General features: G+C 43.9%; 2 protein-coding genes across 2 annotated transcripts; both read right to left on the bottom strand.

Annotated features, from left to right (window-relative positions):
• Positions 1 to 12479: 12479 nt before the first annotated feature.
• Positions 12480 to 66548, bottom strand: LOC309452204 (uncharacterized protein). Its single transcript, XM_082076877.1, is given in 30 exon segments — positions 12480 to 12766; positions 14258 to 14303; positions 15172 to 15418; positions 16157 to 16392; positions 17083 to 17364; positions 18254 to 18331; positions 19340 to 19433; positions 19632 to 19738; positions 22613 to 22646; positions 23614 to 23763; positions 25089 to 25327; positions 26162 to 26980; positions 26984 to 27151; positions 28877 to 28962; positions 32383 to 32449; positions 32552 to 32580; positions 37772 to 37838; positions 37941 to 37969; positions 43161 to 43227; positions 43330 to 43358; positions 48044 to 48104; positions 49354 to 49426; positions 49506 to 49539; positions 52342 to 52395; positions 55740 to 55885; positions 56665 to 56802; positions 57317 to 57423; positions 57555 to 57728; positions 57996 to 58110; positions 66315 to 66548. Coding segments are annotated over 30 exon segments (4128 nt in total). The 5' UTR covers positions 66518 to 66548; the 3' UTR covers positions 12480 to 12617.
• A 7839-nt stretch (positions 66549 to 74387) lies between these two features.
• Positions 74388 to 100431, bottom strand: LOC309452205 (ankyrin repeat domain-containing protein 26-like; the record flags this gene model as incomplete). The annotated part of the gene is given in 18 exon segments (XM_082076878.1): positions 74388 to 74861; positions 75121 to 75367; positions 76106 to 76341; positions 77032 to 77313; positions 78171 to 78248; positions 79257 to 79350; positions 79548 to 79690; positions 80588 to 80594; positions 80596 to 80660; positions 82240 to 83193; positions 84922 to 85068; positions 85546 to 85729; positions 87299 to 87390; positions 87394 to 87479; positions 88098 to 88236; positions 88468 to 88501; positions 89474 to 89623; positions 100379 to 100431. Coding segments are annotated over 18 exon segments (3066 nt in total). The 3' UTR covers positions 74388 to 74786.
• Between the last annotated feature and the right edge of the window lie 43748 nt (positions 100432 to 144179).

Raw genomic sequence — 144179 nt, forward strand, 5'->3', positions numbered from 1 at the left:
CATTGAAACTTTTCAAATCCCTCTCAAAATTGTTGAAATTCTGTTGAAGCTTTTAAAATTCTCTCTAGAATTTTCAAAATCCATGTCCACATGTTTACAATTTCACGTCAAAAAATTGCTAAAATTCCAGTTGAAATTTTTTCAAAGTCCCTTAAAAATTTTCCAATTTTTGTCCCAATTCTTCCCATTCCCATTGAAACTTTTCAAATCCCTCTCAAAATTGTTGAAATTCTCTTGAAGCTTTTAAAATTCTCTCTAGAATTTTCAAAATCCATGTCCACGTTTACAATTTCACGTCAAAAAATTGCTAAAATTCCAGTTGAAATTTTTTCAAAGTCCCTGAAAAATTTTCCAATTTTTGTCCCAATTCTTCCCATTCCCATTGAAACTTTTCAAATCCCTCTCCAAATTGTTGAAATTCTCTTGAAGCTTTTAAAATTCTCTCTAGAATTTTCAAAATCCATGTCCACATGTTTACAATTTCACGTCAAAAAATTGTTAAAATTCCAGTTGCAATTTTTTCAAAGTCCCTTAAAAATTTTCCAATTTTTGTCCCAATTCTTCCCATTCCCATTGAAACTTTCAAATCCTCTCAAAATTGTTGAAATTCTCTTGAAGCTTTTAAAATTCTCTCTAGAATTTTCAAAATCCATGTCCACATGTTTACAATTTCACGTCAAAAAATTGCTAAAATTCCAGTTGAAATTTTTTCAAAGTCCCTTAAAAATTTTTCCAATTTTTGTCCCAATTCTTCCCATTCCCATTGAAACTTTTCAAATCCCTCTCAAAATTGTTGAAATTCTGTTGAAGCTTTTAAAATTCTCTCTAGAATTTTCAAAATCCATGTCCACGTTTACAATTTCACGTCAAAAAATTGCTAAAATTCCAGTTGAAATTTCTTCAAAGTCCCTTAAAAATTTTCCAATTTTTGTCCCAATTCTTCCCATTCCCATTGAAACTTTTCAAATCCCTCTCAAAATTGTTGAAATTCTCTTGAAGCTTTTAAAATTCTCTCTAGAATTTTCAAAATCCATGTCCACATGTTTACAATTTCACGTCAAAAAATTGCTAAAATTCCAGTTGAAATTTTTTCAAAGTCCCTTAAAAATTTTCCAATTTTTGTCCCAAATTCTTCCCATTCCCATTGAAACTTTTCAAATCCCTCTCAAAATTGTTGAAATTCTGTTGAAGCTTTTAAAATTCTCTCTAGAAGTTTCAAAATCCTTGTCCACATGTTTACAATTTCACGTCAAAAAATTGCTAAAATTCCAGTTGAAATTTTTTCAAAGTCCCTTAAAAATTTTCCAATTTTTGTCCCAATTCTTCCCATTCCCATTGAAACTTTTCAAATCCCTCTCAAAATTGTTGAAATTCTCTTGAAGCTTTTAAAATTCCCTTTAGAATTTTCAAAATCCATGTCCACATGTTTACAATTTCACGTCAAAAAATGGCTAAAATTCCAGTTGAAATTTTTTCAAAGTCCCTTAAAAATTTTCCAATTTTTGTCCCAATTCTTCCCATTCCCATTGAAACTTTTCAAATCCCTCTCAAAATTGTTGAAATTCTCTTGAAGCTTTTAAAATTCTCTCTAGAATTTTCAAAATCCACTTCAACATGTTTACAATTTCACGTCAAAATTGCTAAAATTCCAGTTGAAATTTTTCAAAGTCCCTTAAAAATTTTCCAATTTTTGTCCCAATTCTTCCCATTTCCATTGAAATTTTTCAAATCCCTCTCAAAATTGTTGAAATTCTCTTGAAGCTTTTAAAATTCTCTCTAGAATTTTCAAAATCCACTTCAACATGTTTACAATTTCACGTCAAAATTGCTAAAATTCCAGTTGAAATTTTTTCAAAGTCCCTTAAAAATTTTCCCATTTTTGTCCCAATTCTTCCCATTTCCATTGAAACCTTTCAAATCCCTCTCCAAATTGTTGAAATTCTGTTGAAGCTTTTAAAATTCTCTCTAGAATTTTCAAAATCCATGTCCACATGTTTACAATTTCTCGTCAAAAAATTGCTAAAATTCCAGTTGAAATTTTTTCAAAGTCCCTTAAAAATTTTCCAATTTTTGTCCCAATTCTTCCCATTCCCATTGAAACTTTTCAAATCCCTCTCAAAATTGTTGAAATTCTGTTGAAGCTTTTAAAATTCTCTCTAGAATTTTCAAAATCCATGTCCACATGTTTACAATTTCACGTCAAAAAATTGCTAAAATTCCAGTTGAAATTTTTTCAAAGTCCCTTAAAAATTTTCCAATTTTTGTCCCAATTCTTCCCATTTCCAATGAAACTTTTCAAATCCCTCTCAAAATTGTTGAAATTCTCTTGAAGCTTTAAAAATTCTCTCTAGAATTTTCAAAATCCATGTCCACATGTTTACAATTTCACGTCAAAAAATTGCTAAAATTCCAGTTGAAATTTTTTCAAAGTCCCTTCAAAATTTTCCAATTTTTGTCCCAATTCTTCCCATTCCCATTGAAACTTTTCAAATCCCTCTCAAAATTGTTGAAATTCTGTTGAAGCTTTTAAAATTCTCTCTAGAAGTTTCAAAATCCATGTCCACATGTTTACAATTTCACGTCAAAAAATTGCTAAAATTCCAGTTGAAATTTTTTCAAAGTCCCTTAAAAATTTTCCAATTTTTGTCCCAATTCTTCCCATTCCCATTGAAACTTTTCAAATCCCTCTCAAAATTGTTGAAATTCTCTTGAAGCTTTTAAAATTCTCTCTAGAATTTTCAAAATCCACTTCAACATGTTTACAATTTCACGTCAAAAAATTGCTAAAATTCCAGTTGAAATTTTTTCAAAGTCCCTTAAAAATTTTCCAATTTTTGTCCCAATTCTTCCCATTCCCATTGAAACTTTTCAAATCCCTCTCAAAATTGTTGAAATTCTCTTGAAGCTTTTAAAATTCCCTTTAGAATTTTCAAAATCCATGTCCACATGTTTACAATTTCACGTCAAAAAATGGCTAAAATTCCAGTTGAAATTTTTTCAAAGTCCCTTAAAAATTTTCCAATTTTTGTCCCAATTCTTCCCATTCCCATTGAAACTTTTCAAATCCCTCTCAAAATTGTTGAAATTCTCTTGAAGCTTTTAAAATTCTCTCTAGAATTTTCAAAATCCACTTCAACATGTTTACAATTTCACGTCAAAATTGCTAAAATTCCAGTTGAAATTTTTTCAAAGTCCCTTAAAAATTTTCCCATTTTTGTCCCAATTCTTCCCATTTCCATTGAAACCTTTCAAATCCCTCTCCAAATTGTTGAAATTCTGTTGAAGCTTTTAAAATTCTCTCTAGAATTTTCAAAATCCATGTCCACATGTTTACAATTTCTCGTCAAAAAATTGCTAAAATTCCAGTTGAAATTTTTTCAAAGTCCCTTAAAAATTTTCCAATTTTTGTCCCAATTCTTCCCATTCCCATTGAAACTTTTCAAATCCCTCTCAAAATTGTTGAAATTCTCTTGAAGCTTTTAAAATTCTCTCTAGAATTTTCAAAATCCATGTCCACGTTTACAATTTCACGTCAAAAAATTGCTAAAATTCCAGTTGAAATTTTTTCAAAGTCCCTTAAAAATTTTCCAATTTTTGTCCCAATTCTTCCCATTCCCATTGAAACTTTTCAAATCCCTCTCCAAATTGTTGAAATTCTGTTGAAGCTTTTAAAATTCTCTCTAGAAGTTTCAAAATCCATGTCCACATGTTTACAATTTCACGTCAAAAAATTGCTAAAATTCCAGTTGAAATTTTTTCAAAGTCCCTTAAAAATTTTCCAATTTTTGTCCCAATTCTTCCCATTCCCATTGAAACTTTTCAAATCCCTCTCAAAATTGTTGAAATTCTCTTGAAGCTTTTAAAATTCTCTCTAGAATTTTCAAAATCCACTTCAACATGTTTACAATTTCACGTCAAAAAATTGCTAAAATTCCAGTTGAAATTTTTTCAAAGTCCCTTAAAAATTTTCCAGTTTTTGTCCCAATTCTTCCCATTCCCATTGAAACTTTTCAAATCCCTCTCAAAATTGTTGAAATTCTCTTGAAGCTTTTAAAATTCCCTTTAGAATTTTCAAAATCCATGTCCACATGTTTACAATTTCACGTCAAAAAATGGCTAAAATTCCAGTTGAAATTTTTTCAAAGTCCCTTAAAAATTTTCCAATTTTTGTCCCAATTCTTCCCATTCCCATTGAAACTTTTCAAATCCCTCTCAAAATTGTTGAAATTCTGTTGAAGCTTTTAAAATTCTCTCTAGAATTTTCAAAATCCATGTCCACATGTTTACAATTTCACGTCAAAAAATTGCTAAAATTCCAGTTGAAATTTTTTCAAAGTCCCTTAAAAATTTTCCAATTTTTGTCCCAATTCTTCCCATTCCCATTGAAACTTTTCAAATCCCTCTCAAAATTGTTGAAATTCTCTTGAAGCTTTTAAAATTCTCTCTAGAATTTTCAAAATCCATGTCCACGTTTACAATTTCACGTCAAAAAATTGCTAAAATTCCAGTTGAAATTTTTTCAAAGTCCCTGAAAAATTTTCCAATTTTTGTCCCAATTCTTCCCATTCCCATTGAAACTTTTCAAATCCCTCTCCAAATTGTTGAAATTCTCTTGAAGCTTTTAAAATTCTCTCTAGAATTTTCAAAATCCATGTCCACATGTTTACAATTTCACGTCAAAAAATTGTTAAAATTACAGTTGCAATTTTTTCAAAGTCCCTTAAAAATTTTCCAATTTTTGTCCCAATTCTTCCCATTCCCATTGAAACTTTTCAAATCCCTCTCAAAATTGTTGAAATTCTCTTGAAGCTTTTAAAATTCTCTCTAGAATTTTCAAAATCCATGTCCACATGTTTACAATTTCACGTCAAAAAATTGCTAAAATTCCAGTTGAAATTTTTTCAAAGTCCCTTAAAAATTTTTCCAATTTTTGTCCCAATTCTTCCCATTCCCATTGAAACTTTTCAAATCCCTCTCAAAATTGTTGAAATTCTGTTGAAGCTTTTAAAATTCTCTCTAGAATTTTCAAAATCCATGTCCACGTTTACAATTTCACGTCAAAAAATTGCTAAAATTCCAGTTGAAATTTCTTCAAAGTCCCTTAAAAATTTTCCAATTTTTGTCCCAATTCTTCCCATTCCCATTGAAACTTTTCAAATCCCTCTCAAAATTGTTGAAATTCTCTTGAAGCTTTTAAAATTCTCTCTAGAATTTTCAAAATCCACTTCAACATGTTTACAATTTCACGTCAAAATTGCTAAAATTCCAGTTGAAATTTTTTCAAAGTCCCTTAAAAATTTTCCAATTTTTGTCCCAATTCTTCCCATTTCCATTGAAATTTTTCAAATCCCTCTCAAAATTGTTGAAATTCTCTTGAAGCTTTTAAAATTCTCTCTAGAATTTTCAAAATCCACTTCAACATGTTTACAATTTCACGTCAAAATTGCTAAAATTCCAGTTGAAATTTTTTCAAAGTCCCTTAAAAATTTTCCCATTTTTGTCCCAATTCTTCCCATTTCCATTGAAACCTTTCAAATCCCTCTCCAAATTGTTGAAATTCTGTTGAAGCTTTTAAAATTCTCTCTAGAATTTTCAAAATCCATGTCCACATGTTTACAATTTCTCGTCAAAAAATTGCTAAAATTCCAGTTGAAATTTTTTCAAAGTCCCTTAAAAATTTTCCAATTTTTGTCCCAATTCTTCCCATTCCCATTGAAACTTTTCAAATCCCTCTCAAAATTGTTGAAATTCTGTTGAAGCTTTTAAAATTCTCTCTAGAATTTTCAAAATCCATGTCCACATGTTTACAATTTCACGTCAAAAAATTGCTAAAATTCCAGTTGAAATTTTTTCAAAGTCCCTTAAAAATTTTCCAATTTTTGTCCCAATTCTTCCCATTTCCAATGAAACTTTTCAAATCCCTCTCAAAATTGTTGAAATTCTCTTGAAGCTTTAAAAATTCTCTCTAGAATTTTCAAAATCCATGTCCACATGTTTACAATTTCACGTCAAAAAATGGCTAAAATTCCAGTTGAAATTTTTTCAAAGTCCCTTAAAAATTTTCCCATTTTTGTCCCAATTCTTCCCATTCCCATTGAAACTTTTCAAATCCCTCTCAAAATTGTTGAAATTCTGTTGAAGCTTTTAAAATTCTCTAGAATTTTCAAAATCCATGTCCACATGTTTACAATTTCACGTCAAAAAATTGCTAAAATTCCAGTTGAAATTTTTTCAAAGTCCCTTAAAAATTTTCCAATTTTTGTCCCAATTCTTCCCATTCCCATTGAAACTTTTCAAATCCCTCTCCAAATTGTTGAAATTCTGTTGAAGCTTTTAAAATTCTCTCTAGAATTTTCAAAATCCATGTCCACATGTTTACAATTTCACGTCAAAAAATTGCTAAAATTCCAGTTGAAATTTTTTCAAAGTCCCTGAAAAATTTTCCAATTTTTGTCCCAATTCTTCCCATTCCCATTGAAACTTTTCAAATCCCTCTCCAAATTGTTGAAATTCTGTTGAAGCTTTTAAAATTCTCTCTAGAATTTTCAAAATCCATGTCCACATGTTTACAATTTCACGTCAAAAAATTGCTAAAATTCCAGTTGAAATTTTTTCAAAGTCCCTTAAAAATTTTCCAATTTGAAAAGTTTCAATGGGAATGGGAAGAATTGGGACAAAAAAGGGAAATTTTTTAAGGGACTTTGAAAAAATTTCAACTGGAATTTTAGCCATTTTTTGACGTGAAATTGTAAACATGTGGACATGGATTTTGAAAATTCTAGAGAGAAGTGTCAAACTTTCAATAGGATTTCAACAGTTTTGAGAGGGATTTGAAAAGTTTCAATGGGAATGGGAAGAATTGGGACGAATATTGGAAAATTTTTAAGGGACTTTGAAAAAATTTCAACTGGAATTTTAGCAATTTTGACATGAAATTGTAAACATGTTGACGTGGATTTTTTGTGTTTCAGAACGGTAAAAACAGTAAATACAAAGGCACATTGTTGATGGAGTTTATCTGAAGAATTGTATGGAAAAGGGAGCTGGATTGGGCCTGTGTGGTTCAGGGTTCCTTGGTAAGTGATTTCTGCTGTGGCTGCCTAGCTGCTGTGAAAGGCCTGCTGGCTTTGTACTGGGAAATACAGAAATATTCCAGCATGATTGATGCTTTTTTGTGAAAAGCCATTAAAGAGGAGCATTTGGGTTGTATAAGAACTGTCTGTTCATTCCTGCAACAGGAATGTGGTTGTATGCACAGCGTTTTGATAATACAACTGAGAGAAAAAGTGACTGGCATTAGAATTCATGTAGAGGCCACCAGTGTTTATAAATGTGAAGGGGAGGTTTCTTTTTGTTTACAAAGATGCCTAGAGCTCCATTCTACATGCAGACTCCGCAGTAGATGTCTGGGAATGGCCCTACGAGGTGGGAGCAGAATTTGCGCTCCCTTAAGTGGCAAGGGAAGATCAAAAGTGAAAATTGTGCTTGTCATTTGTGATCCACCGCTGTGCCCATAAGGCCTAACTGGTATGTGGTCCAAATTATCCTGAGTAAAGCATGGACTGCGCTCTTGCCTGTGTAACAGTAACTGTGCTAATTGTGCTTGTAGCAGTGATCAATAGTAATTAATTATTAATAGGTAGTCGAAAGGTCAGCTATAACAGCACCCTCAGCTAAAGCAGTGCTTAAGGGTAGGGAACGGTGGTGCTATCAATGAAAAGCAATTTGCATATTCACAGTTGGCAGTGTGTCAAGAAATACAGTTATCAACTTGATTTGCGGGTGCAAACAGTGAACACCATCTGCTGCTGTCAATCCATAACATATACATAACATATACACCTTCTGACCCAGGTTCAGAAGTAGGAATTCGGCCAGTAATAGAGAAATTCCTGCAAATAGGGTTATTAAAGGAATGTGAGTCCAGTTCTAACACCCCTGTGTTGCCTGTCCGCAAGCCAGATGGGTCATATTGGGTGGTTCAGGACTCATGAGCTATAAACAAAGTAGCTGAGGACCTCTACCCAGTGGTAGCAGACCCATACACCCTTCTGAGAGTATTAACACCTAATTTGACTTGGTTTATCGTTTTAGATTTAAAAGATGCTTTCTTTTGCCTCCCTCTCCATGAAGCTAGCCAGACAACATTTGCATTTGAATGAGAGAACCCTAAAAATAACTTTAAAACCCAGCTCACATAGACGGTGTTGCCACAAAGATTCACAAATAGCCCGACAATATTTGGAAATCAGCTTGCTAAAGATTTTAAATGCTGGGAAGCCTCGTCTGATGAGGGACAGATGCTACAATATGTGGATGACATTTTAATCGCTACTAGAACCAAGGAGACGTGCGTGACCTGGATCCTATTGACCAGGAACACCTGCAATGGAATAAGGAAGCCACATGAGCCTTTAAAGAACTTAAAAAGGCTTTGATGTCAGCCCCTGCTCTAGGACTCCAAGACATGAGTAAACCATTTTTCCTATACTTTCACAAGAAAGAGGGAATAGCCATGGGTATATTGGCACGGGATCTTGGCCCATATTGACGAGCAGTGGCCTATTTCTCCGAACAGTTAGACGCAACTGCAAAGGGGTGGCCTGGATGCCTGCGGGCAGTTGCTGCAGGGGTACTGAATATACAGGAGGCCTGGAGATTTACCATGGGTCAGAAAATGACTGTGCTAGTATCCCACACAGTGTCTAACAAAATGGTGTAGAAATTATCGTCACTAACATTGTCAACCCAGCTTCTTTCCTCAGTGGTAACTTTGGAGAAACAGTTCATCATGACTGCCTGGAGACCATGGAAGCAACATAATCCAATCGACCAGACCTAAAAGACATTCCTATTGAAAACGCTGAAAACTGGTTTATGGACGGAAGCAGCTAACTGTGAGGGTTGTGCATGTGCACAGAGCAATTTGGAAAGAAAAGGGACTTTTGAACTCTCAAGGCAAACATATCAAACGTGCGGAGGAGATATTGAAACTACCGGAAGCAGTTCAACTTCCTATGAAAATGGCAATCATGCATAATAAGGCACAGCAGAAAGTGAGCTCGGAATCAGAAAAGGCTGGCAGACAGAGAGGCAAAACAAAGGACTAAGCAAAAAGGTAAAAACAGAAAGTGCTCTGGTCCTTGGCGGGCGGGTCTCTTTAAAAGGTAAGCCAGAGTATACTAAAGAGAATCGAAACTCATCATAGATTTAGAGGAATCATATACTAAGGAAGGGTGGGTTCACACCCCTCAGGGAAAACTTATTGTCCCCTTTCATGTAGTTTGGCCTTTAGTAAGGGAAGAACATAAGAAAGGATTTTGGGGAGTAGAACCACTATGCAAACATTTGATTAGGGAAACTGGAGCTAGAAATTTGTATATCGCTGTAAAACAGGTGACAGCAGTGTGATCTTTGCCTCCAGACTAATCCCAAAAATATGCCCAAGCTAGAAATGGGTCAGATGGGGAAGGGGAATGGGCCTGGACCACAATGGCAAATTGAGTTTACAGAACTCCCAGGAAAAGGGGGGTACCGATATTTGTTGGTATTAACTGATACTTTTTCAGGTTGGCCAGAAGCATTCCCTACCAGGACAGCAAAAGTTTAGGAGGTGACTAGAACATTGATACACGAAATACCACCAAGGTTTGGAGTTCCAGCTGTTATATCCTCTGATAGAGGGCCACATTTTATTTACGCATATGTGAAGTCTTTTGCAGAAAACTTTGGAACCATAATAGGAAGGTCCGTTTCAAGACCTCCTGATATCCTTCACTGCTACCAATATTAAAGAGCAAAATGCCTGGATTCATCATTCTAGATGGAAGAAAGCCTGTGAAACACCATGGAAGGTAACCCGGGTGCAACCTGGAAAACTATATTTTTCACGATCACCTTTTAGTTCTTCTGGGTGACCAGCCTGGGTGGTGCTTACCGCATTGGTGAGAAGAAACCCAAAAGAACAAAACAAGTAGAATTTTTGGTAGATATGGGGGCAATACTAATTAAAACCCGGAAAGAAGAAACTCCAACCCATGATGGGAGGGGCCTTTTCTTGTTTTGTTAACTACAGAAACAACTGTTCGGACTGCAGAGAAAGGATGGACACGCGTCTCTTGAGTTAAAGGATCACTGATGGAAGAAAGAACCTGGAAAGCAACTCAAGAACCGGGGGAATTGAAATTGAAATTGACACGGGATCGGTGGTGTAACTACTGTTAGTATTATTAATGTGAATGGCCAGTATAAATGAAAATGAGAATGGTTTAATAGTTAAATATGTTGAACCAAGTTGTATATGTAATTCTCTATTTATATTTGATGTTTAGGTTGTAAATGGACTGTGGTATAAGCATATCCACAAAGGGAACTTATCAACAGGATTGTGTAATAAATGTCTAAGAACAGAACATAAGGAAACCAAAGCTAGGTTGAGGATTCTAGTCGTCACTGGAAGAACAGAAAAAGAATAGCGAAGAATGGTGGGAGGTATTTACTAAAGGTGTGAATGGGAATTTAGAGAGTCCAGCAGTGATGAGAAGAATAGAGAAGAATAGAGAAGAAAGAGAAATCAAATTCCATGTTGCTCCTGTTGTTCCTGGGAAGTGAAGGCTGAGAGTTGGGAAACGATAGTCGCCATGCTAACGGCAAAAATAGGAAAGTTGGGAACACTACCCTTGCTGCCGAGAAGATGACGAACTCGGCTGCCGGCTGCAACCTGGTAGGCCAGAGAGGCAGAGGGTGTAGAAACCTGGACCTGATCCTCTTGCTAGGAGTGGTGACTTATTGTTCCCAAGTTAGCCTGGCTAATCCCTGTATCAAGTGCTACGAGCGTGTGAGAATAGGAAGACTAACCCAATATGTTCTAAATTATCACGCTCATATTAACTCTGAATGTTATGATAGAATGAAATTGGAGGAGTGTGAAATCCAAGGGCAGAAATTATGGGTAGCAACTAACCTAGGGAAGGGTGGACTCGGTGTAGGCTCTGTCTCCTGCCCTAGGGGAGAACAGCGTATCTGTTTTACACAAGCTGGTATGTGGGGCTATTCAGATGGAGGGGGAGTGCAAGATCAGTATAAGGAGGAGTTAGTTAAGAGTGCCACTCAGGAATTAAAAAAAAAAGCAAGAGAAACAGAAATTGGTACAGAAAAGCAGTGATTGGTATGAAGAAATAAGGCAAAAAGACAAGGGATTACAATTACCAACAGTAGGGAAAAACCTGTTTATAGATCTTATGGAAAAATAGCCCAGGAATTAAATGTCACCTCATGCTGGATATGTCGGGGGTCTCAAATGACTGAAAGTTAGTGTTGTGGGCAAATTCATCAAATACCTCTATTCCTCCCACTTGGTACCCAGGTCCACCTAATGGATATTGGTCTCGAAATGGTAGCCTGGTGGAAGAAAATAGGGTTCATGATAGTATGTGCATTTCTGGGTTTACTGTTTGTGCCATGTATGATCCCGTGCTTTATTCGGTTAATACATTCAGTAGTCCAAGGCATGCAAATCTCGGGCATGCCTATAGATCCTGAAATGGCAACAAAAGGAACGGGGTATAAATTAATGATTTTAAAAGATAACACCAAACTGGACCTAGCCGCTGCTAGGCAAGTGCTAGCTAACTTGGAAGCTAAAGCACGAATCAATAGGATAAAAAGAAAAAGGGGGAATTGTGAGAAATGCAGTTGTGATTTGTGCTAAGATGTTTAATGTTTACAGATATAACCAAATGAGGCACGGGCTCTGAACCTGGAAAAGGGAAAAGGTGGTTAAGTTCTATGTAAAAAGTTATGAAACTTGCTTATGAAGTTATATTGACAGAGGGAACTAACATTTTAAGGGTTAACTAAACATATAGTGGGTGCCTACTAACAAACTAACATTTTAAGGCTTAGCCACACAATAAACGCTTAGTTTAGAGCTTCATGTAAATTTATGTTAAGAAAACAGAACCCCATTGAATGCCAAGATAAGAAGTTTTACTGCACCTAGCCGTAAACTTGAGGAGACAAGATAATGAAGATTTACAGCAAAAGGGGCACCAGTCTGGTTTCAATTGACTTGGCAGCTTGGGTCCCAGCCAATTCAACATAATGAGCCAAGGGTAAAAAGTTCACTGTGACGAAGCTGAAGGAGCCTTCATCCAAAGACCCCAAAGACCCCTCCTCAAAATCACCAAGTGACACTGTGCAGGCGCAACAGAGGAGGGTCAGGGTGGAGACTATGGAAATGGTTATCTGAGACTCATTTTAATAAGAAGCGGGGAAAGGTTATGAATATGTATAGGCATTCCTGGGGTCATTATGAATATGTAATACCTTACTGTATTTAAGCACACTTCTTATTGTTTAAAGGTGTGCGTGTTGGGCGGAGCGAATCCCCCACACACCCAGCACTGTTTTGCTTATGCTCTAATGAACACATGTTTAAGGAATACAAGGAATTGGATTAAACGTTGTTTATCCATAGAAAAAGTGTAAGTTATTTATTTCACATTCAAACTGCAATAAATACATTTATATTCAAACTGCAATAAACATGTTTTCACATCTGAAACAAGGGATGGGAAACCAGAGAGAATTTCCAGAGCCTTTCCCTAGCATTTTACTCAGATCAGATAACTTTTGGTTAAAACATCACAGTCCTCCCGTATTGCCCTGCAAAGTGGATCCTGGTCAACATGGACATTTTTTGAAGATCTATCAGTGGATCCCACAGGAGAAGCTCCAGTAGATCCAGTTTCAAGTTCAGCAGTGGCTGGGGAGAAAAGAGACAAGATTGCTGGTGTTACTTTTCCAATAGACACAGCCAAATAAATCACTGTAAAAACATTAGGGGTAACTGAAGAAACTACAGTCCAGAAAGAGGTTTGAAAACTTCCAAGGGAACGTAACAATGAAAGGGCCAGGCACAAAGGAAGAAATACTTTTTGTTAGTTTTTTCCCCTCATGTGCTTATCAGTCAGCAGTATTTCTAAAGCTGGTGAAAGCAATTCCAGAGGTTCCACGCTGAACATCTTCAGGGAATGCACCTGATTACACCAGTGCTGAATTCAGCCCCCTGCAGGCCTCTTGAGCCTCAAGTGTCTGTTTTCCTTAAATGTTCAAACCAGTAATTTACTGGAACGCTACTCCTAAAAACCAGCTTCTGCATTCACTGTGACAAACTGGAAAGAATCTGGCTGTGAAAACACCAACGCTTGTCCAGTGCAGCCAGGTCAGGACAAGTCTCCCAGCCTGGCACCTTCTCTGAGGGGCATTTCTGTAACTCACCCTGGCAAAACCCTCTTTCCTCCATGAAAACACATAATCCATGAAAGCAAAGACACCTTTGCCATCTTTCTCCAGCCACATTTTTTAGACAAGGTGCCCAAACCAAGCACACTCTATGACTCCTGTCAGACGCACAACTACGTTCAAAACGCACGCGGACACGATGCAATGACTTTGTGTCCATTCAGACACATGGAAAGAGCTCTGAGGCCACAGCTGAACACTCTCTGTGTGATTCAGAGCACACAGAAACAGAAGGAAATGTTCTCAGGGCCTACTTGCTTTCAAATAGCACCAGTCACTGCAAAGTGGTGACTCTGGGGGACCACTTATCATGAAGAGGTGAAATTCCTCTTTGGACACCTGGCCTCATATTATAGAGCATGTATTTTATGCTATGCATTACAAGTATTGAAACTTGTGTGTGCCTAAACACTACGGAATTAACTTTTCCTAAAGAAAGGGTATATTTTGTCACTGATTATATTCTTCAAAAAAGACTGCAAGACATAAGCTACAAATAGAAGCAATGAATAGTAGACAGCAAACATTAAGAACTAACAGCAGGGAACGTGTATGGTGTGGTTTAGAGCTGAATGCAGTTGAGGTACAGGGAAGAAGTAGTGATGGCTGAAGTTATAAAAATCTTATCCCGGGGCTGTTTTTATGTTTGATGTTTGTGCTTGAAGATTAACGCTCGTGAAAGGTGATTTTAGCTTAAGCTGAGTGGATCTGTGTGGGGCAAATGAGTTAGTTGTCTTTGTGCCTTTTTTTCAGGCAACCGCATAACTTCCTGCACAATATTCTGGTGAGCAGGAAGGTCTCACATTCAAGTCTAAACTGGAAAGCTAGGAGAAAAAAAGTAAGAAAATCTGTGCTTAGAACAGGAACTTCACAGCTTCCAAGCCATTCTTTTCAAGAGTTAGGAACAGTCATCTTTTTCCTTAAAAACATGCCTGACATAATGACACATTACCCTGTTCAATTTCTTTAGTGATTCTTTCATCCAGTTCCTGCCATACCTAGAATTATACAGAAAATATATAGTTAATATTTTAACAGCTACATTTTTGTAACACTAGAGCTCTAGAATATTCTTAAAACCCAAACATAACATGAAAAAGCCTTAAAAGATCCTAACAAATAGAGACGTCTTGGTTTGGGGTCTGATTTTTTAATGAAGAGAAACTCTTGGTCAGCCAGGTTGTAACATTCCCATTACTGAGCAACATTAACTAGCACAAAACAATCTGTAGCTCACCTGCTGGATTATAACTGGGCATTTAAAAAATATACAGGAAGAAAGCACAGGGGAATTATTACAATGAAGGTCTGGCTAAAGTCTGTCATCAAACACATGAGCAGAGTGTCAGCTAAATGTCTCCACTGTTCTCCTTCCCCCCAGTCCCTGGAAAAGGCACCATCTCTGACTATCCCAAGCCTCCTGAGCGGGCACTTCTCACCTCACTGCACCTCTCTTCAGGCAGTAACATCCCGGGTTCCCCTGCAGCAGTCACCTTCTCAATAATTGTTCTTCATACACCGGTGTTGACTGACTACTTACCCACATGGGTTACCTGAGCACAGAGTAGGCTGGATCGTCTGAGACTCCATAAGATGATACTCGGAGCCTAGGAACTCAATTTCAGCACAGTCCTGGTACTTCAGACACAACCGCTGTTACTACCAAGAACTTTTTGAATATCAGAGCTGGCAAGAAGGGTAAACCAGACTACTCCTATGGTTTAAAGAAGTTCCATTATAACAGATGAAATCCACACACTGTCATCTTGACTACAAATGGATTCTAGCTTTAGGCTAAAAGGCAGAATAACCTTGCTTACAGATACTCTCGAGCAGCAGTTGAGAACAGTATTTCAAAATGCTTACCTTAGCCACATAGGCTTCAACCCTGTTTCTTGATGATAATGTGCTCCCAGCTAGGCTTAGGAAGCTTTCTCCTAGACTCAGCCTTCCGTTAAGTGCCAAATTGTTGCCAAGATGTTCCCATTCGGTTGAATACAGAATTGGACTTGCAGCCACACCTCCACTGACGATGCTGCTTCCGATGACTGATTTGTTTCGATGGCGTTCCTGAAGGAGATGCGCGTTGGCTTCTGCGAGTTTCTCATTAGCTCTGAAACATTCAGAAGCATACAAAGAATGACCTGTGGGAGTAACCCTTCCACAAAGTTAACCTCCAGGTCTTTGACTATTATTTGACTTCTGAAAGTAGAAGGGATTAAGACCGTCCAAAACAAGAATATAATTTGATCCGAGGTTTTTTGGAGAACCTATTTCTAAGAAGTCACATTACCTAGAAGGACCAGCAAGTTACCAACACTTTGGACTTGTCAGCATTAGGGCTTCAAAGCAACCTGTGAATGCCGTGTGTTTACAGCGCTTCTTCAGAAAAGGCATGTCATGTGCCTAAGAACTCTGGGCTCTCTCTCTGAGCTCAAACCTCAGACATGGTGCTAAAATGGAATCCAGAAAAGATTTATTTTGCTTTTGCTTCACAGAATCAAATTCTGCTGCCTGAAGAGCCTGTCATCCAAGCATCAAGTTTATCTTTTCTGACATACACAGAATAAGAGGAGGAGATTATTAGAGATTAGCAAAAAGGCTGCCTGTTAAAGCACAAAAAACTTAAAAAATCCCCTAGTAATGCCATGATCAGTGGTGTTATTGCTGGAACACTAAAGAGAAATTGAGACAGTTCTAATAAAGGGGAAGGGTCTTAAGGTACTTTCCTCACAATACACCATCTTATGTGTACATATCTAATACTAACCAGATATAGAAAAAGGATTTTAGGAGGAAAATGTATGAGGAAAAAGTATCTTACTACCACTCCAAAAAAGCGTGGACTTACCTTTCCAGTTTATTTGCCAGGCATCTTCTAATTTTTACCTCCTCCAGATACAGCTCTTTGTACCTTTTCACTTCCGCCTGCGTGAAATCTTTTTTAAATATATTGTCTTGTTGAATATTTTGTATCTTGTCCAATTCAAATTCAAGTTCTCTAATCCTGTGTTTCAGTTGTTTTTGCAGGGAAGCGTGATGACTGGCTCTGATCTGTTCTAATCTGTCCTGGGAGGCTGCCTGCGTCTGAAGGAGATAATGCACTTTGAACCACCGCAAAGAAAACAGAAGAGTCCCCACCAGTCAGTTTCTTGTACGAAATTTTGAGGGCCCACCTTTACTCAGTGAGGCAACTGTGCCTCCTCACTACCATCAGCAATCAAGGCAGAACTCTGGAACTACCACGTTACATTGCTTTTTTCATTCCAAAAGAAACCCCTTCTTAGAACCATTACTTATCAAAGCTACTAATCAAAAGAACACTGTCTCTGTAGGACAGGGCATATAGAAAAGGATTCCTCCAAGAAATTATGAGGATCCCTCACCTCCACCCCCTGTACAACTTCAGTGACTTCTTTTCTGAGCGCTTTCCCCTGGACAATGACAAAGTAGGACCTGTATGTCTGGCCATGACAACTCTAAGTGTCAATATTGAGTTCAAGGATGAACAGTAAGAACAAGGCCAGACAGTGATACCGCCCAAGAACTGCAAAACAGAAAGCCACCCTGGGCAAGCTTTGCATTCAGCGCCCTGCAGGCACGTTACTCACACGTGAAAGCACCATTGCCCAGCCGTATTTCCTGTCTTTGCTGAAGGACAGTAGAAGTACAGCACTAACACACAGAATCAGGAACCAAAAATAACATACTACAAAATTATCACCACAACAGAAGTATATAATTGAGACTACAGGCACATACAAGAAATTCACTTACCTGCAAAAATAGATTGACTTCTTGTAGTTTTTGTCTTATTTCTTGTTCGGCTCGTTCTTCCACTTCTTTTTTATATTGTTCTATAAGGTTGTGATCCACCATGCTAGTCTCCAAACGATGTTTCAGGTTAGCCACCTCTTCTATCAGCTGCCATTTGCTTGTCTCCAGTTTTTGATGGTTCTCATGCATGGTGGACAACTCTTCTCGCAAATCCTGATTCTCAGCTTCCAGCTGCTTGCATTTTTCAGACTCTGCCTCCAACTGCTGGGAAAGTTTTGCAACCTGTAGACAGCAAAAAAAGAAAAAAAAAGAAAAAAAGATAAAAAAAACCAAACCAAACCAAAACAAAACCAAAGAAAACCAACCAACCAAAATCAGAAAAACCAAACAGGTCAATACATTTGAGTGGAATAGAACTTGCTGATTCCGTTCAAGTATAAAGAATGCAAATAGACATGAAGCTTTTAGTGGCATTCTCTAAGAAAAAAAAAAAAAGTCTACTGATACACAGAAGGTCATGAAAACCTTAGCACAAAGGCTTAGATTAAAAAATCCTCAGGGTGTACAACTTTCTCAAGTGTCCTTACAGAGTAGGTGAAACACTGGGTCTCATGACAGAAGCTGACATGGTCTCATGGGCAACCTCTGACAAAACTGCCAAGAAAAGATTGGCCTCCTAAGTTCAGTCTCCTCTCAGTTTTCAACCACAGATCTCCCTGCTGCCCACAACATTCATTCTGTCCATCATCTGCCATGGTTTAACTCCAGTAGGCAGCTAAGAAGCACACAGCCACTTGCTCATTCCCCACTCGTGGCATGGGAGAAATAATTCATCAGGCAAATCATGCTGATGAACACAACTATCTTGCACACCACAACACAGATACAAAACACAGCAGCAGGGGAATGAAGAAATTCACAGCCTTTTCCCTTTTGCCTTGCCCTAAAACCAGAAGGGTATTTGTCAGCTGCACTGTGCCTACACAGCCCACCTGATATCACAGAGTGGCTGCAGCTGGAGGGGACCTCTGGAGATCATCCAGTCCAAGCCACCTGCTAAAGCAGGTACACCTAGAGTAGATCACACAGGAATGTGTCTTGCTTTCATCAATTAGCTGCACACAAAAAATTCAAAGACTAAACCAGTCATTCATCAAAGCCAGTCAGGTACCTGCTGATGGTGGTGGTCCTCTGCAGCTGCCTGTGTTGTCCGTAAGCTAGTTATTAACTCTTCCAGGCGGTTATGAATCTACGGAAGCATTGTAAAAACAAGATGACACACCATGACTTTCCAGGCTGAAGTTTACACCTCATTACCAAAAATGAATATTACATATACCTCTTCACACCTTTATTCCTATAGCATTTACAACCAGCACCAACGATCAAAACAGCCTTAGTTTGATGCCGCTGTAAAATTGTTAGCAATCATCACCTCTGCCTTTTGCTTTATGGAAAGAGAACATCATGTGGGATATGATGAATCTTCAATGAAAACAAGTATTAAGCTTTTCCCACCCACAGTACGTTTGAAAATCATGCCCTGTTAATCAAAGGGGAAGGACCAGCACTGTGACTCCCTTCCCTCCTTTGACAGTATCAGTACAAAGGTCAACTTTCACACCTAGTTATTTTCAAAATCTCTTCAGCACTAACAGCTGGAGTCATAGCAAGAAGCCGAGTTCACTGGTTACAATACAAAAATCATTTGCTTCATAAAGGTCACTGATGAAAGCACCTTATCTGAGCTAAAATTAACCACTGCATAGAGGCACTGGGAAATGCCAAGGCTCACACTGAGTTCTGCAAATGATACCACAGGCATTCCTCTTCACTGCTTCATGGAAACACATACCAAGTGGCCAAAGGAAAAGAAATCCAGCACAGCAGATGTCCTGGAGTATAATTTTTTGTCCCAGTCTGATGATGCCAGTCAGGCCCCTGGCACAAAGTGCTTGGCAGCAATATCCCCTGTGGGATTTCTGTGAGTTAACTTGATGAATACCTTTAATAATACACATTGCCACAAGTGCCTGGAGCAGCATCTGATGTCACAACAGGTCTAATGCAGACAATAGTGACACCAGCATATTTGTGCCAAATCCTTACCTCTCAGAGGTAAGAAGCCTGTATTCGGAAGAACACAGGGACTGAACTCCCCTAGGCTCTCCAGGAAAACCTCATCCTAAAAGTTCCCCACAGAAAGAGTTAACTAGGCTTGGGAGCTCACAAAAAGGGAAGTTTGTGACCAGCTTACTGATGCAGACGTTTGCTGGTCTCGCTGAAGGGCTTCGATCTTATTGCCCTGCTGCTGGAGTGTGGCTTCCAACTTGGCATTTTCCATTTCGAGGCTTAAAAAGAAATAAAGGTCTTGTTATGGAAATCCAGAGCACCACTTGTGAAAGAGCAGCGTGAAATAACATGATCGAAACCAAAAGCATCCTTGAAAATAGCGTATGAACTTGTTGTGATGCAACAAGACTGTCCTGTAGTTTTCACAAAGTCCGAGAAAGCAAGAGACATCTGGCTTCACTGAGTTATTCTCTTACCGTTGCACACGTTCTTCCAGCTGTTTTACGGTTATATTAGCCTCAGAAGATGCCAAGAGGAAGCCCTCGACTTCTTTTGCTTTATTTTCCAAGGCAATCTTCCACAACTGCAAAATCACAGCAAGAATCCACAGTAGTCAGGTGAGCTTGTATGGAGAGGAGTCAACTACTGCTGAAGAATACAAGTACTGCGTGTGTGTATGCACACCCTCTCCTCCAAGAACCATCATCATTTCAAGTACATTCAAACCTTGGCTTCTACTGGCAAATGACCACAAACTGTCTTACTGCAGCATCTTCAAACTGGCCTCTCCCATCCCTGCACTGATTTCTTACAGCACATTTCTAAGCACCAACACTGCTCTTCCAAGCCTTTCAGTGACTTGTAACACTCTTTTTATTGTACCTGCTTGTTTGCTCCTCCACTAAAAGTATGAATTGAAAAGTTCATCCGTCTCCTAAAGTGACTTCACAACTCCCGCATAATAGATTAACATGACTTCTGATTAGATCAGGCCTCTATACTTCAGTGGTCGTAAGAACACTGCCAAAGGTGGCCCCTGCCTCAGAAAGTAGCTTACAGTGCATTTGCAAGAAGGCTGCTCAAGGATGGCAAATTAGAGCAGGGCCAAAGAAGGGAGAGAATAAGAGATAAAAAAATAAAGAAAAGCAAACAAACCCCCCAAACAAAACAAAAGCAACCAACCACCAACAACAACAAAACCCCCAAACCAAACCCAAACAAATTATATGCAGAATAAGCTACAAGAGCATTCAGAATTGACAGCATCTGGTGGCAGGGGAGGTAAAAAAAAGCAGAGACAGCATAGAGAAGCCCAAATGCAGCAGTCCAGGATTCCTAGTGTTCATCAGAAACCAGACAACCTGCTTGGCCAAACCAAACACAATAACCTATGGACACATCAGTTTATTTTGCAAAGCAACTTAGGAAACAGAAACCTTTTTCCAAGTAAGGACAGAGCATTCCCATGTCAAAGACTTGGACAGTAACCTCATTAAGCCTCTGACATAGATTGCTTTCTAAGAGCATCAGCAAGTTCCTGCTGCAGCCGTCTGATCATGCCCTAGTGAAACAGGTAAATGAGCATGAAGAAGGTTACAAGAACCTGAAATATGCCTTCACTTATTTGATTATACAATTAGACCTGCCTTCAGATTGAACTCAAAGGTAGGAACTCTTGCCTGCCACCAGCAGGCATCTGCACAGATGGTGACCTCTCTTCATCCTACTCAGCTGAGCACCTCCAAACTATCAGCAGCTGTTCATGAGGACTTGTGTTTCCTAATACATACAAAAGGCTCAAGTACTAATCTTCTTGGAACAATACACCAGCACATGCTGCAATAATGTATTTTTTTTTCTAACAAAAGGCAACGAAATCTGTTGCAATACAAGAGCGATAGTTCGACTGCAGATATTACTCTGATGACCAAAGGCAGGACTTTGTATTAGATTGTCCTTTGTTCTGTTTGTCCATTACACAAATATAGTGCTAGAGTTAGGCTAGGTTACGGTTCGACTCGATGATCCTGAGGGTCTCTTCCAACTGAAATGATTCTTTGATTCTATAATTAAATGAATACATCTATCTGAAAGCTCTTTTGAGATACACTTTAAGTACATGTTCAAGCACATCCTTTTGCAGTCTTCTTACTGAGTTTATTTAAAAATAACAACTGCCTTTATACTGGCAGATTAGATTTACAAAAGTCTGGATGCACTCTCCCATTACCTACAGCTCCCCTACCTCCCTTCCTACCCCCTATATCTCCCTGCCTTTATTCTTTTCCACCACTTTTCTCAACAAAAAACATCTGCATGCAGAAATGGGAGCAACACATGGGTCCTGCATGTTTAAGGGACATAATTTTATGCTAGTGCTCTGCATAGGAGCATGTTTCATATTCATGTACTGTGTGAATTTGCAGAAAGACAGTTTAACGGATGTCCTAATGAGTCTTCTGTCCAGTTAATTAGTCTTTCACAGAGTCACAAAGAAAGAACACATTTAAATATGGCCACACATCATAAAACAGAGAATAGGAAGCTTAGGTCAGTGTCTGAAATGAACTTCTTGAGGACCAGGCAGGACCCTTAGAACCCCCAAAAACATCCATAAATTAATACTGGCCACTACTAATACTCTTCAATTTCGATAGCAACTTATGGAAAAGCAAATTTTTTTTTTTTTTGATGTAGGAGCTTAATATAAATTCATCCCCCACCACTTCACTTGTCTGCATCTTCATTTCTCACCCCTTGCATTTTGGCTTGTTCTTCCCTTTATACCACTCTTACTTGTGTCATCAGTGTGATACATAGATAAAACCCATTAAATAATTAAAATCATTCCAGAGGGCAAAAATGGACTAAAGAAAAGGTGAAAAAAGTTCTAGAGAAGAATCACCTTTCTTGATCAAAGCTTAGACCTAGATACCTGTGTTCTGTTCACTGCTCAGATCTGAGCAGTAACATCCTGTTCGCCAAAACCTTCCATAATTCCAAGAGAAACAAGGCAAACCAGAATAAAACAGCATTATTTGAGCCCATGCACATAACTTATACCTGATACATTTTAGAAACATAAAAGAATTTCAAGAACTGACAAACTTTAAATTGTTCTTTGTAAGCGTATACTTTACCTCTCTTTCTACTTTGTCAGTCTCATATTTAAAGACTTGTTCTCTTAAATCGGTACACTTGGCATTTAATTCCTTGTTTCTCTCTTCCACTAGATAAACTGGCTTTTCTGTATACAACTATATACTATTACACATCATTACAAATGCATGAATGATGCATTTCCCTCATTCACAGTCCATAGATTTGGCTCAAATATTACAAAGCTGCATACTAGCAGTAATTTGTGCATCTGGTTGATCACTACATAAACACTGTTCCCATCTAAGTGACTGAAGGCTGACACAAGCTATTTATCAAGACATTAATTTTACATTACCTTGTTCTTTTCACTCCCTAGTTTTGCTGCAGGTCTGGAAAACAGAAACATATTTCAGTACTGGAATATTTATATTGCATTATGAACAATATCTAAGGTTGCTCTGCAACTTAACGTCAGTAGTGAATTAAAGTAAAAATTAGTATGAGAATTTTGTTAGATGGAGTTGAAGACTGAAAAAAATTTGTGTAGCATTATGTCTATTGGAAAGGTATTTTTGCCAGGAGGTATTAAGCAAATAGCTGAAATTACTATTCTCTGCACTTTACCCAAGGTGACAGGAATCTTACAGCTATAGATATATATAGAGAGAGATGCAGATACAGAGTTATGTGCATTTGCTATTTAAATCTAGAGGTTCAGCTCTTTTCAGTATTGAGAATCCTTCTCTTACAGGTCAAAGCAACCTAATGTTGGATTCTCTGGTGTACTGGGTCTGGCTGGGATGGAGTTAATTTTCTTCATAGCAGCTCGCACATTGCTGCGTGTTAGATTTCTGCCCAGGGCAGTGTTGATAACACACCAATGCTTGAGCTGTTGCTGGACAGTGCTTGGACAGCATCAGCACCTACTGTTTCTCACTTTGTCTCCCGCAACAGTAACTTTGGGGCAAGCAAGAAGTCGGGAGGGGATAGAGCTGGAAAAAAAAAATAATTCAAAAGGCAGAAAGAACTAAGATGCCTGCAGTGGAAGAGTAATTTTAGTCTCTCCTCTCTCTGTTGGAAAAGATAAAATATATATATTTATGCACACACACACACTCACACTCAGGTAATTATTCAGAATTTGTGCACGTTTGACCTTATCATTAACTTGGCTGGTATGCTCAAAGCACTCCAAGCTAAAAACAAGTAGTTTTGAATACAAAGGGCATCAGGTAGTATTGTCATATGAAAGAATAAGAATCATTGTGCACTCTGGTTTACAAAACTTCCCGTTAGCTTTTAGGTCAACCTTTATCATGAAAAAGTTTTATTTACAATATTCCTTCTATTCAGTACCTTCTTCCATCTTGAGATGTTTCACTGAAAGTGCTGTCATCCAGTACTTGAAAATGATTCCCAGTAGAAGAACTCATCTGCTGATCAGCCTTCTTCTTTGAAGCCTGTCTTTTATTTTTCTTTGAAACTTTGGCATTTGGGGAAAGTTTACTACAAAAGAAAGGGAAAGAAAGAAAGGGAAAGAAAGAAAGGGAAAGAAAGAAAGGGAAAGAAAGAAAGGGATAGAAAGAAAGGGATAGAAAGAAAGGGATAGAAAGAAAGGGATAGAAAGAAAGGGATAGAAAGAAAGGGATAGAAAGAAAGGGATAGAAAGAAAGGGATAGAAAGAAAGGGATAGAAAGAAAGGGATAGAAAGAAAGGGATAGAAAGAAAGGGATAGAAAGAAAGGGATAGAAAGAAAGGGATAGAAAGAAAGGGATAGAAAGAAAGGGATAGAAAGAAAGGGATAGAAAGAAAGGGATAGAAAGAAAGGGATAGAAAGAAAGGGATAGAAAGAAAGGGATAGAAAGAAAGGGATAGAAAGAAAGGGATAGAAAGAAAGGGATAGAAAGAAAGGGATAGAAAGAAAGGGATAGAAAGAAAGGGATAGAAAGAAAGGGATAGAAAGAAAGGGATAGAAAGAAAGGGATAGAAAGAAAGGGATAGAAAGAAAGGGATAGAAAGGGAGATCATCAGCTGAGTAGCTTTACTTAAAAAAGCCCTGTGTAACAGATGTACTTAAGATGCTGCCCAGAAACAACGGAGATGAAGAATACCTATGACAAAATACAGAGTTGACTCCAAAGACCCTGGAAGACACTCAAGTATTTTAATAATGTTCCCCTAGGAATGAGCAAGAAATGTGGAATCTGAGCTAGATTCAGCTAAGCTGAAACATATTTCATATCCCCATTAGAGGAAGTACCTAGAGCAGAGATGCCTTTGAAGGACAGACAGGAAAAAAACTCCTGCTTAGGGTTGCGTAAAATTATCTGTGCCTTCGTCAAACTTTTGAGCTTGGTTTGGTAATATCTTTTCCCTTTTCCTGACAAAGAACATCTGGACTTTATGAAAACACCAACTGCATGAAGATCACTCAAAATAATCTAGAAAAGGGAGAACGCGAAGTAAACTGTAAGTTCCTATTTCCTGGTTGGCCATTTCCTACAAAAATAAGTAGGGAGTTTTTCAGTCTTCAGCTCTGGTTTTGAAGGCGCATTTTGCCTCGGTATTGACAAGGAAATCTGCAGGAATTTGTCTGTTTGTTTTTTTTTTTTTTTTTGAGCACGCAATAAATCAATACCCTTGAACCTCCATTATGAGCTTAGGGGTTTTAATTTTCTTTTGTTTTTTCTTAAATTTTTGAGAAGCAGTGGACTACTCGGCATGGCTTTCGGCATTGAGGAAACTACTTCAACTACTACAATATTTGAAAACCTAAAAGATACTTAGAGTAGTACTACAAATAAAAATTAGACATTATTTCCTTAGTTTACCCTTTCATTGGCATCTTGATGCATCTCGACCTCTCCTCAGATGAAAAATTCTTTTTGTCTTTGACTTCTGCAGTGTTTCCAGTCTCAATTTTTGAAGAGTCCTTCTTCCTTAGAGTAACCTTTTGTTTCATTGGCTGATCAGTAATGTTGCCTGGTGGTGGATTTAATTTATCAAGATCTTCCTGGTTTGCCATCACCTCAGTTTTGAAACATCTTTGTTTGCTTTTTTCCTTCTCAACCTACAAAAAGAAAGTTAAACTGCGTGTATTTCTCAGTATTTCTAGAAGAAACACCATACTCAAGACTGAATAATTCAGTGTTTACCTCCGAAATCACATAAAAGAAAAAAAAATAAAATTCATACGGAGAAGCACTTTCACAAAATTACACTACAAAGTGTGTTAAGCCATTGAAAGTACTTTGAATTCACTCATGATAAAAGAGATAACAAAAACACAGCCCTTAGAAAGAAAACAACAGTGTTTTTTAAAACACGAACAACAAAAAGTGAAAGCATTACTGATGGACAAAGAGCTAGAAGGACTGCACAATGTTAGCTGTAAAAACACAACAACAAAAATCACGTGGAAGTGTGCGGGGCTACTGTGTCCTTAATGAGGGTAAAAAGAAAACAGATCCCAAATGCACAGGCAGAAATGGTTTCACAGCAAACAGGAATTTTGGCCAAGGACAAGGAAGACACACCGTGCCGAAACCACAGCAAATCAATAGATCATTCAAGACCCTGTTCAGAAGCTATTTTCATTCTTTGATTCAGAATCAGAATTGACAGCACTGTGCGCATTTCTTTTTCTGGCAAAGAAGTGAGAATTATTGACACTGGAACTGAGTGCCACCTACTGTTGAACTGCAACAGTAACACAGACTGTTTTCCAAAAAAGGGGGAAAAGGACAACTCTCCACTTCTCTCTTTATTCATAACTCATGTATTTCCATTAAAACAAAACCCAATTTGCACAAAGCATCTTCCCTTAATGATGAATAGCTGAAGTGAACAGGACCATTGATATGGAGAAAGACTAAAGAATAAGGAGTAGCAGGTGAACTTCTACCTCTTTTTGCAGCTGTACCTTCTCTTTCTGCAAAGCCAGGAATACTATTTGCAGCACTCCTACCTTACTCTTAAATCTTTCCATATCTTGTTTTAGTTCTTCATCAAGATTCTTTTTCAGTGTGCCACACAACGGCTGAGCATTTGCAAGAAGACTTTCAATTTCTGTTTCTCCTCTTTTATTACTGTTGATAAGGCACTCCCTGGGAACATCACCATTAAATCCAGAGTCTTTTCCAAGTTTCCTTTCTCTTACAAAAAGTGCATTTTCATTACTTGTAGAAACACATTGCATTTTAGGAAGAATAGTAGAAACATCATCCAAAATACTTGTGTTTAAGTTACGTCTTGGGGAATATTCAGGTCTTCCCATTACATTCCTAATTACATTCCTACTACTTCCATTTTCATTCTCCTCCATTTCCATCGCAGGCCTTTTCTCTTCCTCTCCTTTGGCTAGAGGCACCGTTATCTTATCTGTATGGTTTGTGCTCTCGTCTTCATCTGTACTCCAGCTACCTTCCAGATTTGCATTTAAGTTATTTTGATCAGGAAGGACACCAAGACTTGGAATGACAATTTCCATTTTGGGTACTTTTCCACCTCGCTTAAGTTTAAGTTCTCCAAATTCACCTTTATTTTCTAACTTCCTATCTGATTCTGTTGCACGAGATGAAACAACACAAGAACTCTTCACTTCTGACATTTCTCCCGCAAGGGAAGTACTTTTCCGAGTTTCATTAATTTCACCAAACAGCTGCTTCAGCTCTGCTGTAATACTTTTAAAATTTGTTTTCAATTCCCTTTTCTCACTTTCAACTCACATTCTTTCGTATCTTTCTTCCCAGGGTTTTGGACTTAACTGCTTGTCAGCACTGTGCAATTCCTCATTTGCCACTAGGGCTTCCTGAGGTGGAATTTCTGCTTTGTCAGTCTGATTTTCCCATGCTGTTTTCTGTGTCAAGTTGATAGTTTCTAAAATATATTTACCCTTAAGCAAACAGGTACAGATAGAAAGATTACCAAGGAAAAGGAAGTTACAGTTAATCTAGGTAATTTCTGTTGCAAACTCAGCATTCAACAGAAATAATAGAAATAAGAAAGTTTGAAAGCAGTTTTTATAATAAAAAAATATTGAGTGACACTAAATTAAAGGTTCACTGAATCATCATTTTCTTAAAAATGCAAGGACCTACTGTAGTTTCTCTTGGACTAGATATGTTTAGATCTTGGATTAGATTCATTTAGACATTAAGGTTGCTTTTACCTTTTATCCTGCCTGCTTTCCGTATGTGGTAGCAGTTATCAAAATGCAATTCATTTTTTCACATTGTATTGCTTTATTACCATTTTTCATCACAACTGCCTACATTTTCTCACCCTCTTTCCTCCACCATTCTCCACTGTCTGACATTTTACAGTCCCCTGCCAGCTAAGCTAATACAGCCTGGATGAACATGACAAGCTTTCCACTGTCCAGCACATGGAGAACTGGCAGAGTTAGGACTAGATCTTCACCCAAGATTCAGAAATATTAAATTCCATTCCAAGCTCCAAAGAGAAGCATTAATTAGGGAAACCTGTCCATTCCTTCCCTCATCCCCCAAAAAATCAGGAACCCAAGCTTGTATGGAAACCGTACCATGCTGTCGCAGGTCCACCCCAGCCCATCTCCCTGACCCCACGCTCTGTTCCTCAATAGCTCTGACTACTCCAGTCATCTGTCACCCTCCTCCCAACATCCTCACTCCCCATGTGTCTCCTTAGCTCCTGGTGCCTTCGCAACAGGGCCTGCAGCCTTGGGGTCCCCATGGGCTAAGACCATCCAACTCCTCGCTCTCTCTTCTCATTAGCCAGGCCCTTTTCCCCCTCTACACAAATTCCTCCTTCAGAAAAGGGCAGGAGCACCTCAACCAGCCACCACCTGTCTCAGCCTCTCCATTCCCAAGCTCATTGCCCAACTACTACCAGCTTATAGTAGGCTTCAGTTCTCTGCTCTGCCTGTTAAAATTAAGCATGTCCCTCTTTCATGGTGCTTGGGTGTGGGGTGGAAATCATTTACTCCACTGTCCCTCGAGGTGGTACACAAGATTCCAGACCTCTCTATCCAGCCCTGTCCTGTACGCCCTCTCTATCCAGCCCTGTCCTGTACGCCCAACACGAACAGGATGCCTGCCTTATTCTAGAATGTCCTCTGAAAAAAAAACAAACCCACAACCTTTTCAAACACTTATTACCATGGTCAAACAAGCACGTATTTTGCAGAGGCAGAGAAAGGATCAGAAAGGTCACCATATTTCAAGTGGTTTTGCTTGATCTTTCTCTCACAAAGAGGAAGAGCAGGCATGTTTAACCAAGCAGATAACCATATAATAGACTAATCTCCCTCTTCACTTGAATGTGCATTTTGTATAGGGAAAAAATGCATGACTGCACTGTTTGTCAGCACTGCACAAAAGGAAGAATACCGGTCAAAATATAAGCAAACCAGCTGGAAACAAGTCAGTATAACAGCAAGCATCCAACATAATGACAAAGGTTTTACCCCACCCTTAGAAGATTGTATCCAAATTTACTTCAGACTGTAAGACAACTTTCATCTACAGGCCTCTCTCTTCAGCATTATTTACTGACTGGTAAGGTTTGTTTTTTTACCTTGGTCTATAACACAATCAACCAGTTCAGACTCTAATTCAAAATATTTTGTTTTACATACGGGCATCTCATCATTTTCAAAGGCATCCTTGAGGTCTTCTTTTTCAGCTGCTGATGACATACGACAGGTAGATCCCGAGTGCTCACCTACAGCGAAAAATAGAAGCACTTTTATAACAAGCATGAGTTAAGATTAGTTATTTACACCAAGAGTACATCTTGAATCATCACATTTGTGAGAAAAATCTTAATGCAAAATAACACATCCCCTCAAATCTGGGAGCTCCTAGAGATAAAACTATCGTCATACAGATTCAAGATGCATCTGTGTGAATGCCTTTATTCCAGGGCATTTTAGTTTTTAATGCATAAAGGAAATGTGCCAAAGAAATCGATATACATGGTCACAAATAACAAAATTCCTGTTTCTTAAAGGTGCGTGATATCCCTCTCTCTTTCTCTCTGACACACTGTGTGCTGTGCAGCAACTGGCTACATTCCACCAGCAATTTTAACCTCCCTGTGTGTTGTGCACAGAAAATCACACGCAACGAAATCACAGCCTGAAATCAGTAAGGCCCCAGCTTTTCTCCACGCATGAAACAAATCTGTCTCTAGATGTGGATCTGGAACGAGTATTTCAGTCAAACTGCTGCCTCATCTCTTGCAGAAGAAACAAGTGAGGCACAATCAAAGACAGGCCTGTGAAATGTCGAGAAACATTTCACTTGTACTGTTGAAAACAGGATTCACCTTTCCTCTCCCAGAATCTCTAAGGAATATTGGACAAGTCACAAACACCTCAGAAGCAGTCACTCAGTCTGAGCTCCCCATTATGGGGTGTCTGCCTTGAATCTCTGTTACATCTGAGAATTGGACTCCAAACAGTCCCAGATACAATTTAGAAGCAGCAACTCGTTGCCACTGGTTTTGTGGAAGGCACACAACACTCTGAAGTCTCAAGTACTCAGAAAGAAACAAGTCCCAGCAGCTTTAGTGTGGCACCTAAAAACAGAGATGGAGGCTTTTCACCTTGAGCACTCTGCACCTCCTTTCCCGCTCCACAATTCTATGGGTTCTATACAACAGCCTTTCTATAAACAAAGCTTCACTGCTAAAGAGGTACACAGTATTCTTCCTACAGTGAAAGTGATCAAGACAGGGAGAAAATAGGTATTGTCATAATAATACAAAAGGATCCAGTATTAATAACTCACAGGGCCAAACTCACTTCTGGCATTTTCTGTTTAAGTGATTCGTTTTGGAAGTTTCATTTCTTGAAAGGGATTACATTAGATAGAAACTTAGAGTCACAACTCATATGTCTGAATTGGGAACCTAAGCTCCTCAGTCAGTCATATAGGTTTCCAGAGGTCAATCCTAACCTCAGGTTACACAGTGTGAAATAAAAATCTTCTCCTCCCACCTCAGTCACTGGTGGATGCAATTTCCTGGATTTTTTGTAAATGTATTTTTTGGGTATTTTAACATAAGGCATTTCCCAACACACATTAGTCATTACTGAGCTGATAGCACTTATGTCAGAGTTGTTATGATGATCTATTGATGAACTATTGATGACTATAATGTATTTCAGACAATCAGGTATTAAAGATAATAACAATGATACTTGATTATCTAAGGATAATATTCCATAAGGAAAACAGACACTTTTACTCTGCAATCCCGAAAAACAAGAAAAAGTCAGATTTAGCCTTTCCTGATGCTTATAGATATCCCAGTACCAAGCTGTTTGCTGGTGCAGATGAAGGCTCCAACCAGCAGTACAAATAAAGGACAAAAGTGCAGGCAGCCAAGGACCATTTGTAGATGGCAGATAGGTACCGTAGGGAGTGTTATAAATTATCAATACCAGGACGCTTGGAATAAGTAAACACTTAGCTTCTATACAAATAACCTCTATAATCTGGAGGTCAACATCTTCATTTCCTCCAACAGTTATGCATAGTTTGTGGAGATGGGTCTTTGTCCCTCTTACTAGCATTGTAACATGGCTGGATAACTGGACCCAGCAAGTCCCTCCCTCACCGAGCACACAGCTTTTGGAGTGCTAATTGGGAGGGGTGGCCAGAAGCATTGGAACCCGATGAAATTCAAGAGGGGTATCTGCATCAACATCACAGTGATATGTAACATCCTTTCAGAAAACAAAACAAAAAGAACTCAAGAAAGCAGAACGGGGCACAGATTAGGCATAACTAGGCATCCAGTATGTTGATAATTTGCACATAAGCATCTTCAGTGGTAACAATATCTCCTAGAATGAGAAGAGTCTAGACACACCAGTGTGCTCCGAGTTTCTAGCACACCTGGAAGCCTCTCCACTCCAAGTTCAGCAGGGGGCGGTCAATCTCTCAGATAGACGGAACTCCTCCAGTTTCCACTCAAGTCACAAACTGCAACATGCATGCAGCTTCCTACCATACGACTTCCTACGTGTGACCACTTCCGGCATGGAACATGGGCACCACCATTTTGCTTAAAAGACAGATGAAGTTTTTTGTGGATACAGGAGAGCTGGGACACGTTTTCTGAGGAAGACTGCGCAACACAGACTGAATAAGCTTTTCTGGTCAACTGTATCTGCCTGAAAGCTGGAAAAGTCAGACCTGCCAGCACCCAGACTTCTCTCTGCATACAAAAGATGAAAATCCCCCACCTTTTACTCTGCCTGTTCTCTAGCTAGTATCGAGAGGTGACTTTTAGAGCTCTCTCCAATTAGCCTTTACCACTCCTCTCTCCTCTAATATTTCCCTCCTCATCAATTGTCTTCCATAATAACTTTGTGCAAATTACAGTGTTGCCAAAGACAGAGAATTCCTGGCCACACGCTGACACTGTCATTTCCTCCCACCTTGTCTCTCTTCCCCGCTTCCTTCCCCTGCCTCTGAACCTGCTGGGCAGTTTCCAGCCTCAAAGGAATGTATTTGCTACACGTTTCAAAGCAACTGCCAGACAGGTAGAGAAAAGCCAGGGAAGCAATCATTCCTGCTACGTACAGCTACAGGAGGAGCCCAAGAACGATCCTTTCTGTCTCACCTGCAGCACCTGGACAGCTTAAATTGCAGATCCCTAGCCCGGAATCAGCTACGGCACATGCTCGGGGAACCGCAAATATCAGGAAGGGTTTTTTTGAGAAACTGGAAGGAAAGCAAACTTCAGGACTCCCCTGCAAAGGGGAGATGACAGCAGGTATAGAGGAGGAAGCCCACATCATGGAAGGGTATTTGCAGTGTTGAATGGCAGACCAGAGGAGGAGCACACACATGCATAGAGGCGTATTTCAGTAGACCTTCTTTTCCCAGAACACCTTGCTAGAACCATTAATTTAGTATTAGGAAAAAAACATGCCAGTACAATGTGTCTGGCCATAAAAAAACCCAAAACACTACAGAGACTGCTATGAATACCTTCAATATCATCTGCATCTCCTAAACCTAATTCTTCCAACAGATCTGCAAAACAAATACATCAGATGCTTTATTAAATACTCCTCTCCAGAAAGATTATGAAGCTAAACCCAGAACCACATGAACTAAACGTTACCTGATTCCTGCTGCCTTTTTTTAGGAGAGGTTTCCTTCATTTCCAAAGCTGATTCTGGAGTCTTCAGCTAGAAAAGACACAATCCAATGACAATAGGCCAATTTCAAAGTAACCACATACTATTCAATGAGGACAACAAGTAGCCCATCTGACATGAACAAATACTTACCTGGGAATTGCTGGGTTTCTCTGAAAAGCCTGGAGGTTAAAAAAAAAAAGGTTTTGAAAAAAGTGATTTTATTTAATTGAAGGTCTCTTTTCCTCCATTCAACATCACCAGGTTTACAGCTAAGTATTAGTTGAAAGCATTCTTTCATCAAGAGTATGATACCTAACATTCAGTTTGCCTCATCGTATAGCATTTGGATGACTATACCAGAAATGGACACCACACACTTCCCATCACGCACCTTGGATTTAAAAAACAATAATCACAAAACTAGGACAATTCATGTGAAGCAATAAGGCCGGGCTTGTTGAACGAACAAAATCAAAATACTTAGTCCTTTTGAGGAGCTGAATCCTGTTTTCTAAAAGGATTCTTTCAAAAGCCAAATCCGGTCTGCTATAGCGAATGATCACAAAACAGCGCAGCAGCGCTCCGACTGCAATTCTGCAAGTGCTTTGTGTGAAGGAGTATTTTCCTTTCCATTGATGGGACACGGCAAGCATGGCTGCAGACACAGAAACCTCACACGTGTCATTCAGCAAAAGGAAAAAAAAAGAAAAAAGAAAATCGAGCTAGTTCTCATCAAATTGTTCTGGTTTAGCTTGCAAGGAAACAAACAAATGTTGTTTGGTTGTCATCTGCATTTGTAGTATAGTTCCAAATACTTTTTTTCCTTAAATGTTGTCCAGCATTAAATCATTTCCAAACCCACACAATCTACTGGCCCACCTATGTTTCTCAAATCCTCTGCTTAATTCTTTGAGTTTGAGTCCTCGCATGAAATGAGTCTGTGAAGTGTTACTAAGAACGGCTCCACAGCAAAACTTTTGGATCAAAAAAAAAAAAAAAATTAAAAGCAAACAGTATTTCATTTCACTTCACTTGGTGGTCTAGCACTATGGAAAACCTTAGAAAGATCACCATAATGACCTTTCACCCCCTTCCCACAGGGATTTGAAATTTGCCTTAGTGGAATCACACAAAGCAGACTTCCATGACAACTACTCAACAAGTCGATTTAGAAGCTCCCAGGAGCTTGTCAAGTTTTGCTTCTAGCTTACTAAACTCAAACTGGATTAGCTTCTTCAGTTGTCCTATTGTACCTATCCTAGAAGCAGGATCGACAAACCACCTGGTAAAGGAGAAGTTCTTCTGGAAAGAGTTCTACCCCAAGAGCAAAACTTCCCTGCCATCCTATGCTCAAGATGCTAGGGAGACAGTATCACAAAACACAGGCAGAAACCCTTAGCAACAAAACCTGAACTTTCGGTCCCATTTGAGCTCCTAGGCAAAGCGAAACAGAAAGCTATCAAAAATTAAGCTGGGGGTAAAAATGTTTAGCCAGATCACAGCTTTCTTCTGATGCGTTAGCATCCAGTAACGTTTAAGTGTTCAGGCAGGTCAGTCCTAAAACACATACACTTTCATCATCATGCAACAAGAACCTGAATCCAAAAAATTACAAACACGTCCAAAGAACACACAGAATGCAAACAAGACAACTTCCTTTACAAAGGGGCCAGCAAGCGCTATGATTACTGGTGTTAATTCAAAAAGTAAGCACTTCATTGCTATAGCATGCACCCACATCGGAACAGCATTGCTAAGACAGACACTCATAAAAGTTCACTTTAGTCTATAAATGCCTACAGACAAACATCTAGTCCCCCAGGAAGTTACCGTTGTTGCATGCCTCGGAGACAATCTTGGAGTATATTCCTTGTCTGTCTGCAGCTGGGAGAAACACACCGGACGATACTTCCCTCAGACCTTCACAATTCGACTCTATAATCTAAAACATATGCATGACAATTGGTACAAATGCATTTTCAACTCATTTCTACGCAAAAAGCCAACTTGCACAGCATGGTATCAAGTATATAAGAGGTACAAAAACCTTTTATAAGACCCCAGGAAAGGACACACCAAGATGTACTATACTGGAAAATCACAACAGTTGTGTGTGTTTTCAGGTCTTAGGCAAAAACCTTACAACTCATCTAAACTGTTCTGTCACACTGAGAAACTGGACAGCCAGAAAGGAAAACTAACATGGCAACTCAAGATGTGGGTTGCGAACCAATAGCTGCAGGTCTGTGGTGATCCAACTTCTGTACTGAACTAGTACCTGACATTCAAGTTTGTGCTTATGTTTCTTAGGCACGTATCCTGCATGGTGAGGGAATACATCGATACTCCCAGTCACAAGGCCAATTTGGATTGAATGAAGACTAGCAAGGCAGAGCTTACAAAAAGGGCTGGAGCACACCTACAAAAGCTAGAGGGGATCCAATCAGAAGCAGCTAACCATCTAGGTTATACCCTAAGGAAAATCGCTGACCAGGTCAGCAGAACAGGGCTGCATGGTGAAAAAGCAACAATCCTGCCAGGCCCTGGTTACAAACGTGGAGTAGAAGCAGTAGAAGAAACGAGCCTTATCAGCGTTAGGGCTCAAGGCAACAGCAAGCTCTCAAGTGCTTCTGGATCTTACCCCTCCCCTCCATGCACCCCTTCTGTGGGGACCCCTGAGTCTTCCACAGACAGTACCTCGGAATCCCAGGGAGAATCATTATCTTCCTCTGCTCCCTCGGCTGGCAGGGCACCTATAAATGAGGTAACAAGTGAGACACTGAGTGGTTTTAGTTCACTCTGCTTTTCCCCGTCGGTCAAGCCCTGCATCCAAAAGATGCGCAGTGCTTCTCTTGCTAAGGACAACCTAAGAAGTGAGTGTTTCTTCACGCCTGGTCACATCATGGTATTTCCTTTTCACTGCCACCTCCTCTTGCCTCCTTTCCAGCAGAAGATGGATATGCACAACAGCTGACACAGCTACAAGCAACACCCAGCCCAATTCAGGAAGACACTCCTGCATGCTGCAGTCCGGTGAGATACAGAGTTTAGGTCACCTGCTCTCCAGCCTACAGCTCCAGAATTTGGCACTTACTACTACTTTCCGCTGCACAGCAGCTAATGTAGAAACACTGTCCAAAACATCCTCACACTAAAATCATGAAGCAACAACGCGCGTTTTGTAGCGCCACCAAGAAAGCTCTTCCTGGACAGAGGGGTGTTACCCTGCACCTTCCCAGACGCTCAACACCTCAGCATTGCCACTGAAACACAGAGTATGGGCTCACAGCTCCAACACACGCCAAACACACAAAAGTTGTTTCTATCTTAGGGGATTAACATCCAAATCTCTTCTCTACCAGACAAACAAAAGGTTCAGTCTCAGTGGGTTCCTGGCCAGATGCGACTATCTTCATTTGGCTCTTTTAAGCTACTCCATTAGGTAAAACTGACTCAGGATTCACTCATGTGACTTCTAGTGCTCTCTCCAAGTAGCCTTTACCACTCCTCTCTCCTCTGAGATTTCCCTCCTCATCAATTGTCTTCCATAGTGATTTTGTGCAGATTACAGTGCAAAGCAGCTACTCTTCTATACAGAAAAGATAGGAACAACACTACCGATCCAAGCTGACTCAACACTATTGACCCAAAAATACATTTCAATAAGTTCTGATGAGTAGTAACAAAGTAAATAGATCGGGAAATCTAATCTCTCATTGAACACTCAGTTGTGCAAGATACTGCACCTTTTTTCCAGATTTATGAAATAAACTTGTGAAGGATGGCATTCAGGCCTTTTAGAGTCATACAGATTTGTGCCGCAGGAACTGTGATGCTTTGCTGAAGCAATCTAAATTGCTTAAACCAAAAGCCAACCATAAAAGTTGGAAGGAAATTGTCACATGTACTTCTTAACACTTGATCTTCACGATAACACCTGGGGAAACACTAACATGGCACAAATGAATAAAGACACACCAGAAAAGTAGCTGACACCAAAGGAGCTACGAAAAGGTGGTTGTTCTGTGTTTGTAATATTATACAAACGTATATACAACGTAATGATCCGCTATGGGGCTACATCTCACATTATTGTGTAATACAGACAAAACCAGCACTCATGCTTGAACAACTTTTAAGAAGCCTCTATGCATCTTATAAAAACGCTATCACCACAAAATAAAGGGCACAAGAGGACCTGCTCTTGCTTACCCACTGCAAAGACATGAGAGAGACGAGAAGAGCGAGAGGAAGAGGTGGTGGAGAGGAGGACTGGAAGAGCAAGAGGAGAGAGAGATTTTTCCTAGGGAGAAGTTTAATCTCTATTATTGCCAAAAGAAACACGGTACTTTTTTTATCCCCCTAAAGCGAGGATGCCAAGGTGCTTGGAACCATTTGTATTCTATACTTCAAAGTTACAAGTTCAAGTACTTGCTGACAGATCTGTTCACCTCTCTCTCATTTCTATTTTCAATAGCTGAATGTAGCAACTCTTAAAAACTCATCTCAATAGTAGATATGGAAATCAATAAACGTTAAAACAAGGAAACTAAAAAACCACTGAAGTCATATATCCTCCCTCCAATTTATAGTGGACCAACTAGCTGTGTCACTTTTATCCTTGTTTCCAAAGACAGAGAATTCCTGGCCACACGCTGACACTGTCATTTCCTCCCACCTTGTCTCTCTTCCCCGCTTCCTTCCCCTGCCTCTGAACCTGCTGGGCAGTTTCCAGCCTCAAAGGAATGTATTTGCTACACGTTCCAAAGCAACTGCCAGACAGGTAGAGAAAAGCCAGGGAAGCAATCATTCCTGCTACGTACAGCTACAGGAGGAGCCCAAGAACGATCCTTTCTGTCTCACCTGCAGCACCTGGACAGCTTAAATTGCAGATCCCTAGCCCGGAATCAGCTACGGCACATGCTCGGGGAACCGCAAATATCAGGAAGGGTTTTTTTGAGAAACTGGAAGGAAAGCAAACTTCAGGACTCCCCTGCAAAGGGGAGATGACAGCAGGTATAGAGGAGGAAGCCCACATCATGGAAGGGTATTTGCAGTGTTGAATGGCAGACCAGAGGAGGAGCACACACATGCATAGAGGCGTATTTCAGTAGACCTTCTTTTCCCAGAACACCTTGCTAGAACCATTAATTTAGTATTAGGAAAAAAACATGCCAGTACAATGTGTCTGGCCATAAAAAAACCCAAAACACTACAGAGACTGCTATGAATACCTTCAATATCATCTGCATCTCCTAAACCTAATTCCTCCAACAGATCTGCAAAACAAATACATCAGATGCTTTATTAAATACTCCTCTCCAGAAAGATTATGAAGCTAAACCCAGAACCACATGAACTAAACGTTACCTGATTCCTGCTGCCTTTTTTTAGGAGAGGTTTCCTTCATTTCCAAAGCTGATTCTGGAGTCTTCAGCTAGAAAAGACACAATCCAATGACAATAGGCCAATTTCAAAGTAACCACATACTATTCAATGAGGACAACAAGTAGCCCATCTGACATGAACAAATACTTACCTGGGAATTGCTGGGTTTCTCTGAAAAGCCTGGAGGTTAAAAAAAAAAAGGTTTTGAAAAAAGTGATTTTATTTAATTGAAGGTCTCTTTTCCTCCATTCAACATCACCAGGTTTACAGCTAAGTATTAGTTGAAAGCATTCTTTCATCAAGAGTATGATACCTAACATTCAGTTTGCCTCATCGTATAGCATTTGGATGACTATACCAGAAATGGACACCACACACTTCCCATCACGCACCTTGGATTTAAAAAACAATAATCACAAAACTAGGACAATTCATGTGAAGCAATAAGGCCGGGCTTGTTGAACGAACAAAATCAAAATACTTAGTCCTTTTGAGGAGCTGAATCCTGTTTTCTAAAAGGATTCTTTCAAAAGCCAAATCCGGTCTGCTATAGCGAATGATCACAAAACAGCGCAGCAGCGCTCCGACTGCAATTCTGCAAGTGCTTTGTGTGAAGGAGTATTTTCCTTTCCATTGATGGGACACGGCAAGCATGGCTGCAGACACAGAAACCTCACACGTGTCATTCAGCAAAAGGAAAAAAAAAGAAAAAAGAAAATCGAGCTAGTTCTCATCAAATTGTTCTGGTTTAGCTTGCAAGGAAACAAACAAATGTTGTTTGGTTGTCATCTGCATTTGTAGTATAGTTCCAAATACTTTTTTTCCTTAAATGTTGTCCAGCATTAAATCATTTCCAAACCCACACAATCTACTGGCCCACCTATGTTTCTCAAATCCTCTGCTTAATTCTTTGAGTTTGAGTCCTCGCATGAAATGAGTCTGTGAAGTGTTACTAAGAACGGCTCCACAGCAAAACTTTTGGATCAAAAAAAAAAAAAAAATTAAAAGCAAACAGTATTTCATTTCACTTCACTTGGTGGTCTAGCACTATGGAAAACCTTAGAAAGATCACCATAATGACCTTTCACCCCCTTCCCACAGGGATTTGAAATTTGCCTTAGTGGAATCACACAAAGCAGACTTCCATGACAACTACTCAACAAGTCCATTTAGAAGCTCCCAGGAGCTTGTCAAGTTTTGCTTCTAGCTTACTAAACTCAAACTGGATTAGCTTCTTCAGTTGTCCTATTGTACCTATCCTAGAAGCAGGATCGACAAACCACCTGGTAAAGGAGAAGTTCTTCTGGAAAGAGTTCTACCCCAAGAGCAAAACTTCCCTGCCATCCTATGCTCAAGATGCTAGGGAGACAGTATCACAAAACACAGGCAGAAACCCTTAGCAACAAAACCTGAACTTTCGGTCCCATTTGAGCTCCTAGGCAAAGCGAAACAGAAAGCTATCAAAAATTAAGCTGGGGGTAAAAATGTTTAGCCAGATCACAGCTTTCTTCTGATGCGTTAGCATCCAGTAACGTTTAAGTGTTCAGGCAGGTCAGTCCTAAAACACATACACTTTCATCATCATGCAACAAGAACCTGAATCCAAAAAATTACAAACACGTCCAAAGAACACACAGAATGCAAACAAGACAACTTCCTTTACAAAGGGGCCAGCAAGCGCTATGATTACTGGTGTTAATTCAAAAAGTAAGCACTTCATTGCTATAGCATGCACCCACATCGGAACAGCATTGCTAAGACAGACACTCATAAAAGTTCACTTTAGTCTATAAATGCCTACAGACAAACATCTAGTCCCCCAGGAAGTTACCGTTGTTGCATGCCTCGGAGACAATCTTGGAGTATATTCCTTGTCTGTCTGCAGCTGGGAGAAACACACCGGACGATACTTCCCTCAGACCTTCACAATTCGACTCTATAATCTAAAACATATGCATGACAATTGGTACAAATGCATTTTCAACTCATTTCTACGCAAAAAGCCAACTTGCACAGCATGGTATCAAGTATATAAGAGGTACAAAAACCTTTTATAAGACCCCAGGAAAGGACACACCAAGATGTACTATACTGGAAAATCACAACAGTTGTGTGTGTTTTCAGGTCTTAGGCAAAAACCTTACAACTCATCTAAACTGTTCTGTCACACTGAGAAACTGGACAGCCAGAAAGGAAAACTAACATGGCAACTCAAGATGTGGGTTGCGAACCAATAGCTGCAGGTCTGTGGTGATCCAACTTCTGTACTGAACTAGTACCTGACATTCAAGTTTGTGCTTATGTTTCTTAGGCACGTATCCTGCATGGTGAGGGAATACATCGATACTCCCAGTCACAAGGCCAATTTGGATTGAATGAAGACTAGCAAGGCAGAGCTTACAAAAAGGGCTGGAGCACACCTACAAAAGCTAGAGGGGATCCAATCAGAAGCAGCTAACCATCTAGGTTATACCCTAAGGAAAATCGCTGACCAGGTCAGCAGAACAGGGCTGCATGGTGAAAAAGCAACAATCCTGCCAGGCCCTGGTTACAAACGTGGAGTAGAAGCAGTAGAAGAAACGAGCCTTATCAGCGTTAGGGCTCAAGGCAACAGCAAGCTCTCAAGTGCTTCTGGATCTTACCCCTCCCCTCCATGCACCCCTTCTGTGGGGACCCCTGAGTCTTCCACAGACAGTACCTCGGAATCCCAGGGAGAATCATTATCTTCCTCTGCTCCCTCGGCTGGCAGGGCACCTATAAATGAGGTAACAAGTGAGACACTGAGTGGTTTTAGTTCACTCTGCTTTTCCCCGTCGGTCAAGCCCTGCATCCAAAAGATGCGCAGTGCTTCTCTTGCTAAGGACAACCTAAGAAGTGAGTGTTTCTTCACGCCTGGTCACATCATGGTATTTCCTTTTCACTGCCACCTCCTCTTGCCTCCTTTCCAGCAGAAGATGGATATGCACAACAGCTGACACAGCTACAAGCAACACCCAGCCCAATTCAGGAAGACACTCCTGCATGCTGCAGTCCGGTGAGATACAGAGTTTAGGTCACCTGCTCTCCAGCCTACAGCTCCAGAATTTGGCACTTACTACTACTTTCCGCTGCACAGCAGCTAATGTAGAAACACTGTCCAAAACATCCTCACACTAAAATCATGAAGCAACAACGCGCGTTTTGTAGCGCCACCAAGAAAGCTCTTCCTGGACAGAGGGGTGTTACCCTGCACCTTCCCAGACGCTCAACACCTCAGCATTGCCACTGAAACACAGAGTATGGGCTCACAGCTCCAACACACGCCAAACACACAAAAGTTGTTTCTATCTTAGGGGATTAACATCCAAATCTCTTCTCTACCAGACAAACAAAAGGTTCAGTCTCAGTGGGTTCCTGGCCAGATGCGACTATCTTCATTTGGCTCTTTTAAGCTACTCCATTAGGTAAAACTGACTCAGGATTCACTCATGTGACTTCTAGTGCTCTCTCCAAGTAGCCTTTACCACTCCTCTCTCCTCTGAGATTTCCCTCCTCATCAATTGTCTTCCATAGTGATTTTGTGCAGATTACAGTGCAAAGCAGCTACTCTTCTATACAGAAAAGATAGGAACAACACTACCGATCCAAGCTGACTCAACACTATTGACCCAAAAATACATTTCAATAAGTTCTGATGAGTAGTAACAAAGTAAATAGATCGGGAAATCTAATCTCTCATTGAACACTCAGTTGTGCAAGATACTGCACCTTTTTTCCAGATTTATGAAATAAACTTGTGAAGGATGGCATTCAGGCCTTTTAGAGTCATACAGATTTGTGCCGCAGGAACTGTGATGCTTTGCTGAAGCAATCTAAATTGCTTAAACCAAAAGCCAACCATAAAAGTTGGAAGGAAATTGTCACATGTACTTCTTAACACTTGATCTTCACGATAACACCTGGGGAAACACTAACATGGCACAAATGAATAAAGACACACCAGAAAAGTAGCTGACACCAAAGGAGCTACGAAAAGGTGGTTGTTCTGTGTTTGTAATATTATACAAACGTATATACAACGTAATGATCCGCTATGGGGCTACATCTCACATTATTGTGTAATACAGACAAAACCAGCACTCATGCTTGAACAACTTTTAAGAAGCCTCTATGCATCTTATAAAAACGCTATCACCACAAAATAAAGGGCACAAGAGGACCTGCTCTTGCTTACCCACTGCAAAGACATGAGAGAGACGAGAAGAGCGAGAGGAAGAGGTGGTGGAGAGGAGGACTGGAAGAGCAAGAGGAGAGAGAGATTTTTCCTAGGGAGAAGTTTAATCTCTATTATTGCCAAAAGAAACACGGTACTTTTTTTATCCCCCTAAAGCGAGGATGCCAAGGTGCTTGGAACCATTTGTATTCTATACTTCAAAGTTACAAGTTCAAGTACTTGCTGACAGATCTGTTCACCTCTCTCTCATTTCTATTTTCAATAGCTGAATGTAGCAACTCTTAAAAACTCATCTCAATAGTAGATATGGAAATCAATAAACGTTAAAACAAGGAAACTAAAAAACCACTGAAGTCATATATCCTCCCTCCAATTTATAGTGGACCAACTAGCTGTGTCACTTTTATCCTTGTTTCCAAAGACAGAGAATTCCTGGCCACACGCTGACACTGTCATTTCCTCCCACCTTGTCTCTCTTCCCCGCTTCCTTCCCCTGCCTCTGAACCTGCTGGGCAGTTTCCAGCCTCAAAGGAATGTATTTGCTACACGTTCCAAAGCAACTGCCAGACAGGTAGAGAAAAGCCAGGGAAGCAATCATTCCTGCTACGTACAGCTACAGGATGAGCCCAAGAACGATCCTTTCTGTCTCACCTGCAGCACCTGGACAGCTTAAATTGCAGATCCCTAGCCCGGAATCAGCTACGGCACATGCTCGGGGAACCGCAAATATCAGGAAGGGTTTTTTTGAGAAACTGGAAGGAAAGCAAACTTCAGGACTCCCCTGCAAAGGGGAGATGACAGCAGGTATAGAGGAGGAAGCCCACATCATGGAAGGGTATTTGCAGTGTTGAATGGCAGACCGGAGGAGGAGCACACACATGCATAGAGGCGTATTTCAGTAGACCTTCTTTTCCCAGAACACCTTGCTAGAACCATTAATTTAGTATTAGGAAAAAAACATGCCAGTACAATGTGTCTGGCCATAAAAAAACCCAAAACACTACAGAGACTGCTATGAATACCTTCAATATCATCTGCATCTCCTAAACCTAATTCCTCCAACAGATCTGCAAAACAAATACATCAGATGCTTTATTAAATACTCCTCTCCAGAAAGATTATGAAGCTAAACCCAGAACCACATGAACTAAACGTTACCTGATTCCTGCTGCCTTTTTTTAGGAGAGGTTTCCTTCATTTCCAAAGCTGATTCTGGAGTCTTCAGCTAGAAAAGACACAATCCAATGACAATAGGCCAATTTCAAAGTAACCACATACTATTCAATGAGGACAACAAGTAGCCCATCTGACATGAACAAATACTTACCTGGGAATTGCTGGGTTTCTCTGAAAAGCCTGGAGGTTAAAAAAAAAAAGGTTTTGAAAAAAGTGATTTTATTTAATTGAAGGTCTCTTTTCCTCCATTCAACATCACCAGGTTTACAGCTAAGTATTAGTTGAAAGCATTCTTTCATCAAGAGTATGATACCTAACATTCAGTTTGCCTCATCGTATAGCATTTGGATGACTATACCAGAAATGGACACCACACACTTCCCATCACGCACCTTGGATTTAAAAAACAATAATCACAAAACTAGGACAATTCATGTGAAGCAATAAGGCCGGGCTTGTTGAACGAACAAAATCAAAATACTTAGTCCTTTTGAGGAGCTGAATCCTGTTTTCTAAAAGGATTCTTTCAAAAGCCAAATCCGGTCTGCTATAGCGAATGATCACAAAACAGCGCAGCAGCGCTCCGACTGCAATTCTGCAAGTGCTTTGTGTGAAGGAGTATTTTCCTTTCCATTGATGGGACACGGCAAGCATGGCTGCAGACACAGAAACCTCACACGTGTCATTCAGCAAAAGGAAAAAAAAAGAAAAAAGAAAATCGAGCTAGTTCTCATCAAATTGTTCTGGTTTAGCTTGCAAGGAAACAAACAAATGTTGTTTGGTTGTCATCTGCATTTGTAGTATAGTTCCAAATACTTTTTTTCCTTAAATGTTGTCCAGCATTAAATCATTTCCAAACCCACACAATCTACTGGCCCACCTATGTTTCTCAAATCCTCTGCTTAATTCTTTGAGTTTGAGTCCTCGCATGAAATGAGTCTGTGAAGTGTTACTAAGAACGGCTCCACAGCAAAACTTTTGGATCAAAAAAAAAAAAAAAATTAAAAGCAAACAGTATTTCATTTCACTTCACTTGGTGGTCTAGCACTATGGAAAACCTTAGAAAGATCACCATAATGACCTTTCACCCCCTTCCCACAGGGATTTGAAATTTGCCTTAGTGGAATCACACAAAGCAGACTTCCATGACAACTACTCAACAAGTCGATTTAGAAGCTCCCAGGAGCTTGTCAAGTTTTGCTTCTAGCTTACTAAACTCAAACTGGATTAGCTTCTTCAGTTGTCCTATTGTACCTATCCTAGAAGCAGGATCGACAAACCACCTGGTAAAGGAGAAGTTCTTCTGGAAAGAGTTCTACCCCAAGAGCAAAACTTCCCTGCCATCCTATGCTCAAGATGCTAGGGAGACAGTATCACAAAACACAGGCAGAAACCCTTAGCAACAAAACCTGAACTTTCGGTCCCATTTGAGCTCCTAGGCAAAGCGAAACAGAAAGCTATCAAAAATTAAGCTGGGGGTAAAAATGTTTAGCCAGATCACAGCTTTCTTCTGATGCGTTAGCATCCAGTAACGTTTAAGTGTTCAGGCAGGTCAGTCCTAAAACACATACACTTTCATCATCATGCAACAAGAACCTGAATCCAAAAAATTACAAACACGTCCAAAGAACACACAGAATGCAAACAAGACAACTTCCTTTACAAAGGGGCCAGCAAGCGCTATGATTACTGGTGTTAATTCAAAAAGTAAGCACTTCATTGCTATAGCATGCACCCACATCGGAACAGCATTGCTAAGACAGACACTCATAAAAGTTCACTTTAGTCTATAAATGCCTACAGACAAACATCTAGTCCCCCAGGAAGTTACCGTTGTTGCATGCCTCGGAGACAATCTTGGAGTATATTCCTTGTCTGTCTGCAGCTGGGAGAAACACACCGGACGATACTTCCCTCAGACCTTCACAATTCGACTCTATAATCTAAAACATATGCATGACAATTGGTACAAATGCATTTTCAACTCATTTCTACGCAAAAAGCCAACTTGCACAGCATGGTATCAAGTATATAAGAGGTACAAAAACCTTTTATAAGACCCCAGGAAAGGACACACCAAGATGTACTATACTGGAAAATCACAACAGTTGTGTGTGTTTTCAGGTCTTAGGCAAAAACCTTACAACTCATCTAAACTGTTCTGTCACACTGAGAAACTGGACAGCCAGAAAGGAAAACTAACATGGCAACTCAAGATGTGGGTTGCGAACCAATAGCTGCAGGTCTGTGGTGATCCAACTTCTGTACTGAACTAGTACCTGACATTCAAGTTTGTGCTTATGTTTCTTAGGCACGTATCCTGCATGGTGAGGGAATACATCGATACTCCCAGTCACAAGGCCAATTTGGATTGAATGAAGACTAGCAAGGCAGAGCTTACAAAAAGGGCTGGAGCACACCTACAAAAGCTAGAGGGGATCCAATCAGAAGCAGCTAACCATCTAGGTTATACCCTAAGGAAAATCGCTGACCAGGTCAGCAGAACAGGGCTGCATGGTGAAAAAGCAACAATCCTGCCAGGCCCTGGTTACAAACGTGGAGTAGAAGCAGTAGAAGAAACGAGCCTTATCAGCGTTAGGGCTCAAGGCAACAGCAAGCTCTCAAGTGCTTCTGGATCTTACCCCTCCCCTCCATGCACCCCTTCTGTGGGGACCCCTGAGTCTTCCACAGACAGTACCTCGGAATCCCAGGGAGAATCATTATCTTCCTCTGCTCCCTCGGCTGGCAGGGCACCTATAAATGAGGTAACAAGTGAGACACTGAGTGGTTTTAGTTCACTCTGCTTTTCCCCGTCGGTCAAGCCCTGCATCCAAAAGATGCCTTCTGCTCCTACTCTGAGACCTGAGGTAAGGACCAAAGTGCTCAACTCTGAAGAAGCTGGTAATGCTTTCAAGCACACACAGCTGTGGCACTGGAGAGACCCTCTACATTTTAAAACTGTAGAAGATTAGGCACTAGAACAAACAGCTCTCAGCTTAACTCAAATCTCTCCTAGCCTTCAGCTAAGAACAATCTCAGCTTTTCAATCCAACAATATGGGCCAGTAAGGGGAATACTACTGTCACACCCAAGACACTCTTAGTCCTCCATTTTTTTATCACGTGTGTGTTGTGTTCAGATTACTTCAGGGACAACAGAGCAATGCAAGCAAGAATGCTACTTGCTTCGTATAGCATTACTGGGAATCCAAAATCATAATTGCAGTTCTTCAAGAATTAATGAAAAGGAACAAAAGCTGCTTTCCTTCTCTGCCAATGCCCACTAGCATTCACAGGCAAGGGAAACATTTGCTGTCTTAGAGGTCAATCACCATTTTCTTTCATTTAGTGTGCATTAACATTTAGAGAGGAATAACTGGGACTAGTATTTACTAATTCATTTCTCTCACCAGCATTTTCTTTTGAAGCATTGTGGACTTGATGGTTATCATTACAAATAGAATTCTTCACTCCCTCAAGAATTGCAGTTTGTAGCTTTTCACCTGTGTCTTCTTTTTCCTGCTCCTCCTCCTTTTCTTCCCATTCAGGTGATTCTCCCTAAAAGAAATGGATCAAAGCAGCTGGAAAGAGCCGAAACAAGCACCTTTTTTGCCATCCATCGACAACTTGAAAAATACTTTTCTTGTGTAAGACAACAGGGAAACTTTGTTGAGCTTTGTTTTACAAGACTTTCAGTTTTTCCATGGGAATCTACATGAGTAGAAAGCAATGCCTAATGTTCTAAGTCTCACCTCCAGTTCTGCAAAGCCCCTGAGAAAAATTCAATTGATTCCAGAAACAGTCTACCGCCTATTCTTTTTACTGCAAAACCACTGCAACCAATATAAAAAAATATGGAAAATGTTGCCTGATATTATTCTTATACCTAAGAAACTGATTTGGCTAGCAGTGAGACATTTTCTAATACCAAAAAGGATGATCGAAAGATGGATATACGTGAAGAATAAGTATTAAGAGAAATCCAGTTTACTATTTGTTTCTTACCTGTATCACCCTTAGAAAATAATGTTGTCATTGGATCATCCCTATATGCTTACTTTGGTGCTTGAGTGAAATGCTGCTCTTAAATTTTCTTGACTGCTATTTAAGCACAAGTTTTCCCTTTCTTGCTTCAGGGCTTCCTCAGTATCTTCATCATCCACACATTCAAGAACAACAGAGTTTGGTCTTTGGCTTTCAAGCTTTGGGCTTTTTGCTGCATTTCTGTGAAACTTCTCCTGATTCATGCTTTTCCTATTCTGGCTTTCTTGTGTATCTTGCAAATTATTTAGATTTTGAAAGACAGCTTGTTTTGGCACTGACTTGCAAGATACTTCATTATTCATTATCTTTGGAGACATAGAAGTTACATTTTCTCGCACCTTTTCATAACACCCAGCTATAAAAACACAGGAGTATCAACAGATTCCTCCACCTTTTCATCAAGTTCTTTACTTATTTTATGATAATCATCACAGACATCTCCAGTTCCACACCAAGCTTCCCCTTCATACTTAGCATTACTAAAATACTTCAATTTCTGATTAATTTCCCCTTTAGGTTTTGTTTTCTTTCCCTGCTTCTCCACCTGTATGTCTTTAGACTGAGTTTCTTCATCTTCCTGATCTTCCTCCTCCTGTTCTTCTTTGAGGTTTTTCTTTGGTGACTTAGGACTTTCAATTCTAGAATCATCACCATCGTCTTAAAGCATAAGAAAAGGAAAAATGCATGTGAACAAAAGGAGTTATGTAAACAGAAAAAAAGAAAAAAAAAAAAACAAAAAACCACCCACAAAAACCAAAACCCTACTTATCAAGTCTACTTTTATATATCAGGATATCATACAATCTTTTCCAAATAGCTTACTCTTTTTCCTGAACTTCTGGGAAGCTTTCATTAACAGTGTCAAGTTTGGCTTCTGCGGCTTCTGTAAATAAAGATTTATTTAAGCAAACCAATTTTTTTAAAACGGTAACAAAAACAAATCCTTTGTTCACATCAAATCTTGAACAATAAATACAATCGGCTTGTCCTTTTGATAGTGCTCAGGTGCTTGCTCCATCCTATAGTTCTAACTATGCAAACACTTCTCACATATGCAATTCAGTAAGTATTTCACCCCAAAACACCGCACAGACATCTTTTGCAAATTGTTTCCGAAACTATGTTGAGATGCATAAGAGTTCTAAACGTCTGGTTTTAATATTTGTAAAAGTCAGCTGTATTTACGATTGCAGTTTCAGGATGCTTGCTTGCAAATACACATAACACAAGTAACTGTTAAGATCCCTAGACTGAATGCATAAATTAGTACCTGCAAGTACACTTACTAAAATATCCCTAAATTTAAAAATCATGCCAGAAAAATGCATCATTTCTATTTAAATCAGTGCAAGAAAATTAAACCATATTTCAAACTAAACATGCTTGTATCTCTACCATCACAGAGAGGGTTCAACTAGTACACTCAGGTTCCTCACCACTGCAGAGTCCCAGTGCAACAGATTAGATGCTCCGGACATCACTGCAGAAGTTGAAAACCATTCAGAACTTCAGTAAAAACAGCTATGAGAGCTTGTAGCTGACAGAAAGAATACTACCGAAGCATTCAAAAGAGAGGGAAAACATGCAGTGTGAGATTACATGCAAGCATGGAATGCCATCTCATAGCAGAAAAAAGATGACCCATTTGAATAACTCATCTATTGAGTGCTCTTGAGGAACCTGACGAGGAGGAAAGGAGAACTAGGTGATGAAGGATTTCAGTAGATCTTGGTAAATAAATGCCCTTTTTCTGAGCAGTTAGGATTCTGTCAGCAAATTTACAGGAAATAATAACAATGTTTGGAGAAGAACAGAATAGGTTAGCATAGTAACTTATCAACTTGCAGGGTCTGCAAATCTGACTCAAATGAACAAGAGTAAATAAAACCATGTGGTTGTTTATCCCGTCACCTATTGCTCTTTTGCCCCAAACCACAAATCTACTGCATGCTTGGCCACAGTTACAGGTCTTTTAGGGAAAAACTCACAGCAGAAGAGAGACTGGCAGGCCAGAGGCTGCTTCTAAGGAGAAAAGAATATTGGCTGGAACTGCAGCTTCTGTCAATCCCAGAGAAAACTTGCCTTCAAATCACTTATTTTTGCAGAACATTTTTCCTGTAAAGGCACCGTACCTTGGGGGTAAAATCGAGTTCTTCTTCCTCAGAGGTATGCCAACTGTCATCACCCTCCTCTTTCTCAGAGCTTCTTAAAAAGCAAAGCAAAATGAGTGCTGTGTCTCTCAAATGATTCCTCAGGTACGTGCTAGGTATTTTCAAAGTCTCACCTTATTGAGTCTCCTTGGGAAGAGTCATCTATTGCTGTGTAAAAATTCATTGACATGTTGAAATTAGATTTGGCATGCAAAAAATTAACCAATACATATAAATATCTCACATGGACAACTCTAAAGGTCATAAGAGAATGAAACTTTGGGCAGTCAATTCAACACAAGACAACATGAATGAATCTATTTCCAAAGCGACTTATTTTTCAAACCATACTGAATTAAAAAAGACAACAAAAATACCAGAGTTCTCTCTCCTTTGGATTCTTATGTCCTACAAGTTTAAGAAACACCTCTAAACTAAAAAAAATAAGCATAGTAGGAATACGCTATGTTAGTTAACAGTTAACATAATGCTGGTGGTTTAGCAAAATACTAAGTACATGAACCTCTGAAGTACTCATATTACACATGAGAACACATCACATGCAGAGATTTTACTACTCTATGTAACATGTATAACATTATGCTACATGCTACACTACCTAATGCTCTACCCAGTTACAGATTAATCTGAAAATGTAAAGAAAAAAACCACAAAGTACAGTTAAGATCTCAAGCTTATCCTCAGGTAGAAGAATCACCAGCAGTTCTCTATGCTGCACAGAAAAGGGCATTCAACAGACAAAAGGGGCATAATAACCAGGGCATTCTATGCTACACACCAAGCTTTTGTCAGCGGTATGAAGGCAACTTGGATATAGGATCATAGGACAAATCAGGTCAGAAGGGACTTCAGGAAGTCTCTTAGCCAACACCTCTTCAAGACAGGCTTAGTGAAGAGGTCAGATAAGGTTGTTTAAGGCTTTATCCAGACCAATCTTGAACACCTCCAAGGAAGGAGACTGTACAGCCTCGCTGTTTGACTGTGCTTATCACAGTGCAGCTTCTCACATTCAGTTAGACACTCTCTTGTTTGCGTTTATGCCTCTGGTGTCTCCACCTCCTGTCATGCACCACTGGGAAGAACGCGGCTTTGTCTTCGCCTCATATGTACTGGAAGCTGCAGCTAGGTCCCCTTCAAAGTCAGTTCTTCTCTAGGCTGAACAAGCCCAGTTTCCTCAGCCTCTGCTCACAGGGCATGTACTCCGGCCCTAGACAAACTGGATGGCCCTCCACTGAATTTGCTCACTGTTGAAAGACCAGTCCCTCTTGCACTGGGGGCTCAAAATTGTACCCAGGGAGCTGGACACACTCCAGTGAGTTGCCAAAGAGGATGGACAATCACTTTTCTCAGTTTCTTGGCTATGCTGCTCTTAATACAGCCCGGGACACTGTCGAGCTTCTCAGTCGCCAGGGCACTCTGCTGGCTCACGCTCAGCTCACTCCCTGCCAAGACCCTCTGGTCCTTCTCAGCAAAGCAGCTCTCCAGCCAGGCAGTCCCAACATGTTTTGTAGCAAGAGGTTGTTCCTCTCTGTGTGCAGGACTTGGCATTTGTCTTTGCTGAATTTTGTAAGACGTGCCTGACAGTCCTTCTCTCCAGCTCGCCAAGGTCCCTCTGAATGGCAGCGCTGCCCTGGAGCGTATAGAATGATCCCCCCAGTTTGGGGCCATCTGCAAACTCAATGAGAGTGCCCTCTAGCACATCGCTGATGTCCTAATGAAATCTGCACTCAAGGAATCCAGCCTGAAGAGTGCTAACATCTCAACTATCAACAACTAAGATGAAACAAAAGGGCTCTTCAAGTCCCAAGACGGAAGGGAAAACCAAACAAATATAACCTCCACAGAGCAGCTATTTCAGCACTCCTCAAGTTCTCAATAACTAATTCTTGTTAACTATCATAACAAAATGAAGTTGTTTATAAACAGGAGATGGAGACAGGTGACCTCCCATGAAGTCACATGCTGACAACCAAACTGAGGTGTTGGGCAAAGCCATTGAAGGCAAAAGAAAACAAAGGCATACCATGCTGGAAGACATCTCTTCTACTACCAGTAAACCACAAACGAGCATGCAAATTGCGTCTGTCCGAAAGACAGGGTTTATGTGGGAACTTTGATGAGTACATCTCCTGACCTGAACAAGGCTTTCAGACCATGAAATACAGTAGACATGTTCAGTGTAGACGCGTCACACAGACAAAACCTAGAGGCTGAAACTTCCAGTGCAAGCTGAACTAGCTAAAATACTAACATAGTCTCCGATTTTTAATGTTTCCTACTACAAACACATAATATTTTAAAAGAGTAATTATTTTTACATTCTGCAGCTTCCTGTAAACCCAGTGCTCACAGTCTAATCTACCTGCTAACGTCCCAAGCTGAATGAAAACATGCCTCTTAGAACTGGGGGGATAGGGAGGAACAGCCAGTTACAAACTCTTGACACAATACTTCAGATATATTTTTGATTAGTACAGTTATAATTAATCAAATCAGCTAAGGAAGTTATCTGAACTTCGGCTTTCAACGTACAGTAACTTTAAGCAATGATCGAAACCAGGTCACATTGCCTGTTAGAAGGCAACAGAGGAAGTTCATGAGCATGCTTTCAGACAGACCTTGATGCCCTACCACAGAAACAGGATCTAGAAAAGCTGTCTCTGGGGATTACTTGTTTCCCCTTTAACTGAAGTCTATTTCCATTTTGGAGCAATCAAAGAACATATTTAAAAAAAAAATACTGTCACTGATGACACAAAGCAAACGATTCAATAACAAATGACTCATGCAAAACATGCAAACAAACAAAAAGTGCCCAAAGACTGCTCGCAAATCTGATTTATAAAAGCAAACCCATCAAAATAGGGTCCTCCAGGATAGAAAACACCATAGATGTATTTGTACATAATACAACGTGTTTCATATTTGAAATGCTACTGTACAGAATACCTTTCCTTGATTTTCCTGTTCTTGATGTGTAGTTAGGAGATTGTTGCATTGTTATATCCATTTAGGAAAAGGCATGAAAAGGACAGACGAAACAGTGACATCAGAATAAAGTTCAATTCCCAGAAATTTGGAAAACATAAGCAGCACATCAACAAAGCTACAGCAATGGGAGAATGTACTGCAACTACAAGCCTACTCTACAGTTTTAGGTGCTAGAAATGAAAACAATCACAAACGGCAGAACTCTACTCTCAAGGGACAGTGTCAAACAGTGTAACTTAATTTACTAGCTCCATGTAAAATACCTACATTCCAACATTTTGAAATACTGCAACAGATTACCAGAAATGTACTGCTAACTTGACTAGTTCTCATCTAGCATAGACTGCAAACGCAATTCCTTCATATTTGTAGAGTGCTTTATACATACAGCACACTCAAACCCACTCCCTCTAAGCATCCCAAAATCCCTAAGTGCCAACAACTAAACTTTGGACATACGCTATCCAGACATTTTGAAGGAAATCTTGGCTCCACCACTACACAACTTCCAGCCATTATGTTATCTACAATCATTCAAGTTACAGTTTTAGCATGCTTGTTATCCCTCACTCAAAAAGCAGCCCAGAAACATGTTGCCTTAAACCAGCTCACCTTAAAAGCTGTGTCAGTTGGTGCCTGATACATAGGCCCCTCCTACATCAGTGTGAAGACAAGAGAGTCCTGCTTACATTGATGTGACCATGCTAAACTGCTGACATGCAGCAGCCTACGCCACCAACCAGAATGCAGACATGACAAGCAGTCTGAATGAATGCCCTGTTCCCTCAGCACTGTAGGACAGGCCACAAGGGGACCAAAACAGGTGCGTTGACTGTTGTGAGTGTCACGCATGCGTGTTTCTGTGCCTGTGCATGTCTGTGTATTGTGCGGCAGAAGTTTTAGAATATAAATCACCAACCACCTGCTCCGCCCATCCTATTTAGTAAAATTTTTTATTTTAATAGTGAGGTTCTGTTATTGCAGCTACCTGACACCAAATTTCTCTGTGGTAAGGAAACATTTGTCTCAGAGCAGAAGGGAGTCCTGCTGATATTGATTTTACTCTAAATACATGTAACGGATGTGGCAAAAGGATTCCTACCAAAAAACATACACTTGAAGACCTCAAGATGGTTTCTCATCCCATCTCCATTTCTTGGTTTTCTTCAAAAGTGATACAGGACAACTTTTCCTGACCTCAGGAGATGTAAATCACACTGAAGCACTCACTTATTTTCCAAGAGCTCTACGATTAAAAACCAACAGTGTCTGAAGGGACTCAGGGAAACACTGAAGGAACAATATGCTAATAGGCAGTGCAGCAGCTAAAACAAGCTGCCACTGCAGACACACAGGAAATCTGAATCCTTGCCTTTAGAAAAGTTGCAGAATTGTTATTTTTGCCAAAGAAATTCCAACTTCAAATCCAAAAGGTCTGTCATTCAATATGCTAGGGCTGGAAGCCATTCATTTGGAGGTTTTTGCAAACTCGCCTGTGATTAATAGAAAGGTTCATGTTCTGACAAGAAGTAAACAATCAAATAAGCTTGTGCCAACTTCTTAAATATGCTGACTTGCTCATTAGAGGAGAATATTTTGAAGAATGTTTGACAAGTACAAAACCAGCAAAAGGGATAAGGACAACACTGAAGATGCCAGGAAAACAATAGAGAAGAGCAAAATAAAGTAATTCTGAAGTGGGTGTTTCTCTGGTCGGTCAAGATCATCCCAGCTTCTCCACTAACAGAGGCTTCAAAGCCTGTTATGCAGCTTATCAAAGGGACTATCATGATGCAGGACATGTGCTTTGCAGGTGCAAGCCAGACACTGCAGAATTAACGCCAATGAGTGTCCTCTATATGCTACTCATGTCTCTCAACATGCTGAGGTCATCTTCCAAGAGACTGAGCACAAGGTCAAAAGGATCCATGCTACTCAGAAGAAAACCAAGCTTTACTAGAAGCAGACTGAGAACAGCACACACTTTCTCCTTCCAGGTCCTTAACTTGCATAACATTCTCTTCGCATTTATTATGCCTCTTCAAATGAACATAAGAAGTAAAGACTTCCCATAATATTGGGGACTTGTATTAGTAGTATGATCATTTTCAAGGAATGGGGCAAATTATTTTCACTGAGGGTATGTCAGTTTCAGAATCACCCAATAGTATTCTTCAAGTCATATTTTAAAATAATAACTCAGGCCTATCAGCCACTACAATGTGGTATCACAGCAATTATCTACATTCACAGGAAGCAGTAACAGAGAGTGCTGTTTGGCTGAAAGCAATATTTTGCTGATTAAACTACCTGTACCAAGCTCTTAAAACAACACCAACACCACCACCACCCACAAAAAAAGCACCGCACAATGAAAATCTTCCTTCAGTCTATGAAGAAACTTCACAAATCTCCAACTAGATCAAAGCAACTGCTCTAAATTAAATTCCCATATTCTCATATCTTGGAAAAGTCAATGAGGAAAAATATCCCCATTTGCCACATAGTTCTGATATAACACCCTTAAAAAACCAGAAAGAATAAAACCTCCCACTGTAGGGCCTGAGTTATAAAGTTCAAGACAAACAATTTTGTTTACATGAAAATATTAATTTTCTAAGATTCCTCTACAGTTATGCTCATAAGCATAGACTGGATTTTAAAAACTCACTGAAAGAGTTAATTATTTTTTATCACAGGTCAATTTAGCTGATTTTTTTCTGGATCATGAGGTAATACAGATTTTTTTAAGTTTATTTCATAAAATTACTGCAAGTGAAAGAAACCCATTATTTTCATTGTAAATCAAACGATGTCCAAGAAGATACAGTATACACAGTGCATTGTTGTTGTTAACAAAGTCAACACAAAGACACACAAACTCCGTGGAAATCAACAGGCCATATCTTCCTGTTAACTCATCTGTTACTTCCTAACTACAGAAAGATGAAGAACTACTCAGGATGAACCTACTGCTTTTACGATTGGATTTTCACAATCTGAATGGCCATCTACAGGTAAAAGTACACATCTGAAAAACAAAACCACTCCCGCCTAGTTTCTTCCCTGTCCCACTTCTCTCTTTCTCTAGAAAAACAATCTAGAGATGGGCAATCTGACAGGCGGAAGGGAACAAGCTGTAAGTGAACACGTAACACAAAAATCCCATTCACAGTCTGACGAGAAGCATCTCCAACTAGCAACAAGTAAGTGCATTCACAAAACTTCTTGTCCTACTCTCTCTGACACCTCCACTGAAGTCAATGGTGAACACAACAAGTGTTAACATACAAAACACCTAAAGAAAAGGCCATAGTGATTTTCCTCCTGAGCTCCTCCATGATTAAGGATCCTACCTCTGTCCACAGCAGGTGCACCCAACATAATGCCAGCAGTTCCTGCCCAGGGAGGAATGCTAAGTACTGGGAGGCCTGGTGCAGCACCTGCAGAAGCTTCTGCTGTGTTTTCTGAGTCTGCGTGTTGTGCCAGTAGTTCACTAAGACTGTAGAGAGAAAGAAAGGAAATATATTGGCAAAAATAACCATATACTTGCTTATACCATCTAACAGAATAGTTAGCAGCCATTTATTATCCATCCTGTGCACATTCATAGCCATATGAATTAATATACTTGTATGTATTTGCTCAGGGTAATACACACAGAACTTATGGCATGACTATTACATACTTCAATATTTCTTACAGTCATATTAATTCTAGAGACGGATATTCATCCCAACAAAGTTATTAACTCCTGCTTGGTACATTTTTTCAGCCTGGTTTTTGAGCACACATAACCACCTTAGAGAAGGAACACCCACATGAACAAAGCTATGCAGACAGGATTAAAACTGCTTAACATTTTAACAAAAGGGCTATCAGTTAGACCTCCTCTAAAATAAAAGGCTGGTAGTTCGTGGGCATTGTAATGGAAGTGGTCTGGAGAGTAGTGCTGGTCTGGAGAGAGGGTTTACATGCATTTCAGTTTGCCAAGTTCCACCACTGGATAACAGTAAGATACAGACACTTTTTAGAGCTTTTATTGGTCAAATGGGAGCTTTGCAACAAAACTTGAAATCTAAGAGAGAATTCTGGGCGGAAATTTTCCTCAACTTCCAAATTAACACTAGACACAGGAACGATACGTATTGGAAGATGCCACTGAGCACAGCATCTAGACGGGTCTCAACACACCATTAAACCTTTGAGCTGTTACCAAAGATGTTCCAAAGCCACGCTGATAACTGACAACTTTATCATTAGAAAAAGTTAAAAAATTACCTAGAATATCCATGAATAACAGCATAATCTTCAGCTGTCCATTCATGAGGGTCTGTATGGGAAACATCAGCACCATACCGAAGAAGCACCTTGACCAAATTAAGCTCCCCATCAGAAGCAGCAATCATAAGTGGTGTTCTGAAACATCCAAAATATGATAAAAAAACAGATCCTTTCACACAGACACTGTAATTATTTTTATTCCTATTTGCTCTCAAAAAACAGTATTGTCCAATTACTTCAAAATGAACAAAAGAAAAAGTGTTTTTCATTAAGTATTAAAAACAACAGCAAAACGGGAAAGGAAGTCAAAACAGAAGTTCAATCTTCACACAGAGCTTCCACATAGACAACACTGTGCTGCTGCACAGGAGATGTTTTTTTCAAACTGAGGCAACACTGCTGAGCTAATGGCACGTTTCCTGCCAGAAGGGCCATCACAGCCAATGCCTTCTTGCAAACTCAATGCAGAAAGCATCCACTGAGGTATGACAGCAGTCAAGTGCAGACCTGCTTCCAAAAGTCACACAGAAATAGCTCTTTCCGTGTGGGTCCCCGATTTTTTTCTTTAAGAGCTCATTCTCATGCCTCTCATCAATCCAGCTTAGAGAGTACTAGGGAGACTCATGTAGTGTTCTGACTAACCCCTCACCTTTCACGCTGATCTCGAGCATGCACGTTAGCTCCGTGCCCAAGGAGAAATTCTACTATCTCTTCCTGGTGTTCAGAGATAGCAAGAGCAAGTGGAGTAAATCCCTCCTGAAAGGACAGATAAATAAATAAAGTTCAAAATAAAAAAAAAAAAAAAAAAAACCACACAACCTTGAAGAGAAATATTAATGTTAATGCAATTTCTTGAAAGAATTTCCTTAACAAATACAAAAATTTACCTTATTCCGGGCCTCAATATCGGCATCATAATCAAGTAGCAGCTCTGCCACAGTTGTATTAGGAGAGATGACAGACAGATGCAGGGCAGTGTTGCCATCAGCATCTGGCAGGTTTGGTTCAGCACCATGTTCTAGTAGAATAGCCACACATTTTTCTTGCTGGCACTGTACTGCCTGGGAACAACACACAAAGGAAAAACTTCCAGAATTTACATTTCACTCTGTTACCATTCCCCCAGCTTGCCAACGCTGGAAAATAAGAGCACCTTCTAAGATTAGCTCATGCAGCCTATTCCCTAACAGTAACATATGCCTATTCCATGCCAATCCACCACAATATGCATGTTTCTACATAGGGCTGTGTAAAGAGTCCTGCCAGATACATCATTTAGTGCATAATCAATAAGCCCCACTTACAAGCACATAACATATTCCACATACCTTCATCAGGGCTGATCTGTTATCACTGTCAAGAAGATTTAGCTTACACTTGCTTTCTACCAAATGTGTAACAACATCCACATGGCCATTTGCGCAGGCGAGATGCAGAGGTGTCCTAAAAATTAAATATATTAAATTAGCACAGGCAGACAACTAAAGAAATATTTCAGGCTGGGATAAATTGATATGACCACGAGCTTCACTTTGTAAAAAGTAAGCTTAAGAAAAGATTTTGTAACAGCTAAAGATTACAAGTAGCAGCCGCTGCACACCATATGCCTGAGGTGGCTAGCAAAAACCTTCCAGAGAGTCCACTTTGTAAGGTGACATTTCCTTCACTGTAAAACTGACCCTGCACAAACAGATGCCTGGGCCCAGGCGTTGGTCGCTGCATCCAGCAGGACAACACACAAGGCACAACAACAGAGACCAAAGCCTGAGCATCTGAGGGCTATGGCAAGTAAAACTCTTAAGTTCTTCCGTGATTATTCACATCCCGGAAGCGTATCAGAAATGTAGAAGGTGGGTTTTACAGCAAGAATATTAGTATTTCCCTGCGCTTTGAGAATTTATGCTGCTTTCTTTTTTTTTTCCTAGCATGTTTACTACTGCACCAAACACAAGGATGCACATGCACCTAAGTGCCTCTGATAACATGTAGCAAACCAGAGAGCAAGACTCTGTAATCCTGACTACAGGAAAGTAATATTTGACCATCCTGACATGTTAAACTATCATAGTCATAAAAAGCCTACTACAGAGGAAGTCCTCTTCAAGGAAGGAATATTGTATTTCAACAGTACATGACCAGCATAAGAAAATGAAACTTTTTTCTTCAAGTTAAAGTCTTGTCAGAAAGAAAAGAGCTCCTTCAAGCCACAGAACATTTTAGGTCTGATGTCAATTAATCAGCCTAGTTGTACCCAAAGACACAATCACCCAGAAGGTCCTTGCATGTGTTTCCCTCTAAATCACAGGCAGAAAGCAGCACAAGCTTCACTCTGTGCAGAAGGTAAAGCTCCTGCTGCTCTGCAGGACACCTGTCCCAACAGAGAAGGAGACAATCCACAAAACACACAGGACCTTTCTCCCTTGAAGGTGATGCAATAACAATCCTGCAGTTCCTCTAGAACTGAGGGGGATGGCAGCACCAGTTTTGAACTGCAACACTGTGGGTAGGTCCTTGTCTGTATTTAGAAATGCCCAACTAACATTGCAATTGCTTTGGTACCTTGCTGAGAAGCAAGAGGACAGCAGCTCTCTCCCACTGGCTAGGTGGGAATGAAAAGGGAGAGGTAAACAAATGCAGTGGTATGTGATGCAGAAACACAGTAATTTGTAATGCAGATACTTCTCGTTACAGTGCAGCTGATGCGCCTCCTCCATGGCAACAAGGACGAGGACAAGAAAAACACGCAGAACACAGAACTTGCAATATCTTGCTACAGATGGGGAAGAGACAGAACCATCAACGGAGGAGTCCCTCAATGGTGACTACCACCACTTTTTGAGAAATTCCCATGTAAGTATACAGGATCCTCCATATCTGAAGAAATGACTGACTAAGATTATCTGGGAGCGCTGACCATAACTGGCTATGAAGGATTCCACCATCACCGAAAAGCTGCTACTAGCAAGCACTATGAAACATGACAAACCTCAAGAAGTCACTATCAGCTCTGCAAACCGAAAAGCCTTCAGGAAACCTGCAACTGGTTGCTGCCCTCCTCAACCAAGCCTCTCAGCCTGCCAACAGGAAAGGAGATGGCTCTGCTTGCAGCAAGGCCTGCTGAGCTCCACAGAAGATCCACTTTAGGGAACAGGCTGGCAGGGAATATCACAGTTTCACGTACCTGCAAGAAACCTCCAGTAACACCAAAGCTGCTCTGCCACCCAGCCGTGGGGACCCTGCCCAGACTCTGCTTCTCCTGCTGCTGCAATCCTATGCTGATCAGCCATGGGGTAAAAGAGAACTGCTGATGCCTGAGCAGCTGCAAAACCGCCCCAATGGGATACAACAGGGAAACAGCAGGCTGGTGTCATGCATTTCCAACAGCACTTGAGCCCATGACCCAGCAGCTACAAGCTAAGCAATGAAAAGCTCTAGAGTTCACTCTGACAGGCAGCGGACAAGGTAAATCTCTCTTAGCGATTAGCTTCGACCCAGGATTCATGACTAGCTGGCATCATGCCTATAGTGCTTCCAACTCCCTGCTAAGTTTTGCCCATCTCGTTCAGTAAGGCTGAAGGCTTTGCTAGACCACCTCTGAAAAGCTGCCCGCTCCTAACTGATACTGTTCCAGGTGCAGTTTTGGGGAGGTCCTGTGGGCTACAGGACCTACCTACTTTATGCAAGGAGCCTGTAGGTCTGATACTTGCCATGTCCCTGGTACAAGATTTTGGTTTTGGAAATCCTGAGCAGAACAGAGATACTCATATGAACAATGCACGCCTTAGCCATTACTAGTCACGTTTCTTATTCTTTACATCTCTTTCCAACTATGTCAACTCTTCCGGTCCCTGGAGGACACAGTGAAGCTCTGAAACACAACTGCATGTGATGGTCACTCACAACACATATCACAGCCACAAGCACTTAAGAGGGCACAGCTGGGCCTGCAACCCTCATGGCTGGTATAGTGTACAGGGGTTGCAGCAACCAGGCAGACTGTCCACTGAATTCCTCTCAGGTGAGCTTTTCAGCACTGGGCACTGTCATGCCAAAGTCATCACAGTGCTCTATGTATGTACACTACTTTCTCTTGTGTTTTTTTTCGGTTGGGTTTTTTTGTTTGTTTGGTTGGGTGTTTTTTATTTTTTAGAGTGTGTTACTTTAGTTGCTCATGAAATAAATAACTTACGATTTTTCTATGTATAAACAACGTTTAATCCAATTCCTTAATTGTATTCCTTAAACACATTGATATGTTCATTAGAGCATAAGCAAAATAGCGCTGGGTGCGTGGGGGATTCGCTCCACCCAACACGCATACCTTTAAACAATAAGAAGTGTGCTTAAATACAGTAAGGTATTACATATTCATAATGACCCCAGGAATGCCTATACATATTCGTAACCTTTCCCTGCCTCTTCTAAAATCAGTCTCAGAGAACCATTTCCATAGTCTCCTCCTTGACCCTCCCCTCTTGCACCTGTGCAGTGTCACTTGGTGATTTTGAGGAGGGGTCTTTGGGGGCCTTTGGATGAAGGCTCCCTCAGCTTTGTCACAGTGAACTTTTCAGCATTGGCTCATTATGGTGAATTGGCTGGAACCCAAGCTGCCAAGTCGACTGAAATCAGACTGGCACTCCCTTTTTGCTGTAAATCTTGGCTATCTTGTCTCCTCAAGGTTACAGCTGGTGCTGTAAAACTTATCTTGGCATTCGATGAGGTTCTGTTTTTTTCTTAACACAACTGGTTACATACAGCTCTAAACTAGATATTCATTATGTGGCTTAAAGTGGTGGTTCTTTAGTAAGCCCTTCTTATGTGGTTGGTTAACCCTTAAAATGTTAGTTTCCTCTATCAATATAACTTCATAAACAAGTTTCATAACTTTTTACACAGACAACACTTATGCTGCTGCACATGAGATGTTTTTTTCAAATTGAGGCAACGCTGCTGAGCTAATGGCATGTTTCCTGCCAGAAGGGCCATCACAGCCAATGCCTTCTTGCAAACTCAATGCAGAAAGCATCCACTGAGGTATGACAGCAGTCAAGTGCAGACCTGCTTCCAAAAGTCACACAGAAATAGCTCTTTCCGTGTGGGTCCCCGATTTTTTTCTTTAAGAGCTCATTCTCATGCCTCTCATCAATCCAGCTTAGAGAGTACTAGGGAGACTCATGTAGTGTTCTGACTAACCCCTCACCTTTCACGCTGATCTCGAGCATGCACGTTAGCTCCGTGCCCAAGGAGAAATTCTACTATCTCTTCCTGGTGTTCAGAGATAGCAAGAGCAAGTGGAGTAAATCCCTCCTGAAAGGACAGATAAATAAATAAAGTTCAAAATAAAAAAAAAAAAAAAAAAAAACCACACAACCTTGAAGAGAAATATTAATGTTAATGCAATTTCTTGAAAGAATTTCCTTAACAAATACAAAAATTTACCTTATTCCGGGCCTCAATATCGGCATCATAATCAAGTAGCAGCTCTGCCACAGTTGTATTAGGAGAGATGACAGACAGATGCAGGGCAGTGTTGCCATCAGCATCTGGCAGGTTTGGTTCAGCACCATGTTCTAGTAGAATAGCCACACATTTTTCTTGCTGGCACTGTACTGCCTGGGAACAACACACAAAGGAAAAACTTCCAGAATTTACATTTCACTCTGTTACCATTCCCCCAGCTTGCCAACGCTGGAAAATAAGAGCACCTTCTAAGATTAGCTCATGCAGCCTATTCCCTAACAGTAACATATGCCTATTCCATGCCAATCCACCACAATATGCATGTTTCTACATAGGGCTGTGTAAAGAGTCCTGCCAGATACATCATTTAGTGCATAATCAATAAGCCCCACTTACAAGCACATAACATATTCCACATACCTTCATCAGGGCTGATCTGTTATCACTGTCAAGAAGATTTAGCTTACACTTGCTTTCTACCAAATGTGTAACAACATCCACATGGCCATTTGCGCAGGCGAGATGCAGAGGTGTCCTAAAAATTAAATATATTAAATTAGCACAGGCAGACAACTAAAGAAATATTTCAGGCTGGGATAAATTGATATGACCACGAGCTTCACTTTGTAAAAAGTAAGCTTAAGAAAAGATTTTGTAACAGCTAAAGATTACAAGTAGCAGCCGCTGCACACCATATGCCTGAGGTGGCTAGCAAAAACCTTCCAGAGAGTCCACTTTGTAAGGTGACATTTCCTTCACTGTAAAACTGACCCTGCACAAACAGATGCCTGGGCCCAGGCGTTGGTCGCTGCATCCAGCAGGACAACACACAAGGCACAACAACAGAGACCAAAGCCTGAGCATCTGAGGGCTATGGCAAGTAAAACTCTTAAGTTCTTCCGTGATTATTCACATCCCGGAAGCGTATCAGAAATGTAGAAGGTGGGTTTTACAGCAAGAATATTAGTATTTCCCTGCGCTTTGAGAATTTATGCTGCTTTCTTTTTTTTTTCCTAGCATGTTTACTACTGCACCAAACACAAGGATGCACATGCACCTAAGTGCCTCTGATAACATGTAGCAAACCAGAGAGCAAGACTCTGTAATCCTGACTACAGGAAAGTAATATTTGACCATCCTGACATGTTAAACTATCATAGTCATAAAAAGCCTACTACAGAGGAAGTCCTCTTCAAGGAAGGAATATTGTATTTCAACAGTACATGACCAACATAAGAAAATGAAACTTTTTTCTTCAAGTTAAAGTCTTGTCAGAAAGAAAAGAGCTCCTTCAAGCCACAGAACATTTTAGGTCTGATGTCAATTAATCAGCCTAGTTGTACCCAAAGACACAATCACCCAGAAGGTCCTTGCATGTGTTTCCCTCTAAATCACAGGCAGAAAGCAGCACAAGCTTCACTCTGTGCAGAAGGTAAAGCTCCTGCTGCTCTGCAGGACACCTGTCCCAACAGAGAAGGAGACCACCTCTGAAAAACTGCCCACTCCTAACTGATACTGTTCCAGGTGCAGTTTTTGGGAGGTCCTGTGGGCTACAGGACCTACCTACTTAATGCAAGGAGCCTGTAGGTCTGATACTTGCCATGTCCCTGGTACAAGATTTTGGTTTTGGAAATCCTGAGGAGCTGAACAGAGATACTCATATGAACAATGCACACCTTAGCCATTACTAGTCACGTTTCTTGTTCTTTACATCACTTTCCAACTATGTCAACTCTACCGGTCCCTGGAGGACACAGTGAAGCTCTGAAACACAACTGCATGTGATGGTCACTCACAACACATATCACAGCCACAAGCACTTAAGAGGGCACAGCTGGGCCTGCAACCCTCATGGCTGGTATAGTGTACAGGGGTTGCAGCAACCAGGCAGACTGTCCACTGAATTCCTCTCAGGTGAGCTTTTCAGCACTGGGCACTGTCATGCCAAAGTCATCACAGTGCTCTATGTATGTACACTACTTTCTCTTGTGTTTGTTTGGTTTTTTTTTCTTTTTACAGTGTGTTACTTTATTTGCTTAGTTATAACACTGATAGTACTATGACACACAGAAGGAAACCTTTCCAGAGGAAACAAAGCTTTCTAGACAAGATGAACTTAAAATCTAAAACCGGCCAAATTTCCTAACAGGGTCTGCTAAGACCTGATGACTGACTGAATCAGCCACAGTCAAAGAGAAGGGGTAGTAAGAAAAAAAGATAAACATTCAGCAGCTATTTCCACAAATGTCATTGGGCACCTTGACTCAGGAAGCTGGAGTGTGCACAAAAAGCACTCAGACCACCTTAAACTGCATCCCTCATCGCCAACTGCATAAACAAATCCTAACTGGCAACACAAAGGCACACACCACACATTACTGAAGTGTATGCTTACCATGCTCTTTCTTGCTTCTCCTACAAATATAGGTGTATTTAATCACAGAATCACAGAATCGACTGGGTTGGAAAAGACCTCACAGATCATCAAGTCCAACCCTTGGTCCAACTTCAGTCCATTTACTAGATCATGGCACTAAGTGCCATGTCCAATCTCAGTTTAAAAACCTCCAGGGATGGTGAGTCCACCACCTCCCTGGGCAGGCCATTCCAAGGCCTGACCACTCTCTCCCTAAAGAATTTCTTTCTAATCTCCAGCCTCAATTTCCCCTGGCAGAGTTGAAGCCCATGTCCCCTTGTCCTATTGCTGATGCCTGGGAGAAGAGCCCAATCCCCACCTGGCTAGAACTGCCCTTCAGGTAGTTCTAGAGAGTGCTGAGCTCAGCTCTGAGCCTCCTCTTCTCCAGACTGAACAAGCCCAGCTCCCTCAGCCTCTCCCCATAGGTCTTATGCTCAAGTCCCTTCACCAGTCTTGTTGCTCTTCTCTGGACCCGCTCCAGCACTTCAATGTCTTTCCTGAAGTGAGGGGCCCAGAGCTGAACACAATACTCCAGGTGTGGCCTCACCAATGCAGAGTACAGGGGAAGGATCACTGCCCTTGTCCTGCTGACCACGCTATTTTTGATACAGGACAGGATACCATTGGCCTTCTTGGCCACCTGGGCACACTGTTGGCTCATGTTGAGCTTCCTGTCAATTAGTCCCCCCAGGTCCCTTTCTGTCTGACTGCTCTCCAGCCACTCTGTGCCCAGCAGTCACTCTCTAGCACTGCAGGGGGTTGTTGTGGCCAAAGCGCAGGACCTGGCATTTGACCTTGTTGAACTCATCCCATTTAAGGGCTTTCAGGGCAGTATGCTAGCTGGCTGGCAAAAGTCCAGTCTTTGCGATAGATGCTGAGCTACTCTGATAAAATCAGCATGTTTTCAGAATGTCATAAAGGTTTTGACTCCAAGACTTTTCAAAAAAAAGGCATTAGAGTATTGACACATACATGACCCAAAACTTCAGCTGATTCCCTTATGCTTATGATGGATCACTAAGAGCTATGCTGCAGCCCAGGGCTTCTCCTTAAAATATAATTGCAAGCACTTGCTATGCTTGACTCAAAAACCCACAGAGTAACACCCGCCAGAAAAAGCAGTTTCTCCTGCAAGTTGCTGCCCAGATCTTCCAAGCCAAGGCACCAATTAGCTGTGCGAAAGCCTCAGAACAAACAACTAAGTACCTGCCACCCAAAATCAGACTATTGCTTTGGCTGACACATCACAGTCATAAAAGACGTATCAGGCAACTGCGCATGGAGAACCAAGATAAAACACAGTCATTTTGCACTAGAACTCTTTCCTAACTGCAGCGCCTACCTCTCCACAAGTTACTCCCTGGTAAGAGAATGGCAGCTTTTTTGGCTCAACTGCTAAACTTGCACGCCGAGCCCTTAGAGATACACGGAGATGCATGCCATTGCAGTTTGACTTTTGAGTGTGGCTGGAGAACGGCTGTGATGTCCCTTGTGCACCCCGTCTTCCTGCTGCCAGCTCCCCTCCACCCCTGCGCAGGGAAATACGACTCCGGGAAACGAGACCGGGACAAAAGGCGACAGTGGGATGCTAGGTCGAATAGAAGTGTTTCTGGCAGCACAAGGGCCGAGCTCGGTGACAGAACCAGCCCTCCCGCCCCTCGCAGCGACGCGGCCGTTTGTCCCCAGCGCCGCGTCGCTGCCGGGGGCTGCGGCTGCACCTCGAGGCTCCCGCCGCTGCCGCCCCCGCCCTGCGGCGCTGCTCCCCCCTTACCTCGCCTCCTCGTCCCGCCCGTCGATGCTGAATTTCTTCAGCCGCCGCCGCAGCTTGGCCAGGTCTCCGCTGGCAGCCGCGCGGTGCAGCTTGCTCAACTCCTTGTACTGGATGTCGTAGGCACCGGCGGGGCAGGGCAGGGAGGCGCCGCCGGACGGCGGCTGCCCCTTCTTCCTCCACGCGAAGCCAAAGATCCTCTTCATCGCGCAGCGGGGGCGCGGGCACGGTCCCGCCTCAGGCGAGCAACGGCGGCAGGCAATCGGCCGGCAGAGTCGGGGACTGGGACAGGGGAGAGTGGAGCTCCCGCAAGCGGCCTCCGCCCGCTACCACTGCTGCGCGGCGAACTGCGAGGGGCGGGTGTCCAGAGAACAGCGTCTCGCTGCCCCGGTAACGGCAACAGCGCTAACGGCCACCGCCCACCACGCGACGGCGCAGGCGCGGTTGGGCGGTGGCGGGAGGAACGGCTGGCTCTGCCCGCCGCGCGGCCGGCTCCCCGCGTGCGCCGCCTCGAGAGCGTGGTGGCCGTTAGCGGCGCCGTTAAGTAGCCGAGGGGCGGCCGCCATAGTTATGTGTGAGGCTGTTTATGGACAAAATCTCCAATGCAATTCATGTCCTGGTTTATTTATCAGTCCTACTTGTACGTATCTCAGTAGAACTGCTCCTTGTTTTCTGGAGTTGGGACTTTGCCAGCATCTGATTGGTAATGGTGTCTTCAGCTGTGAAAATAGGGAAAAGCAGTTGACTTCTTCTACAGTAATACCTTCTACAAATGAAAGGAGCTCTGAAACACAGCTGCTTTAGCAAGGAACCTGAGGAATGAGTGGAGAAGCAGGGATTAAGGGAGTGGAGCATCTCCCTTATGAGGAAAGGCTGAGGGAGCTGGGTCTCTTTAGCTTGGAGGAGACTGAGGGGTGACCTCATTCATTTTATAAATATGTAAAGGGTGAGTGTCACGAGGATGGAGCCAGGCTCTTCTCAGTGACAACCAATGATAAGACAAGGGGCAATAGATATAAACTGGAACACAGGAAGTTCCATTTAAATTTGAGAAGAAACTTCTTCACATTGAGGGTGACAGAACACTGGAACAGGCTGCCCAGGGAGGTTGTGGGGTCTCCTTCTCTGGAGACATTCAAAACCTGTCTGGACGCCTTCCTGTGTAACCCTAACCTCTAGGTGTTCCTGCTCCAGCAGGGGGATTGGACTAGATGATCTTTTGAGTCCCTTCCTATCCCAACATTCTGTGATTCTGTGAAAAGGTTACACACTATTGAACAGTCAAAGCAACCTCAAAAACACTTCTGGAAACTCTGCTTTTGAGTCAAGGTGACTAAGTAAAGTTGGGCAGAGACAGCTACTGGTGGCAAATGTTACAGATTTTTTTTTTTTTTTCTGCATCACCTCTACCACATTGTGCCCTGCAAAGCAGGACACCATTCAGAAAAGCCAAAGCTGAACTGCCTCCTGCTCAATTCATGCCTAAGATGGGGATCAAGGGCTGATCTTGGGCAAAGCCAACTTCATACCGTTGTTCCGAGTTATGGCGGTGTTACTTCCCTCTCTTCCTGAGAAGGAATTCATCTGCCAGGCCTAGAAGAAGCTGGCGAGGCCTGAAGCTGCAGCCAGGCCTGTGCCAGCCTCACTGCTCTCAGCCCTGACCCTCACCCATGGACGTGACGTCTGGTTGAATTGTAGACGTACCCGTCCCTATGGCCTGGCCTGGTGACCTGCGGTCATGGCCGCCCTGCTCACTGTCACCAGACCTGTTCTGCTTTTCTTGCTGAGGGCCTGTGATGCTGCTCCGTGGCCCCTATGAGATCAGCTACCATGCCGTCTTGCAAATCCTGATTTTGTGCTCCCGGCTGCATGCATTTTTTAGATTCTACCTCCAACTGCTGGGAAAGTTCACCAACCTATAGACAGCAAAAAAAGAAAAAACAAAAAAAGAAAAAAAAAGAACTCAAAGGGGTCTAAAATAAGTCCCTCACCTCCACCCCCTGTACAACTTCAGTGACTTCTTTTCTGAGCGCTTTCCCCTGGACAATGACAAAGTAGGACCTGTATGTCTGGCCATGACAACTCTAAGTGTCAATATTGAGTTCAAGGATGAACAGTAAGAACAAGGCCAGACAGAGATACCGCCCAAGAACTGCAAAACAGAAAGCCACCCTGGGCAAGCTTTGCATTCAGCGCCCTGCAGGCACGTTACTCACACGTGAAAGCACCATTGCCCAGCCATATTTCCTGTCTTTGCTGAAGGACAGTAGAAGTACAGCACTAACACACAGAATCAGGAACCAAAAATAACATACTACAAAATTATCACCACAAGAGAAGTATATAATTGAGACTACAGGCACACACAAGAAATTCACTTACCTGCAAAAATAGATTGACTTCTTGTAGTTTTTGTCTTATATCTTGTTCTGCTTGTTCTTCGACTTCTTTTTCATATTGTTCTATAAGGTTGCGATCCACCATGCTAGTCTCCAAACGATGTTTCAGGTTAGCCACCTCTTCTATCAGCTGCCATTTGCTTGTCTCCAGTTTCTGGCGGTTCTCATGCATGGTGGACAACTCTTCTTGCAAATCTTTATTTTCAGCTTCCTGCTCCTTGCATTTTTCAGACTCTGCCTCCAACTGCTGGGAAAGTTCTGCAACCTGTAGACAGCAAAAAAGAAAGAAAAAAAAAAAAGGAAAAAACAACTCAGAGGGGTCTAAAAGAAGTCAGTTCTGTGAAAAATCAGTAAAGGGGTTGGCCATCAAGACTCTGTTTATCATCTGCTGATCCAGCACTATATCAAAGTGAAACCAGGCTCTTTTAAAACAAAAACAGCTTTCACATCATTTCTGATAGGATTCCTTCCAACAGAAACACAAAACCACTGCTAACTTTTGGATTAAAAATGAGCCACCGCAAAGGCGGTTCACTCATTCTACAGCAATCGCTTCTCAAAATATATGCAGCTCTGAAACGTGGCTGCTTTAGCAAAAAATCTGAGTAATGAACGGAGAAGTAGATATAAGGTTACACGCTACTGCACAGCCCGAGTGACATCAAAAACACCTCTAGAAACTCTGCAGTTTTGTGTAACAGTAGAAGGAGCATCAAGAAAAGTCAATAAATTCCAGGATACAGCCAAGAAATAACAAAAGAAAACAAAAAAATCCAGAACATGAAAAGTAGTAGAGGGAAATAATAAAACAGGTTTCAAATTGAAAACCACCACCACCTAAAAACCCAACCAAACCAGGACTCACCTTTGCTCTTTATCTGCCAAATTCACTGGCCATTTCAGAACACCTGCTCTTCATTTCTTCCTGCAAATTAAGCTGAGACTCTTTCTCTCTCCCTTCATACACCTTTAGTTTCTTCGTAGCTCAGCTCAGAAGTCTCTTCAGCCTGCAGAGGAAATTAGTCAAGAAAACAATGAAACCAGGAACAACCAGCCTTTTTCACATACTCTTCATGTAAACCGCACAGACACGTCTGTTGTAGTTAGCCCCAGGCCTCCCACCCCCCAGCTGGCAGCTACAGCCACATGCTGCTTGCTCACCCCTCCTCTGCCCCAGTGGGACGGGGAGGAGAATTGGGACACAAAATGCAAAACTCATGTCTAATGGAACAGCAAGAAGAAAACTCAAACAAACACACACCACTATAAAAAACACAAGAAACCCAAACAACAACAACAAAACCCCAATAACAATAATATTGAAAGAATATACAAAGCAAGGGACACACAGCACAAATCTCTCACCATGTGGTAATCCTGGAGTGCAGGTCTCTTAAGCAGCAATTGTGAACTCCCAACCACAGCCCGTGCCAAAACCTCCCCCCTTCCTGGGCAGCAGGTCGCACTTGAGACACAGTAGCACCGAATTGCGTGGTCCAGAGAGAACCGAGTGGCCCGGAGCACCCGCAGCCCCGCAACCAGCAGGAGAAATGCCACCACGCCCCAACAGCTCCCCTTACTGAGTGTAACCTCATACGGGATCAAATACCCCTTTGGCTAGTTTTGGGGTCAGCTGTCCTGGCTGTGTCATGCCCCCAGCTACCTGTGGAAATAATAGCCTTATCTTGGCCAACCCAGCACAATGGCCTTGCTTCATCTTTAATGTGCTTGACACACCAGGAATTAATGAGAAAAGCCAGCATTACTGAGCCAGAAATCACTTGGAGGGTCCCAATTTGACAAGACAAGAGGAATAAAGGACTTCCTTTCCCCCAGGAGAACACAGAGTGACCTGCATTTGCAGTTCTTTTGGCAGCTATTGAAAACTATGGGCTCATGCACAGAAGCGCCTTGCAAGAACTAACATGAGGCCTGCATTATTTGCTCACAAAGAGTTATGTAAACCTATTTTTCCATTGGAGTTCAATAAAGCTTGACTTCTGCTCATGGATACCTCTTCAATATACTAGAAAGCCATACCTCTCACAGTCATTCTGCGGTTCAATGTTTCTTTTCATTTCGTGGTCTAAACGCTGGTAAACTGGGTGGTTCGACTCTACCAGCTTCTTCACTTTTTCACTCTCGCACTTTTGAAATAGAAAAGATACATGACACACAAAGATTAGGAACAGCTTCTGTATGCAGTATGTGCATCCAGCGTTCTCTGCAGAGAAGCTGCAGTACATCTCTACCCGTTAGCCAAGTTCCACAGAATAACACGGGACAGAATTCCTGAGAACATTTAATCACTTCAGGTTTCACATCAGACAAGTTAATACATAGCAACAGAAACAGATGCCCTCACCAAAGCAAAGGCCATTCTCTTCTAATGTTTCAAGAGAAAAAGGTAGAAAAGATGCTGGAGAGTGCTTTTGGCAGTTCCTCTGCTCACAGCAGGAATTACGTAGGTATCATGGGAGAACATAGGTCAATCTAAAGCTTTCACAGGATCTTCAAACAACCAGCATGCAAGGGCTTGCAGAGGTATTCGATCTTTTGGAATTCTACAATGTTTTATTCCCCTCTGCCCTTACCTTCATATATTTTTTGCAAGTATTTACTTATTCACATGTTGGTCCTCTTGGTGTTTTCACAGTTAAACCAAAGGAGAGCTGGCACCTGTTTTGACTTTGTGCTTCCATTTTTCCTCTACAGAAAAGGAGAAAAAGCAAAAGGCTGCCCCTTGGAAACTGTCAGCCATTTCTTGTTTCCCAAGCACTAGTTCATTTGTTCATGTGCCTGAATCCCTTCAGTGCTTTTTTCTGCAAGGCTTACATGCTCTTGCTACTCTGAAAACATGCAGCAGCTCCTCCATACGTTGCACTGCAAACATGAAGCATTTTATCTCTGCCCAGGAATCAAGGGGTCAGAAGATGAGCAGAAGGTATCAAGAAGGAACTGGGGAACTGCAGCCTCGCTTGATGTGCTCAACTGGTAGCAAACCATGCTGGGAACTCTTCCAGCAGAACCAATCTAGAATTCACACAAGGATACCCAGCTAGCTTTTATTTGCTTCCTGGATGACAGCCAAATCACAAGACTCTCAGAACCTGAACGGCAGGGATACCAGGAAAAAAGCCGAGTATGTAAGAACTCAACAAAAAGGTGAACACGGTTCTCCTGGGTATTGGCTGGGTATCTGGAGAATTTTCTGGGCTCAGCTGTTCCAACAGCTCAGCCTTTTCCCTGCCAAGCTGAGCAACACGCTCCTCAAGGTGGGATCTTGTCTTCAATTGTTCTTCCCACGTGCGGTGTGAGTCCTTTGGTGTCCAAACCAGCTTTTGCATCTGTGAAAGCAACAGTGGCAAAGGAAAAAGTCTAAGGTGGCTAGAAAGACAACACTGCAACAGAGAGCAGTAACTTATATGGAAAGAGGTCTAAGGTCTTCCTCTCCCCATCCAAGATCTATGGTTAAGGTAAATGCAGAGTGTGCAACACACCTCAGGTAACGTAACCAAGAACAGCAACTGCAGCTGGCGGAAGTGATAAGATGAGGTTGAAACTTTGAGGGATAAGACACACACACACACACAAACACACACACACAAACACACACACAATGATCCTACAACTTTCTTCCAAAGGTCCTCCAGAGTTCATTACACATATTTTATATTATAATACCTCCCCTGGTGCCCACCACAAAAAAAAATCCTACCCTCACACCTTCTGTAACAGTTGTGCATCTCCTGCAAGAAAAAAAAAGTTTTCAAATCAACACTACTATTTATGCTTCTACGCAAAGGGACAAAGATGTGCCTAACAGATCGATACATTTGAGGGGAATAGAAATTGCTGATTCAGTTCAAGTATAAAGAATGCAAGTTGACTAGAAGCTTTTAGTGGCATTCTGTAAGAAAAAGAAATGTCTATGGATACACAGAAGGTCATGAACACCTTAGCACAAAGGCCATGTGTTTACAGAGCTTCTTCAGAAAGGCATGTCATGTGCCTAAGAACTCTGGACTACTCTCCTTTTCCCAAGGAAAGCTCAAACCTCAGACTTGGTGCTAAAATGGAAACCAGAAAAGATTTCTTTTGCTTTTGCTTCACAGAATCAAATTCTGCTGCCTGAAGAGCCTGTCATTCAAGCATCAAGTTTATCTTTTCTGACACACACAGAATAAGAGGAGGAGATTATTAGAGATTAGCAAAAAGGCACAAACAACTTAAAAAATCCCCTAGTAATGCCATGATCGGTGGTGTTATTGCTGGAGCACTAAAGAGAAATTAAGACAGTTCTAATAAAGGGGAAGGGTCTTAAGGTATCACAGTATCACAGTATGTTTGAGATTGGAAGGGACCTCAAAAGATCATCTAGTCCAATCCCCCTGCTGGAGCAGGAACACCTAGGTGAGGTCGCACAGGAAGGTGTCCAGGCGGGTTTTGAATGTCTCCAGAGAAGGAGACTCCACAACCCCCCTGGGCAGCCTGTTCCAGTGTCTGTCACCCTTACTGAGAAGAAGTTTCTTCTCAAATTTAAGTGGAACCTCTTGTGTTCCAGCTTGATCCCATTACCCCTTGTCTGATCATTGTTTGCCACCGAGAAGAGCCTGGCTCCATCCCCATGGCACTCACCCTTTATATATTTATAAACATTAATAAGGTCCCCCCTTAGTCTCCTCTTCTCCAAACTAAAGAGACCCAGCTCCCTCAGCCTTTCTTCATAAGAGAGGTGCTCCACTCCCTTCATCATCTTCGTTGCCCTACGCTGGACCCTCTCCAGCAGTTCCCTGTCCTTCTTGAACTGAGGGGCCCAGAACTGGACACAATATTCCAGATGTGGTCTCACCAGGGCGGAGTAGAGGGGAAGGAGGACCTCTCTCGATCTACTAACCACCCCCCTTCTAACCCACCCCAGGATGCCATTGGCCTTCCTGGCCACAAGGGCACAGTGCTGGCTCATGGTCATCCTGTTGTCCACCAGGACCCCCAGGTCCCTTTCCCCTACACTGCTCTCTAATATGTAATCTCCCAACCTATACTGGAACCTGGGGTTGTTCCTGCCAAGATGCAGGACTCTACACTTGCCCTTGTTAAATTTCATCAGGTTATTCCCCGCCCAACTCTCCAGCCTGTCCAGGTCTCGCTGGATGGCAGCACAGCTTCCAGTGTCAGCCACTCCTCCCAGCTTGGTGTCATCAGCAAACTTGCTGATAGTGCACTCAATTCCCTCGTCCAAGTCGTTAATGAATATATTGAATAATATTGGCCCCAGTACTGACCCCTGGGGCACTCCACTAGATACTGGCCTCCAACTAGACTCCGCACCATTGACCACCACTCTCTGGCTTCTCTCCCTAAGCCAGTTTGCAGTACTTTCCTCACAAATACACCATCTTATGTGTACATGTACAATACTAAGCAGATATAGAAGAGGGGTTTTAGGAGGAAAATGTATGAGGAAAAAGTATCTTGTTACCACTCCAAAAAAGCGTGGAGTTACCTTTCCAGTTTATTTGCCAGGCGTCTTCTAATTTTCACCTCCTCCAGATACAGCTCTTTGTACCTTTCCACTTCAGCTACATTTTTGTAACACTAGAGCTCTAGAATATTCTTAAAACCCAAACATAACATGAAAAAGCCTTAAAAGAGCCTAACAAATAGAGACGTCTTGGTTTGGGGTCTGATTTTTTAATGAAGAGAAACTCTTGGTCAGCCAGGTTGTAACATTCCCATTACTGAGCAACATTAACTAGCACAAAACAATCTGTAGCTCACCTGCTGGATTATAACTGGGCATTTAAAAAATATACAGGAAGAAAGCACAGGGGAATTATTACAATGAAGGTCTGGCTAAAGTCTGTCATCAAACACATGAGCAGAGTGTCAGCTAAATGTCTCCACTGTTCTCCTTCCCCCCAGTCCCTGGAAAAGGCACCATCTCTGACTATCCCAAGCCTCCTGAGCGGGCACTTCTCACCTCACTGCACCTCTCTTCAGGCAGTAACATCCCGGGTTCCCCTGCAGCAGTCACCTTCTCAATAATTGTTCTTCATACACCGGTGTTGACTGACTACTTACCCACATGGGTTACCTGAGCACAGAGTAGGCTGGATCGTCTGAGACTCCATAAGATGATACTCGGAGCCTAGGAACTCAATTTCAGCACAGTCCTGGTACTTCAGACACAACCGCTGTTACTACCAAGAACTTTTTGAATATCAGAGCTGGCAAGAAGGGTAAACCAGACTACTCCTATGGTTTAAAGAAGTTCCATTATAACAGATGAAATCCACACACTGTCATCTTGACTACAAATGGATTCTAGCTTTAGGCTAAAAGGCAGAATAACCTTGCTTACAGATACTCTCGAGCAGCAGTTGAGAACAGTATTTCAAAATGCTTACCTTAGCCACATAGGCTTCAACCCTGTTTCTTGATGATAATGTGCTCCCAGCTAGGCTTAGGAAGCTTTCTCCTAGACTCAGCCTTCCGTTAAGTGCCAAATTGTTGCCAAGATGTTCCCATTCGGTTGAATACAGAATTGGACTTGCAGCCACACCTCCACTGACGATGCTGCTTCCGATGACTGATTTGTTTCGATGGCGTTCCTGAAGGAGATGCGCGTTGGCTTCTGCGAGTTTCTCATTAGCTCTGAAACATTCAGAAGCATACAAAGAATGACCTGTGGGAGTAACCCTTCCACAAAGTTAACCTCCAGGTCTTTGACTATTATTTGACTTCTGAAAGTAGAAGGGATTAAGACCGTCCAAAACAAGAATATAATTTGATCCGAGGTTTTTTGGAGAACCTATTTCTAAGAAGTCACATTACCTAGAAGGACCAGCAAGTTACCAACACTTTGGACTTGTCAGCATTAGGGCTTCAAAGCAACCTGTGAATGCCGTGTGTTTACAGCGCTTCTTCAGAAAAGGCATGTCATGTGCCTAAGAACTCTGGGCTCTCTCTCTGAGCTCAAACCTCAGACATGGTGCTAAAATGGAATCCAGAAAAGATTTATTTTGCTTTTGCTTCACAGAATCAAATTCTGCTGCCTGAAGAGCCTGTCATTCAAGCACCACGTTTATCTTTTCTGACATACACAGAATAAGAGGAGGAGATTATTAGAGATTAGCAAAAAGGCTGCCTGTTAAAGCACAAACAACTTAAAAAATCCCCTAGTAATGCCATGATCAGTGGTGTTATTGCTGGAACACTAAAGAGAAATTGAGACAGTTCTAATAAAGGGGAAGGGTCTTAAGGTACTTTCCTCACAATACACCATCTTATGTGTACATATCTAATACTAACCAGATATAGAAAAAGGATTTTAGGAGGAAAATGTATGAGGAAAAAGTATCTTACTACCACTCCAAAAAAGCGTGGACTTACCTTTCCAGTTTATTTGCCAGGCATCTTCTAATTTTTACCTCCTCCAGATACAGCTCTTTGTACCTTTTCACTTCCGCCTGCGTGAAATCTTTTTTAAATATATTGTCTTGTTGAATATTTTGTATCTTGTCCAATTCAAATTCAAGTTCTCTAATCCTGTGTTTCAGTTGTTTTTGCAGGGAAGCGTGATGACTGGCTCTGATCTGTTCTAATCTGTCCTGGGAGGCTGCCTGCGTCTGAAGGAGATAATGCACTTTGAACCACCGCAAAGAAAACAGAAGAGTCCCCACCAGTCAGTTTCTTGTACACAATTTTGAGGGCCCACCTTTACTCAGTGAGGCAACTGTGCCTCCTCGCTACCATCAGCAATCAAGGCAGAACTCTGGAACTACCACGTTACATTGCTTTTTTCATTCCAAAAGAAACCCCTTCTTAGAACCATTACTTATCAAAGCTACTAATCAAAAGAACACTGTCTCTGTAGGACAGGGCATATAGAAAAGGATTCCTCCAAGAAATTATGAGGATCCCTCACCTCCACCCCCTGTACAACTTCAGTGACTTCTTTTCTGAGTGCTTTCCCCTGGACAATGACAAAGCAGGACCTGTATGTCTGGCCATGACAACTCTAAGTGTCAATATTGAGTTCAAGGATGAACAGTAAGAACAAGGCCAGACAGTGATACCGCCCAAGAACTGCAAAACAGAAAGCCACCCTGGGCAAGCTTTGCATTCAGCGCCCTGCAGGCACGTTACTCACACGTGAAAGCACCATTGCCCAGCCGTATTTCCTGTCTTTGCTGAAGGACAGTAGAAGTACAGCACTAACACACAGAATCAGGAACCAAAAATAACATACTACAAAATTATCACCACAAGAGAAGTATATAATTGAGACTACAGGCACATACAAGAAATTCACTTACCTGCAAAAATAGATTGACTTCTTGTAGTTTTTGTCTTATATCTTGTTCGGCTCGTTCTTCCACTTCTTTTTTATATTGTTCTATAAGGTTGCGATCCACCATGCTAGTCTCCAAACGATGTTTCAGGTTAGCCACCTCTTCTATCAGCTGCCATTTGCTTGTCTCCAGTTTCTGGCGGTTCTCATGCATGGTGGACAACTCTTCTCGCAAATCCTGATTCTCAGCTTCCTGCTCCTTGCATTTTTTAGACTGTACCTCCAACTGCTGGGAAAGTTCAGCAACCTGTAGACCGCAAAAAAGAAACAAACAAACAAACAAACAAAAAATAAAAACAAAAACAACAACAAAAAAACCCCAAACAGATCGATACATTTGAGTGGAACAGAACTTGCTGATTCAGTTCAAGTATAAAGAATGCAAGCTGACTAGAAGCTTTTAGTGGCATTCTCTAAGAAAAAGAAATGTCTACTGATACACAGAAGGTCATGAAAACCTTAGCACAAAGGCTTAGATTAAAAAATCCTCAGGGTGTACAACTTTCTCAAGTGTCCTTACAGAGTAGGTGAAACACTGGGTCTCATGACAGAAGCTGACATGGTCTCATGGGCAACCTCTGACAAAACTGCCAAGAAAAGATTGGCCTCCTAAGTTCAGTCTCCTCTCAGTTTTCAACCACAGATCTCCCTGCTGCCCACAACATTCATTCTGTCCATCATCTGCCATGGTTTAACTCCAGTAGGCAGCTAAGAAGCACACAGCCACTTGCTCATTCCCCACTCGTGGCATGGGAGAAATAATTCATCAGGCAAATCATGCTGATGAACACAACTATCTTGCACACCACAACACAGATACAAAACACAGCAGCAGGGGAATGAAGAAATTCACAGCCTTTTCCCTTTTGCCTTGCCCTAAAACCAGAAGGGTATTTGTCAGCTGCACTGTGCCTACACAGCCCACCTGATATCACAGAGTGGCTGCAGCTGGAGGGGACCTCTGGAGATCATCCAGTCCAAGCCACCTGCTAAAGCAGGTACACCTAGAGTAGATCACACAGGAATGTGTCTTGCTTTCATCAATTAGCTGCACACAAAAAATTCAAAGACTAAACCAGTCATTCATCAAAGCCAGTCAGGTACCTGCTGATGGTGGTGGTCCTCTGCAGCTGCCTGTGTTGTCCGTAAGCTAGTTATTAACTCTTCCAGGTGGTTATGAATCTACGGAAGCATTGTAAAAACAAGATGACACACCATGACTTTCCAGGCTGAAGTTTACACCTCATTACCAAAAATGAATATTACATATACCTCTTCACACCTTTATTCCTATAGCATTTACAACCAGCACCAACGATCAAAACAGCCTTAGTTTGATGCCGCTGTAAAATTGTTAGCAATCATCACCTCTGCCTTTTGCTTTATGGAAAGACAACATCATGTGGGATATGATGAATCTTCAATGAAAACAAGTATTAAGCTTTTCCCACCCACAGTACGTTTGAAAATCATGCCCTGTTAACCAAAGGGGAAGGACCAGCACTGTGACTCCCTTCCCTCCTTTGACAGTATCAGTACAAAGGTCAACTTTCACACCTAGTTATTTTCAAAATCTCTTCAGCACTAACAGCTGGAGTCATAGCAAGAAGCCAAGCTCACTGGTTACAATACAAAAATCATTTGCTTCATAAAGGTCACTGATGAAAGCACCTTCTCTGAGCTAAAATTAACCACTGCATAGAGGCACTGGGAAATGCCAAGGCTCACACTGAGTTCTGCAAATGATACCACAGGCATTCCTCTTCACTGCTTCATGGAAACACATACCAAGTGGCCAAAGGAAAAGCAATCCAGCACAGCAAATGTTCTGGAGTATAATTTTTTGTCCCAGTCTGATGATGCCAGTCAGGCCTCTGGCACAAAGTGCTTGGCATCAATATCCCCTGTGGGATTTCTGTGAGTTAACTTGATGAATACCTTTAATAATACACATTGCCACAAGTGCCTGGAGCAGCATCTGATGTCACAACAGGTCTAATGCAGACAATAGTGACGCCAGCGTATTTGTGCCAAATCCTTACCTCTCAGAGGTAAGAAGCCTGTATTCAGAAGAACACAGGAACTGAACTCCCCTAGGCTCTCCAGGAAATCCTCATCCTAACAGTTCCCAACAGAAACAGTTAACTAGGCTTGGGAGCTCACAAAAAGGGAAGTTTGTGACCAGCTTACTGATGCAGACGTTTGCTGGTCTCGCTGAAGGGCTTCGATCTTATTGCCCTGCTGCTGGAGTGTGGCTTCCAACTTGGCATTTTCCATTTCGAGGCTTAAAAAGAAATAAAGGTTGGTTATGGAAATCCAGAGCACCACTTGTGAAAGAGCAGCGTGAAATAACATGATCGAAACCAAAAGCATCCTTGAAAATTGTCTATGAACTTGCTGTGATGCAACAAGGCTCTCTTGTTGTTTTCACAAAGTATCAGAAAGCTACAGATGTCCCGCTTCACTGAGTTATTCTCCTACCGTTGCACATGTTCTTCCAGTTGTTTTATGGCTGTATTAGCCTCTGAAGATGCCTGAACTTCTTTTTCTTTATTTTCCAAAGCAATCTTCAAGCCGTGAACACGGTGGTCTGACTGAAGATGCTCTTCTTCCAATTCCCACAACTGCAAAAATCACAGCAAGAATCCACAGTAGTCAGGTGAGCTTGTATGGAGAGGAGTCAACTACTGCTGAGGAATTCAAGTACTGCGTGTGTGTATGCACACCCTCTCCTCCAAGAACCATCATCATTTCAAGTACATTCAAACCTTGGCTTCTACTGGCAAATGACCACAAACTGTCTTACTGCAGCATCTTCAAACTGGCCTCTCCCATCCCTGCACTGATTTCTTACAGCACATTTCTAAGCACCAACACTGCCCCTCCAAGCCTTTCAGTGACTTGTAACACTCTTTGTATTGTATCTGCTTGTTTGCTCCTCGATTAATAATATGAATTGTAAAGTTCATCCTTCTCCTAAAGGGCCTTCACAACAAAGATTAACATGATTTCTGATTAGATGAGGCCTCTATACTTCAGTGGTCGTAAGAACACTGCCAAAGGTGGCCCCTGCCTCAGAAAGTAGCTTACAGTGCATTTGCAAGAAGGCTGCTTAAGGATGGCAAATTAGAGCAGGGCCAAAGAAGGGAGAGAATAAGAGATAAAAAAATAAAGAAAAGCAAACAAACCCCCCAAACAAAACAAAAGCAACCAACCACCAACAACAACAAAACCCCCAAACCAAACCCAAACAAATTATATGCAGAATAAGCTACAAGAGCATTCAGAATTGACAGCATCTGGTGGCAGGGGAGGTAAAAAAAAGCAGAGACAGCATAGAGAAGCCCAAATGCAGCAGTCCAGGATTCCTAGTGTTCATCAGAAACCAGACAACCTGCTTGGCCAAACCAAACACAATAACCTATGGACACATCAGTTTATTTTGCAAAGCAACTTAGGAAACAGAAACCTTTTTCCAAGTAAGGACAGAGCATTCCCATGTCAAAGACTTGGACAGTAACCTCATTAAGCCTCTGACATAGATTGCTTTCTAAGAGCATCAGCAAGTTCCTGCTGCAGCCGTCTGATCATGCCCTAGTGAAACAGGTAAATGAGCATGAAGAAGGTTACAAGAACCTGAAATATGCCTTCACTTATTTGATTATACAATTAGACCTGCCTTCAGATTGAACTCAAAGGTAGGAACTCTTGCCTGCCACCAGCAGGCATCTGCACAGATGGTGACCTCTCTTCATCCTACTCAGCTGAGCACCTCCAAACTATCAGCAGCTGTTCATGAGGACTTGTGTTTCCTAATACATACAAAAGGCTCAAGTACTAATCTTCTTGGAACAATACACCAGCACATGCTGCAATAATGTATTTTTTTTTCTAACAAAAGGCAACGAAATCTGTTGCAATACAAGAGCGATAGTTCGACTGCAGATATTACTCTGATGACCAAAGGCAGGACTTTGTATTAGATTGTCCTTTGTTCTGTTTGTCCATTACACAAATATAGTGCTAGAGTTAGGCTAGGTTACGGTTGGACTCGATGATCCTGAGGGTCTCTTCCAACCGAAATGATTCTTTGATTCTATAATTAAATGAATACATCTAGCTGAAAGCTCTTTTGAGATACACTTTAAGTACATGTTCAAGCACATCCTTTTGCAGTCTTCTTACTGAGTTTATTTAAAAATAACAACTGCCTTTATACTGGCAGATTAGATTTACAAAAGTCTGGATGCACTCTCCCATTACCTACAGCTCCCCTACCTCCCTTCCTACCCCCTATATCTCCCTGCCTTTATTCTTTTCCACCACTTTTCTCAACAAAAAACATCTGCATGCAGAAATGGGAGCAACACATGGGTCCTGCATGTTTAAGGGACATAATTTTATGCTAGTGCTCTGCATAGGAGCATGTTTCATATTCATGTACTGTGTGAATTTGCAGAAAGACAGTTTAGCGGATGTCCTAATGAGTCTTCTGTCCAGTTAATTAGTCTTTCACAGAGTCACAAAGAAAGAACACATTTAAATATGGCCACACATCATAAAACAGAGAATAGGAAGCTTAGGTCAGTGTCTGAAATGAACTTCTTGAGGACCAGGCAGGACCCTTAGAACCCCCAAAAACATCCATAAATTAATACTGGCCACTACTAATACTCTTCAATTTCGATAGCAACTTATGGAAAAGCAATTTTTTTTTTTTTTTAATGTAGGAGCTTAATATAAATTCATCCCCCACCACTTCACTTGTCTGCATCTTCATTTCTCACCCCTTGCATTTTGGCTTGTTCTTCCCTTTATACCACTCTTACTTGTGTCATCAGTGCAATACATAGATAAAACCCATTAAATAATTAAAATCATTCCAGAGGGCAAAAATGGACTAAAGAAAAGGTGAAAAAAGTTCTAGAGAAGAATCACCTTTCTTGATCAAAGCTTAGACCTAGATACCTGTGTTCTGTTCACTGCTCAGATCTGAGCAGTAACATCCTGTTCACCAAAACCTTCCATAATTCCAAGAGAAACAAGGCAAACCAGAATAAAACAGCATTATTTGAGCCCATGCACATAACTTATACCTGATACATTTTAGAAACATAAAAGAATTTCAAGAACTGACAAACTTTAAATTGTTCTTTGTAAGCGTATACTTTACCTCTCTTTCTACTTTGTCAGTCTCATATTTAAAGACTTGTTCTCTTAAATCGGTACACTTGGCATTTAATTCCTTGTTTCTCTCTTCTACTAGATAAACTTGCTTTTCAGTATCAGCTCTGAGTTTGTTGAAAATATCATTAAACCGGTCCTGCACATCATTCACTACTTTCTCTTTGAGGATCCCCTTGTTCTGCATATCTTCCAGTTGCTGACGGAGTAACAGGTTTTCACTCTGGAGGTGGGCCAGTGGCTCCTGCATGGATTCCTGCTTTATTATGAATTTGCTTACTTGATCTTTCTCAAATTGTCGAGCATGATCACATTCCTTTGCCTGACTCTGGGCTTGACTTAATTCTTTTTGTGTCATTTCCAAAAGCAATGTTTTTTCTCTGAGCGTTTGTTTCAACTGGTGAAGCTCATTTTCTAGACTATTAGCCTTGCTTTCAGCTTTACTCAGCTGCTGAGACAAGCTCTTGTTGGTTTCTCGCACATCAGAGAGGTCACGCTGGAGTCTGTCTTGCAAGCAAAGCCATTCATCGCGCTCTCTCTGAAACGTTCGTTCGACATCACTTTTTGATGACTGATGACGTTTGAGTTCTTGAACTGTAGTGTTCAGGCAGGAGCGAAATGATTCAATTTCTGTCTCTAGTCTGTCTTTGCTTTCTTTCGTCTGCTCGAGTTTGGAATTTAGCACTGCAGATTCTGTCTTTAATAAGCTCAGTTGTCCATTGTACTGAAAAACTGTTTGTGCTAAGGCTTCCTTGTTCAGTTTAAGTTGCTTTTTGAGATCTTCGTTTTTTTCTTTTAAGGTCTCATTTTCCTCTAAATATTTTCCTTCTTCCTCCTGATGCCTAAGTCTTACTTGATCCAGTTCTACTCTTAACCTAGTAATCTCATCTTGTAGTAACTGATTTTTGTACAACAGATCCTTTTCTCTCTCCGTGTCAGATTCCTGAATGACAGGGAACATAAATAAATAGCCAGTTGGGAAATGAACATACAAACCCACTTCAGCACTAAACTGCTTTTTAAAATTTCTAATACTGAAGCATGACTTCAAAGATGAGAGTGAAATTTCAGGTAATACACAAGCTACTCTATGAACCCATGTACATGTACAATGTATGCACACAATGGAAGTGTAACATACCCTTAAAACGTAAGTGAACATCCCAAACATGCAATACATTTTTTCTTAAACCAGCAACCAAATAATAAAATTATTTAAAACATCTCATAAATAAAGCTTTTAAAACCACAATGTTTTCTTTAATGTGCATGCCTTTAAAATATTGCCTTTAAGGCTAATTTAGCTGTGTTACAAATCTCGCAAAAACAAAGCTAAAAAAGGGTATTTTCCTTCTCAAACGCCTTATTAAAACTTATCCTTTTGCATTACTGAAAGTCAGCTATACAACATAATCATCCCTGGAAAGCCGTCTTTTATTTTTGCCGTTTATTATGTATTTATATATATATATAAATACATATATATATATAAATACATATATATATATATATATATATATATGTATATATATATATAAGCTTTTTTTCCACATAAACGTTTTCAGCCTACATTTATATTCCTACAGCTTTGCTGCCCAATAATGGAAGATTGGTGAGGAGATGAATTGTAAATATGGCCAAGCGATTGCAGCTGGTGTGTAGAAAAGCACATAGATCACAGTAATTTTGTTTTGGCCTTGTGTGCCTGACAAGTAGAACCCTCTGTGTTTAGATAAAATAGGCCTGTGAGAAACTCCATGGCACCTTATCAAATACGCCTGAGATTCCTGCTTTGTTGTGAGAAAGATCAAAGCACATAAAAACTACGCCTGCTTCCATCCTTATAATACAGGTGAAACCAGCAGGTTTGCAGATCTTCTAGCAAGGACTGACCTCTGCAGTGCCAGCGTCCCCGCTTGTGGACCAGTGCTGGTTGCTTGGGGGCATTTTGGAGAATGAAAATGAATTTACTCTTTGCATTTCATCTATGGTTTGTGGTTGCTCCTGCGACTTCCCTGTGTTGGCTCACACAACAGCCAAGAACAAATAATTCTTCCAAGCACTGCATATTTGTAGTAAATTTAGCAAACTCTTTTCAGGATTATTTTTATACAGTGCTTATGATGGCTTTTTCTCCTCCATTTATTCTATCTATAGAGAGTTTAATCTACTGCTGATATTCCTTCACAAAATTGTAGCACGTGGAGGTGCAAAAGGCATACTTGAAGTAAGTCCGATAAAAGAATAAGTCATTAAAAAAACCCAAGAAAAACCAAAACAAGCAAGTAATGGGAACACAAAGAGTAAGCATCAAAGAACTTTCTTCCCGGTCACATTCCCTTGACACAAGTAGCTCGTGTTTCAATGCTAGAAATCTTAAGAAGTGACGACAAAATATCTATCAAATGAAAAATAACAAATAGCTTAAGGGAAACTAATAGAGACACTATGCTGTTTCTACTTGCATGTACAATTCAGGTACGTATGGGACCAATGTTACTTTCCAGAACTTCAAAGACATAAGGGAAAACAGGAAAGGTGTGTACAAAGTTAAGTTATGCTGGTGAACTGTAAATAATCCATCAAGAAGCAGAAAAAGTTATACAGTATCTGTTATGACTTTAGACCAAACATGGCGAAATTCAATTAAATCGGAAAAAAATCTGCTTACCTCTGCATTTTTTTCAATAGTTCTTCTTGCCTCCTCCTCTAGTTCCTTTTGCCTCCAAAGGTGGTGGTTCAAAATCTCTTCTTGCAGGGCTCTGGCGCTCTTCTCCTGAGAGAGCTGTCTCCGTGTCTCATCACGCTCTTCTTCAACCTACAGAAATACAATTAAACTACTTGCATCTTTAGAAAAATCAGAGCTAGCAATATCTTCACATTCTCCTTGGTATCCTGGCAAATAGTTTTGCTTCTCAAGTCATGATAACCCATCTATAAATAATCAATTTTAATTTTCTTCTGAAAAAAATGAAGGAATACAGAATGTCTTATAGTAATTTAGAAAAAGAACTGATTGTCAGGCTTTGCCTGAAATACAAATGAGAACTAAATTTTAAAAGAGAGAAGAGGGATCATGAACTTGCAAAGAAAAACAAAACCAAACCAAACTCACAAACAAACCACCAGACCATCTGTGAACCAGCTGTTCCCAACTGCCCTTAAGATTTGGCAATAGGTATCCAATGCCTCTGGCATGAACAAACTGCCTCCTTTCTTTAGGCATACTGGAATCCAATTCCAATTAAAAAGAAGCAGCAAATAAGAAGACAAATATGTAACTCATTTAACATACCTGTTTCAAGAGCTTTCTCAGTGTTATTAGCTCCATTTCCACATTCCTTGAGCGTAACTCAAGTTGCTGCTTCTCCTCCATTTCTTTACAATATTGATCTTCTTTCTTTCTGAGTGTTTCACTTGTTTTCTCATAGAGAGTTTCCACTCTGAGCCTCTTTTCCTCTTCTTGTTTCAAAGTACGTCTGGGATTTAACAAGAATATTTGAGAAATAAAGCACCAATAGAAAAAGTATATTCCACATTATGAACTTGCAGAGACAACTCAAACCATGAAAATGTTAAATTTTTTCAGTTTTCATATTTTTACTGTCATTTCTAATGTTTTAAACAACTCTAACTTCCTTCCCTTATCCATGGTATCAAACAATTCTTTCAAAAGCAATTTGTTGTCTTATCAGATGAAAGCATCCAACTTTTACTATGATTTCTTTACATTCTTTTAATATGCTGAGCATTGCCTCCACGTCATGGATTTAGTGATTGCAAGTCATACTGATGAAGCAATATGCCACCTATTTGTGAGAGAGCCAACAGTTTTTTAGCAAGCCTTCTCTAAGTCTCAAACAATTGCTGACCAGAAGAAAAGCAAGCAGTTTCTCTTTCCTCAAGAATGAGGTCTGTATTCAAAAACAGACTTAGAAATGCATAGGGTTTAAGCTTAATACTAGTAAAACTAGTTTTAAACCTCAAGGGACCTATATCTAGGAGAAAGAACAGCAATTTAATTTTGAAGCTCATTTATCACGAAAGCCTTAGGGAATGTCAACTTTTTTACTAACTGAAACAATCAGCAATTAGCACCAACATGGTATAAAATGGTTCATGGTGTGTCCATGGAAACCAAACAAGGAAGCAGTTCTATGTTTGTTAATTATTTTCAATATTCTTCTGATATCCTTGCAACAGTCACACAAAAGACACACATAAAGAGCTGCCAATTCAAAATTTGCTTTAGAAATTCTGCAAAACAAGTATTAGCAACCACTAATAAATTATTTGAAAGACTGACAGTAACAATTTGTATTTGCATGGTTTATATTGCAAGGAAAAAGCTTTACATACAATTTTTAGTGTAATTTCACAAAACTGATAGCTTCTACAAGTGTAAAGTTAACATTGCACCCAGACTTTCTTTAGGAATGAAAATGTTTATTCTTTGTAGTCGATAGATATTGGAGAATTTTGAGTCATCACAAGGGGGTCTTCCTTCCCAAGTGCTGGGCTCTGCATTTGTCCTTGCTGAATGTCCTCTGGTGCTGCTCGCCACTCTTGTCTGAAGTGATGTGAATGTGATTAAAAACCCCACACCATCCAGGTCTAGCTCAGGAGTATGAGGGAAGGGGCAATCCCAAACTTCACCTTTCCAATAAACAAACAAGCAAGCAAAAAAATGCTCTAAGCTCTGCTCTGAGTCGCACTCTAGAGTTACCAGAATTCCTAATATTATATACCAAGAGAAGCTGCAGAGATGTCATGCAATTCTCTCTCTTATAAACCTCATTTTCCCATAGGTGCTCTCTTTTCCTCTCTGGCTATTAAAAAAAAAAAAAAACAGAAGTCTAAACAACATCCAGAAGTTTTCACATGGAGCAAATAGCCAGGCATTTTTCCCCTTGACATTGTGTCCCTTATAGCAAAAAACCCAAACACAGAAGACTAGAATCTTTTCATCCTATCGCCTGTACCATCAGCATCTTCTGAAACAGAAACACCGACAAGATAACACATTATCAGAACAGAAGGTTACATACTTAAGACTTTGAATATCATTCTTCCACTCTTGAGTCTCTTCTGCTCTTAATTGTGACGACTCCTTTTCACTTTTCAGTTTCCTTACTTCTCTCTAGACAGCCGAATATCGATTTTTTTCGTGTTCTATTATCCGTTCATACTCAAGAAGTATGTTTTGAAGTTTCAAGAAAATAGCAGAACCTATTTGGAGACAGAAAAAAACCTGCAAAGCTGCACATATGCACAAATACTTCCCAATGTATACATTATTTAATGCTTTTACTGCACTGGGTGTAGGTGGTGAGGTTTTGGTAGTGGGAAGACTGCAGGTAGTGGGGAGGTCTCTGTGAGAAGATGCCATTTTAGCATAGTTTAACAGACATAGTGATGCCTATTCTTATATAACGTTGTGTGTATATATGCAAGCATCTTATGACAGTTGATTTTATATATATACACCTATATACAAGTATTTAAGCAAAGCCATTATTTTTCTGCACTATTTGTAATTAGCTATTGAGGGGATATAAAGAGGATCTTAGTAACTATCAATGACTGCATTAGGAGTAGCTGAACAGTACTTTTCAAGAACCTGCTTCTCCAGCTCTGATCAGACAGAGAACCAATGATAAAGGCATGTTTGCTGAAAAGACAGGCAGACTTCTAAGCTTAGGCAAGATAATTTCACATCTTTTGAGAGTGATCTCTAATCATAAAGAACTGTTAGATCAAAATATAAAACTAAAATAGCATACAAAGCAATCGTGTTTGAAAAGAGGAACTTGTAACAGCTGAAGACAAAGTGACTTGAAAACATACCCGTATGATCCACATGAAGCTGTTCTAACAGCAGCATCGCCTCTTTGTAGGTTGAAGTCGGTAACTCAGCATCCGCTGAAGCTGTGTCAGATGAACGAGCTAAATCATGGTCAGCAGTTACATCCATTTGCGTGCTGACCTACAAAGAACAAAATATTTTCTGTATACAGCTATATACTATTACACATCATTACAAATGCATGATTGATGCATTTCCCTCATTCACAGTCCATAGATTTGGCTCAAATATTACAAAGCTGCATACTAGCAGTAATTTGTGCATCTGGTTGATCACTACATAAACACTGTTCCCATCTAAGTGATTGAAGGCTGACACAAGCTATTTATCAAGACATTAATTTTACATTACCTTGTTCTTTTCTCTCCCTAGTTTTGCTGCAGGTCTGGAAAACAGAAACATAAGTATTCAGTACTGGAATATTTATATTGCATTATGAACAATATCTAAGGTTGCTCTGAAACTTAACGTCAGTAGTGAATTAAACTAAAAATTATTATGAGAATTTTGTTAGATGGAGTTGAAGACTGAAAAAAATTTGTGTAGTATTATGTTTATTGGAAGGCTATTTTTGCCACGGGATATTAAGCAAATAGCTGAAATTACTATTCTCTGCACTTCACCCAAGGTGACAGGAATCTTACAGCTACAGATATATATAGAGAGAGATGCAGATACAGAGTTATGTGCATTTGCTATTTAAATCTAGAGGTTCAGCTCTTTTCAGTATTGAGAATCCTTCTCTTACAGGTCAAAGCAACCTAATGTTGGATTCTCTGGTGTACTGGGTCTGGCTGGGATGGAATTAATTTTCTTCATAGCAGCTCGCACATTGCTGCGTGTTAGATTTCTGCCCAGGGCAGTGTTGATAACACACCAATGCTTGAGCTGTTGCTGGACAGTGCTTGGACAGCATCAGCACCTACTGTTTCTCACTTTGTCTCCCGCAACAGTAACTTTGGGGCAAGCAAGAAGTCGGGAGGGGATAGAGCTGGAAAAAAAAAATAATTCAAAAGGCAGAAAGAACTAAGATGCCTGCAGTGGAAGAGTAATTTTAGTCTCTCCTCTCTCTGTTGGAAAAGATAAAATATATATATTTATGCACACACACACACACTCACACTCAGGTAATTATTCAGAATTTGTGCACGTCTGACCTTATCATTAACTTGGCTGGTATGCTCAAAGCACTCTAAGCTAAAAACAAGTGGTTTTGAATACAAAGGGCATCAGATAGTATTGTCATATGAAAGAATAAGAATCATTGTGCACTCCGGTTTACAAAACTTCCCGTTAGCTTTTAGGTCAACCTTTATCATGAAAAAGTTTTATTTACAATATTCCTTCTATTCAGTACCTTCTTCCATCTTGAGATGTTTCACTGAAAGTGCTGTCATCCAGTACTTGAAAATGATTCCCAGTAGAAGAACTCATCTGCTGATCAGCCTTCTTCTTTGAAGCCTGTCTTTTATTTTTCTTTGAAACTTTGGCATTCAGGGAAAGTTTACTACATAAGAGAGAGAGAGAAAGAGAGAGAGAGAAAGAGAGAGAGAGAGAAAGAGAGAGAGAGAAAGAGAGAAAGAGAGAGAGAGAAAGAGAGATCATCAGCTGAGTAGCTTTACAGAAAAAAGCCCTGTGTAACAGATGTACTTAAGATGCTGCCCAGAAACAACGGAGATGAAAAATACCTATGACAAAATACAGAGTTGACTCCAAAGACCCCGGAAGACAAGTATTTTAATAACCTTCCCCTAGGAACGAGCAAGAAATGTGGAATGTGAGCTAGATTCAGCTAAGCTGAAACATATTTCATATCCCCACTAGAGGAAGTACGTAGAGCAGAGATGCCTTTGAAGGACAGATAGGAAAAAAACTGCCTGGTGGCAGAAGATACAGAGAAGGCAGAATTACTGAATGCCTTCTTTGTCTCTGTCTACTCTGCCGGAGGCTGTCCTGGGGAGCCCTGTACCCCTGAGACCCCGGATGAAGCCAGGTCAATGGAGGAGTTTGCTTTAGTCAATGAAGACTGGGTTAGGGAGCAATTAAATAGTCTGGACATCCATAAATCCATGGGTCCAGATGGGATGCATCCGCGGGTGCTGAGGGAGCTGGCTGAAGTCATTGCTGGACCGCTCTCCATCATCTTTGCCAAGTCTTGGGAAACGGGAGAGGTGCGTGAGGATTGGAGGAAAGCAAGTGTCACTCCAGTCTTCAAAAAGGGCAAGAAGGAGGACCCGGGTAACTATAGACCGGTCAGCCTCACCTCTGTCCCTGGGAAAGTAATGGAACAGCTTGTCCTTGGTGCCATCTCAAGGCATATCAAGGATAAGAGGGTTATTAGGGGCAGTCAGCATGGCTTTACCAAGGGTAAGTCATGCTTGACCAACCTCATAGCCTTTTATGAGAACGTAACAAGGTGGATGGATGGTGGCAGAGCAGTGGATGTGGTCTACCTTGACTTCAGTAAAGCCTTTGACACAGTCTCCCACAGCATCCTCACAGCTAAGTTGAGGAGGTGTGGTCTAGACAATAGAGTAGTGAGGTGGGTTGCAAACTGGCTTAGGGAGAGAAGCCAGAGAGTGGTAGTCAATGGTGCGGAGTCTAGTTGGAGGCCAGTATCTAGTGGAGTGCCCCAGGGGGCAGTGCTGGGGCCAATATTATTCAATATATTCATTAACGATTTGGACGAGGGAATTGAGTGTACTATCAGCAAGTTTGCTGATGACACTAAGCTGGGAGGAGTGGCTGACATGCCAGAAGGCTGTGCTGCCATCCAGCGAGACCTGGACAGGCTGGAGAGTTGGGCGGGGATAACCTAATGAAATTTAACAAGGGAAAGTGTAGAGTCCTGCATCTGGGCAGGAACAACCCCAGGTTCTGGTATAGGTTGGGAAATTACATATTAGAGAGCAGTGTAGGGGAAAGGGACCTGGGGGTCCTGGTGGACAACAGGATGACCATGAGCCAGCACTGTGCCCTTGTGGCCAGGAAGGCCAATGGCATCCTGGGGTGTATTACAAGGGGGGTGGTTAGTCGATCGAGAGAGGTCCTCCTTCCCCTCTACTCCGCCCTGGTGAGACCACATCTGGAATATTGTGTCCAGTTCTGGGCCCCTCAGTTCAAGAAGGACAGGGAACTGCTGGAGAGGGTCCAGCGTAGGGCAACGAAGATGATTAAGGGAGTGGAGCACCTCTCTTATGAAGAGAGGCTGAGGGAGATGGGTCTCTTTAGTTTGGAGAAGAGGAGACTAAGGGGGGACCTTATTAATGTTTATAAATATATGAAGGGTGAGTGCCACGAGGATGGAGCCAGGCTCTTCTCGGTGGCAAACAATGATAGGACAAGGGGTAATGGGATCAAGCTGGAACACAAGAGGTTCCACTTAAATTTGAGAAGAAACTTCTTCTCAGTAAGGGTGACAGAGCACTGGAACAGGCTGCCCAGGGGGGTTGTGGAGTCTCCTTCTCTGGAGAGATTCAAAACCCGCCTGGACATGTTCCTGTGCGACCTCACCTGGGCGTTCCTGCTCCAGCAGGGGGATTGGACTAGATGATCTTTTGAGGTCCCTTCCAATCCCAAACACACTGTGAAACTGTGAAACTATGTTCTAAATTATCACACTCATACTAATTCTGGATGTTAAGATAGAACAAAATTGGAGAACTGTGAAATCCAAGGGCAGAAATTATGGGTAGCAACTAACCCAGGGAAAGGTGGACTCGGTGTAGGTTCTGTCTCCTGCCCCAGGGGAGAACAGAATATCCGTTTTACACAAGCTGGTATGTGGGGCTATTCAGATAGAGGGGGAGTGCAAGATCAGTATAAGGAGGAGTTAGTTAAGAGTGCCACTCAGGAATTAAAAAGAGAGCAAGAGAAGCAGAAATTGGTACAGAAAAGCAGTGATTGGTATGAAGAAATAAGGCAAAAAGACAAGGAATTCCAATTACCAACAGTAGGGAAAAACCTGTTAATAGATCTTATGGAAAAGATAGCCCGGGAATTAAATGTCACCTCATGCTGGATATGTCGGGGGTGTCAAATGGCAGAACAGTGGCCTTGGAGAGGAGAGAGTGTAAGCCCAGAAGGATTACTAGTATGGATCCAGCCACCTGGGCCCAAGATGGAAGCTGGCGATACCATACCCCAATATATATGCTAAACTGAATTATTCGTTTGCAAGCAGTGATTGAAATAACAAGCAACCAGACAGCTGAGGCACTGAATCTCATAGCGAGACAATTGTCTCAAACCAGAGCCGCAGTGTACCAAAATTGGGTAGCCTTAGATTATCTTTTAGCTGAAGAGGGGGGGTTTTGGGAAATGGAATACTTCTGAGTGTTGTTTGGAAATAGATGATAATGGGGAAGCCATAATGAAAATAGCACAAGAGATAAAACGAGTTGCACACGTACCAGTACAGAAATGGAATTCTGTACTCACTAACCAGTGGTGGGATAACTTATTTGGGGGAGCCTGGTGGAAGAAAATAGGGTTCATGATATTATGTGCATTTCTAGGTTTACTGTTCATGCCGTGTATGATCCCGTGCTTTATTTGGTTAATACATTCAGTAGTCCAAGACATGCAAATCTCAGCCATGCCTATAGATCCTGAAATGGCAACAAAAGGAACAGGGTATAAATTAATGATTTTAAAAGAGAACACAAAATTGGACCTAGCCGCCACTAGGGAGGTGCTAGCTAACTTTGAGGCCAAAGCACGAATCAAGGGGATAAAAAAGACAAAGGGGGAATTGTGAGAAATGCAGCTGTGATTTGTGCTGTTGTTTACAGATATAACCAAATAAGGCATGGGCTCTTAAGAATATGAAAAGATAGTTAAGTTTTATGTAAAAAGTTGTGAAACTTGTTTTGTACCATATGCACATGTGGATAGGAAAGGTGGGAGGGAGTGACGTGAAGGAGAAGGTGGCCTTCCCCGAGATTGCTGCCATGGGGGAAGTGGGGGGGAGCCCGGTAGAAAGACCCCTCACGTGTGCAACGTGGAGTCTTAAGGTGTGTGTGTTTAATTCACCTATTAAATAAACCAGACTCTTGTTTGGCAAATTATCGGAGTCTTGGTCATTTATCACACTCAGTATCTGTCCTGATAGGTTTTATCTAGTCATTATTAATGCCAGAAAGAGGTGGAAAGATAAAGATGGTGGATTGTGCTGGACAGAATTACATCATTTTTGCCAAATAAAGAACTGTAGCATAGTATATGCTGAGAGAGGAGCTATTGGTAACAACACTGCAGAAATGGTCTGGGGATTGTGGGTGACTGTGGGCTAAACATGAGTAAATATCAACTTGTTTTGTTCTTTGTGAAATTGAAAAACCAAGCGAATCACTCCAGGCTGTGCCACAATTGTGTGTTCTACAGAATTCATATCAGGCTTTCACAGCTGTATGTTGAATCAGACTTTTCAGTTTTTAATTCTAAAATCCACTTAGTCACAGGGATTACGTATTGAATTGTGAAGCTCTGCTTTACTTTTCATGAGACCTGTATTTCACTTGCTGTTTATTCAAATTTCTTTAACCACGGCAAGCAGTGTGACTGGCAATGTATTCCATGAGTGCTGATACAGTGAGTCTTGTTTCACGAACCTCAGGGAGGTTTTTTCCTTCCCAGAAAATCCCTGTTCATTGGAACTGAAGAATTTAAGTTTGTCCAGACAGCACATGAGTTTCAGGGTTTGGGGCAGAGCGTTCTTTGTGATTTTACTGTGATCATCAGCAAGGTATTGAAGAATCCCAGGAGTTGCTGCACAACCCAAGCAGTGGCAGAAATATAATAAATCACAGGTCCTAAATATTAAGGAACGGCCTTGGGAATTCACCCATAGTCCATCTGGTATGAAAACATAGCTTTTTGAGATATTTATCTTTATATCCAGCAGGATCGGGAGAGAATCAGAAGACTTAAAGTGATAAAACTCATTGGCTGACAGTTTAATCAGGAAAGTAAAAGCCACACACACAAGCAAACTGGCCCTGGCACCACTGGCACTGCCACTGGCACTGCAACCGGCACCTCTGTCCCTGTGGTGCCTCCTCCTGCCGCCCCTGGGGCTCCGGCCAGCCCAGGGGCTCCTCCTGCATCTCCTGCACCGCGCAGTGACCAGGGACCCGCCAGCACATGGTGGTGGTGACCTGGGGCCGGTGCTGCAGTGGGATGGCCGGTAGCCATGGAGCCCGGGTAGCACTGTGGGGGTCACGGAGACACCACAAAAGGCAGTTTTAGGCAGAAAACAAGTTCCAAAGCAGACTTTATTCTAGATGGAAAAGCATAGCAAATAAACTAGAAAAAGGGTTTATACAATTATTTAGCACTCCAACAACATAAAATTCAGGTTCAGATATCACTTGAGGAGGTTATTTGGGTACGACATCATAAGAATAACAAGGATCAACAATGTGCCCGCATTCACTCACAAGAAACAAAACTAGAGGCCTCTCACTCATGGGTGCCCCGAAGAAACAATCACTCACCTGGGCTGGGCGAGGGCTCTCACTTGCCTGGGGGAGGCAAGGACTCATTCCAGGATATATCCAGTAGAGAAAAATAACCACCCAGCACAGGAGGAGGTGAGGCGCTCTCAGTCCCAGGCAGTCTCCTTAGACAGCGTCCCAGTCTAAGGGGAGGGCTCCAGTTCACAGACCCGCTGCTCTGAGAAGACCACTCCAAGGGGGTCTTTGATGGGGGCCCCGCTTTATAGTCTGGTCAGATGTGGCTGTGGGCATTTCAACATGGTCCAGAAGCTTCTCAGCTTCTCTGGGCACCTTCTTTGCTGAGGACCCTGTCAACCGACTGAGGGTCCCACCCCTCCTGTCCCCCCAGCTGGTGGAGGTGAAGTCACCCTGCCCGCGGTAGGGGAGGACGTGACTGTGAGCACCTTGGTACCACCCTTGGTGTGTACGTGGGGACAGGCACAGTGGGACACAAAAGGTGCTAAGGAGCCATCAGCTGCCCCATTGAAGGCTCCGGATCATGGGGGGATGTGCAACTGCCACAGTGGGACATTGTGACGTCACTGGTGATGTCACAAAGGCCCCGCCCAGGCACCCCTATAAAAGCTGGGCCGGCTTGCAGAGCTGCACCCTCTGGCAGGACAGGGCGGTGGCCATTCCACCATTGCCAGCTACCGGCAAAGCAGGTGCCGCAGCCGCAGCCGGAGCCGCAGCCGCCTCTGCGGCCAGCGCCGCTACCGGAGCCGCTCTCGCCGCCGCTATGGGCAGAGCCGACGCCGGCGGTACAGGAGGAGCCGCTGCCGGCGGGGGACACGGCGCGGCCACCGCTGAACCGACCCCAGCACTGGCGTCTGCGGAACCGGCAGAGTCTTGGCCACCACCACCGCCACACCAGTGCACCACCACGGCTCCACCAATAAAACTGGAATGATGGCACAAGGCGTACGTGTGTCTCTGGTGTCCCTGTGGGCCAGTTGTGTGTCCCATGGGTACGTGTCTATGCTGGGGGCATGTATCCCTCTCTGACACGTCCAGGACAAGCACATGTCTCCAGGGATGGAGCTGCTCCAACCTCCCTGCTCCTGTGCTGGGTCTGACTCGTTCCCATGACCCAGCCCACCTCCATGTCCCAGCCAGTCTCTGTGACCCAGGCCATCAATGTCCCAGCTTATCTCTGTGTCCTAGCCCACCTCGGTGTCCCAGTCCATCTCCATGTCCCAGCCAATCTCTGCATCCCCAGCCTATCTCCATTTCCCTGCCCACCTGCCAGAGATGCCCTGACCATTCAGGACAAGGATCCTGGACCTTCCTGTGGTCCCATGGGGGGCGCCCACCGCAGTGCCCCAGGAGGGTGGGGCTGCAGCTTTTGTTGACTTTTGTTCACTTTTAAGAGAGACCTTTGGAGGAATCAGGTGGGAATCAGGAGCTCCCTGCTGCAGGTTCCCTGCACACTGCCTTTTAGGCAGTTTCATTTACAGACAAACTATTAAACTCCACTACTTCATCAGATTAAGTGGAAAGATCAAATGCAGATCTTCGGAATATCACTTTGTGGAGCAACAGTGTCTAAATTCATGGCATCTATTAAAGACAAAGATATGCTCAGAGGTGCCCCAACAATATCACTTCTGTTACACAGTTTTAGGAACAAATACCCAAATATTTAATGGCAAGAAAAGGAATCTTTTAGCTGCACAGAAGTGCCCTCCAAACATATGGGATGTATTGGTTTGGGTATTTGTTTGAACCCCCAAGTCAGAAGTAAGAAACAGCACCAAGTTTAACAATAACCGTTTCTCAGTGGTTTTTGATAACTTTTTCAAAAACCATTAGGCAAAAAAAAAGCATTGAAAAACAAGAGCTGAGTGACACAATGTAAAAATGGCAAAAACTACACTCCAAACAATTTTTATTGCAAGAAACAGAAATCACACAGCAAGCTATACAAACATACATGTTACCGGCTCTAGACAGACAGATGCACCCCATGGCAGCACGTTCAGCTGTGCAAACCTTGAACCCGCATGATCTAAAAACTATCTGACATTATCTGTACAACACAAAGTCATGCCGGAAATATTCTGGCACGTTCAAAATGAAATACAATGTGTTGCTGGGCACAAACACCAATATTCACATCAGAACTGTGCAAACCATGGCATTACTCACTTTGGATTTACAACACAGCCTATGTTTTACTGGAAAATACATTATGTTAATGTTTGTAAAATTAATACCAGGCTACATTGTTTAGAATTCAGTGTAGTGTTGTCACGGAGGCACCCCGAGGTTAGTTTAAGAGACAAGAGGTTCCAAAACAACTTTCATTAACTGGTGAGAAACAGGGTTTTAGCACTGCAAAAGTGACTTGAATACAGGTTCAGATATCAGTTGAGGAAAATTATTAAGGGGCAGCAACTAATACAGCAGGCGGTCCACAGAGTGCATGCACATGGCTTCACCAAAAACAATGCTGGAGCTGCCCCTGAGTCCAGGAAGAGCACACACTTGCCTGAACACAGTGTGGGATTATTTTAAAGGGATACACGTACTCGTAGTGAGTATGGAAAGTGTACACTTGCGATTCTGCGAGGGTCAATTTATAAGACACTTGCAATCCTGCGAGGAGAAATACACATGCAAACGTGCACGGAATATTACACGTGCTTATGTGGAAGCACGGGAGGAAAATACACTCGTGATTCTGCGAGGGTTAATTTATACACGTGCTTGTATTGAGCACGGAAAGTACGCGTGCAAATGTGCATGGAAAGCTACACGTGCTTATGTGGAAGCATGGGAGGAAAGTACACCCATGATTATGCAAGGATTAATTTTACACTTGCTCGTATTGAGCACGGAAAGTACGCGTGTATATGTGCACGGAAAGTATAAATATACTCGCAATCCTGCGAGAAGAAATTTTACTCACACCTGTGGCGGCAAGGCAAGCGGAGTCTCCATCCCAGGTGGGGGGGCGGGCAGTTGGGCTCTCGGTGGCAGCATCTCGCTCGTGCTCCAAGAGAACCGTGACAATGGGCAGAGTTTCGACGAGATCAGATCTGACTGTAGGCATTCCAGAAGCTTCTCTGCACCCCCACACTGGCTGTGGGGTGCCCCTGAAGCTTCCAAACATCCCCCACACTGGCCGCGGGTGCCCAGCGGCTCCCTGGCGCCTCGGTGCTCCCTTCTCCTAACCGCCCTGGCCAGGGGCTCTGGGGCCAAACAAAAGAAGCCACAGTACTTGAGTTCCTAGGAAACAACAGTGACAGTCTAGACACTTCAATGTGCAAATTAGTCCTCTGACAAAGAAATAACCAAGAAATGTTTAGAACAGTGTTTAGTTGTGGAAGCTCAAGTGCCGTGTTCAGATATCTACCATGTTTAGCCATGAAAGTGCTGAGATACAAAATATGTTACAAATACTGTAGTGACTAAAAATAGGGGTAGAAATGTCACTTGAAAGGAGTTCTTAGGGTTTGTGGCCCACAGAACTTGTGATACCTGGATGGTATTGGACGAGATGAGCTTTGAAGGTCCCTCCCAACTCAAACTATTCTGTGATTTGATAAGTCTATGACAGGGAAGCTCTGTGTGTGTGTCCCCGTGTCCATGTTGCCACTGCTGTGCCAGCACCTGTGCACTTGCGTCTTCTCTGGCCACGCCATGGCCATGAGCAGAGTGTCTGAGGGAGCGTGGACACCCAGGGTGTCACTGTAAAGGACACCTGCTTCCCACCTGCCGCGTGCCCCCAGATATGGGCAGATTATGTGAAAGTGGAGTGTTCCCCCATGAGGCTGCAGGAGGGGAAGGGCAGATGGTGCCAGCCCTTGGGGTACATTGTGTTTTGGAGGCACCACAGGAAACAGATTCTTTGTGGGGCTCTGGTGAGAACCATCCCCCAAGGAACACAGTCTGATGTTGGGGCAGGAGAGGAGCGCGGACAGACAGCATGGACCCCGGGGTCCTCTGCCCGGCTCGGGGAGGGGTGGTTGTTCCCTGGACGATGGGCTCAGCACTCCTGGGCTCACAGGACATGTCAGAGCCCCATGCTGGGGCCTAGTGCCTTCCTGGACCCCAACACACACCCTTCTCTGGAGTACATGTCGTCACAGACTAGGAAGGCATGTTGGGGCCTCAGACACTGCAGAGAATCCCCCAGGGATGTGTGGCCCAGCTCCATCACCGTGGGAGTGGGAGAACCTGGTTCTCTGCTATAAGCCTCTGTGGGTCTTCTCCGATGAGGACCTCCGTCCTTGTCTCTGGGCTGCACTTGTCCCTCCTCTCCAAAGCCCTCACACTGTTGATGGCTGAATTCAACCTCTCACCAGAAATCTATGACAGTCTGCAAAGCTCCAAGGGAGCTTTCTGTGCTGAAGATTCTCGTTACCTTGTCCACTCAAGGATGCTGCTAGACGCTGCAGAGCCTCTTATCTTTGCAGTGTTTGCTCTCTTCAGTAAGGCCCTGTTTCTAATACAACAGGTAAAGCTCTAAGCTAGGCACTTGCTACCTGTTTAAACCTTTAGGTGTTATTTCCCTCTATCAACACAGCCAGTGATCGTGACACGTCCAGCAATTGGGACATGGTGTCCTCATTCCTTCGTCGCCTCACTCGCTGGCTGCAGTAGCACTAAGGGCCTGTGGATTCCACACCTGGAGTGTTCTGTCCTGTCACAGAGGAACAGTCTTGGCTGCTGAGAACAGGTTCCATTTTAAAGTCGCTGAAGAGAAGTTTCCGCTTCCTGGAATCTCAAAACAGCAGCAGCTCTAACGAACGTGACAGACCATGGGCCACGTGAGTTTCTCAATATCTGTTCTGATCGGTTTTATCTAGTCATTATTAATGCCAGAAAGAGGTGGAAAGATAAAGATGATGGGTTGTGCTGGACAGAATTACATCATTTTTGCCAAATAAAGAACTATAGCGTAGTATATGCTGAGAGAGGAGCTATTGGTAACAACTCTGCAGAAATGGTCTGGGGATTGTGGGTGACTGTGGGCTAAACATGAGTAAATATCAGCGTGTTTTGTTCTTTCTGAAATAAAAAAAAAAAAAAAGGTGAATCACTCCAGACTGTGCCACAATTCACAATTGTGTCAGTACAAGATCTGCAAGATATTCAATGTGTGATACTCGGTGCTGGTGATATCGCAGTGGAAGTGTCTGCCCAGCTGGTGGCACCGAAGTGTCAGGCAGGAGGATTAGAGCCCAGCAAGAGGTGACCAAGAGAGCAGCGTTACACAGGAACCATCTGCTTACAGAACACCAAAGCCAGCCTTGGGGTTTGATCTCTGTTTGCTACAGGGCTTTTTCCTAAGAGTTCAAAAGCTCCAAAACTATTAGGGCAAGAATTCGAAGGAGTTACCACATCAGTAAAACAAAACCACACCACTGAATTCATCTCTCTGCTGCAGCTTTAGTTTTTGGTCCAATGCAAAGAGGTTTTTGTGCAAGAATTTGCCTGATTTGAGTACCCTTTCCTTAAATTCAAGGATTATTTCTCTCATCCTCAAAACTTTTTAAAATACGTGTACATCATGGTTTCAAATAAGTAGTGGTTAGATTATTTTACGAACTATGTATGCATTGCTAAATAGATCACACTCCCTCGTTTACTTACCTGGTAGATTTTCGCATATCTTGTTAGTTTTTCTCCAAGACATTCAGTATTAAATCCCTTTCCTCCAGAAATCTGCAGTGTGTCTGCAGCGACTTGGTTTGCGATGTTGCCAGCGAAGGCCATCGCAATGGAAGCTCAGCAGGGGCTCCTTGGCTAGCGCCCACCTCCCAGGCGACTCTTTGGGAGCCGTCCTGGCCAGCTCCAGCTCCAGCGCCATCACGTCCGGCAGGAAAGACACTCCCTGGAGCCACGAGCGATGCCACAATCCAGGTTAACGTTGCCTGCTTAAAATGCTGTGACATGTGAGAAGAACATGCTCTTATTAGTTTCTGGATGTGCAAATTCAGCATACTCAGGAAATGGTCCTTGGGGAGTTGTACAGGACTTGGATCAGGCTTTCATAGCTGTATGTTGAATCAGACTTTTCAGTTTTTAATTCTAAGATCCACTTAGTCACAGGGATTACGTACTGAATTGTGAAGCTCTGCTTTACTTTTCATGAGACCTGTATTTCACTTGCTGTTTATTCAAATTGCTTTAACCACAGCAAGCAGCGTGACTGGCAATGTATTCCATGAGTGCTGATACTGTGAGTCTTGTTTCACGAACCTCAGGGAGGTTTTTTCCTCCCCAGAAAATCCCTGTTCATTGGAACTGAAGAATTTAAGTATGTCCAGACAGCACATGAGTTTCAGGGTTTGGGGCAGAGCGTTCTTTGTGATTTTACTGTGCTCATCAGCAAGGTATTGAAGAATGCCAGGAGTTGCTGCACAACCCAAGCAGTGGCAGAAATATAATAAATCACAGGTCCTAAATATTAAGGAACGGCCTTGGGAATTCACCCATAGTCCATCTGGTATGAAAACATAGCTTTTTGAGATATTTATCTTTATATCCAGCAGGATGGGGGAGAGAATCAGAAGACTTAAAGTGATAAAACTCACTGGCTGACAGTTTAATCAGGAAAGTAAAAGCCACGTACACAAGCAAACTGGCCCTGGCACCACTGGCACTGCCACTGGCACTGCAACCGGCACCTCTGTCCCTGTGCTGTGCTCCTCTCCTGTGGGGAGCCGGGCTGCCTTGGTTGCAAAGCCCTGTCTGTCTGTCTGTCTGTCACTCTCTCTGACTTGGTATTTTGAGAAAGACATATTTGACCTTTTTAATGATGCTGATATCTGTGGATTACTAAACACTTATTTTAGGTGGACTAGATCTTCCTTTGGGGGTAGAATGTGGTTTTCTAGATGGGATGCACTGTCATTTTCTCTAATTCTGAAAGAAGTACTTAGCCATGTACTTCACGTACTTGAAATAATGTATTTAGACTTCTCCATTTTAAACTGTATCAGACCATCCTAGGTAAACATATGTTTTAATAACTTTATTTATCAAAATGTTTTGCAGGGCCAAACCTGATTTCTAGTAAGCAGGATTATGTGTTTCATTCAGCGAATTAAGTTGGTATGCATGATATTATCAGTGCTTTTGCAGAAGAGATGGGTAGTGTGGTAATGGTAAATCACACTTGTGATAGCAGAAACTGTGATTTCACATGGGTAGCCAGCAGCAACCAGCAACTCAGCTGAGTCAGTTTAAAGGATCACAGATGTGCCGTTTGTGAAATGTGCTCTAATTTAACTGTATCTGCTAAAAATCTGTTCTTACTTTGAAATCTTTAGCAATCGTATTAGAAAAAAAAACTTGTAGATTGTCTCTGTGCCTCACTGTGTTAAATTGAAGTCAGGAGGAGTGGGAAGAAAGTACACCACAAATATACTAATGTGGATTCTTTTCTCAAAATTCTTGTTGAATATTTCCCTCCTAAGTGTTTTGACTTTTCAGTAAGTTTATACGTTTTGGAATTTCAGCTGCCTAGTGGATGAAGGGAAGGCAGTAGATGTAGTTTTTCTGGATTTTAGTAAAGCTTTTGAAACTGTCCCTCACAGCACACTTCTGGACAAGCTGTCCAGCTGTGAGATGAGCAGATACGCAGTGTGCTGGGTGAAGAGCTGGGTGAATGGCAGGGCTCAAAATGTTGCAGTGGATGGTGCTACATCTGGCTAGAGACAAGCCACCAGGGATGTTCCTCAGGACTCAGTTCTAGGGCCAGGTCTGTCCAATATTTTTATCAATAATCTGGATGCAGGAATTTAATGCACCATTAGCAAATTTTCTCATAATACCATCCTTGGAGGTGCTGATGACTATCCTGAGGGACAAGGAGCCTTGCAGAACGATCTAGATAGATTGGAGCATTAGGCAATGATCAATGGCATAAAATCTAACAAGTCCACATGCCGGATTCTGCACCTAGGATAAAGTAATGCCAAGCACAAGTATAAATGGGGAGAGGATTGGCTGGAGAGCAGCCCTGCAGAAAGGAGCCTTGGGGTGCTGGTTGACAGGAGGCTCAACAAGAGTCAGCAGTGTGTGCCCTGGCAGCCAAGAGTGCAAATCCCATCCTGGGGTACATCAAACAGAGCAGAACCAACGGCTCAAAGGAGGTGATTATCCTGCTGTATTCAGAGTTGGTGTGGCCTCACCTTGAGTGCTGTGTGCAGTTCTGGGCCCCACAATTTGACAAGGATGTTGAAGTATTCCAATGTGTCCAGAGAGCAACAAAGCTGGTGAACGACCAGAAGGCATGTCCTCTGAGGAGTGGCTGAGGAATCTGGATTTCTCTAGTTTGGAGAGAAGGAAGCTGATGAGCAACCTCATTGCCCTCTAAAAGTTCCTGAGGAGGGAAGTGTATAGGGAAGTGCTGATCTCTTGTCCCTGGTCTCCGGTGACAGGACATGTGTGAATGGTGCAAACCTGGGTCAGAGGAAGTTCAGACTTGACCCTCTACTGAGAGTGTGGTCAAATACTGGAACAGACTTCTGAACGATAGGATGAGGGGCAATGGGCACAGCATAGGAGGTCCCATCTGAATATTAGGAAAAACTTCTTTACTGTGAGGAACAGGCTGCCCAGAGAGGTTGTGGAGTCTCCTTCTCTGGAGACATTCAAAGCCCGCCTGGACACCTTCCTGTGTGATCTGCTCTGGGTGAACCTGCTTTAGCAGGTGGGTTGGGCTAGATGATCTCCAGAGGTCCCTTTCAAGCCCAACCATTCTGTGATTCTGTGACAGCTGATTGATGCCCCAAGCCTCAGCATTCAAGAGGCATTTGGACAATGCACTTACTACCATGTTTTAACTTTAGATCAGCCTGTAATTGGTCATGCAGTGGGACTAGATGGTCATTATAGGTCCCTTACAGCTGAACTATAGCTCACTTCCCTTCTTTCCTTTCTCCTCCTTTCCCTAGCAGGGGGAAGCTGCAAAGCCCCCCCACCACAGACCCACCCAGCACCCTTTGCAGGAAGCCTTTGAGGTGCTGGCCCCAAGTCAGTCCCGGTGCCCAGGAGTTCCAGGGGGCTGTCCCTGCCCTTGGTGGCCACGTGCTGGGCACAGCTGCTGGCTGTCCCTGATGCCTTCTCTGCCATTTGGCTCTCCAGGACAAACCTCCTGCTCTTCTCTTCAGTCATGGCAGAAACCAGCCCTGCAACCAAGAGAAGACCCCTGGTAGCTGTCCCCTCTCTGCACCAGAGCTGATGTCCATGAGGTCCCTCAGCGAGGAGGACCAGGGTCACAAAGCCTTTTCTGAGGGGATAACAGGATGGTTTCAACCACCGCAGCATGGAGAAAATCCCAAGTGTAACCAGAGCCATAGGCTGGGCTGCCCAGTGCCAATACAGCGCCATGGAAATAAGACTCGCTTTGAAAAACAAAGCACCTTTCTCAGAGTTATTTGCCTGCCTCATTTTGGGGCAAGAGGTTCAGAACTTATGGAAAGCCTTTAAGAGATACTCTTTTGAGTACTGAAAGAGTAAGGAAGCTACTGCCATTTTGGACATTTGCGTCAAAAATCATACACACATGGGATAGTGTGTGGTGTGTGACATGGATGTTTTTTCTCCTTGTTCTCCTTTTTAGTAATGCCTGAGATCTTTGCTTTGGAAAAAACATACCTAAACAAAAGAATCTGGGGACCAAAGTCCTGATCATAGAGAAGGTCCATCTGGCCCAAGACTCAGTCTCCAAAGCTGCCAGCCATCCATGTCTACAGGGTCTTGGGGGTGCTCAAAGGCCTCAGTGGCTGCGACCAGCCTCCCTTGGGACCATCTCCTGCAGGGGCCCAGGGGACGTGTCTCAGCTCAGCCTGGGACCTCTGGTGCCTGCCTGAGCCACGTTGTAGGTGTGTGTGCCTGTCTCTGCCCCATCTCCTGGACAGGCCTGGCCCCTGCTCTGCACACAGCGGCTTCCTGGATGGAGTCCTCAGGCCTGGGTCAGAGCTCCTCATGCTCCAGGCACAACTACTGAGCACAACGATGCTGTGCTGTGCTGTGCTGCTCTATTCTGTACACTCACAGTGAGTCCAATAAAGATGTGACTGTTCAACTGAAATGCCAGAGAGGTTTTAGATCCAAAAAATATTTCAGGGACACATACACAAAGGATACAACTGGAAACAGATTTTTTTTTTTTTAATTTATATTTATCTTATTAAAATTACAAATTTTAATAGAAGAAGGAGAAGGAGGAGAGCTGGCTCCTGCTGCAAACTTGCCCTGGGAGAAAGAACCTGAGAAAGCCAGGGCACGAGTAAAGCCTTGGAGGGCAAGAGCAGTGGGCATGAACTGAGCCAAAAGGGCCCAGAGGAGCTCTGACAGAAGGTCATGCTCAATGCTGCAGAGGAAGGCAAAAAAACCCCGGGGACCAGGGCCAATCTGCCCCGGGGGAAAATTCCTTCCTGACCCCAACACTGGCGATCGGCTGTTCCCTGAGCATTTGAGCAAGACCTGGCTCCTCGACACACAGGCTGGTCATGCTCCCAGGAGAACACAGAAAAAAGAATTATAGAATGATAGGATGATGATCTCTTGTCTCTTCTCTTCTCTTCTCTTCTCTTCTCTTCTCTTCTCTTCTCTTCTCTTCTCTTCTCTTCTCTTCTCTTTCTCTTCTCTTCTCTTCTCTTCTCTTCTCTTCTCTTCTCTTCTCTTCTCTTCTCTTCTCTTCTCTTCTCTCTTCTCTTCTCTTCTCTTCTCTTCTCTTCTCTTCTCTCTCTTCTCTTCTCTTCTTCTCTTCTCTTCTCTTCTCTTCTCTTCTCTTCTCTTCTCTTCTCTTCTCTTCTCTTCTCTTCTCTCTCTCTCTTCTCTTCTCTCTCTCTTCTCTCTCTTCTCTTCTCTTCTCTTCTTCTCTTCTCTTCTCTTCTCTTCTCTTCTCTTCTCCTCTTCTCTTCTCTTTCTCTCTCTCTTCTCTTCTCTTCTCTTCTCTTCTCTTCTCTTTCTCTTCTCTTCTCTTCTCTTCTCTTCTCTTCTCTTCTCTTCTCTTCTCTTCTCTTCTCTTCTCTTCTCTTCTCTTCTCTTCTCTTCTCTTCTCTTCTCCTCTTTCTTCACCTCTTCCCTCTCCCTCTCCCTCTCCCTCTTCCTCTTCTCTCTCCCTCTTTTTCTTCCCCCTCCTTTCACTAGCAGTACATACTGAGGAAATCCCTAACAAACACTTGTAACCTTGCCCAGCTTAGCCATTCGCTCCATCACCTTGTGGAAGGAGCCCTGTACCTTCTGGTGGTGGTGAGAGCACCGGGCCCCCTTGAAACCACTCTGCATTCCCCTTCCTACAGCTGCTTACCCTAGCTCCCCAGTCCATGAGGACGGTGAGCTCTGCACTGCTCCTCAAGAAGGCATTCCCTTGATTTTGCTACTGATATCAGCTGAAAAGGATGTTCATCCATCAGATTAACTTGGAACGCGGCCCTGCTGGGGAGAAACTCCAGCTGCCTCATTCAGGTCTTCCTCCTTCAGCCCCTGTCAAGGGATTCCAGCGGCTCCTCAAGGACTTCCTCTCAATGTCTTCAGGCTGCCTCCAGGCCAGCTCTGGCAGCAGACACGGGAGGCTGCTCCCTTTTATACTGCCCCAGGGCATTGTGACCTCAGCATTGCCCGGTGGTCGCATTGTGACATGGAGGTGACATGGGCCCCCAGTGTCCCACCCCGTCTGCTGCCCATCCACCCAGCACTCTTTGGAGGAAGGACTTCGGGGTGCTGCTGGCCCCGAGGCTGTCCTTCTGTCCAGGAGGCCCAGGTGGCTGTCCGTGCTCTTGGTGGTCATGCACTGGGCATGGCTGAAACCAGCTGGGAATGGCGGTGCCATGAAATTACTGAGGAGGTTATTCAGATACAAAGGAACTTCTTCTCTTTTCCTTTAACGTTACTAAATGAAACTATGAAAAACAATCCTCTAGTACATGCTGGTAATGAATTGCTCTGCAAAAGTGCTGCCATGGCTGCAGGAACCTGCCAGCCTACGTCTATTCCATTCAAGAATCTCAGCATTTTGGTGCCAGCTCCATGTGAAGCCAGGGGCCCTCGCACCTCTCCAGCCGTAGCTCTGATGGATCATCAGGCAGAGTGAGGCTAGAGGCGAATTCCCTTGCCAGGAGCGCCCCCTGTCTAGAGGGCTGTTAGGAGAAAGTCTGTCAGGAGCAAGGACTTCATATCTCAGTGCCTACTTCTGCTGCCTTTTTTTTTCCCAATCCACACACATGAACTGGAAGAAAAATGTCAGGAAATCCATGTGGTAACACCCATATGGCTAACTAAGCTTGCCATTTTAGCCCCAAACTAGAGTCTTTACAGGAATCCCTTTGCACCACAGGAAGGAGGCAAACTCCATGATTATATCAAACCCATCATATACAAATGAAGAAATCTCAGGGGTAACATCTCTGCATCCCCCTGGACCCCAGCCTAATTAGACCTGTCACAAGCTCTTTTCTCTGTCGTTTGCATGGTTTAGGTGGCTCGAAAACAGATGGCAATCTTCTCTTTTTTCTTTCTTGTTTTTTTTTTTTTTTCCTGGTAAGCTCTTTTTATAGCAATGGAAGACCACTCATAGCATCATTTTTCGCTCACGTGTATTATCTAGCACAGTGCAAATCATAGGCTGCTCCCAGTGTTGCCATGTCCTGCTGGAAAACACTCTTAGTGGGGAAAACAAATCCCCAGCCATAGGCTGGGCTGGACAGTGCCAAAAGACCACCATGGCAATAAGACTGGCTTTGAAAAACAAGCGAGTGGAGGTGGCACTGGTGTGCTGGAAAGGTCAGTCATGTTCAGACCTAGAACATTTGGATCCGTTCCCAAAGCACAGCCAGGCAAATGATGACTCTTCCCAAATGAGCAAAAACAGTCCATTGCTGCTACTGCAGTCTTGATTCCTTTTCTAGCCAAACCAAGATCCACAGTTGGCCATCTGTACAGGGATGCGAAATGCACTTCAGCCGCAGCGTAAACCTTCCACACCTCATGTGGGACTTGCACCTTTCTCAGAGTTCTTTGCCTACCTCAGTTTGTGGCAAGAGGTTCAGAACTTATGAAAGCCTATAAGAGTTACTCTTTTGAGTACTGAAAGAGTAAGGAAGCTACTGTCACTTTGGACATTTGTGTCATACACACATGGGATAGTGTGAGGTATGTGGTGTGGTGTGTGGCATGGATTTTTTTTTTCTCCTTGTTCTCCTTGTGCTGCTCTATTCTGTACACTCACAATGAGTCCAATAAAGATGTGACTGTTGGACTGAAATGCCAGAGTGGTTTTAGATCCAAAAACTATTTCAGGGACACATACACAAAGGATACAACGGGAAACAGAATTTTATTTTATCTTTTTATTTATATTTATTTTATTACAATTACAATATAGAAATTACAATTACAATATACAAATAGTGTGTGCTCTGTTGTGTGGTGTGTTGTTTGGTCTTTGTTGTGGGTGGTGCTCTGTGTGCTGTGTTTTGTGAAGTGTGTTGTCTGGTGTGTGATATGTTGTGTGTTGTACTGTGTATTGTGTGCTTTTGTGTATTGTGTGGTGTGTGGAATGTTGTGTGTTTTGTTGTGGTATGTTGTGTATGTTGTGGTGGGTTGTGCGTTGTGTGTTGTGTGTTTTTTGTCTTGTGGTGTGTGAAGTGGTTTGTGGTGTGTGTAGTGGTTGTGGTGTGTATTGTGTGGTGTTTTGTGGCACGGTGTGTGGTGTGTTGAGTGTTGTGGTGCATTGTGCGGTGTGTTGTGTGGTGGGGTATGTGGTGTAGCGTGTGCTGTGGTGTGTCAAGTTGTCTGTTATGTGTGGGGTGGGGTGTGACGTGTTCTCTTGCGGTTTTTGCAGTGTGTAGTGTATTGTGTTGTGTGTTGTCATGTTTTGTGTGTCTTGTGTTGTGTTTATGGCATGTGGTGCAGTGTGGGAGGTGTGGTGCACTGTGTGAGCTGTGGTGTGGTGTGTGTTACCTTTTCTTGTGTGGTGTGGGGTTTTTATGTTATGTGGTTTGCTGTGTACTGTGCTCTATGGTGTGCTGTGTGCTCTGTGGTGTCTCGCTTTGCTGTTTAGTGCTGTGTTCAGTTTGTCGGGTTGTGCATTGGATGTGGTGCTGCATGGTGTCTTCGTGTCTTGTGTGCTGTGTGGCAGGATGTGATGTGTGGTGTTGTGTGCTGTGTTGTGAATTGTGTGGTGTTGTATATTGTGTGGTGTATTGTATGTTTGGTGTGGTGTGTCATGTGCTGTTTTGTGGTGTGTGAGGTGCTGTGTGTTGCATTGCATTGTGTGGTGTGCTCTGTGCTGTGGTGGGGCATTTTGTGTTATGTTTGGTACTGTGTGGTGCTGCAAGAAGTGTGGTGTGGTGTGTGGTGTGTGATGTGTTTTCTGTGGTGTGTTGTGTGGTGTCATATGTGCTCTGGTGTGTAGTGTGTTGTGTAGTGCTACGTGGTGTATGGTGTTGTGGGGTGTGGTATGTGGTGTGTGCTATGTGGGGTGTTGTGTCTTGTTCTTTGGTGTGTGTGGTGTGCAGTGTATGTCTGGTGTTCCATGAGTGTGAAGAGGAAGAAGAAGGAGAAGGAGAAGGAGAAGGAGAAGGAGAAGGAGAAGGAGAAGGAGAAGGAGAAGGAGAAGGAGAAGGAGAAGGGAAGAAGGAGAAGGAGGAGAAGGAGGAGAGCTGGCTCCTGCTGCAAACTTGCCCTGGGAGAAAGAACCCGAGAAAGCCAGGGCACGAGTGGTGCCTTGGAGGGCAAGAGCAGTGGGCATGAACTGAGCCAAAAGGGCCCAGAGGAGCTCTGACAGGTGGTCATGCTCAATGCTGCAGAGGAAGGCAAAAAAACCCCGGGGACCAGCGCCAATCTGCCCCGGGGGAAAATTCCTTCCTGACCCCAACACTGGCGATCGGCTGTTCCCTGAGCATTTGAGCAACACCCGCATCCTCGACACACAGGCTGGTCATGCCTCCCAGGAGAACACAGAATAACAGAATGATAGAATGATAGGATGATGATCTCTTCTCTTCTCTTCTCTTCTCTTCTCTTCTCTTCTCTTCTCTTCTCTTCTCTTCTCTTCTCTTCTCTTCTCTTCTCTTCTCTTCTCTTCTTCTCTTCTCTTCTCTTCTCTTCTTTCTCTTCTCTTCTCTTCTCTTCTCTTCTCTTCTCTTCTCTTCTCTTCTCTTCTCTTCTCTTCTCTTCTCTTCTCTTCTCTTCTCTTCTCTTCTCTTCTCTTCTCTTCTCTTCTCTCTCTTCTCTTCTCTTCTCTTCTCTTCTCTTCTCTTCTCTTCTCTTCTCTTCTCTTCTCTTCTCTTCTCTTCTCTCTCTTCTCTTCTCTTCTCTTCTTCTCTTCTCTTCTCTTCTCTCTCTTTCTTTTTCTCTCTCTTCTCCTCTTTCTTCACCTCTTCCCTCTCCCTCTCCCTCTCCCTCTTCCTCTTCTCTCTCCCTCTTTTTCTTCCCCCTTCTTTCACTAGCAGTACATGCTGACGAAATCCTTGACAAACACTTGTAACCTTGCCCACCTTACCCATTCGCTCCATCACCTTGTGGGAAGGAGCCCTGTACCTTCTGGTAGCGGTGAGCGCACCGGGCCCCCTTGAAACCACTCTGCATTCCACTTCCTACAGCTGCTGACCCTAGCTGCCCAGTCCATGAGGACGGTGAGCTCTGCACTGCTCCTCAAGAAGGCATTCCCTTGATTTTGCTACTGCTATCCAGCTGAAAAGGATGTTCATCCATCAGATGAACTTGGTACGTGGCCCTGCTGGGAGATGGTCTTGCAGCGGAGAAACTCCAGCTGCCTCATCCAGGTCTTCCTCCTTCAGCCCCTGTCAAGGGATTCCACCGGCTCCTCAAGGACTTCCTCTCCAATGTCTTCAGGCTGCCTCCAGGCCAGCTCTGGCAGCAGACACGGGAGGCTGCTCCCTTTTATACTGTCCCAGGGCATTGTGACCTCAGCATTGCTGGCTGGTCACACTGTGACACGGAGGTGACATGGGCCCCCAGTGTCCCACCCCGTCTGCTGCCCATGCACCCAGCACTCCTTGGAGGAAGGACTTTGGGGTGTTGCTGGCCCCGAGGCTGCCTCCAGGCCAGCTCTGGCAGCAGACACGGGACGCTGCTCCCTTTTATACTGCCCCAGGGCATTGTGACCTCAGCATTGCCCGGTGGTCGCATTGTGACATGGAGGTGACATGGGCCCCCAGTGTCCCACCCCACCCACTGCCCATCCACCCAGCACTCTTTGGAGGAAGGACTTCAGGGTGCTGCTGGCCCCGAGGCTGTCCTTCTGTCCAGGAGGCCCAGGCGGCTGTCCGTGCTCTTGGTGGTCATGCACTGGGCATGGCTGAAACCAGCTGGGAATGGCGGTGCCATGAAATTACTGAGGAGGTTATTCAGATACAAAGGAACTTCTTCTCTTTTCCTTTAACGTTACTAAATGAAACTATGAAAAACAATCCTCTAGTACATGCTGGTAATGAATTGCTCTGCAAAAGTGCTGCCATGGCTGCAGGAACCTGCCAGCCTACGTCTATTCCATTCAAGAATCTCAGCATTTTGGTGCCAGCTCCATGTGAAGCCAGGGGCCCTCGCACCTCTCCAGCCGTAGCTCTGATGGATCATCAGGCAGAGTGAGGCTAGAGGCGAATTCCCTTGCCAGGAGCGCCCCCTGTCTAGAGGGCTGTTAGGAGAAAGTCTGTCAGGAGCAAGGACTTCATATCTCAGTGCCTACTTCTGCTGCCTTTTTTTTTCCCAATCCACACACATGAACTGGAAGAAAAATGTCAGGAAATCCATGTTGGTAACACCCATATGGCTAACATAAGCTTGCCATTTTAGCCCCAAACTAGAGTCTTTTACAGGAATCCCTTTGCACCACAGGAAGGAGGCAAACTCCATGATTATATCAAACCCATCATATACAAATGAAGAAATCTCAGGGGTATCATTTCCCTGCATCTCCCTGGACCCCAGCCTAATTAGACCTGTCACAGGCTCTTTTCTCTGTGGTTTGCATGTTTTAGGTGGCTTGAAAACAGATGGCAATCTTCTCTTTTTTTCTTTGTTGTTTTTTTTTTTTTTCCTGGTAAGCTCTTTTTATAGCAAAGGGAAGACCACTCATAGCATCATTTTTCTGCTCACGTGTATTATCTAGCACAGTGCAAATCATAGGCTGCTCCCAGTGTTGCCATGTCCTGCTGGAAAACACTCTTAGTGGGGAAAACAAATCCCCAGCCATAGGCTGGGCTGGACAGTGCCAAAAGACCACCATGGAAATAAGACTTGCTTTGAAAAACAAGCGAGCGGAGGTGGCACTGGTGTGCTGGAAAGGTCGGTCATGTTCAGACCTAGAACATTTGGATCTGTTCCCAAAGCACAGCCAGGCAAATGATGACTCTTCCCAAATGAGCAAAAACAGTCCATTGCTGCTATTGCACTCATGTTTCTTTTTCCTGCCCAAACCAAGATCCACAGTTGGCCGTCTGTACAGGGGATGCAAAATGCACTTCAGCCGCAGGGTAAACCTTCCACACCTCATGTGGGACTTGCACCTTTCTCAGAGTTATTTGCCTACCTCATTTTGTGGCAAGAGGTTCAGAACTTATGGAAAGCCTTTAAGAGATACTCTTTTGAGTACTGAAAGAGTAAGGAAGCTACTGTCATTTTGGACATTTGTGTCAAAACTCATCTACACATGGGATAGTGTGTGGTGTGTGACATGGATTTTTTTTTCTCCTTGTTCTCCTTTTTAGTAATGCCTGAGATCTTTGCTTTGGAAAAAACATACCTAAACAAAAGAATCAGGGAACAAAGGTCCTGATCAGAGAGAAGGTCCATCTGGCCCAAGACTCAGTCTCCAAAGCTGCCAGCCATCCATGTCTACAGGGTCTTGGGGGTGCTCAAAGGCCTCAGTGGCTGCGACCGGCCTCCCTTGGGACCATCTTCTGCAGGGGCCCAGGGGACGTGTCTCAGGTCAGCCTGGGACCTCTGGTGCCTGCCTGAGCCACGTTGTAGGTGTGTGTGCCTGTCTCTGCCTCATCTCCTGGACAGGCCTGGCCCCTGCTCTGCACACAGCGGCTTCCTGGATGGAGCCCTCAGGCCTGGGTCAGAGCTCCTCATGCTCCAGGCACAACTACTGAGCACAACGATGCTGTGCTGTGCTGTGCTGCTCTATTCTGTACACTCACAATAAGTCCAATAAAGATGTGACTGTTCAACTGAAATGACAGAGAGGTTTTAGATCCAAAAAATATTTCAGGGACACATACACAAAGGATACAACTGGAAACAGATTTTTTTTTTTTTTTAATTTATATTTATCTTATTAAAATTACAAATTTTAATAGAAGAAGGAGAAGGAGGACAGCTGGCTCCTGCTGCAAACTTGCCCTGGGAGAAAGAACCCGAGAAAGCCAGGGCACGAGTGGTGCCTTGGAGGGCAAGAGCAGTGGGCATGAACTGAGCCAAAAGGGCCCAGAGGAGCTCTGACAGGTGGTCATGCTCAATGCTGCAGAGGAAGGCAAAAAAACCCCGGGGACCAGCGCCAATCTGCCCCAGGGGAAAATTCCTTCCTGACCCCAACACTGGCGATCGGCTGTTCCCTGAGCATTTGAGCAACACCCGCATCCTCGACACACAGGCTGGTCATGCCTCCCAGGAGAACACAGAATAACAGAATGATAGAATGATAGGATGATGATCTCTTCTCTTCTCTTCTCTTCTCTTCTCTTCTCTTCTCTTCTCTTCTCTTCTCTTCTCTTCTCTTCTCTTCTCTTCTCTTCTCTTCTCTTCTCTTCTCTTCTCTTCTCTTCTCTTCTCTTCTCTCTTCTCTTCTCTTCTCTTCTCTTCTCTTCTCTTCTCTTCTCTTCTCTTCTCTTCTCTTCTCTTCTCTTCTCTTCTCTTCTCTTCTCTTCTCTTCTCTTCTCTCTCTTCTCTTCTCTTCTCTTCTCTTCTCTTCTCTTCTCTTCTCTTCTCTTCTCTTCTCTTCTCTTCTCTTCTCTTCTCTCTCTTTCTTTTTCTCTCTCTTCTCCTCTTTCTTCACCTCTTCCCTCTCCCTCTCCCTCTCCCTCTCCCTCTTCCTCTTCTCTCTCCTCTTTTTCATCCCTTCTTTTCACTAGCAGTACATGCTGACGAAATCCCTGACAAACACTTGTAACCTTGCCCAGCTTACCCATTCGCTCCATCACCTTGTGGGAAGGAGCCATGTACCTTCTGGTGGCCGTGAGAGCACCGGGCCCCCTTCAAACCACTCTGCATTCCACTTCCTACAGCTGCTTACCCTGGCTCCCCAGTCCATGAGGACGGTGAGCTCTGCACTGCTCCTCAAGAAGGCATTCCCTTGATTTTGCTACTGATATCCAGCTGAAAAGGATGTTCATCCATCAGATGAACTTGGTACGTGGCCCTGCTGGGAGATGGTCTTGCAGCGGAGAAACTCCAGCTGCCTCATTCAGGTCTTCCTCCTTCAGCCCCTGTCAAGGGATTCCACCGGCTCCTCAAGGACTTCCTCTCCAATGTCTTCAGGCTGCCTCCAGGCCAGCTCTGGCAGCAGACACGGGAGGCTGCTCCCTTTTATACTGTCCCAGGGCACTGTGACCTCAGCATTGCTGGCTGGTCACACTGTGACACGGAGGTGACATGGGCCCCCAGTGTCCCACCCCGTCTGCTGCCCATGCACCCAGCACTCCTTGGAGGAAGGACTTTGGGGTGTTGCTGGCCCCGAGGCTGCCTCCAGGCCAGCTCTGGCAGCAGACACGGGACGCTGCTCCCTTTTATACTGCCCCAGGGCATTGTGACCTCAGCATTGCCCGGTGGTCGCATTGTGACATGGAGGTGACATGGGCCCCCAGTGTCCCACCCCACCCACTGCCCATCCACCCAGCACTCTTTGGAGGAAGGACTTCGGGGTGCTGCTGGCCCCGAGGCTGTCCTTCTGTCCAGGAGGCCCAGGTGGCTGTCCGTGCTCTTGGTGGTCATGCACTGGGCATGGCTGAAACCAGCTGGGAATGGCGGTGCCATGAAATTACTGAGGAGGTTATTCAGATACAAAGGAACTTCTTCTCTTTTCCTTTAACGTTACTAAATGAAACTATGAAAAACAATCCTCTAGTACATGCTGGTAATGAATTGCTCTGCAAAAGTGCTGCCATGGCTGCAGGAACCTGCCAGCCTACGTCTATTCCATTCAAGAATCTCAGCATTTTGGTGCCAGCTCCATGTGAAGCCAGGGGCCCTCGCACCTCTCCAGCCGTAGCTCTGATGGATCATCAGGCAGAGTGAGGCTAGAGGCGAATTCCCTTGCCAGGAGCGCCCCCTGTCTAGAGGGCTGTTAGGAGAAAGTCTGTCAGGAGCAAGGACTTCATATCTCAGTGCCTACTTCTGCTGCCTTTTTTTTTCCCAATCCACACACATGAACTGGAAGAAAAATGTCAGGAAATCCATGTTGGTAACACCCATATGGCTAACATAAGCTTGCCATTTTAGCCCCAAACTAGAGTCTTTTACAGGAATCCCTTTGCACCACAGGAAGGAGGCAAACTCCATGATTATATCAAACCCATCATATACAAATGAAGAAATCTCAGGGGTAGCATCTCTGCATCCCCCTGGACCCCAGCCTAATTAGACCTGTCACAAGCTCTTTTCTCTGTGGTTTGCATGGTTTAGGTGGCTCGAAAACAGATGGCAATCTTCTCTTTTTTTCTTTGTTGGTTTTTTCTTTTTCCTGGTAAGCTCTTTTGATAGCAATGGGAAGACCACTCATAGCATCATTTTTCTGCTCACGTGTATTATCTAGCACAGTGCAAATCATAGGCTGCTCCCAGTGTTGCCATGTCCTGCTGGAAAACACTCTTAGTGGGGAAAACAAATCCCCAGCCATAGGCTGGGCTGGACAGTGCCAAAAGACCACCATGGCAATAAGACTTGCTTTGAAAAACAAGCGAGCGCAGGTGGCACTGGTGTGCTGGAAAGGTCAGTCATGTTCAGACCTAGAACATTTGGATCTGTTCCCAAAGCACAGCCAGGCAAATGATGACTCTTCCCAAATGAGCAAAAACAGTCCATTGCTGCTATTGCAGTCATGTTTCCTTTTCCTGCCCAAACCAAGATCCACAGTTGGCCATCTGTACAGGAAATACAAAATGCACTTCAGCCGCAGGGTAAACCTTCCACACCTCATGCGTGACTTGCACCTTCCTCAGAGTTATTTGCCTACCTCAGTGTGTGGCAAGAGGTTCAGAACTTATGAAAGCCTTTAAGAGTTACTCTTTTGAGTACTGAAAGAGTAAGGAAGCTACTGTCACTTTGGACATTTGTGTCATACACACATGGGATAGTGTGTGGTATGTGGTGTGGTGTGTGGCATGGATTTTTTTTTTCTCCTCGTTCTCCTTTTTAGTAATGCCTGAGATCTTTGCTTTGGAAAAAACATACCTAAACAAAAGAATCTGGGAACAAAAGTACTGATCAGAGAGAAGGTCCATCTGGCACAATACTTGATGAGGCCTTCTATGGACAGCTGAGAGTGGCCTCACGGTCTCAGGCCCTGGTTGTTGTGGGTGATTTTAACTTCCCCGATGTTTGCTGGAAGGACCATTCAGCCAGCCAGCCACAGTCCAGGAGGTTCCTCCAGTGCATTGATGAGAACTTCCTCATGCAGATGGTGGAGGAGCCGACTAGGAGAGGTGCACTGCTGGATCTCATCCTCACTAACAAGGAGGGTCTGGTCGAAGCAGGAAAGGTTAAGGGTGCCTGGGTTGCAGTGACCACAAGATGGTGGAGTTCAGCATCTCGTGTGGCAGGAACAGGATAGCAAGTAGAATTGCAACCCTGGACTTCAGCAGGGCTAACTTTGGCCTTTTCAAGCAATTGCTGGGGGAAATCCCATGGGCAAGACTGCTTGAAGGAAAAGGGGCCCAAGATAGCTGGGTGGCATTCAGAGATTGCTTCTTCCACGCTCAGGATCAGAGCATCCCCACACATAGGAAGTCAAGGAAGGGAGCCAGGAGGCCTGCGTGGTTGAATAGGGATCTGTTGGGTATGCTCAAGCAGAAGAGGAGAGTTTACAGGTCATGGAAGCAGGGGCTGGCCACTTGGAAGGAATATAAGGCTGCTGTTAGAGGATGTAGGAAGGCAGCTAGGATAGCCAAGGCCTCCTTAGAATTACAGCTGGCAAGAGGGGTCAAGGACAGCAAAAAGAACTTTTTCAAATACATAGCAGATAAAACTAATACCAGAGGCAATGTAGGCCCACTGATGAATGGGGTGGGTGCCCTAGTGGCAGAAGATACAGAGAAGGCAGAATTACTGAATGCCTTCTTTGTTTCTGTCTACTCTGCTGGAGGCTGTCCTGGGGAGCCCTGTACCCCTGAGACCCCGGATGAAGCCAGGTCAATGGAGGAGTTTGCTTTAGTCGATGAGGACTGGGTTAGGGAGCAATTAAATAGTCTGGACATTCATAAATCCATGGGTCCAGATGGGATGCATCCGCGGGTGCTGAGGGAGCTGGCTGAAGTCATTGCTGGACCGCTCTCCATCATCTTTGCCAAGTCTTGGGAAACGGGAGAGGTGCCCGAGGATTGGAGGAAAGCAAATGTCACTCCAGTCTTCAAAAAGGGCAAGAAGGAGGACCCGGGTAATTATAGACCGGTCAGCCTCACCTCTGTCCCTGGGAAAGTAATGGAACAGCTTGTCCTTGGTGCCATCTCAAGGCATATCAAGGATAAGAGGGTTATTAGGGGCAGTCAGCATGGCTTTACCAAGGGTAAGTCATGCTTGACCAACCTCATAGCCTTTTATGAGAATGTAACAAGGTGGATGGATGATGGCAGAGCGGTGGATGTGGTCTACCTTGACTTCAGTAAAGCCTTTGACACAGTCTCCCACAGGATCCTCACAGCTAAGTTGAGGAGGTGTGGTCTAGACAATAGAGTAGTGAGGTGGGTTGCAAACTGGCTTAGGGAGAGAAGCCAGAGAGTGGTAGTCAATGGTGCGGAGTCTAGTTGGAGGCCAGTATCTAGTGGAGTGCCTCAGGGGTCAGTGCTGGGGCCAATATTATTCAATATATTCATTAACTATTTGGACGAGGGAATTGAGTGTACTATCAGCAAGTTTGCTGATGACACCAAGCTGGGAGGAGTGGCTGACACGCCGGAGGGCTGTGCTGCCATCCAGCGGGACCTGGACAGGCTGGAGAGTTGGGCGGGGAATAACCTGATGAAATTTAACAAGGGCAAGTGTAGAGTCCTGCATCTGGGCAGGAACAACCCCAGGTTCCAGTATAGGTTGGGAGATTACATATTAGAGAGCAGTGTAGGGGAAAGGGACCTGGGGGTCCTGGTGGACAACAGGATGACCATGAGCCAGCACTGTGCCCTTGTGGCCAGGAAGGCCAATGGCATCCTGGGGTGGGTTAGAAGGGGGGTGGTTAGTAGATCGAGAGAGGTCCTCCTTCCCCTCTACTCCGCCCTGGTGAGACCACATCTGGAATATTGTGTCCAGTTCTGGGCCCCTCAGTTCAAGAAGGACAGGGAACTGCTGGAGAGGGTCCAGCGTAGGGCAACGAAGATGATGAAGGGAGTGGAGCACCTCCCTTATGAAGAAAGGCTGAGGGAGCTGGGTCTCTTTAGTTTGGAGAAGAGGAGACTAAGGGGGGACCTTATTAATGTTTATAAATATATAAAGGGTGAGTGCCATGGGGATGGAGCCAGGCTCTTCTCGGTGGCAAACAATGATAGGACAAAGGGTAATGGGATCACGCTGGAACACAAGAGGTTCCACTTAAATTTGAGAAGAAACTTCTTCTCAGTAAGGGTGACAGAGCACTGGAACAGGCTGCCCAGGGGGGTTGTGGAGTCTCCTTCTCTGGAGAGATTCAAAACCCGCCTGGACATGTTCCTTTGCGACCTCACCTAGGTGTTCCTGCTCCAGCAGGGGGATTGGACTAGATGATCTTTTGAGGTCCCTTCCAATCCCAAACATACTGTGATACTTGGTCCCAAAGCTGCCAGCCACCCATGTCTACGGGGTCTTAGGGGTGCTCAAAGGCCTCAGTGGCTGCGACCGGCCTCCCTGGGGACCCCACCGTCTCCTGCAAGGGCCCAGGGGACAAGTCTCAGCTCAGCCTGGGACCTCTGGTCCCTGCCTGAGCCACGTTGTAGGTGTGTGTGCCTGTCTCTGCCCCATCTCCTGGACAGGCCTGGCCCCTGCCCTGCAGACAGCGGCTCTCCTGGATGGAGCCCTCAGGCCTGGGTCAGAGCTCATCATGCTCCAGGCACAACTACTGAGCACAACGATGCTGTGCTGTGCTGTGCTGCTCTATTCTGTACACTCACAATGAGTCCAATAAAGATGTGTGTGCTGTGTTGTGTGGTGTGTTGTTTGGTCTTTGTTGTGGGTGATGATCTGTGTGCTGTGTTTTGTGATATGTGTTGTCTGGTGTGTGATATGTTGTGTGTTGTACTGTGTATTGTGTGTTTTTGTGTATTGTGTGGTGTGTGGAATATTGTGTGTTTTGTTGTGGTATGTTGTGTATGTTGTGGTGGGTTGTGCGTTGTGTGTTGTGTGTTTTTTGTCTTGTGGTGTGTGAAGTGGTTTGTGGTGTGTGTAGTGGTTGTGGTGTGTATTGTGTGGTGTTTTGTGGCACGGTGTGTGGTGTGTTGAGTGTTGTGGTGCATTGTGCGGTGTGTTGTGTGGTGGGGTATGTGGTGTAGCGTGTGCTGTGTTGTGTAAAGTTGTCTGTTATGTGTGGGGTGGGGTGTGATGTGTTCTCTTGCGGTTTTTGCAGTGTGTAGTGTATTGTGTTGTGTGTTGTCATGTTTTGTGTGTCTTGTGTTGTGTGTATGGCATGTGGTGCAGTGTGTGAGGTGTGGTGCACAGTGTGAGCTGTGGTGGGGTGTGTGTTACCTTTTCTTGTGTGGTGTGGTGTGGGTTTTTTATGTTGTGTTGTTTGCTGTGTACTGTGCTCTATTGTGTGCTGTGTGTTCTGTGGTACCTCCCTTTGCTGTTTAGTGCTGTGTTCAGTTTGTCGGGTTGTGCATTGGATGTGGTGCTGCATGGTGTGTTCGTGTCTTGTGTGCTGTGTGGCATGATGTGAAGTGTGGTGTTGTGTGCTGTGTTGTGAATTGTGTGGTGTTGTATATTGTGTGGTGTATTGTATGTTTGGTGTGGTGTGTCATGTGCTGTTTTGTGGTGTGTGAGGTGCTGTGTGTTGCATTGCATTGTGTGGTGTGCTCTGTGCTGTGGTGGGGCGTTTTGTGTTATGTTTGGTACTGTGTGGTGCTGCAAGAAGTGTGGTGTGGTGTGTGGTGTGTGATGTGTTTTCTGTGGTGTGTTGTGTGGTGTCATATGTGCTCTGGTGTGTAGTGTGTTGTGTAGTGCTATGTGATGTATGGTGTTGTGGGGTGTGGTATGTGGTGTGTGCTATGTGGTGTGTTGTGTCTTGTTCTTTGGTGTGTGTGGTGTGCAGTGTATGTCTGGTGTTCCATGAGTGTGAACAGGAAGGAGAAGGAGAAGGAGAAGGAGAAGGAGAAGGAGAAGGAGAAGGAGAAGGAGAAGGAGAAGGAGAAGGAGAAGGAGAAGGAGAAGGAGAAGGAGAAGGAGAAGGAGAAGGAGAAGGAGAAGGAGAAGGAGAAGGAGAAGGAGAAGGAGAAGGAGAAGGAGAAGGAGAAGGAGAAGAAGGAGGAGAGCTGGCTCCTGCTGCAAACTTGCCCTGGGAGAAAGAACCCGAGAAAGCCAAGGCACGAGTGGTGCCTTGGAGAGCAAGAGCAATGGGCATGAACTGAGCCAAAAGGGCCCAGAGGAGCTCTGACAGAAGGTCATGCTCAATGCATTTGAGCAAGACTTGGCTGCTCGACACACAGGCTGGTCATGCCTCCCAGGAGAACACAGAATGATAGAATGATAGGATGATGATCTCTTCTCTTCTCTTCTCTTCTCTTCTCTTCTCTTCTCTTCTCTTCTCTTCTCTTCTCTTCTCTTCTCTTCTCTTCTCTTCTCTTCTTCTTCTCTTCTTCTTCTCTCTTCTATCTCTTCTCTTTTTCCTTCCCCCTCCTTTCACTAGCAGTACATGCTGACGAAATCCCTGACAAACACTTGTAACCTTGCCCAGCTTAGTCATTCACTCCATCACCTTGTGGGAAGGACGCATGTACCTTCTGGTGGCCGTGAGAGCACCAGGCCCCCTTCAAACCACTCTGCATTCCACTTCCTACAGCTGCTGACCCTAGCTGCCCAGTCCATGAGGACGGTGAGCTCTGCCCTGCTCCTCAAGAAGGCATTCCCTTGATTTTGCTACTGATATCCAGCTGAAAAGGATGTTCATCCATCAGATGAACTTGGTACGTGGCCCTGCTGGGAGATGGTCTTGCAGCGGAGAAACTCCAGCTGCCTCATTCAGGTCTTCCTCCTTCAGCCCCTGTCAAGGGATTCCAGCGGCTCCTCAAGGACTTCCTCTCCAATGTCTTCAGGCTGCCTGAAACCATCTACAACAAATTACCTCAACCAACCTAAACCAAACCAAATAAAGCAACCTCAACACCCTCAAACAAACCTACCTAAAACAAATGACCTAAAAAATCCTACCGAAAACAACCTCAAACTACATAAACCAGCATTCCTCAAACAACCTTCGGCAACCCTGATCCAAACAAGCTGAAGACATCTAAACAGACCCACCTTAAGCAACCTAAAGCAACAATCTCAAACAACTTCCAAACCACCTCATAAAGCCTAAAACCGCCTGAAACAACCAAGCTAAAATAACCACCTAGACTAAACAACTTAAACCAACCCCCAAAATAGGAAACCAAACAACATAAGCAACCTGAACAAAATGACCTAAAGCAAATCGCCTAAGCCGAAATAAAACCACCAAACCCAACCTAAAACAACCAAGCTAAAAAACAGTCTCAACCAGCCAACACTTCAACAAACAAGCTAAAACACCCCAAAAAGCCTACATGACCAAAAACACCCAACCAACCCAAACCCCGCCTGACCTCATGCAGTGCCTCACTTGGATGTGTCTGCAGTCTTGGAAGCTCCGCTACCCCAGCCAGGTTCTCCTACAAATGCACCTTGAGCTTCTTTGGAGCTTCTAGAAGGGGAGTGCAGCTACTGTATACTCTTGACCCATGAACGGTACCCCTCCAACTGGGAAGCTCATCCTCTTGGACTGACCACCTAGCTTCGGGAAGGAGGGAGCAGAGAGGGAGGAAGGGAGGAAGGGGACACCTAGCCGGCCAGATCAGACCAATCAACCCTGGCCGATCAATGGGGTGACACGGGTGGCAGACAGATTGCTCTCACATCCAAACCAACCAAATGCAATCTAAAACCAACCAAAACCACCCTCAACCAAACCTCAACCGACCAGCCTAAACAACCCCGCCTAAACCAAGCAGCCAACCTGCAACCGTCAGCCTACCTACCATCAAACAAAAATGAACAACAAAATAAAACTACATTAAAGAAACAAAACCCTGGTCCCACTTTTTTTCTTTGTGTTTTGCGTCCTTGAAAGTCTTCTTGGAGCCAAAACCCCCCTGGCATTTCTGGGAAACAGTAGTCTCATCGTTGCTCGATTCATGGTGAGCAAATAGAACAGAAAAGTTCTGCTCTCTTGGGAGCCTGGACTTCTGCAGGGCAAGCCCTGACCGAGCCCTGAGGGCTCCATCCAGGAGAGCAGCTCTCTGCAGGGCGCAGACGGGCACACACACCTACACCATGGCTCAGGCAGGGACCCAAGGCCCCATGTTGAGCTGGGCCCTTGGCAGGAGACGGTGGCGGTGGGTGGGGGTCCCAGGGGAGGCCGGTCCCAGCCGCTGAGGCCTAGGAGCACCCCCAGGACCCTGGCAGAAGTAGACTTCCAAACACTTCCTTCCGTGCCTTCGAAATAGGTGCTCGCTTAGGGATTGTCAACAGCACTTGTGGCTACATCCATGGCCCTGCTGTGCTTGCTCACCATACCAAGTGCAGGCTCCCTGGAGGAATGGTTGCTTTCTCCTCTTTGCACTGAGGAAAAGGAGATGTTCCAGGAGGCAGCAGACGTGCCCGCAGCAGCCGGGTCCCTGAGCGCCGAGAGATGCGGCTGAGCTGCCGGGGACTCCGGGTTCTCCAAGGTCCAGCCCAGCTGGGAGCTCTGCCAGGGCTCTCTCCTACACGCAGCCACCTCACCTCAGAAAACTTCCCCAGCTTTGGCACCTCTTGGCTCTTGCCTCCTCTCGTGCACTAACAGTGGACAAGGCACAGAGTGAGAAGGTGGCCATGAGGGGGACTGCCCAACCTGCCGGCACAGAGACGGGTGGGATCGCACGCACACACGGGCCTCTTCTCATCAGCCTCGCTCCTGCACAAGTCACACTAAACCCAACGCAATCAAGCTTCACCTTTTTATTCAAGATGCCACCTGCAATTCGCCACAGGAAAAGCAGCAAGATAGCAACACTGTGTCCATGAGAAAACTCTCTGTGTCTGTCCAGGGCAGACTGTTTCTTAACTATCAGGTCATTAGCGGCTGCTTCCAGCAAAAGCAAGCCCTCCAAAGCACGATCTAGAGAGAGCACAATGGTGGTTTACAAGCCCTATCATGGTTGTAAACAAAATGCGTCACTGGACTGCATGCGTGCAAAAGATTGCACTGTTACCTTCTCCCCATCACATACTGTCCAGAGCTGCACGAGAAGGGCTGATTTGCAAACTGGCCCAGAGCCAACACTTCGCTGTGGAAGCCACGGTCAGAGGGCACGGGTAGGAAGGTCCAAGTGTTAAACAGCCAAGGAGAGAAAACCCGCTGGGTCCCCAAACCCATCGGTGCCAAAACACCCACTGAGGCGGGAGCTGTCTAAGGAAGAGAAAGTCAAAACAGAGCGAGACATTGCCCCAGGTGCCAGACACAAGGCACCTTCGTGGAATCGAACGGGAGGTGGTCACGGGCAGTATCGCTACTGGAAGGAAGGCTGGACTGGCAACAAACCCGCACTGTATTTTTGCCAAAAAGGGACACGACTAGGTTGATTAGTCCCCTATCTCGTGGGCACTGGGACTGATCCGGGGCCCCCCAGCACCCCAAAGGCTTCTTCCAGAGGGCGCTGGGCGCAGGGGTGGCGGGCGGGGCTGCACACGGGGGCTCTGTCACCCCCATGTCACAATGCCAGCACCCGGCAACGCTGAGGTCACAATGCCCCGGGCAGGATAAAAAGGAGCAGCCCCCCGCGTCCACCGCCAGAGCTGGCCCGGGGGCAGCCCAAACACATCCCAGACGAAGCACTTGGGGAGCTGGCTGGCGGAATCCCAGGGCAGCGGCTGAGGGAGGAAGATCTTGGATGAAGCTACGGGACGTTCTCCACTGCAAGACAATCTCCTGGCAGGGCCACTTCCCAAACTCATCTGATGCATGGAAATCCTTTTCCACTGGGTAGCAGTGGCAGGACCAAGGGAAGTCCTTCTTGAGGAGCACTGCAGAGCTCACCATCATCATGCCCTGCAGAGCCAGGGGCAGTAGCTCTAAGAAGTGGGATGCCCAGATGTTGCAAGGGGGCCTAGGGCTCTCACCCGCATCAGAAGCTACGTGCCTCCTTGCCACAAGGTGACGGAGCAAGTGCCGAAGATGGGGCACGCTTCAGGTTATTCAATGCCTTCTGTTAGTGCAGGGATGGGAAGCAACGACATCCGAAATTTCCTCAGCGTCTGCTACTGCTAGGGAAAGGAGGAGGTAGGAACAGAAGGAGAGGAGAGAAGACTTCAGCTGGAAGGGACCTACAGTCATCATCTAGTCCAAAGGCCTGACCACTTCGGGGCTGGCCAAAAGTTGAAACATGGTATTAAGGGCATCGTCCAAATGCCTCTTCAACACTGACAGGCATGGGGCATCGCCCACCTGGGCTCCGGGAGCCCTGTTCCACCCTGTTTGACCACCCTCTTGGGAAAGAAAACTTTCCTCTTGTCAAGTCCAAAGCTCCCCTGAGGGATGGATGCAGCTTTGAGCCTTCTGCTATTGGCTGCCGGGAAGAAGGGATCAGCAGCTCCCTCTCCATTTTCCCTCCGCGGAAGCTGTAGAGAGCAACGAGGTCGCCTCTCAGCCTCCATCTCTCCAAACTAGACACATCCCAGGTCCTCAGCATCCATGAACCAGAAGAAGCTCTTCTCTCACAGTGGAGTTCTACAGCCCCCACACTCCCTCCCAGCTGAAGCTCTGACACAGGAGAAATCCCCTACATCAAGAAAGCCCGCCTGAAGATCTACAGCCTAGAAATAGGGAATACAGCGTCACGTGGAGCACCAGGAGTTTCCGGCACTGCTTGCACACAGCAGAGTAGGAAAATGCTCCTGCAGGCACAAGTAGGTCACAGCCCGACTGCGAGCCACAAATGTGATACAGGCAAATGCATTCTGGTGTGTCAGACAAGGCATTGCCAGAGGAAAGGCAAGCCTGGTGCAAAGCCCCGCTGAGAACTCGCCTGGACGACTATGGACATTTCTCATTCCTCGGCTTCAGGAAAGATCAAGTCCAGCTGGGATGAAAGCAAACCAAGACTACATAGTTGGTTAGGATCACGGAGGGCCTACAGAAGAAGACAACAGCTGCAAGGAGCAAGACCAAGCCTGAGAGGGCTGGCATGACCCTCAAGCAAGATATCAAGGATGAAAGCCAAAGGAGGAAAAGAGCCATCGAGTGCAAGCAAAGATAGGGTCAACAGCACAAAACCATTCAAGACTTCTTCCCAAGCAGACAACCTCACCATCAGCAACAGCGTAGCATCACGTATCACTTGCTGCATTGGGAAGGAATGGCACAGGGACTGCCAGGGCCACCTTCCAAGCTTATGTGATGGCTGACGGGCAGGCTGGCTGGCTGGCAAGCCTCTTCAGGTGCATAGCAGTGGGACAAGACAAAGGGAATGCCTTCTTGAAGAGCACTGCAGAGCTCACCATCTTCATCCCATGCGCAGACAGGCTCAGGAGCCATCAGACATAGGATACAGAGGGCTTGCAAGGGGTTGCAGTGCTTTGGAGCACCCACTGGTGTCCCACCAGGCACAGGAAGGATTCTCGCCCCCAAGGTCCATCAGGTCAGAGGCATTTGGGCACTCTGGGAAGTCCCCGAGATGGCTCCAGCTCAAGGGAGGATAGGGCTTGCGCAGCTCCTGGGAGGCGTGAGCAGCTTGTGGGACAAGGAACCCGGTCTGGCTCACCTGCTCAGGGAACAGCCGATCGCCAGCACTGGGGTCAGGAAGGAATTTTTTCTCCCGGGGCAGATTGGCACTGGTCCCCGGGGGTTTTTTGCCTTCCTCTGCAGCATTGAGCATGACCACTTTTCAGAGCTCCTCTGGGCCCTTTTGGCTCGCTTCCTACCTGCTGCTCAAGCACCAGGAAGATGGCCTCTCGTGCCCTGCAGCTGGGGGGAGGAAGGCTTTTTTTTCCCCCCATGTGGGACACCAAGTGTCTCTGGGGGTTTTTTGCCTTCCTCTGCAGCACTGAGCATGGCCCACTTGCCGCGGCTTCTTTGGGCCATTTGGGCTGGGTGCCTGCTGCTCCACAAGGCGGCCCTAACCTTAGCTAGGACAGCCTACCTAAACCAGCATAGAACAACTAACCTAAGCCAACCTTAAACAGCTGAAAACAATCAACCTTCGAGAACCTAAACCAATCTCAATCTGCCTTCAAAAACTTCAAACAATCAGCCACCAACAACCTAAAAAGCACCTGAAACCATCTACAACAAATTACCTCAACCAACCTAAACCAAACCAAATAAAGCAACCTCAACACCCTCAAACAAACCTACCTAAAACAAATGACATAAAAAAATCCTACCGAAAACAACCTCAAACTACATAAACCAGCATTCCTCAAACAACCTTCGGCAACGCTGATCCAAACAAGCTGAAGACATCTAAACAGACCCACCTTAATCAACCTAAAGCAACAATCTCAAACAACTTCCAAACCACCTCATAAAGCCTAAAACCGCCTGAAACAACCAAGTTAAAATAACCACCTAGACTAAACAACTTAAACAAGGTGACGGAGCAAGTGCCGAAGATGGGGCACGCTTCTGGTTATTCAGTGCCTTCTGTTAGTGTTGGGTTCCTGGAGCCCTGTTCCACCCTGTTTGACCACCCTCTTGGGAAAGAAAACTTTCCTCTTGTCAAGTCCAAAGCTCCCCTGAGGGATGGATGCAGCTTTGAGCCTTCTGCTATTGGCTGCCGGGAAGAAGGGATCAGCAGCTCCCTCTCCATTTTCCCTCCGCGGAAGCTGTAGAGAGCAACGAGGTCGCCTCTCAGCCTCCATCTCTCCAAACTAGACACATCCCAGGTCCTCAGCATCCATGAACCAGAAGAAGCTCTTCTCTCACAGTGGAGTTCTACAGCCCCCACACTCCCTCCCAGCTGAAGCTCTGACACAGGAGCTCCTGCTGAGCTTCCATTGCGATGGCCTTCACTGGCAACATCGCAAACCAAGTCGCTGCAGACACAGTGCGGATTTCTGGAGGAAAGGGATTTAATACTGAATGTCTTGTAGAAAAACTAACAAGATATGCGAAAATCTATAAGGTAATTAAACGAGGGATTGTGATCTATTATGCAATGCATACATTGTTCATAAAATAATCCAACCACTACTTATTTGAAACCATGATGTACACGTATTTTAAAAAGTTTTGAGGATGAGAGAAATAATCCTTGAATTTAAGGAAAGGGTACTCAAATCAGGCAAATTCTTGCACAAAAACCTCTTTGCATTGGACCAAAAACTAAAGCTGCAGCAGAGAGATGAATTCAGTGGTGTGGTTTTGTTTTTCTGATGTGGTAACTTTAACTGCTCCTCATATGGCTTCTTCTCCAAACCCTTCACCAACCTCTTCTGGACACCCACCAATGGCTTTATCTCCTTTTTATCCTGTGGCGCCCAGAACTGTACCCAGTGCTCCAGGTGAGGCCGCAGCACTGCCGAGCAGAGCGGGACAATCACCCCCTGGCCCGGCTGGCCATGCTGTGCTGGGTGTACCCCAGGACACGGGTCCCTCTTGGCTGCCAGGGACACTGTTGGCTCATGTTCAACTTGCCATCAACCAGAAACCCCAGATCCCTCTGCAGAGCTGCTCTGCAGCATCTTGTGCCCCAGTCTGTATGTACAGCCAGGACTGCTGGCACTAAGATGGATACTTGTGGAACCCACTCATGACTGGTGTCCAACCCAACATGACCCCAACTCTGTTTATTTTTCCTCACTTAGGCAAAGTGAGTGGATTCCGTGCCTAAATATAATCACATGTATTTTCTTTATAGTAATTCCTTGCCAGATTCAGGCAAATGTGTACTTTTCCCGGAGTCAGGGAGGGCTCTGGCGTTGTATTTGGTGAGCCACGTGTATGCACACTGTGGATCCCCATTGTTATTATTTGCTGCACCCCAATAATTTCCTCAACTGATACTCAAACCTGTATTTATGTTCTTGGAGAGCTAAAACCCCGTTCGTTACCGGTTAATCTGCTGCACCTTTTTGACCAGAATAAAAGTTTGTTTTGGACCCTGTTGTCAGCCTAAAACTATCATGGTGCCTCTGTGACACACGGGATGGGGGGGACACAGGGGACACAGAGGGGACATGGCAGGTGACCTGGGGGTGGGGTGTCAAAGGGGACCTGGAAGGGACATGAGGGCCACAAGGGGGGACACGTCCCCCACTTTTCCCCCCTGCACCACAATTTACCCCCCAGTTTCCTCCGGTTTTAGAATCCCCAAATAACTTGCATTGGAAAAGACCTTTAAGGTCATGGAGTCCAACTGTTCCCCAGATACCCAATCAGAGTTGAAACGCCCGTTACCAGTTTCCCACGAATCCCTTTGGGCCTCGAGCATTTTATTCCCCCCGAGCGACCCCCGGATGAAACACCCAGACACTCAAGTTCTCACGTTTGCAGCAAAATCCCCATTTTGCCCTGTTTTTGTTTCTCGAACTGGGATGAACTCTGCAGGCTCTTCTCAAATGCAAAATAACGGGGGTTTCACTGCCCTCTGGGCTGGACTTTGTTGCTGCTTAATGGGGATAAACTTAGCATTTTTATTTGTGTGAATTTCCTTAATTGGGATCTTCCCTATGATCCTAATGGGGATAAACTCATTGTTTTTAACAGGTAGGCTCCCCCATGCACGGCCGGGAGACAGCCCAGAGCAGCCGGACCATGCAGCAGCCAATTTTCTCCTGCCCGACGCCGTCTGCTCTGCAGGGACGAGCCTGAGCCCGAGCAGCCGTGCGTGCCCATCCCGGCATCAGGTGAGCCACTGCTCCGGCAGCGTGTGCGGGTGAGCCAGGGCCATGCAACGAGGAAGAGGGACCTCCTCCTCTGCAGTGACACCTTGGGAATCGCCAAGCACCAGTAAGATTTGCAGAGCCCAGTGGCCTTTCCTCGCAACCCTGGACATGGCAGCAGGGCAGCAGGGCAGGGACAGCCCAGGAGCAGCCCCAGGTGGCCGGCACCCTGGTGCTGGATGCAGCCATGGCCATGACCATGGCAGGGGGACTTGGGAGGGGAGCCAGCAGGCTCAGGCACCTCCAGGTCACTCCCTGTGCTCCTCTCTGCAGACATATTCCATATCATGCACCAGCCCCTGGGAAAACTGAAAGGTACAATAGTTTGTTAAAAACTACACTAAAGGCATTGGGTGGTGGAACCTTTAAAAACTGGGATTCACATTTAGCAAAAGCCACTTGGTTGGTCAACACTAGAGGATCAGTTGATCGAGCTGGGCCTGAGGTGGAATGTCCCGGTTCTGTTAAAATCAAGTTTATCTTGTAGTGAATTTGCCTGTCAGCTAAAGCTCCATATTAGCTGATTTCCTGAAAAGCCAGATCCATGTTTTGGTAGACACAGCAATGGAATGTGAGGTGACAGTGACAGGCTGGGCTGACAGGCTCCCCCTCCCCTAGGGGGCGCTCGGCTGCCACAGCCAGCTGACATAGAACCTTTGTCACAATGCCTGCTACCGTGGTGGGGATGCGGTGACACTGCAGGTGACAGGGACACTGCAGGACTTGGTGCCAGCTCAGCATTTTCTCAGTTCCCTGAAGAAGCTGATCTCTGCAAATGGCTGGTTTGGCTTTTGAAATGATGTCATCAGGTGGGTGTTTTGGTGTAATACGCTGAAAAACAGAGCAGAAATGGTGAAATATTTCCATGATATGCATGATCCCTGCACCAAACCACCATGACAGAGCCTAACTAGATCTGCAGCTTTTTTTTTGTGCTGCCAGCAGATTGTGGAAGTACAGTATAAAAACCATCCTTATGGAGAGATCCTGTATCAAAAACAGCATGGTCAGCAGGACAAGGGCAGTGATCCTTCCCCTGTACTCTGCTTTGGGGAGGCCACACCTGGAGTATTGTGTTCAGTTCTGGGCCCCTCAGTTCAGGAAAGACGTTGAAGTGCTGGAGCGGGTCCAGAGAAGAGCAGCACGACTGGTGAAGGGACTTGAACATAAGACCTATGGGGAGAGGCTGAGGGAGCTGGGCTTGTTTAGTCTGGAGAAGAGGAGGCTTAGAGGTGACCTCATCACTCTCTATAACTACCTGAAGGGAAGTTACAGCCAGGTGGGGATTGGTCTCTTCTCCCAGGCAGTTAGCAATAGGACAAGGGGGCATGGGCTTAAACTCTGCCAGGGGAAATTAAGGCTGGATATTAGAAAGAAATTCTTTGCAGAGAAAGTGGTCAGGCATTGGAATGGCCTACCCAGGGAGGGGGTGGACTCGCTGTCCCTTGAGGTTTTTAAACTGAGATTGGACATAGCACTTAGTGCCATGATCTAGTAAACGGACTAGAGTTGGACCAAGGGTTGGACTCGATGATGTTTGAGGTCTTTTCCAACCCAGTCGATTCTGTGATTCTGTGATCTTTGCATTTTAGGCTTAGTCTAAGTGTCTCAAGTAGTTGGGGTTTTTGTTTAAGGCTTAATCTAAAAGGTCTGATGGCTTTCCTGATTGTCTAAAGAAGAGTGTGCGGTAAATATAAATAGAAAAACCATCCTTTTGGAGGGATCTTGGTGTTTTAGTCTCAGTGTAAGTTTCCCAAGTAGTTGGGTTGGTTTTTTTCTCTTCTGTGAAGAATATTTTGCTGCTTGTGCATTCTCAAAATGTCTTGATGGTGTGTGGAGACAATAGAAGTGCGATGTTACGTACAAATTTTTGCATTTGTATCTGTAAAGGGATTCTCATATTCATATGCACGCATGAATTGACTAAATATTTTTTCTTTTCTGTATTTCTGTTGTTTTCAGAACACACATATGACAACACCCCAGTCCTTAAGAACTCACCAGAAACTGTTGCAAGAATCGCGTCTGGAGCAGTTAAAGCTCCCGGCAAAACAAACATTTTCTAAGTATTCCTAGGGCTTTGTATTCTTTGTGAGCAGTTTCAGTGTGGTTTAACCTTTTTGATAGATATTAGTTTACAATGGCATTCAAATGGTATCTTGCTCTGACTCTGTGACTGAGAATCTGTGTCTGTTATATTGACTCTGTGACTGTGATTCTGACTGTGACAGTGATTCTGTGACACTGTGACTGAGACTGTTACTCGGACTCTGGGACTCTGACTCTGTGACTCTGTGACTTTGTGACACTGTGACTGTGACACTTTGACTGTGACACTGTGTCTCTATGACTGACACCGTGACTGTGACTCTGTGAGTCTGTGTCTTTGTCAGTCTGTGACTGTGACTCTATGACTGTTATTGTGACGGTGACTATATACCTATGACTGAGACTCTATGACTGTGGCTCTTTGACTGTTAATGTAATTCTGTGACACTGTGACTCTGTAACTCTGTGACTGTGACTGTGACTCTGACTCTGTGACTCTGTGATTCTGTGACTGTGGTACTGCAATTCTGTGACTCTATGACACTTTGACTGTGACTCTGTGACTGTCACTGTAATTCTGTGACTCTGTGACAATGTGACTGTGAATCTGTGAATCTGTGACTGTCACTCTGATTCTGTGGCTCTGTAACTATAAATAAGACTCTATGACTGTGGCTCTTTGACTGTTACTGCGACTCTGTGAGTGTGACTCTGACTCTGTGACACTGTGACTGTTAATGTGATTCTGTGACTCTGACTCTGTTACTCTGTGACTTTGTGACACTGTGACTCTGACTGAGATTATTTGACTGTCACACTGAGACTCTGTGACATAGTGACACTGTGACTCTGTGAAACTGTGACTCTGTGACTCTGTGACTGTGACTCTGTGACACCGTGACACTGTGACTATGACTCTGTTACTCTGACCTTTAATTTTATTGTTAGGTATTTTTGGAGGTAAATTTAGTCATGAAGTATCAGAAATACAGGCCACAAAGATAATTAAGGGCCTGGAACATCTTTCCTATGAAGAGAAGCTGAGGGAGCTGGGACTGTTCAGCCTTGAGAAGAGAAAGCTCAGGGGATCTTATCAATGTGTGTCAATCTGACGTGTAGAACGAACAGGAAGGAGTTGGACTCTTAGTGCCCCGTGAAAGGGCAAGAACAAATGGGCATAAACTGAAAAACAACCTGAACACAAGAAAAACACTTTTTAAATCCATTTCTTTAAATTGTGCGAGGCTGCTCAAACCTGGAACAAGTTGCCCAGAGAGGCTGTGGAATCACTGTCTGTGCAGATGTTGAGCCCTGACGCAGCCAGGACGGGCTCTCAGGACAGGACAGACTCGGCCTGAGCCCGGACTTGGACCAGCCGAGCTCAGGAGTGTCCCTTCCCGCCGAGCAAGCCTGTGATCTGTGACATCCTGAAAACCGTTGTCCTTAGTTTCCAAACCTAACTTATTTGGTGTTGGAATCTGGTGTAATGGATAAAAATTTCCACTTCAACCCATTTTGTGAAACCCAGAAAACCCCTCAGCATTACTGGATTTAAAGAAAGTGCAAACTAGACAAGAGCAGCCGTCTGACCCCTGTTATTTTAACAGCCTCAGGATATTCCAGGGGGGCACCGAGCACCTCCCTTGTCTCAGTGTAGCATTGGCACCCCCAGCAGCCGCACCCCCAGCAGCCGCACCCACCGCAGCGGCACCCGAACACCCGGCGGAGCAGACAGGAGCAGTAACAGCAGCAGCTGCTCCCAGCCAGGATCTGCAGCCTCGTTTCGCACCATCTCGAACAAAGGCAGTGAAGAAAGTCCATGTTCTGCAGATGATCTTCTTGCTGATCCCAGAGATAAAGGTACTGTGCAACTCTAAAAGTTTAACAGTGCTTAACTTTACCCGTTGCTACGTGCTCTACCATGTAGTGAAAGAGGGACTTTGTTTCCCACATCCATGGAGAAATGGTGGAGTGCTTTTTCCTTTGTAAGGGATCTTTTTTTTTTTTTCTGGATTGTTCCAAAGACTAAGTGTGCACACATCTGTGCTGCTATGGAATTGGAGCTGCATAGGTATGACTGAGGAATGTGCTTCCCAGACAAGTTTTTGGTTTTAAATAATAGATTGTTCAAGTACTGTGAACAAGTTGAAGAGTCGAGAGTGCCCAGCGACAGGTGGAACAGCAGAAATAGGCCAGTCCTGCTGCTTGTGTCAGGCATTGCTTTTATTTCAGACACCTGACATGACCTTCCAGCATCTCATGCGTGCACCCAGCAAAGTTTAACTGGCTTTTTCAAATCATTCTCTTTTACCAGAAATCTTCTGAAATACCCTGGGAGAATTTCAGAATTCCACATAAGCTTGTTCTGGTTTTAAGAACATGATTTCTGTCTGTTTCTTTGGCTGGTGGTGATGGCACAGGAGCGCAGGTTCAGGTTTGCGGTTACAAACAGGAGGTGGCCAGGAATGGACAGAGCTTGCAGAGGAGCCTGAAAAATGCTATGAGGAGAAATGGAAAGGAGGAAAGGGATTGAGATAAGAAAACCTGTTTGCAAATGAAAACTTCAAGGTGACCAAGAACGTTCCTTAATTTGATAGCATTGATAATGATGTGGGTTTCAGTTTGGGGGACATGTAAAGATAGCTATTGTGTGTTTTTACTAATGTGACACACTGAAGGAATGAGATGCTCTCTTCCTGCAGAGAATGGGAATAATTCTCCCTTGCCAAAATACGCTGCCTCACCAAAACCCAACAACATCTACAAGTTCAAGCGTGAGCCACCAGAGGGCTGTGAAAACGTGAAAGTCTTTGAGGAAAGCTTGTGAGTTGATCTTTACTACAGAATAAATAACATTCAACATTCAGAGTTACTCACTGGTTTACTGATTTTTGTCTCAGATCAGATTTATTAGTCCAGTTGCTAAAATCATGCTGACACCCTGATCTCTGTCTTGTGTGACTGTGTGCTGGTAGATGCTTTAGGCACCTGAGGTGCAGGGCAGCAGCCTCAGACTCCTCCAAGGAAGCTGCCTGGGATGGTTTTGTTATTTGTAGGAATCTCTCCTCCAGGATCCACCCAAGTCTCCACCCAGGCATCTCCTGGGTTCTCAAGGGCTCCTCTGACAGTGTCCCAAGATCCTGGTACCAGCCCCAGACTCCTCCACAGAAGCTACCGGAGAAGACTTTTTTCTTCTGCAGGAAGCTTTGAGCTCTAGAACGCACCGAGACTCTTCCCGGACTCTGCTGCAGCTGTCTGAGCTCTGCTTTCACTGTCTGAGATCCCAGCTGGCTGCCTCGACTCCTCCAAGGAAGCTACCCAAGATGACTTTTCTCACACTGGAAGCTCACTTCTCTGGGAAGAACCCAAAACTCCTCCCAGGCACCTCCTGGAGGATTTTGACCTCTGCTTTAGGGACAGAAGATCCCAGGTGGCAGCCTCAGACTCTTCCAATGAATCTGCCCGAGGTGACTTTTCTTTCTGAGTGGAAACTCTGTCCTGCAGGATCCACCCAAGACTCCTCCCAGGTACGTGCACGGTCACTTCACTTCCTATAGGAAGCTGAGACCCCAGGTGGAAACCCCAGACTCCTCCAGTGAAGCCACCTGACATGATTTTTCCCTTTTGGAGAAAACTGCTGCATCTGGGATCTACCAGAGACTCCTCCTGCTCTAGTCCTGTCTGGTCACTGCCCCACTGTGTGTCCCCAGCACATGTCCCTGTTCCTGCGCAGCCCTGTGCCAGGCACCGCGCCCTGCGGTGAGGTCACAATGTCTGGGTTCTGTCTCCTCCTCCTGGGGCTGGTGCTGCCTTGGTTTCTTGTGGAGTTTGAGGGAGGAGAACCTGGTGAGCGGAGAGCGTTGATCCGGGAGGTCTGCAGCCATGAGGAGGATGAGGGCGCTCCGAGGCGAGGGGTTGGCAGGAGGCCGAGGCAGCGTCTGTCCCTCCAGGTGCTGGGGGCCGTGTCCCCGTCACCTCCCCTCCCGTCCTGTTGCCACACACCTCCCTGAGGGCACCGTCCCGTCCCTGCCCTCCATGGAGCAGCCTGGGATGGCTCCAATGCAGCCTGGCCCGGCAGCTGTGGTGGTGCTGCCCAGCCCCAGCCCTCCTGGGCCCCTGGCAGAGCCCCGTGTCCATCCCTGCCCAGCTCAGCCCCACGCTGGGCTCCCTCCAGCACGTCGCTGCTGTCCTGGCACTGGGGACCCCCGACTGGGGCCAGTCCCCCAGGGGGTCTGCCCAGTGCTGCGTCGAGGGGCACACTCCCTCCTCTCATCCCACCGACTGCTCCTGCCAACCCAGCCCAGCACAGGCTGGTGGTGCTGGTGAGGCTGGGAGACCTTCACCCCCCTGCTGGAAGCTCTGCGGCCAGCAATACCAGTTCCTTCTTTCCTTCCAGCTCTCTGTCCATGCGTGTGTCCCCCGTCCAGAGCCTCCAGTCCTGAGGACAGAGACCGGGCAACCGGGACTGTCCCTGAGGCTGTTGACACCTTTGTGGCCATTGGGACATCTGGGCTGAAACAGCTGCAAGACCATGAGGTGAGGCGGGGGGTGAGGGCTCCCCTCCATGCCCTGGGCTTCCCCGGGGCCATGGCAGAGAGGGATCTTGTCTGAAGGCATCTCTGCCCTGCAAGCTGTGTCCCCAAGCGCTGATCCTGCCACTCAGGTGGGACTAATGTCGCTGCTGCCTCCCTCCTGTCCCCAGGAGCTCTCAGCTCTCTCCTGGGCAGGACATGGCCTCTGCCATCAGCCCCAGCTTCTCCCCAGTGCCTTTCCCCAGGTAACCAAGGCCCCTCCTGAGTTTTGGTTTGGAGCTGTCCCAGCAGCCCGGGGCTCCTGCCTGTGCGAGGAGCGACACCGGGTGCAGGGTGCTCATGGCTTCTCCCACTCAGGGCAGGGGCTGGTCCCCACGCCTTCCCCTTGCCCGCCTGGCACCTTCCCTCTGACCGCCACCTTCCCCGTCCTCAGGAGTGACCCCCACGGCCTCTTCCCCTGGTGGGGTCCGTGTCCCTCTCTGGCTCTCTGCTTGTCTCAGAGCTGCCTGCAGAAGATCTTGCCGTTGCCTGTGGCTCTCCTGATGCTATGCCTGCAGCTCGTACCTCATGCCCGTGTCCTACAGATGGTTTGGAGGACAGTGGGTCTCTGGTGGCTCCCTGGGAACGAGGCCCCAAATCTGAGTATTTTGCACGCTAATGGTAAAGATCAAATAAATATGAGAGAACGAGTGACAGATCAATGACTGTGTGGAATCTCAGCAAATTTTCAAGTGTCATAAATATTTCCTAAAACATTGCAATGCCTTCAAGATTACCTTAAGGCAGTTTCTGGCAATTAAGCCTTATATTTTTTGTCTGTTGAAGGGCTTTGAAATAAAACAAAACCCTTGTAACTGCTTTCAAATGACATTTCTACTGCTATTTTTAGTCAATATAGCATACATTTTATGTCATATTTAGTATTTAGGTGCTTTCGTGGCTAAACATGGCAGACACCTGATCACAGTGCTTGGGCTTCCACAAAGAAACACTCTTCCAAAGAGATGTTTTCTGTGTCTTTGTCAGGTGACTGAGTAGAGTGGTTTGTCACAAAGTAGGAATGTAATTTTGGTTTGTTTTTTTTTTTTTTTTTGGTTTTTTTTTTTTTTTGGTTTTTTTTTTTTTCAATTGCAATGAATGCACCAAGAGTTTATGTATAAGAATAGATTTCCACATTCCTTAGGCGATCAGAACAGTTTTGATGTTCAGGCTTTAGAATCTGGCTTCACTGCTTGTTGTTGGTTCCGGATGCTTTATTTAAGTTCTGATCACCTTTATTTCTCCTCTAAAAGTCAAAAGGAGCCAGTGAGCAGAACATCAAAAACAGTACGTAAAAACATACTCTCACCCTTTTTCCTACACACCATGCTGAATTTTAACCAATACAGCCTTGTATGAATTTTCCAAGCATTAACATAATGTATTTTCCAGTAAATGTTTAAAATATTGGACTCATCAAGGTAAAAAGTGAGTCACGCCGTTGTTGTGAGGACAGCTCTGTGCAGCTCCGTGCTTCCTTGTCGTTCCCTTAAATACTTGGGGATTTGTTCCTAAAACCGTGTAATTGCAGTGATTTTGTTGGGGCCCCTCTGAGTAAAAAAATGTCTTCAATAGATTGCTGTGAATTTAAATATCGTTGCTACACAACTATGAATTTACATTTGGGAAAGGTGTGGTGTTTTTCTTCAGGTTTGCAAACACTGTTATTCTGCTACTAAAATATTGTATAAATGAGAAACACAAGGAAACACTTGACTGGTCTGGATCTGGATCTGGATTTGCCGCTTTTGTCAAATACTATGTGTCGCTCACTTGTTTTTTATATTTTGTCTTTATTTTAACATAAATTGCATTTATTATATTGCAACTAAAACAGATGAGTTTTTATTTCTTGAAAACAGTTATTTTTCTCTCTCTCTCTCTCTTTTTTTTTTTTTTTTTTTACTAGCATGTGTATCAACACAAAATCAGTCTTCATAAATACAGTTTATTTGTTTTTTTTCCATGTTTCTGTATGTATTTCAAAGCAGAAGTTAGTCTGATAGGAATAAATCACTGGAAAGTTCATCCATAATTGTGGAACAGTAAGACAACAACATTCGAATTTGTTACAGCTTTGTTGTGCTGCTGTCCCACTGTTACTACGCTCTGTCTTGAATGTACAATTGAACATGTGTCTAATTTTTTGTGAACAGATCAATGACTCTCCTGCATCTCTTTCTCTGGCACACCTTATTAAGGTATTACAATAGAATATAAGGTATAAATTCTTGTCAAATACTTTAATACTTTCTGGAAGAGAAAAGGAAAAAAAAACAACCAAACCAAATCTGAGAGGAAAAAAACTGGGGAGAGTGACAGCTTTGAAATAATGTAATTATTTTTCTGTGTTGTGCTTTCTTAAGGTCCAAGTCTCCCTGTAGTGCTTTGTCTTACCCTAGAAGTTCGTATACCCACTGCAAGTCACGATCAGGTTCTTCCTGTGCTCGCTCCAGCTCTCGATCACGGAGTCATTCCCGTTCCCATTCCTACTCTCCATTGCTGCCATCTCCAAGAAGAGGCAAAGGGAAGAGTCATAACTATCGTTCTAGGTCAAGGTTGCGTGGTGATCACCAGTCATGGTCAAGGTGTTCTTAAAAGACATGAAGCGAGATGAGGCCAGCCCCATCGCTGAGCAACTGGCAAAAGAGCTCCGGCCCCTAATTGACTCTGTCAGACCCTGTCGGGCTCTTTCAGGCTTTTTCATGCTCTGTCAGGTCCTGTTGGGCTATGTTGGTCTCTGTTGGACTCTGTCAGGCCTTGAAAGGACCTGTCGGGCTCTGTCGGGCCCTGCTGGGCTCTGTCAAGCCTTGTCAGGCTCTCTCGGTCTATGTTGGGCTCTATCAGGCTCGGTGTAGCACTGTCCAGCTCTTTCGGGCCCTGTTGGGCTTAGTCAGGGTCTGTCAAGCATTGCAGGCTCTGTCGGGCTCTGTCAAGCCATGTCGGGCTCTGTCGGGCTCTGTCAGGCTGTGTCAGGCTCTGTCGGCTTTGTTGGGCCCTGTCGGGGTTTGAGGCTTTGTACAGGCTCTGCCAGGCTTTGTCAGGTTTTGTCAGGCTCTCTCAGGCTGTATCGGGCTCTGTCGAGCCCTGTCAGGCTCTGTTGAATCCTCTTGGGCTTTTTTGGGCCCTGTCAGGCGCTATGGGATTTTGTCAGGCTCTGTCCAGCCCTGTCAGAGTTTGTCAGGCTCTGTTGGGCTTTGTTGGTCTTTGTTGGGCTCTGTCGGGTTTTTTAAAGCTCTGTCGGGTTTTTTTCAAGCTCTGTTGGGGTTTGTTGGGCTTTGTTGGGCCCCATCAGTCACTGTTGGTCTTTGTTGGGCTCTGTCAGTCACTGTTGGGCTTTGTTGGGCTCTGCTGGGCTTTGTCAGTCTCTGTTGGTCTTTATTGGGCTTTGTCAGGCTCTGTCTGGCTCTATCAGACTTTGTCTGGCTCTGACAGGCTCTGTCGGGCTCTGTTGGTCTCTTTCAGGCTTTATTGGGCTTTCTTCAGCTCTGTTGACCTTTGCCAGGCCCTGTTGGGCTCTGTCAGGCTCTGTTGGGCTTTGTCAGATTTTTCTGGGCTCTGTCAGGCTCTACAGGTCTTTGTCGGGCTTTATGGGGCTTTGTCGGTCTTTGTCAGGCCCTGTCAATCTCTTTTGGTCTCTTTCGGCAAAGCTCAACACAGCCCAACAAACCTTGAAAAAGACTGACAGAGCCCGACACAGCCCGACAGAGCCCGACAAAGACCAACAAAGCCCGACAGAGCCTGACAAAACCCAACAGAGCCCAATAGAGCCTGACAAAGACCTATAGAGCCTTACAGAGCCCAAAAAAGTCTGACAGAGCCCGACAGGGCTTGACCAAGCCTGACAAAGCCCAATACAGCCTGACAAAGCTCCTTAAAGCCAAACAGAGCTCCCAAAAGCCAAACAGAGCCCTACAAAGCCCAGAAGAGACCAACAGAGACCAACAAAGCCCAGTAGAGATCAACAAAGCTCAAACAAGACCAACAGAGCCTGACAGAGGCTGACAGAGGCCGACAGAGCCCGACAGGGCTGGACAAAGCCCAGCAAAGCCCAACAGAGCCCAACAAAGCCCAACAAAGCCCCGAAGAGACCATCAGAGCCTGACTGCCAGACAAAGTCTGACAGGGCCTGACAGAGCCCGACAAAGCCCAATAAAGACCAAGAGAGCCTGACAAAGCACAACAGGGCCTGACAAAGCTTCAGAAAGCCCTACAAAGCCCCATGGAGCCTGTCAGAGCTTGAAAAAACCCGACAGAGCCTGACAGGGCCCAACAGTGCCTGATAGAGGTCAAGAGAGCTCAACAAGGCCTGACAAAGCCTGACAGACCCCAACAGGGCCCAACAAAGCCAGACAGAGCCTGACAGGGCCCGACAGGGCCTGACAGAGCCCAACAAATCCTGAAAGCACCCGACAAAGCCTGAAAGCACCCAGAAGACCCCAATAGAGTCCCAGAGGACATGGAAAAAGCCTGACAGAGCTTGACAGAGTCTGACAGGACCCAATAGAGCCCAACAGAGCCTGACAGAGTTTCACAGAGCCTGACAGGGCACAAAGAACCTGATTGTGACTTGCAGTGGGTATATGAACTTCTAGGGTAAGACAAAGCACTACAGGGAGACCTGGACCTTGAAATAACACAACACAGAAAAAATAATTACATCGTTTAAAAACAGACACTCTCCTCAGATTTTTTTCCTCTCAGATTTGGTTTGGCTAGGGTTTTTTTTTCTCTTCCAGACAGCAAGTCCCAAGGGCTATAGTGCAGTATCAAATAGCAAGAAAACATGATTTAGCCTGCAGACAGTCACTCCTGATTTTAAAATGCTAGTCTAGTCTATTTAACTTTACTACTTATTTGGCAATTTGTAGAGGATGCAAAGCACTTGTACTGCAATCGTATATACTATTTAATCCTATGTACTATTTAATCCTCCATACTGTTTAATCAACACTTCCAGCCAGATGTCCCTGCAAAATCTTGCACATACTTCGAGCTCTGACAAGGAACAGTGACCACATGTTGATCAAATCACCTCTAAAAGCTTCTAAACTCAGTTTCTAGAAATATGACAGATCCTGTCACCATGACTAATAGAGATCTCTTCAGACTCCTGCCCAAGGGATTTGGGGGATAGAAAACATCAGCTGTCCTGATTCTTTTTTTTTTTTTTTTTTTTTTTTTTTTCCCTTCCCACAAGCTTTCCCTTTATTATTTTTTGAAGAGTCATTTCACATTATTCCCCGTATGTTCATTAGCATCATTCCTCCTCTAAATGTCCTTCACCAATTGAAAATTTCTTTACAAACAAGTCTGATGTTTTAATTCCTAAGTTAACCATGTCAGCAAAAGACTAGTGGAAGTCACCAGTCTGCAGTCCAGGTTAAAATCTCTCTGGGTATCCATGTGAGAGAAATGAAAAATGAAATGAGGACAGTTTCTCTGACCATATTTGAGCTGTAAATCACACAGGAAACTCCTGTCACTGCAAACCCTGAAGTCAACCAATCCACCCAATGACAGAGATGTGGAATGGAACTCCTCTGGCTTCTTCTAGACAATCTTCTCCATTACAGACATATAAAGCAGTTACTTGGAAAATGAATACGTACACTCCTTTGGACTCCTTTCCTATTCCATCAATTCCTGGGAACAGGCTAAAAAGATTTGTGCTGTTACAAAAAGAAATCCAGACATCTCTCATTGTAAGACCCACACTTGCAATGACATTTCACTGATTACTTTAACTAGCAAAAGCTTTTAATCCTCTCCTTTTGCCAAGCATAAGGGCTGCAAGGCAAGGCAAGGCAAGGCTAGGCTGCAGGACGTTTATTTGCTTTATATTTTCTACCACATCCACCTTCAGAGGAGGAGGAAATCCATCAGACCTTATGGATTAGGCCCAAACAAAACCCCCAGCTACTTGAGACACTTAGACTAAGCCTAAAATGCAAAGATTTCTCCATAAAGATGATTTTTATACTGTACTTCCACAATCTGCTGGCAATACAAAAAAATAAGCTGCAGATCTCCTTAGGCTGAGTCATGGTGGTTTGGTGCAGGGATCATGCATATCATGGGAATATTTCACCATTTCTGCTCTGGTTTTCTGTGTATTACACCAAAATACCCACCTGATGACATCATTTCAACAGCAAAGGCAGCAATGTGCAGAATTCAGCTTCTTTGGGGAACTGAGAAATTGCTGAGCTGACACCAAGTCCTGCAGTGTCCCTGTCACCTGCAGAGTCACCGCATCCTCGCCACGGTAGCGGGCATTGTGACAAAGGCTCTATGTCAGCTGGGTGTGGCAGCCGAGCGCCCCCTAGGGGAGGGGGAGCCTGTGAGCCCCGGGCCTGTCACTGCCTGCTGTCCCTGCTGTCACCAGCAAAGCTTCTGAAAACTGGCCAAACCATGCCCAGACCTGGGGCCAAAGTGGCCCAAAGTCTCCAAGAGACAAGTTGGGAAGAAAGATATGGGACAGAGGGAGAAAGCGAAGGGAGCAGCAGAAAGGGAAGGAAGAATAAAAAGTAGTGTTGGGCTGCAGGACTGTAATGGAGGATTTAAAAGAAAAGAGGCAGGAAGCAGGAGAGTGAGAGAAAAGGAAAGAAGAGAGGTGTCTTGGTTTTGTTAAAAACAAGTTTCTCTTTCAGTGAATTTTGCCTGTCAGCTAAAGCCTTCATATTAACTGCATTTTCCTGGAGAACCAGACACATGTTTTGGTAAACCTAGCAATGGAATGCAAACTTATTGATAAGCATGGATGGACATCTTGCGAGAGGGGTGACGAGAAACAAGTGACCAAGAAACTGACCAAATGTGTATAACATTCCATTCACGTGAATACTTCATATAAAAGTGGGAGACCACGAGGATCTCCTCCCTTCTGCTTATGGCCGACCTTAGGAGAGGATCTTGCCAGTCGTCCCTGAGAACTGAGGCCTAGTGACAGACTGAATCCAGCTCCAGTTGGCTGCAGAGTCTAATCCAGGACTTTGGGTGCCGGCTCTGCAGTTGCTGAGACTTTCAAGATTGGTTTTGTATATTTTGTATTATTTTCTCTGTTTTTATTAGTAGCATTAGTAAAACATGGTTAATTTTTCCAACTCTCTTCTCTCTGTCCTTCTTTCCCTCCCGATCGCCTGTCCTGAGTGGGAAGGGGGGAGAGGGAGGGGCAAAAGGGGGAAGTGGGGGGGAGAGGAGGTTAACAATACATCTGCCAGGGTTTTATTGTCACCCCGCAATCTTAACCCTCGACACACACACACTGTCCAATGGGGTTTGTGACACACACACTGTCCAATGGGGTTACTGACACACACGCTGTCCAGGGGGGTTTCTCACACACACTGTCCAATGGGGTTTGGACACACACACTGTCCAATGGGGTTTGTGACACAGACACTGTCCAGGGGGGTTTGTGACACACAAACTATCCAACGGGGTTTGTGACACAAATGGTGTCCAATGGGGTTTGTGACACACACACTGTCCAATGTGGTTTGTGACTCACATGCTGTCCAGGGGGTTTGTGACACACATGCTTTCCAAAGGGGTTTGTGATACACACGCTGTCCAATGGGGATTCTGTCACACACACTGTCCGGGGGGGTTTGTGACACAAAAACTTTCCAGCGGGGTTTGTGACATACACAGTGTCCAATGGGGTTTGGGAAACACCCACTGTCCCATGGGGTTTGTAAAACACATGCTGTCCAGGGGGGGTTGTGACACACACGCTATCCAATGGGGTTTGTGACACAGACCCTGTACAATGGAGTTTGTGACACACACGCTGTCCAACGGGGTTTGTGACACACACACTGTCCAGGTGGGTTTGTGACACTCACACTGTACAGGGGGGTTTGTAACACACATGCTGTCCAGGTGGGTTTGTGACACACATGCTGTCCAATTGGGTTTTTGACACACAGACTATCCAACGGGGTTTGTGACACACATGGTGTCAAATGGGGTTTGTGACGCACATACTATCCAATGCGGATTGTGACACACATGCTGTCCAGGTGGTGTTGTGAAACACACGCTCTCCAATGAGGTTTGTGACAGCCACCCTGTCCAATGGGGTTTGTGACACACACACTTTCCAAAGGGGATTGTGACACACACGCTGTCCAGGGGAGTTTGTGACACACACGCTGTCCAATGGGGTTTGTGACACACACATTGTCCATGTGGGTTTTTGACACACACACTGTCCATTGGGGTTTGTGACACACATGCTGTCCAGGGGGGTTTCTGACACACACACTTTCTTATGGGGTTTCTGACACACACACTGTCCCATGGGGTTTGTGACACACACACTGTCGAGTGGGGTTTGTGACACACACACTGTCCCATGGGGTTTGTGACACACACACTGTCGAGTGGGGTTTGTGACACACACTCTGTCCAGTGGGGTTTAGATACACACACTGTCCAATACGGTTTGTGACACACACGCTGTCCAGGGGGTTTTTGACACACACACTGTCCAGGAGGGATTCTGACACACAAACTCTCCAATGGGGTTTGTGACACACATGGTGTCCAATAGGGTTTGTGACACACACCCTGTCCAATGGGGTTTGTGACACACACAATGTCAAGGGGGGGGTTGTGAAAAACACACTGTCCAATGGGGTCTGTGAATCACACACTGTCCAGGAGGGTTTGTGGCACACAC

This window comes from Streptopelia decaocto (genome assembly GCF_964273445.1).
Source record: "Streptopelia decaocto genome assembly, contig: HAP1_SCAFFOLD_169, whole genome shotgun sequence".
Taxonomy (NCBI): Eukaryota; Metazoa; Chordata; class Aves; order Columbiformes; family Columbidae; genus Streptopelia; species Streptopelia decaocto.